The sequence below is a fragment of the Equus asinus genome, chromosome 2 (genome assembly GCF_041296235.1).
Source record: "Equus asinus isolate D_3611 breed Donkey chromosome 2, EquAss-T2T_v2, whole genome shotgun sequence".
Lineage (NCBI taxonomy): Eukaryota > Metazoa > Chordata > Mammalia > Perissodactyla > Equidae > Equus > Equus asinus.
Window position 1 is genome coordinate 132,834,874 of NC_091791.1, and position 143,315 is coordinate 132,978,188.

General features: G+C 51.8%; 1 protein-coding gene across 1 annotated transcript; it reads right to left on the reverse strand.

Moving 5' to 3' along the window:
• Positions 1-32,865: 32,865 nt before the first annotated feature.
• SMAD6 (SMAD family member 6) lies at positions 32,866-105,335 on the reverse strand. The gene is made up of 4 exons (XM_014856216.3): positions 104,366-105,335; positions 96,647-96,703; positions 92,876-92,953; positions 32,866-33,828 (listed from the first exon to the last, which is right to left on the reverse strand). Exons 1-4 carry the CDS (start codon positions 105,183-105,185, stop codon positions 33,287-33,289), a joined length of 1,497 nt encoding a protein of 498 aa, XP_014711702.1. The 5' UTR covers positions 105,186-105,335; the 3' UTR covers positions 32,866-33,286.
• Between the last annotated feature and the right edge of the window lie 37,980 nt (positions 105,336-143,315).

Genomic DNA, 143,315 nt, shown 5'->3' on the forward strand with positions numbered 1-143,315 from the left:
AAGAGGAGTGGATCATCGTGATTGGCTGAGACCACTGAAGAGCCTTCCCCGTGGCTGCCATCTCCCAAAGCTCTACCATGGCATGAGGGGATGGAGGAACAGCATGGGCGCTGTGTCTCCAGAAGCTCCACATGGGACGAGGGGATGGAGGAACAGCATGGGCGCTGTGTCTCCAGAAGCTCCACGTGGGATGAGGGGAGGGAGGAACAGCAGGGCGCTCTGTCAGCAGGGAGAAAGGCAGGGGCAGGTGTGGAAGAGGCAGTGAGCAGTGTCTCCTAAAATCTTGAAAGCACTGGGGAGTCATTACTTAACCTCCCTCTACCTCTGTTTCCTCAACTGTAAAATGAGAACAATCATTTCAACCTCATAGGGTTACTTTTGAGCATAAAATCACAAATCCCCTATAAAGCTCTTAGTATGGTGCCCAACGCATATCAATCATTCAATAAATATCAGTCATTGTCATCATCGTCACTAACTCACCCTCTCCCTATCGACACTCCCCTCTTTAAGTTCCATTAGGTCCCAGGATGAAATCAAGTCTAGCAGTGTGACAATTAGGACGTTTGTCTTCCCTCTCCGTGCCTCGGCTTCCTCATCTGTGAGCGAGATGATGGGACCAAGTGACCTCTGCAGCCCGCCCCTTTCAGCCGTGACCCCCTCTCTGTCCATGATCCACACGGTCTTCTCTCCGTCCCGGAACGCATGACGCTTTGTCCCCCCTCCCAGCCTTGCTCAGGCTGTGTCCTCAGCTTGGGATGGACCTGTGTCTTTTGGCATCTATCTCAGACACCCCATCTCGGGGATCCTTCCCACCCTCACCCCTGAATCCAGCCCAGCGCAGCCAGCCTCACTGCACACTCCCACCTGCTCCAGCCGGTGGCGCCTGCTGCCCGAGGTTGTAAGTGTGACGCACCTGGACTGTGAGCCCTGAAGGGAGCCTGTGTCTGAGCGGCTGAGTCTCTGTGACCGGCATGGGGTGGTGCACAGCAGTCTCAGGATTCTCTTCCTTCTTTCTTACTAACGAGAGGCCCAGGGGATGTTTACTGAGGCCTTACCTTGAGCAAGGAAGCATTTCAATCACTTTCCATGGAGTGTCTTATTTCATCCTTGTCACATCTTACCCATGAGGCAGTTACTATTAATGTCCCCACTCTACAGGTGAAGGACCTGGGGCTCAGAGAGTTTACGTGACTGGCCCAGGGTCACACAGCAGGTAAGTGATGGAGTGAAGATTTTACCCCATGTCTGTCAGGCTCCAGAGGCGCTGTTCCCTAAACAATGACTTGATCTCTTGAGAAACAGACACCAGATGCCCATCCTCCCAGATGCGGCTCAGAAGTCAGGTGCGGCACTGTCTAAGGCTGCTGAGCTCTGAAGAGCGGCCCTGCTATTAGATTTTTGTTGTTTTTTTCTTTAAATTAACAGACTTTATTCTTTTCAAACAGTTTTAAGATTTAGGGAAAAATTGAATAGATAACACAGAGTTCCCACATACCCCATCCCCGCGTTTCCCCTACATTAACATCTTGAGTTAGTGGGGTACCTTAGTTACAATTAATAAACCAATATCCATACATTGTCATCAACTGAAGTCCACAGGTCGCATTAGGGCCCCCTCTGCACTGTTCAGTTCTCTGGGTTTTGACAAATGCATAATGACATGTATCCACTACTACAGTATCGTCCGGAACAGTTTCACCACCCCAGAAACGCCCTGTGCTGTACGCCCCCTAAACCCCTGGCGGCCACTAGTCTTCTTGCTGTCTCCATAGTTTTGCCTTTTCCAGAACGTCGTGTTGTTGGAGTCATACAGTGTGTACCCTTTTCAGCCGGCTTCCTTCACTTAATAATACTCATTTCAGCTTCCCACATGTTTGTCCGTGGCTTGATGGTTGATCTCTTTTTATCTCTGAATAATATTCCATTGTCTGGGGTACCACAGTTTCTTGATCCACCCACCTGTTGAAGGACATCTTGACTGCTTCAGTTTCTGGCGATTATGGACAAAGCCACCTATAAACATTCGTGTGAGAAAGTTTTGGTGTGGATGTAAGTTTTCAACTCACCTGAGTAAATACCTAGGAGTATGCTTCCTGGACTGTGTGCTAAGACTAGGTTTAGTTTTGTAAGAAACTGCCAGACTGTCTTCCAAAGTGGCCACATGTTCCCAACAGCACTGAAGAGAGTTCCCGTTGCTCCACGTCCCCACCAGCGTTGGTGGTGTCAGTTGTTTGCATTTTAGCCGTTCTAACAGGCATGTGGCGGTATCTCATTGTTGTTTTAATTTGCAATTCCCTAAGGAGAAGTTATATTGAACACCTTTTCGTATGGATATTTGCCATCTATATGTCTTCTTTGGGGAAATGCCCATTCAGATCTTTTGCCCATTTTTAAACTGAGTGTATTGTTTTCTTACTCTTGATTTAAAGAGTTCTTTGTATATTTTAATACAAGTCTTTTATCAGATATATGTCATACAAATATTTTCTCCCAGTCTATGCTTGTCTTTTCAACCTCCTAACAGTGTTTTTTGCAGAGCAGAAGTTTTTGATTTTAATGGAGTCCAACTTACCCACTTTTTCTATCATGGATTGTACTTTTGGTGTTGTATCTAAACACTCATCACCAAACCCAAGATTACCTACATTTCCTCCTAGGTTATCTTGTGGAAATTTTACAGTTTTGTATTTTACATTTAGACCTATGATCTAATTTAAGTTAATCTTTGCAAAAAGTGTAAAGGGCTGTGTCTAGATTCTTTTTTTTTTTTTTTGCACATGGATGTCCAGTTGTTCCAGCACCATTTGTTGAAAAGACCATCCTTAATCCATCGAATTGCTTTTTCTCCTTTGTCAAAGATCAGTCAACTCTATTTGTGTGGGTCCATTTCTGGGCTGTCTGTTCAGTTCCATTGGTGTGTTTGTCTATTGACACTAAAGTCTTAAAGTTGAGGAGTGTTAGTCTGACTTCGTTCTTTTTCAGTAATTGTGTTGGCTGTTCTGTCAATATCTGCAAATAACTTGCTGAGGTTTTAACTGAGATCGTGTTGACTCTATACATCAAGTTGGGAAGAACTGACATCTTAACAATATTGAAGCTTCCTGTCCTTGAACATAGAATATCCCTCCATTTCTTCAGATCTTCTTTGATGTCTTTCATCACAGTTTTATGGTTTCCCCATACAGATCCTGTACATATTTTGTTAGATTTATACCTAAATATTTCTTTCTTTCTTTTCTTTTCATAAATGGCATTATATTTTTAATTTCAAATTCTAATTGTTTATTGCTAGTGTATTGAAAGCATTCAACTTCTGTATATGAATCTTGTATCCTGCAACCTTGCTATAATTTCTTATTAGTTCCAGGAGTTTTTTGTCAATTTTGGAGATTTTCTTCCTAGACAATCATGTTATCTGTGAACAAAGACAGTTTTATTTCTTCCTTTCCAATTTGTATACCTTTTCTTTTCTTTTCTTATTACATTGTTAGGACTTCCAGTACCGTGTTGAATAGGAGTGGTGACAGAGGATATCCTTATCTTATTTCTCACCTTAGCAAGAGAGCTCCTAGTTTCTCACTGTTAATTATGATGTTGGCTGTAATTCTTTATCAAGTTGTGGAAACTCCCCTCTACTCCTACTTTGCTGAGAGTTTCGATCACGAATGGGTGTTCGATTTTGTCAGGTATTTTTTTCTATATCTGTTGATACGCTCATAGGATTTTTCTTCTTTGGCCTGTTGATGTGGATCACTTTGATTGATTTTGGAGTGTTGCCCCAGCCTTGCAGATCTGGAATGCATCCTGCTTGGGTGTGGTATATAATTCATTTTATGCCTTGTTTGATTTGTCCTGCTAATTTTGTGAGGATTTTTGCATCTACATTCATGAACGATTGATTTGTAGTTCTCCTTTCTTGTGATGTCTTCATCTGATTTCTGTATAAGGGTAACGCTGGCCCCATAGAATGAGGTAGGAAGTGTTCCCTCTGCATTTATTTTCTGGAAATAATTGCATAGAGTTAGTATCATTTCTTCCTTGAATGTTTGGTAAAATTCACCAGAAAAATCATCTGGGCCTGGTGTTTTCTTTTTTGGAAGGTTTTTAATTATTAATTCAATTTCTTTAATGAGTATAGGCCTACTCATATTATCTGTTTCTTGTTATGTGAATTTTGTAGTTTGTCTCTCTTAAGAATTAGTCCATTTCCACACTTCATCAAGAAGAAATAACACTTATCTATGCACCCAACACAGGAGCACCAAGATTCATAAAGCAACTATTAACAGACCTAAAGGAAGATGTTAAAAACAACACAATAATAGTAGGAGACCTCAACACCCCACTCACATCAATGGACAGATCATCCAGACAGAAAATCAACAAGGAAATAGTGGAGCTAAATGAAAAACTAAAACAATTGGACTTAATAGACATATATAGATCACTTCATCCAAAAACAGCAGAATACACATTCTTCTCAAGTGCACATGGAACATTCTCTAGGATAGACCATATGTTGGGAAACAAGGCAAGCCTCTACAAATTTAAAAAAATTGAAATAATAACAAGCATCTTCTCAGATCATAGTGCTATAAGGCTAGAAATTAATTACAAGAAAAAAGCTGAGAAAGGCACAAAGATGTGGAGACTAAACAACACACTACTGAACAAGCAATGGATCATTGAAGAAATTAAAGAAGAAATCAAAAAATACCTGGAGACAAATGAAAATGATAGCATGCCATACCAACTCATATGGGATACAGCAAAAGCTGTATTAAGAGGAAAATTCTTCGCAATACAGGCACATCTTAACAAACAAGAAAAATCTCAAATAAGCAACCTTGAAGCACACCTAACTGAACTAGAGAAAAAAGAACAAATGAAGCCCAAAGTCAGCAGAAGGAGAGAAATAATAAAATCAGAGCAGAAATAAATACTATTGAAACGAAAAAGGCAGTAGAAAGAATCAATGAGACAAAGAGCTGGTTTTTTGAGAAGATAAATAGAATTAACAAACCACCAGCCAGACTTACAAAGAAAAAAAGGGAGAAAGCTCAAATAAACAAAATCAGAAATGAGTGAGGAGAAATAACAACAGACTCTGCAGAAATACAACAGCTTATAAGAGAATACTACAAAAAACTATATGCCAACAGAATGGATAACCTAGAGGAAACGGATAAATTCTTGGACTCCTACAATCTCCCAAAGCTCACTCAAGAAGAGACAGACAATTTGAACAGACCAATCACAAGGAAAGAGATTGAAACAGCAATCAAAAGCATCCCAAAGAATAAAACCCGAGGACCAGATGGCTTTCCTGGGGACTTCTACCAAACTTTCAGAGAGGATTTAATACCTATCCTTTTCAAGCTATTCCAAAAAATTAGGGAAGATGGAACACTTCCTAACACATTCTATGAGGCCAACATCACGCTGATACCAAAACCCGACAAGGACACCATGAAAAAAGAGAACTACAGGCCAATATCACTGATGAACATAGATTCTAAACAAAATTTTGGCAACCAGAATTCAGCAATTCATCAAAAGAATCATACATCATGATCGGGTGGGATTCATACCAGGGACACAGGGATGGTTCAACATCCACAAATCAGTCAACGTGATACACCACATCAACAAACTGAGGAATAAAAACCACATGATCATCTCAATAGATGCAGAGAAGGCATTTGACAAGATCCAACAGCCATTTATGATAAAAACTCTGAACAAAATGGGCATAGAAGGAAACTACCTCAACATAATAAAGGCCATATACGACAAACCCATAGCCAACATCATACTCAATGGGCAAACCTGAACGCCATCCCCCTGGAAACAGGAATGAGACAAGGATGCCCTCTATCACCACTCTTATTTAACATAGTACTGGAGGTCCTGGCCAGAGCAATCAGGCAAGAAAAAGGAATAAAAGGAATCCAAATAGGGAGGGAAGAAGTGAAACTCTCGCTGTTTGCAGATGACATGATCTTATATATAGAAAACCCCAAAGAATCCATTGGAAAACAGTTAGAAGTAATCAACAACTACAGCAAAGTTGCAGGGTATAAAATCAATTTGCATAAATCAGTAGCATTTCTGTACTCCAGTAATGAACCAACAGAAAAAGAACTCAAGAATACAATACCATTCACAATCGCAACAAAAAGAATAAAATACCTTGGGGTAAATTTAACTAAGGAAGTGAAGGACCTATATAGTGAAAATTACAAGGCCTTTCTGAGAGAATTGGATGACGACATAAGCAGATGGAAAGACATTCCATGTACATGGATTGAAAGAATAAACATAGTTAAAATGTCCATTCTACCTAAAGCAATCTACAGATTCAACGCCATCCCAATCAGAATCCCAATGACATTCTTTACAGAATTAGAACAAAGAATCCTAAAATTCTTATGGGGCAACAAAAGACCCCGAATTTGTAAAGCAATCCTGAGAAAAAAGAACAAAACAGGAGGCATCACAATCCCTGACTTCAAAACATACTACAAAGCTACAGTAATCAAAACATCATGGTACTGGTACAAAAACAGGTGCACAGATCAATGGAACAGAATTGAAAGCCCAGAAATAAAACCACACATCTATGGACAGCTTATCTTCGACAAAGGAGCTGAGGGCATACAATGGAGAAAAGAAAGTCTTTTCAACACATGGTGCTGGGAAAACTGGAAAGCCACATGTAAAAGAATGAAAATTGACCATTCTTTTTCACCATTCACCAAAATAAACTCAAAATGGATCAAAGACCTAAAGGTGAGACCTGAAACCATAAGGCTTCTGGAAGAAAACATAGGAAGTACACTCTTTGACATCAGTATTAAAAGGATCTTTTCGGACACCATGCCTTCTCAGAGAAAGGAAACAATAGAAAGAATAAACAAATGGGACTTCATCAGATTAAAGAGCTTCTTCAAGGCAAATGAAAACAGGATTGAAACAAAAAAACAACCCACTAACTGGGAAAAAATATTTGCAAGTCATATATCAGACAAAGGCTTAATATCCATAATATATAAAGAACTCTCGCAACTCAACAACAAAACATCAAACAACCCAATCAAAAAATGGGCTGGAGACATGAACAGCCAATTCTCCAAAGAAGATATATGGATGGCCAATAGGCACATGAAAAGATGCTCATCATCGCTGATCATCAGGGAAATGCAAATCAAAACTACACTAAGATATCACCTTACACCCGTTAGAATGACAAAAATATCTAAAACTAATAGCAACAAATGTTGGAGAGGTTGCGGAGAAAAAGGAACCCTCATACACTGCTGGTGGGAATGCAAACTGGTGCAGCCACTATGGAAAACAGTATGGAGACTCCTCAAAAAATTAAAAATAGAACTGCCATACGATCCAGCCATCCCACTACTGGGTATTTATCCAAAGAGCTTGAAGTCAGCAATCCCAAAAGTCCTATGTACCCCAATGTTTATTGCAGCATTATTTACAATAGTCAAGACGTGGAAGCAACCTAAGTGTCCAGCAACAGATGCATGGATAAAGAAGATGTGGTACATATATACAATGGAATACTACTCAGCTGCAAAACAGAACAAAATCATTCCATTTGCAATAACATGGATGGACCTTGAGAGAATTATGTTAAGTGAAATAAGCCAGCACGAGAAGGGTAATCTGTGTATGACTCCACTCATATGAGGAATTTAAAATTATGGACTAAGAACAGTTTAGTGGATACCAGGGGAAAGGTGGGGTGGGGGGTGGGCACAAAGGGTGAAGTGGTGCACCTACAACATGACTGACAAACATTAATGTACAACTGAAATTTCACAAGATTGTAACCTATCAATAACTCAATAAAAAAAAAAAAGAATTAGTCCATTTCCTCTAAGCTGTCAAAATTGTAGACATAGAGCTGTTCATAAAATTTTGTTATTATCCTTTTAATGTCCACAGGATTAGTGGTGATGGCCCCTCTGTCATTTATATTGGTAATTTAGATCTTCTCTCTTTTTTTCTTGGTTAGCTTGGCTACAGCTTTATCAATTTTATTGACCTTTTCAAAGAATCAGCTTTTGATTTTGTTAATTTTCTGTGTTGATTTCCTGTTTCCTATTTTAAATTTCATTAATTTTTGCTCTAACTTTTTTTTTTCTCTTCTGCTTGCTTTGGGCTTGCACTGCTCTTCTTTCTCTAGTTTTCCCGAAAGCGAAAACTTAGATTATTGATTTCAGATCTTTCTTCTTTTCTAATATGTTCATTCATTGCTATAACTTTCCCTTTAAGCACTATTTTTGCTGTATCCCACAAATTTTGATAAGTTCTACTTTCATTTTCATTTAGTCCAAAGTACCTAAAAATTTCTCTTGAGATTTCTTTTTTTTTTAAGATTTTATTTTTTTCCTTTTTCTCTCCAAAGCCCCCTGGTCCATAGTTGTATATTCTTCGTTGTGGGTCCTTCTAGTTGTGGTATGTGGGACGCTGCCTCAGCGTGGTTTGATGAGCAGTGCCATGTCCGCGCCCAGGATTCGAACCAATGAAACACTGGGCCACCTGCAGCGGAGCGCAAGAACTTAACCACTCGGCCACGGGGCCAGCCCCCTCAAAATTTCTTAACTCTGCGCTATTTAGAAGTGTATCACTTAGTCTCCAAATATTTTGGTATTTTCCAGCTATCTTTCTGTTCTTGATTTCTGGTTTTATTTTATTGTGATCTGAGAACATGCTCTGTATGACTTCTGTTCTTTTCACTTTGTTAAGGTGGGTTACATGGCCCAGCATGGGGTCTATTTTGGGGAATGTTCCATGTGAACTTGAGGAGAATGTGTATTTTGCTGTTGTTGAATGATGTATTCTATAAATTAGATCTAGTTGATTGATGGTACTGCTCAGTTCAACTATGTGCTTACTGATTTTCTGCCTGCTGGATCTGTGGATTACTGGCAGAAAGGTGTTGAAGTCTCTAGATATGATACAGTCATGCACCGCATAACGACGTTTCAGTCAGCAATGGACCACATATACGACGGTGGTCCCATAAGATTAGCACCATGTAGCCAGGTGTGGAGTAGGCTACACCATCTAGGTCTGTGTAAGTGCACTCTATGATGTTCGCACAGTGACGAACTCGCCTAATGACGCATTTCTCAGAATGTATCCCTGTCACTAAGCGACACATGACAATAGTGGTTTTGTCTATTTCTCCTTACAGTTCTATCAGTGTTTGGCCTCATGTGCTGTGATGTTCTCTTGGTAGGTGCACACATTAAGGATGGTTACATCTTCTTGGAGAATTCATCCCCCTATCATTATGTCATGCCCCACTTTATCTCCAAGAATTGTCTTGTTTTGAAGTCTGCTTTGTCTGAATTAATGTAGCTACTCAGCTTTCTCTGATTAGTGTTAGCATTATATCTTTCTCTAGTGCTTTACTTTTAATCTATCTGTTTCTTTATTTTTAAGATGGGCTTCCTGTAGGTAACAGATAGTTGAGTCTTGCTTTTTTTCACCCTCTGATAGTCTCTGTTTTTTAGCTGCTGTATTTTCCCCATTCCTAGTTAAGGCGATTACTAGCATAGTTGGATTAATAGCTACCTTGACTGTAACTCTTTTCTACTCCTTGCACTTGCTTCCTTTTTCAATCTTCCCCTCTTTTCCTGCCTTATCTGGTTTTATTTGATTCCATTGTCTTCCCTCTCTTAGCATATCAATTAAACTTCTTTAAAAAATTTTTTTTAGCTGTTGCCCTAGAGTTTGCAATATACCTTTATAACTAGTCTAAGTCCACATTCCATAACACTGTATCACTTCACGGCACCTTATAGCTGAGGAGTCCCTGTTCCTCTCTCCCCTTCCTTATAGTATTGCCGATATTCACTACACTTATCTATATGCTATAATCACCCAATACTTTTTTCTATTATTTTTGCTATTATTTCTGTGATCAAAAAGACATCTGTTAAATCAATTAACAATAAGAAAAATAAAATATTTTATTTTATCTTCATTATTCCTTCTCTGATACTCTTCCTTTCTCTATGAAGATCTGCATTTCTGACCTATATCATTTTTCTTCTGTCCAGGAACTTCTTTTAACATTTCTTGGAAGGCAGGCCTACTGGTGACAAATTCCCTCAATTTTTGTTTGATAAAGTCTTTATTCCTCTTTTACTTGAAGCATAATTTTGCTGGATTCAGAATTTTATATTGATGAGGTTTTTTCTTTCAATACAATACTCTTCTTGTTTGCATGGTTTCTGATGAGAAGTTAAATGTAATTCTTGTTCTTTAGTGGGTAAAGTGTGTTTTTCCTCTGGCTTCTTTTGAGATTTTCTCTTTGTCTTTGGTTTTCCACAGTTTGAACATGATACACTTAGGCGTGGATATTTTGGTATTTATCCTGCTCAGTTTATTCTGAGCTTCCTAGATCTATGGTTTAGTGTCCATTCTGGGAAATTCTCAGCCATCATTCATACAAATATTTCTTCTGTTTCTTCCTCTCTTTCTTTTCCTTCTGGTACTCCCATTACACATGTGTTACACCTTTTGTAGTTGTCCCACAGTCCTTGATATTCTGTTTCTTTCTTTTCTTTTCTTTTTCTCTTTGCATTTCAGTTTGGAGAGTTTATATTGGCATATCTTCATGCTCACTGATTCTTTCCTTGGCCATGTCCAGTCTACTGATGAGGCCATCGAAGACATTCTTCATTTTTGTTACAGTGATTTTGATTTCTCACATTTTGTTTTGATTTTTTTCTTAGATTTTCCATCTCTCTGCTTACGTTACCCATGTGTTATTGCATGTTATTTACTTTTTCCATTAGAGCCTCTGGAATACTAACCATAGTTATTTTAAATCCGCTATCTGTTTAATTCCAAAAATATTTGTGATATCTGAGTTTGGTTCTAATGCTTGCTTTGTCTCTTCAGATTGTTTTTTTTCTTGCCTTTTAGCATACCTTTTAATTTTTTGTTGAAAGCTGGGCATGAGATATTGAGTTATAGGAACCGAGGTAAACAGTCTTTTAGTGTGAGATTTTGTGTTGACCTGGCTGGGAGCTGGGCTGTGTTTCAGGCTCCCTGTAGCTGTAGATGCCAGAGGCTTCAGTTTCCTAGGATTTCCCTGCTTGTTTGTTTCTTCCCCTGTTATCTTTGGGTTTCCCTAAGAACTCCTTCTTAAAAAGAGCCTGTGTCCTTGGAAACAACCCAAGTGCCATCAACTGATGATTGGATGAAGAAGATGTGGTAAATATATACAATGGACTACTACTCAGCCATAAAGAAAGAGAAAATCATCCCATTTGCAACAACATGGTTGGACCTGGAGGGAATTATGCTAAGCAAAATAAGTCAGACTGAGAAAGACATACACCAGATGATTTCACTCAGATGTGGAATATGAACAAACACATGGACAAAGAGAACAGTTTAGTGGTTACCAGGGGAAGGGGGGTGTGGGGTGGGCACAGGGGGTGAAGGGAGCACTTATGTGGTAACAGTCAAGAAATAATGTACAACTGAAATCTCACATTGATGTAAACTATTATGAACTCAATTAAAATAAAAACATTAAAAAAAAAGAGCCTGTGTCTCGTAGCTCTTCCATTGCAATCCACTGTTCTTATACTGAAGACCTGCTGTTTGGCAGTAAGACATTGGGGAGGGGAAGCATTCTATACACTTCTTATTAAATCTCAGATTTGCAGTTGGCCTGAGACCCTGGGCTACAACCTTCAGAAGCATATCTTAGCCCTTTTTTACTCCCCTTTAATGAGGTAAGAAGGCTCAAGAGGGCTGGAGTAGTCTAATTGCATTTCCTCAGGTCAGACACGGCTCAGGTAAAGTAGCTTCTCTTGAAGGGTAGGCCTTTGTTATGGAGAAAGCTCCGGGTATATTTCAGAATGCTTGTATTTACCACCTTCTTGCCCAAAACGGGGGGTGGGGTTGGTGGGCAGGGTTTTCTCTGATCTTTATCATGTGAACCTGGTGGGGTTCTTGGGATAAAACCCATGAAGTATGGGGGAGCCTAATACTGCATTCCCAGAAGCTTTTAACTTTCAAGCTAGTCTACACTGAACTTCCAACAGTTCATCAGAATTACCACTTAATAATAATAATAAATAAAGAGTGAGTGAGGAAACTTTTGGAGGTGATGGATATATTTATGGCCTAAATTGTCATGATGGCTTCACAGATGTATACTTATGTCCAAATTCATCAAGTTGTACACATTAAAAACGCACAGTTTTTTGTCTATCAATTTTATCTCAATAACACAGTTTTAAAAGTTACCATTTTGGGGCTGGCCCCATGGCCCAAAGGTTAAGTTCAAGTGCTCTGCTTCAGTGGCCCAGGGTTTCACAGGTTTGGGTCCTGGGTGTGGACATGGCACCGTTCATCAGGCCACACTGAGGCGGCGTCCTACATGCCACAACTAGAGGCACTCACAACTAGAATATACAACCATGTACTGAGGGGCTTTGGGGAGAAGAAGAAAAAAAGAAGATTGGCAACAGTTGTTAGCTCAGGTGCCAATCCGTAAAAAAAAATTACCATTTAGGCGTTGGGAAAACTGGACAGCCACATGCAAAGAATGAAAGTAGACCATTATCTTACACCATACACAAAAATTAACTCAAATGGATCAAAGACTTGAATGTAAGACCTGAAACCATAAAACTTCCAGAAGAAAATATAGGCAGTACACTCTTTGACATCAGCCTTAGCAGTATCTTTTTGAATATCATGTTTACCCAGGGAAAGGAAAAAAAAGAAACAAATGGGACTACATCAGACTAAAAAGGTTTTGCACAGCAAAGGAAATCATCAACAAAATGAAAAGACAACTTAACAATTGGGAGATGTCTGCAAGTCATATATCCAATAAGGGGTTAATACCCAAAATATATAAAGAACTCATACAACTCAACAACAAAAACAAACAACCCAATTAAAAACTGGGCAAAGGATCTGAACAGACATTTTTCCAAAGAGGATATACAGATGGCCAACGGGCACACAAAAAGATGTTCAACATCACTAATTATTAGGGAAATGTGAATCAAAACTATGAGATATCACCTCACACCTGTCAGAATGGGTATAATTAACAAGACAAGAAATAACAAGTGTTGGAGAGGATGTCGAAAAAAGAGAACCCTCATACACTGCTGGTAGGAATGCAAACTGGTGCAGCTGCTATGGAAAACAGTATGGAGATTTCCCAAAAAACTAAGAATAGAAATACCATATGATCCAGCTATTCCACTACTGGGTATTTATCCAAAGACCACAAAAACATGAATGCAAAAAGATATTTGCACCCCTGTGTTCATTGCAGCATAATTCACAATAGCCAAGACCTGGAAAGAACCTAAGTGCCCTTCAGTGGATGAATGGATAAAGAAGATGTGGTATATATACACAATGGAATACTACTCAGCCATTAAAAAGATGAAATCTTGCCATTTGTGACACCACAGATGGACCTTGAGGGTAATGTGCTAAGCGAAATAAGTCAGATGGAGAAAGTCAAATACTGTATGGTTTCTCTCATAAGTAGAAGATAAAAATAACACCAACAACAAACTAACACATAGATACAGAGATTAGATTGGTGGTTACCAGAGGGGAAGAGGAGAAGGGCAAAAGGAGTAAAAGAGCACACGTGCATGGTGAGGGAGGGTAACTAGTCTTTGGGTGGGAACACGATGTGGTCTACACAGAAACTGAAATATGATGATGTATACTTGAAATTTATATAACGCTATAGACCAATGTTACCTCAGTGAAAAAAGAAAAGAAAAGAAACTACCGTTTAAGTGTTCCTAACAGTTACTGGTTCTGGTGGCTTCTGCTTCAGGTAAGCTGTTCTTGGCTCTGATTCTCTGTATTCAGCCATCTCTCCAGATTTCAGAGTGGCAGTTTGCCCTGTGATCTCAATTCTCTGATGGATCTGAGAAAAGTTGTTGACTATCAGTTTGTTCAGGTTTTCTTGTTGTGAGGCTGGGAGTGACAACTTCCAAGCCCTTTATTCATCAGAGCTGAAACCAGAAATCCCCCTTGCTGGCATTTGAACACTCCTGCCAAAGGCCTGTCTCCCAGTCATAGGACAGAGGGACGGAGCAAAGCCAGGAGCAGCTAAACCCACTACAGGTCCATTCAGCAGACCTGCCTCGCAACCTGCAAGAAGGAGGCACCACCCAGGGGAAACTGAGGCCCCAGGAAAAGAGCCATGAACCATGTCCCCAGGACCCATCAGCGTCCCCACTCCTCTGCCAGCTCTGGCCTTCTGGATGCTCCTAACTCCTCAAGGAGACAAGTTGAGCCATGGTGGAGGCTGAAGTAAGGGGGCATGTAAAGCAGGTGTGGGACTAAGGTCAGGCTGGCCAGGCAGACCCACCAAGCACCACCACCTCCACCCTTCACTCACTGTAACCTTGGGCTGGTCACTGCACTTCTCGGGCCTCAATCCTCATCAGCATGCTTGGAAAATAACAGTACTTTCCTGGTACAACTGTGGAGAGGAAGAAAATGCCTGGCCCTGAGCCTGGCACATCACAGGCATCGTACAAACACATTTCCTCCTTTCCCCCACGGGAGCCCCTGGCACCTCTGGAATCAAGTCCAGTGGCCCCGCCTTGGGGCTGACTCCTCACAGGTCAGCACCGCCTTTCCTCCATCCCAGCCCAGCCCAGGGCCACCCAGAGGAGGGAAAGAAGGAAGCCAGAAAGCAAGTAGCTAACATCCATGGAGTCACGTGCCAACCACTGTTCTAAGTACTTTATGTGTATTCGCTGAATTCACCTGCACAAAAAAATGTATGATCTAGAAAATATTGTTACACCTATTTTACAGCAAAGGAAAATCAAGGCAATGAGAAGTTTACAACAAGAATCACAGTCAGTAAGTGGCAGAGCCTGGGTTTGAACCCAGAGCCACATTCTAAGAGGAGAGGGAAAAGTGTAGATCTTCAGCCTCGGGAATAGGAGACGGGGCCGAGGGGGTCCCCTCCCACTCTCCCGGTTTGGCTGTGGGCTTTAAGGGCTGCAGGGTTTGCTGAGGGTAGGTTTGTGTTAATGCGGGAGCCGGAACCCCAGAGGAGCAGGACTGAGGCAAGGGCAGATCCCTCATCCCCGATCCTGGCCCCTCTGCAGAGGGAAGGGGCTCGGGGACCTGCCCGTGGGCCTCGCCCTGTGCTTCTCAACTTGAACGTGCACACAAACCACTGGGGTCTTGTTAAAATGCAGATTCCAATTCAGTAGGCCTGGGGTGGGGCCCAAGATTCTGAATTTCTAACAGGCTCCTGGGTGATGAGGATGCTGCTGGTCCAGGGTTGACATTTAGAGAAACAAGATGGCACAGGACCCTGCATCTCTCGGGCCCAGCTTCTTTCCGTCTCTTCTTATTTCTCTCGTTCCATCTGCCTGATTCCCTCTGTACTCCCCAGTTCTGGAGAAAGTGCTCCCTACTGCCACCTCTTAGGAGGCAGGACGGCCTCTGAAGGGCGTTTGAGAGAAGCTACCTGGGGAGAGGTCAGCCACATTAACCAGTTAACCAGCTCGGGCCAAGTCTATAAGTTGGGCCCAGCATCTCCCATCACCTCCAAGGTCCCAGAACTCTGGCTTCTGGCCAAAAAGCAACACTTAATCCCCTTGTAAAATGGAGAGATGATCACAGCACTGGCCTCACAGGCTGAGGCGGGGATTAAATGAGCTAGCGCGGGTAGAGCAGTCAGCCTGGGATCTGGCACACAGTGAGCACTACGTAAGCATTACCTCTTAATGCTTTGAGTGAATAATCAGAGATGTGGGTTTGAAGTTGACTTACAGATCATTAAGGGCAGTGGTCCTCGAACTTGAGTGGGCATGAGAACCGCCAAGAGGGCTTGTTAAGACACAGGTCTCCTGTCTCCACCCCCAGAGTTTCTAATTTGAGACATCTGGGGTGGGGCCTGAGAATCTGCATTTCCGATCACTTCCCAGGTGATGCTGATGCTCCTGATCTAGGGGCCAATTTTGAGAATCTCTGTTCTAGGGGAACTCCTGCCCCTACCCCATGAGGAGGAGCTCAGAGGCCAGGCCAGTGCTGGCAGTGCTAGGCCAGGTCACACGGGGAGGTAGGAGCCTTCCCAGCGGCCTGGGCTCCCAGGACAGCAGAGAGGGGCTGTCTGAGGCCCAAGGCCCCTCCACAGGCCTCTCCTCTGGGCCTGCTCCCTCCTGCCTGGCGCAGTGCCGGCCCTCAGAAGGCCCCTCCGCCCGCCCGGCTGTGTTTGCATTCCTGGAGCCTGCGTCAGCCTGGGCAGCAGGCGTGTCTATGCGGGCAGGCCTGGCGCAGTCCTGATGGCTGGCCCGGCGCTCCAGGCCTCCTGGGCCAGGGCCGTGGTGGCCACGCAGGGCTCACTTAGCAGGCCCAGTGACTCACACTTCCTCCCGGATTCCGGGAAATGCTTTCCTCCCGCTGCTCCTTTCTTGTTTAATGAGAAGTTCTCTGCAGACTTCCATGGCAACCTCCGGATGGGGAGCCAGGGGGAGAAGATGGAGGAATCCATTCCCGAGAGGAGCCCCAAGAATGCCCATCGCGCACACACACACGCACACACACTCGCCCTCTCGCCAGCCCCGGCCTGAGCCCCCAACCCACCACGGAGCTTTGGTCCAGGAGGGCCAGCCCCAGAAATGCTTGCTTTTATTAAAAAGGAATGGCCTCACAAAGGCACGACTGTAGGAAAGGTTGTAATTTGCCCAAATAAAACTTAATTTGATCCATGAAATAGCTGTGGTTTATTGTGTAATAGATGTGCTATGTGTTTCAATTTAATAGAAGCCAATATAATAGGAGGCCAGCTGGGGCCTCCAGAGGCCCGCCTCTTTCCCACCACGCACAGTAGGTCCACTCAGCCTGCCCTGATGGCGGGACCCTCTACCAGGAGAGGGTGGAGAATGACTGGCCACAGACTCCTGGCCCAGACCATGGAGGCCCATGGGAGAGACAGCCTAGGGACAGACAAGGAAGAGTACTTAAAGGAGTAAAAAAAGAAAAAAAAAGGGAAAGAAATGAAAACCACCCTTTTTCCAAAGCAAGACTGCGAGTGTGTGAGTCTGAGGAGGGGGTTGTGGGGGCTGAGTCACTTTCCTGTCCCCTGCTGGAGTGGGAGGGCCCCTGCCAGGGACTGTGGGAAAAAGAAGGATGGGTCTGTCACCTGGAATGTGTTGGGAGGACCCTTGGAGAGGCCTCAGGGACAGTCCCCGGGGCAGTGGGCAGCTGCCTCCGCCCCCAGAGCCGTGGCTTGCAGGCTCAGCGCGAAGGTGGTCCAGGCTGGGGGAGAGGGAGCCGGGGGTGGGGGCTCACTTGGATACAGTGAGGCCCCCAGAGATGCTCCAGTCAGCACCTCCTGCCCTCAGCTCACCCTGGCAGGCCAAATGAGGCCCAGAGAGGGAAAGTGAGCTGCATAAGGTCAAACAGCCAGGGAGCAGCTCAGCTGGCTCTCATTCCATAAACCCTTACAGCACAGTGATGCTGGCTCAGGGACGGGGAGAGCAAGGGTGGGATGCCAAGCTGGTTTTACAGACCCCCCAGGTGTGTTGACTGACTGACAGAGACCAGTAGGGAAGGGAAAGTGGGCCGGAGCAGAGGGACCCTGCATTTGTCAGGCATATCCCGCAAGCTTCGTATGGCTCTAAGTACGTCATGTGCATGATCTCGTTTCATCCTCGTGACAGCCCTGCACGGTAGGTATTGGTGGCCCCATCTTTCAGGTGAGGAAATTGAGCCTGGAGTGGCGGCTTGACCAGAATCCTAGTTACCCCTGGACCCTCTGCTGCCTCCTGTGGAGGGGACAGCGTCCACCCAGGAGGTCCTCTTATTCCCCAGGCCTGTCTGGCTCTGGGGTTCCAATGCTGGGTCCAGCTTGCTCCCGATTCATTCTCCCCGTCAGTGCTTCCCTAAATGACCTTTACTTGGCTCCGAGTGACCTTGGACACACCTCTGAGCCTGAGTTTCCTCATTTGTATGAGGAGAGTAATCACACATACCCCACAAGGCTGGGCTGAGGATGAAACGAGACGCCGTAGGAAACACACCTCCCGCGGGACCTGGCATTCAGGACGTCCACATTAGACCCATCTGTTTCAGACAGCTCCCACTGAGAATTCCAGAGGCTGGTGAGTTCTGCACACGAGTTTGGGAGAGAGAACCACCTGGATTTCAATTCCAGCGGCTGTTTCATTGCCGAGTATCCGGACAGGTTATTTCATCTGAGTCTCAGTTTCTCCATCTGTAAAATGGCCATAACATTAGCCACTTCACGGGGATGATGGGATAATTAAATGAGATAATAGATGGCACATGACCGGTGCTCAGTAGACGATGGTTGTTATTTCATTGTTATTATTCCTCGTTCTCTTTCTGAACTCTCTTCTGTGGCCTGGCCTCCGTATATATGACGACATGTCTACTGCAGTGCTGTGTCCCCTCTCCGCTAAGGACTTCGTCTGGGCACTGGGGTTTCTGCACGGAGGCTCGGAGAACCCTCTGTATCCCAAGTGCCTCAGAAACAAATCGCACGTGAATCCATTGACTGAAGGAACAGCAAGCAGCTACCCCGCAGGGATTTGCAGGACAGGCTCTTCTCTTCTGATCTTCCAAGGAAATGTCATCTCTTTGCCAAATCCACTGTTGGGCCGGGCCGGGCGGGTCTGTGGGGCATCGGGAGGGGCAGGGTCCTGGTTAGTCAGGGCGGCGTCTTCCAGGGACGTCAGCCAGGTCTTCTCCGAAAGCCAAACCAGAGATGAGAGGCACCCCACCACCTTTCGAGGACCCTGGGTGTGCTCCTCCCCTGCCCCCGCCTGGCCAACTCCCACCTGTGCCTGCGGGACCACAGCGAGGCCAGGCAGCCCCGTCAGAAAGCCACGCTGTGGCCCGGTCATCTAAAGCCACCACCTGGGGCCCGTGTGAGATTGGAGGCCTCCAGTACTGGGACCCGCCCAGGGCGGCAGCAGTGGGGTGTGTGTGTGTGTACACTTTTTCCATTACCTCTTCTCGAGCTCCCTTAATCTCAGTACCTCGCAGGGGTGCTACAGGGGTCGAGGGGGGCTGTCAAGCGTGGAGGCGCACTACTAAATGATACAAATGTGAGGGTTCATTTATTGCCATTTAACACAGCCAAACTTCAGTTAAGCAGAACGCCGGCAGTTACAAATGTTTAATCAAGATTTAACGCCAAATCCCTTTTGGTTCAACATTTATTGTGCTGAATGTGTTTTTATAATTATGATTTATAATAAAGTTTAATATAATGTAATAAAGATAATACACACTCACTGTAGAAAATTTGAAAAATGTGAGGAAGGATAAAAAAGAATGCAGAAATCATTCCTAGCTCCACAACCCAGAAATACTCACTGGTTATATTTTACATCCGTATATAAGCACTCATATCATAATGCCAATATGTATGTAGATATTCAGCTCTTTATACGTGCCAGGGACCGAATTCAGTGCGTACTGCTTTATCTACGTATATATGTAAACGAAGAATCCTCTTACGTGTACGAAAGTTTATCACCTGCTTTTTGCCATTCAGTGTTATATCATGATGACTTTTCCATATAATTAAAAATATTCTAAACAGGATATTTTTCTTTATGAGAACACACGCTTACAGTAAAGTAAACAGTCCAGAAAGATAAAAAATCCAGTTGCGTCTGGATCTCCTCTCCCATTCTCCCAGGTGCAACTGCCATTCACATTTAAAGCTGATTTTTAAAGGCTGCATAATGTTTAGTCACATAGACGTGCCATCATTTCTGTAATTCCCTATTATTAGTCATTTAGACTGTTTCAGAATTTTACTGTTATAAAAAATGAATGTTTCTCAGAAAAGAGCCCCAGAGGCAGAATTGCTGGAACAAAGGGCATAAACCTTTTTAAGGTTTTTGATCCATATTTTGAGAAACTGATTTCCTGAAAGCCGCCCCCGTTTGTAGGACCATCGCGTAGGAGAACATCGTCCTGCTCATCTCACTTCATCTCAGCCCCACGGAGCCGCACTTTTTCTTAATACTTTGGCCAGAGTGATAAATGAAAAATAACATCTCACTATTTTAATTGAGTCTTTTGTTTTCTAACGAGGTTAGACATATGTTCATATGCTTAATCACTTACATTTTCTCTTTAGTTAATTTTCTCCTCATGTCCACTGCCTGTGTTTTTCTATTGAGGTTTTTAGATTTTTTTTTCTTTTTTATTTGCAAGTGCTCTTTACATATTTGTTTTCATTTTAATTCTGCTTATGGTATGTTTTGATGTACAGAAGTTTCCAGTTTTAAGTATACAAATATATACATCTTTTCCTTTATAATTTCTTCCATTACTGCAGCGCTTAGAGAAGCCCTTCCCATCCAGAGATCAAAATCATGAACATTTTATTCGAGTTATTTCATGGTTTCATTGTTTTCACATTTTGCAGTCTCATCCATCTGGAATTTATTCTGCTCTATAGTGTGAGGTGAACATGTAGCTGTTCTCTCCCCTCCCCGCTCCCTCCACCATCTCCGGGGTTTCCCCAGCACCAGTGATAAAGCAGAGCTTCCTTTCCAGGCGACTTTGTGGAGTACAGCAGCCCCAGGCACTGTGCCATCACCACCTGAAGACTGCACCCCCCCCCCCCCCCGCCACTGGGGACGCAGAAACCAACACAACACAACCCCCAAGCAGCTCCCAAGCTAGAGAGAAAACAGGCAGTCACCAGGCCGGTACAATAAACTGTGCCAAAGGCGTGAATGAGGAGGGACGTCTGGGTGTCCTGTGAGACTCAGCGGGCAGGGTTTACCTGGGCCAGGTAAGGGGAGAGCCATGAGGGGACGGGACCCAGAGGAAAGGACAGGTGAGCTGGAGCATCGAGAAGTAAACACATGAAAAGACACAAAGGCACCCTACAGACAGGTAACCCAGGGGGTCTGCGTGGCTGGGGCCTGGATGGGAGGAGACAATTCCCTCTATATGCCATTTTGCACCATGTGCATGCATCTCCTAATAGAGAGATGAAAGATTCATAAGGATTACTGACTGAAATGAATAGAAAGGAGTCTGACCATTAAGCAGTGGAGTGGTGGAAGGGAGTCTATGAAGAGGGAACAACATAAGCAGAGGCTTGGTGGACTCACAAATCAGTTTGGCCTGAATAGGGAACATTGCTGGTTCCGCCAAGGGAGGGCGAGGGGCTGCAGACTAAGGAGGGTCTTACATGACCCACAGGGGCTTGGACTTCGATGGGCAGCCAGTGGGTGGCTTTGGACAGGGGACTGACCTGGGGCCGGGGCTGCATTTTAGGAAGGTCCATCTGGCTACAGTGGAGAGAGGGAGCAAAGGAGCTCTGGAGCAGGTGGAGGCACCAGTAATGAGGTGGTTGTGGAGGTGTCACAGAGAGACTACGATGGGCCCAGAGCCACGGGGGTCTGGGGCTGCCCCTTCCAGTCCAGAAGCCCCTCCATGAAGGTCAGCCTGTGGACACTTGGCCTTCAGTCACTTTGGGGTCCCACCCACGGGGGAGGATTCCGGGCCCTCTCTGCCCAGGCCCCAGCTCAGCATGCTTGGCCTCTCTGGGGGTGAGAGCCAAGGGTATAAAAAGCCAAGGAGCCCAGGGGCTGGCCCCGTGGCGGAGTGGTTAAGTTCGCGTGCTCCGCTGCAGGTGGCCCAGTGTTTCGTTGGTTCGAATCCTGGGCGTGGACATGGCACGGCTCATCAAACCACGCTGAGACAGCGTCCCACATGCCACAACTAGAAGGACCCACAACGAAGAACATGCAACTATGGACGGGGGGCTCTGGGGAGAAAAAGGAAAAAAGAATCTTTAAAAAAAAAAAAAAGCCAAGGAGCCCAAAGGAAACCAGACTCTGAAGGGACAGTGATCTCAGTGCAGACCCTGCTTCTGTCCCTTTCCCCCCATGAGAACTTAGGCAAATTACTGAGCTCCTCTGAGCCTCATTTTTCCTTATCTGTAAAATGGGACCAAAAAGATTAGCGTGAGTGTCCAGTGGGAGGATTCCATTAGACAATGTGTGCAAGGTTCCTGGCAAGCGGGAGGGGCTCAGTGTCTGTACAGCGCAATACCATTGTTCTAATGAGGACCAGAGTTTCAAAAGAAGAGTCTAGAAAAGGCACTGCTTAACCCAAAGGAATGTCCAGGATTCCAGGCACAGGAAGGCAGTAAGTTGCAGCTGACAAACAACAGCTCATAAGGGAAGCCCAGCCCGGGTGCTTTCCACTCTGCTGAGAGGGATGAAGCACTGTGGCCAGCATCTGTGAGGCACATGAAGGCATCCCGGTGCCTTGGGTGAGGGAAAGCAAGTGAGATGGAACTTAGACAGCACTGGAACAAGAGTCAGGCAGGCCTAGTTGCAACTCAGCACCATCCCTTGCCTGTGTGACCTTGGGCAATTGCTTGACTTCTCTGAGCTTTTGCTTCTCCCCTGTAAAGCAGGCATCATCCCACAGATGCTGAAGCACTGTTGTGAGCATGGAACAAGAGAACTGATGGTGTATCAGCTATCTATTGCTGCGTAACAAATGAGGCCAGCCTGTCTTGTTTGTCAACACCAGCAGTCAGGTGGCATTCATCAGCCCCACAGATGTCTAAGCGATGGGAGTGGGTGTGGTTGACGGCCAGCTGCACTGACAGGTGTTTTGCATGGGAGGTGCAGGAGTTGGGGCTATCTGGTGCTGTTCTCATAACTTCTCGGTTTGGGGGGAAAGGTGAAGGGAAATGGCAATCAGAGCCATCTGGCGGGGGCAGCCGAGCCAGCAGTCAGCTCTAAGGCACCAGGAAGGGAGAGCTGCACAGGGCACTGGCCCCTGTCCAATGTCTTCCCTTGCCGGGATGAGGTGTCGGTCTTCCTCGACCGCCACAGCAACCAAACTGCCTCACTTGGTTACGTGGACCAAGCGGAGGTGAGGGAGATGAAGTCGGGAACTGAGTCGACAAGACCGTCCCTGTGGGTGGCAAGGAGCAGGGAAGGTCATCGAACACCTTGACTGTCAACCCGTTGTGGAGTGCCTTCTGTGATAAAAAGCACCCCACTGTCAGCCTGGAAGTGGTCCAGAAAGCTGAAAACATGACTCAGATTAGTTTTAAGGGCCACGATCTTGTGGCCGGAACTGGCTGATCAGACTGGAACAGCAATACCATAACCTGAAAATGTGTCACCAGCAGAGAGGCACACACCCATAGCCACAAGACGGGGTCAAAGGTCTAAGGTAGCCCGTCTGCCATGAGCAGGCAGAGACCATGCCCACTGCCACACAGTCAGGTAAACTTTTGGCAGGTGTCACAAGCCTGGCATGCAGTGTAGAAACATGGAGTCCTTTAGGCGCACAGGTCTCTGAGGGTAGGCACGTGGCCCTACCTGCCAGGATGAGAGGTCCAAGCAGCCATGGGGGCAGTCTGGGCGGGGCAGGCACGCCCGTTGGTCTCACCAGAGGACAGACCCTTACCGTGTGTCATCCACAGGCCCGACCCACACAGTTCAATCAGCAGCCTCAACTTGTTCCCACAGTGTGTGACCCCATGGAAGGGCGCCTTTAATCAGCCAGTCTGTAGTTTTCCAAATGGCAGATGAAATAGGCAGGTCATTGGCTACACTCAAGAGACAGTAAAAATGTAATAAGCTTCAAGAAGGGGCGTGTTGGCTGGAGCTGTGAGGACAGCCCTGAGTCTGCCCACCAAGCAGAGGGACTGTGCAGAGCTGGTACCGGGGTGGGACAGCCGCGGCAGCCCAGCGGACGCCATCAGGACAAGCCCAACCTGGAGCAGTGAGAACCCTAATACTATTCCATTCTTCACTGACGGTTTCCCCTGGGAGTTTGACGTTCTCAGGGAAATGTCCCCAAGAAGGTCAAAACCCCCTCATAGCAGCCAGAACCCTTTTACAGTCTTTTTACTGTCATCTCTGAAGGGATCTAAAGTTGGCATGACAGACTGCAAGAGGGCTGAGTCATCATTTGTCCTTAACGAGCAAGACGGGCCCCACCCTCTCGTCGGCAAGTGAACCAGCCAGAGAGCTAAGGATCCCTCTGGTTTCTGCGCAGAGCAGTCAAGAAGTTCCCTCTCACAGTGCCCATCTCTGTAACTGCCATCAGGAAGGCGGCATCACCCCCTGCCCACCCAGGACAAAGCCTAGTGCTAGTTTGTTTCAGTGCGGAGGAACTGAGGCTGGCCACTACATCGGCAAGGAAGGCCCCCCCACCTGGAGGAGAGCTAGCCCCAAGCAGGGCACCATTTTGGCAGCTGTCTTTGAACCCACGTCCTGGTACTCAGCCTGCAACCACCTCCCCAGTTCCTCCTCATGAAAAGATAATAAAAGAAAGGACCATTTATTGCTCACTTGGCCATATAACTTGGTCAATGTATTTGCTACTGATTTCCATGGACTTCCCTCAAAATCCCATTAGTTGGCTTGCAAAGCCCTCATCTTTCCTATTCTGGAAAGCCATGTCTCTGTCAGCATCTCATCCTCATCACCAAAACTGTCAAGAACTGTGGAGGATCTGAGGTGTTACCCTATTTGCAAGATAACAAGTTAGCTTGCTCCATTTCCTGGATGCTGGCAGAAGACACCAGACTCCTGGGTCAGAGATGACAGATTTCTATTACTCATGGCACAGCTGGCAGCGTGAGGATCACATTTGCCTCGGTTTCCTTGTGGTGCAAAGAGAGACAGGTGACACCTGCACTCTCAGTGGGGTGCTTTATAGGAAAGGAGCCCTGAGCTTAGGGAACCTAAATCTTTTATAATGGGCAGTAAAGATGCCTGCCCTTTGCACCAGAGGAGACACTATCTTGGTCTTCTAAGGCTGTTGGCTGTCATATATCCTTGAAGAAATGGTCTAGAAGAAAGGTAGTCAGTGCCTTTGTTTGCAAGATTTGCAGAGACACCCATGGAGAATTGTCTCTCGACACCACATGCTTCCTCAGTTGGTCCCCAGATGTTAGAGGATATCATGCCCATTTTACATATGGGAAAACTGAGGCCCAGGGGAGATGCATGAAATGCCCAAATTCACAGAGATTGGAAAATGAGAGGCAGAATTCAAACCTATGTCCACAGGCTTTCACTTCTTTCCAAAGCTGGCCCCTCCACTCTTGTCAGCGCAACTCAGGCATAAGGCTTGATGGAGAAGGTGACAAAGTCTCTCTATTCCAGACCAAGAAAGGGTGGTTTTTGGTGGCTCTGTGTACTTCAGTTCCCCAGTATCTCCTCCCTTCCCAACCATGGCAAGTTCAAGAACTTTGGCTTCTCCTGGTCTCTTGGGAGCCCACGCCCGAAGCCTAGAAACCATCACAGAAGATGTCTGATGACATCCCCTGCTTGGGTCAGGGCCAGGCCAGCCAGAGCAGTCCCCTAGCGGAGCACCCCAGAATCTCCAGCCTCAGACTCAGGCAGAACGAGATCCCAAACACGCTGACTGACAACTCCTCAACTGCAAACGCAGCGTGGCTCAGGCTGGTTCTTCTTCCCCGCAGCCCGGCCAGGGCACGGCACGGATCCCGGCTGTGGGTCTGGATGGGGCCACGTGGCCTCAGGGGTCAGACCTCAGCCCCCCGGAGCCCTCGAGTGAGGAGAGCCCAGCTGCCAGTCCAGGCCTGTCACCAAGGCAGCTCTGGCGCCACCCGGCTTTCTGGAGATCTGATGTGGTTTTTGACATCGTATTGTGGGCAGCACAAAGCAGGGGAGTCTTTTTTTTCCTTTTTTTTTTGGAAGATTAGCCCTGAGCTAACATCTGCTGCTAATCCTCCTCTTTTCACTGAGGAAGACTGGCCCTGAGCTAACATCCGTGCCCATCTTCCTCTACTTCATATGTGGGACGCCTGCCACAGCACGGCTTGCCACGCGGTGCCACGTCCGCACCAGGGATCCGAACAAGCAGGGAATTCTTAAAGCATCAGAAAGGTTGTCGTCAGGCCCGGGAACAGCAACATCCTCGCTCAGCGGGCAGAAAAGGGAAGAAAAGAAGGAGTGGGGGGTGGGGTGGGGTCGCCATTTCCAAAGGGTCTGCTTCCACGCACGTAGAAAACACCAAAATGCTGCCCCTTTTAGACAACTTTAGGAACCTGGCCAACACGGAATGGCCTATGGAAGAGATTGTCTTCTCTCCTCTACAAAAACTCACGAATAGATGTGTTTCTGTAAAACGTTAAGGAAAGCGCACCTTGGACTGTCCGCACGAAGTAGTGTTACTTACGCATGTGTTTTTCGAGGCATTCCTAAAGCTCCGGTTTTCTCGTTGCTCAATGATGAGAAACAGAAAGCGAAACTATTAAAAATAAACATTTCCAATTAATTTGCTGGTTCAAACCAAACCAAAAAAAAAGCTGGGAACAAACACAATATTTTTAAATTCAACAAGTGCTAAATGTTACTCACAATGAGGCAGGCCCTACTCTAACTGCTTCACAAATAGAAACTCAGTTAGTTTAATCCTAAGCATTCTATGAGGGAGGTGCTAGTCTTATGCCCATTCTAACAAATCAGGAAACTGAGGCTCAGAGACTTTAAGTAACTTGCCCAAGGTCACTCAGCTGGAGGCCGAGCTGGGCCCGAAGCCCAAGAGTTGCCTCCAAGCCCATGTGCTGCGCAGCAGTGGGAAGTGAAGTTCAGAAGTACTGCCGCCAGCAGGGTCAGGGGAGGAACACCAGCCCTGGAACCAGAGAGATCTGGGTGGGAACCCTAGCTCTGACACTTCCTAGCTGTGTGACCTTGGGCAACTTGCTTAACTTCTCTGAGCCTCATCTATAAAACAGGGATAAGGATCAAATGAGATGATTCCAAGTGCCTAGTACATAACAAGTCCCCCAGTAAATGAGAAGAATTATCATGATTGCTAAAAAAAAGTAAGAGTTCTATTACTAGTGACTGTCTTGGCTCCTCTCAGTAGTCCAATGGGAAAGTCCATCCGAGCTGCCTCCCTTGGGACATAAAATTTTGGGGTGAGTGGCCAGGGCTCTCTAGAGGCACCGTCAAACCATCTGGTTTAGACCTTGCATTTTGGAGGGGAAATTGAGGCCCAGAAAGGGAGGGGCCTCTCCCAGCACGGGCTCCCACGGTGCCCCGAGGGGGTCCAAGGAGGTCACAGTGAAAACTGTCTGTCTCCTCTGCTCAGCCCACAGGCTCCGGTCTCACGTTCAGAAATTTGAGGCATTTTATCTACACTCCGCTAGCCTCGCTGTGACCTGCTTTGAAAACAGCCAGCGAGGCTGCGAGGCCGTTCCAGCCGATACTCCCGGGAGACAGTCAGCCTAGACTGGATGCTCCTTCCCTGCGCCCTGGGCCAACCCCTCCGCGGGGCCGAGGCGACACACAGCTCCCTCGGGGTCACGCAGGCTGCCGGGTCTGAGTGGGGCCGCCAAATCCCAGGGGGAAGAACTTCAAAACTTTGTCTTCATTTGCCTTTTATTAAAGAGTAGAGGGAACACAACAACCAGAAGGTACTTAAAGCCACTGAACTGTATACTTAAAAGTGGTTAAACGAGTCAATTTTAGGCTATACATATTTTACCACAATTAAAAACAAACAAAACCTAAAACTGACCTGCACCCCTACCTGTCCTGCCTCTCACCTGCTTGCTCGGGCTGATGCTGGCTTCACAGAAGGCTCGACAGCTTCCCTGAGAGGCGGGCTCTGGAGGGAGCCCCGTCACAGGCTTAGTCCCCATTGGCCACTGCTTTCCTGTGTGACCCTGGTGAGCACCTGCCCTCTCTGAGCCTCCGTTCTGTAATAGCGATGAAACTAGATGCACTCATTCTAAGGGCCTTCCCTGTGCAGCTGGTCTTGCCACCACACCCCTGAGAGGGTAGAATAAGGCTGCAGGACATGAGCCCCCAGAACCTGGGGCCTGAGGATGGGGGAGGGGGTGAGGTTTCTTAAGGGCCTGTAAGGAGAAGCCAGCTGAGGTTGTCATGGAGACACACGATGCTAATCAATACCCTGCCCCCACCCCCAAGCCCACTTGGTCCTTCAGAGTTTATAAAACACACCCACATCCATTACCTGCATGACCGTTCACTGCACAAACATCCAGGGAGCCCATCTCTGCCCAGCACTGCGCTGGCCCAGGGCCATGGGGCGAATGAGACACGAGACATCTCTGGCTTCCAGGGAACTCCCTGGGAGGAGAGATGGGGCAGCCGTGTGGTCAGAGCTTGGACTGGGCAGGCTGAGGCATGGTCGGGAGGAGGGGGCGGCTTGGGCAAAGGCTTGTGGGGAGAGAGAGAGGTCTGGAGCGCGGGCCTTTGAAGGGGTTGGCCAGGTCAAGATGGGGCAGGGCCAGATGCCCTCAGGGCCTCACAGGCCACTCTAAGAGGTAGCTCTTTATCCAGAGGGCACAGGGAGTCATCAGAGAGGTCAGGGTGACACGGAGGACGGGCGCCGTCAGATCTGGGTGCAGACCATCACTCTGGGTGGAGAGCGGATTGGAGGGGCAGGACGGGCAGGAGGCTCAGGGAAGAGGCCACAGCAGCTGCTGGGGGAGACCCCGGTGTCCCCAGCTATGGATGTCCCAGTGGATCACGGACTCTACTTTCCCGCTGAAGAAACCGAGGTTCACACAGGTCAGGTGACCGCCCAAAGGCAACAGCGAATTAAGAGACCCGAGTTTGAGTCCTCATCTTTGCTGAATCCCCAGCCAAAGCTGGTCTCACCAACCTGAGCTACCTTCCAGGCCCCAAAGCACTAGGGAGCATTTACTGAGAGCTTAACGTGAGTCAGCTCTGAGCGCTTTACGTGCATCAATTCATTTAATCTTCCCAGCAACTCTAGGAGGTAAAGACTCTTATTATCATTCAGATGAGGAAAGTGAGGCACAGAGAGGTTAAGTAACTTGCCTCAGATCACATAACCGATAAGTGGCAGTCGGGATCAGAACAAGGCACTGGAGCCGGAGGCCGCTGGGACTGGAATGTGTGTATGGGATGGAAGCTTCTAGGGGAGGACAGAGGGAGGAGGGAATGGGGCGTTCTCAGAGGTGAATAGATGTGTGTGCATGCCCCCTGGAGCAGTGATGAAATCTGTGCCCAGACACAGAGGAAGCAGCCAGACAAGGGGTCCTGAGACCTCAGTTTTAGGCTCAGCTCTGCCCTGAACTTGCTGTGTGACCTCGGGCTACTCACACCCCTCTCTGGGCCTCCTGTTTCTCACCTGAGGCATGAATACAAGATCTCCAGGCCTGCCTGTCTCCCAGTTCTGCTTCTCTCACTCCTAGATCAACCCCTCCATCCCCACACCCCTGACACTCCCAGAGACTAAGGCAGGGGGGGGACTACAGGTCGGGGTGGGCTGTGGAATGAAGATGGAGTATGGAGGGACTAACCCTTCTCCAAAAACCTAGTCAATTGCAGGAACCCCACCCCCACCCCCTCCAGGACTGAGCATGGGTTTGGGGGCAGTAAGCCCCACCCACCCCGTTCCCAGGGCCTGCAGGGACCAGGCTCCCGCCACACTCTCCAGAGACTGGCCTTGTTTAGAAAGTGTCTCCTGTGGCGCCTGAGTCACCAGATCCCTGGGTGGTCTGGGGGAAACCACAGAGTTACTGCAGCACCATGACTGGGGGAGGCGGGGGGGACGGCAAGTCCTGCCACTGCTTGTGACCTCAGCAGCTCAGCCTATTCTGTCTGACACTCGGTTTCCCCATCTGTAAACTGAGGGGCTGGAACCGGAGTCTCAGACCCTCATGAAGAAAGGCAGCCACAAGGCCTCTCCCTGACACTTGAGGCCACCCGAAGACCTCAGGGAGGTCCTCAGTCTCAGGACAGGGCAGGCCTGACAGCAAGAGAGCTGTGAGGTCGATGTCCTTGGACCCCCAGAATTCAGCCCTTCAGGCTCGCAGACTGGCCCCAAGGGACAGGCTCACTCTGGCAGACCCATCACGGCCAGCACCGGGGAGAAGCCCCAGCTGGCATCTGAGACAGAGGGCTTGTTCCTTCCCCAGGGAGCTTGGGCAAATGATGGCATTCAAGTAAGCATCAGTTTCTCCATCTGAAAAAGAGAAGTAACTGAGAACCCGCCGCAGAGGTCCTCATGAAAATGAGATGCAGGAAAGATGCTGAGCGCATAGTAAGGGCTCACAAAGAGTGAGTTAGCATTATCAGGTGAAAAGAAGAAAAACAGTGACTCTGAGCCCATCCTTACACAGAACAGCCCAGCCCTGCTCAGTGCTCGAGAGGACCATGGCCTGGACAGTGCAGGACAATGGAGCGAGGAGGGGTCGGGGCGGAATGAAGGAGCAGAAGGGTCTGGCTGGCAGGGGAACCAGGAAAGAGTTTTCCTTGAAAGCCAGCGTGGCCCATGAGGCTTAACTCTAGAGGACAACATCAGCGGCCTGCATGGGCACCCTTTGAGAATCTGAGAGACAGGGAAAGGATGTCACTGTTTGGTCTGCACGAATACACCCAGTGGTGGGAGAAGGGGAACCTGGGTCATATCGGAGCATCCATGATTACAGGCTTGAGGTGAGCACATCCCTGCTCTGGGCCTCAGCTTTCTCATCTACAAAATGGGCATGTCAATCCCTGTCCCTCTTGCTCCCTCCCAGAGGGGGATTAGGAGCATCACTTCCACGTCCAGGGTGGACTGGCTGCTGCCTCTAAGGGCAAGGGGCTCTCAGGAGACTGACCTGGGGGGCACTATGCTCTGGGGAGCCAGGACGGGTTCAGGGCTCAGCTGACCCGTTCCTGCCTGCAGCCTGGCCCTCCTTCTGGGACGCCCCTACAAGGAGCCTCCTAAAGCCCAGCTCTGATCACCTCCTTGGCCCACTCAGAAACCAGCCGAGTCCCCTGCCTCCCGAAGGTCAGCGCAGCTCATCTTGACATTTGAGGGCCCCCCAGCCTCCCTTATTAGTAACAGCTGATATGCACTGATGATGGACCTGGCACTGTGTGACGTGCTTAATTCTCCCAATTCGCACCTACTTCTGACACGGGAACCATTGTATTCCCATCTTAAAGATGGTAATGTTGAGGCACGTTGCGAAGTCTCTGACCACTCCACAAGCGGCAGAACCAGGATTTGAACTCAGGCAACTGGCTCCAGAGCCCAAGTGTCTGAAGACTCCCCCATCCTGCCTCCTAGGTGTTCCATGCAGAGGATGCCTCCTGGTTCCAGCCACTCCCACGGCCTTGCCCCTTTGCTCCTGCCCCCTCCGCCACCCCCAGCCTGTCAGCTTGCCACTCATCTGTCCTGGGAGGACCAGAGCTGCAGCCCTGAGGCCTCCTGGGATCCTCTCCTCAGCACTCCCCCAGAACTGGCTGCTTATTCCATCTCATTCCATCCTGCACTCCACTGGCTGCCTGAGCCCGAGGTGCCTCCCACACTGACCCCACACCAAGAACACCCCAGTAAGGCAGACACCCCCCACGAGCCTCTTTAGGGCAGAGCCTCAGTGCAGGGTGGTGCCCTGGGGTGTCCCGCAGTCAGCAGTGGCCAGCCCAGAGGCACCAGTGTGCCTGGGTGTGGGGACAGGATCAGCAGGGGTGGGGAAAGAGTCCACTGGCAAAGAACTTCAAGAAACAAGTAAATGGTGTATTTCTTGGAGGATGTGGTGGCCATAATCCCCACCTCCTTGGCATCCATTCTTGTGTGGTCCCTCCCACATCAAAGCACGAATGGTTTGTGTGATCAATACAGCAAAAGTGATGGCACGTCACTTCCAAGATAAGGTTACAAAAGATGGCAGCTTCCCCTTCGTCTCTCTTTTGGATCAGTTGCTCTGGGGCAAGCCACGCCATAAGCAGGCCGGTGACGAGGCCTACGTGATGAGGAACTGAGGCCTCCAGCCAACAGCCACGTGAGCTGGGAAGTGAGGCCTCCAGCCCCAGTGAAGCCTCGGATGACTGCGGCCCCGGCCGACAGCTTGACAGCAGCCTCATGAGACCCAGAACCAGAACCACCCAGCTAAGCTGCTCCTGCATTCCTGAACGCAGAAACTGAAACTGTGTGAGATAATGAATGTTAGCTGTTTCAAGCTGCTAAGTTTCAAGATAATTTATTATGGAGCAATAGATAATACACAGGACTTCTCAGAGCATTTAATATGCTAATCTAAATCTCCAAGGAAGATAGACAATGTAACGTTCCCCTTAGTTATTTGGCCAAGGAGGCCTTCTTTTTTGAGTTTTCTCAAGCGAGAAAACGGATTTAATATGGCTCTGGTCCTACAATTAGATGTAACTTCTAACCTTGATCCGGCTCATGAGCTAGTCATTTATCGTTCCAGGACTCAATTTTTCCCTTTTACAGAGTAGAAAGCCACTTGCCTTTGCATAAATCATGGACAAGCCCCAGATGGGCAGGTTCTGAGCTATTTGGTGAAGGGGGTAGGAGGGTAGCTTGTCTCCGTCCTAACAGGAGCTTCACCCTGGGGCTCAGTTGGGTTCTACAAGGTCATCTTTCCTTCTCGGTCTTTCTTCCTCAGGCCATCTCCCCAAAGTAGCGAGAAGGAGTGTCTTCTTTGAGCTGGTGTGTAGCTCAGAGCCTGGAGGGGCTGACCTGAGCCTTCACCACCCGGGAGCCCGTCCAGGCCGGAGCATGCACCTCCCCCCTCAGACGGGAGCGCTTCCCCAGGACGCATGGCCTCCTCTTCCATCCTGCGGACACACCACAGGCGAGGGCAGGAAGCAAGAACAGAACCTTCTCCGGCCTTAAGAGTAAACGGATCTCCTTCCTCCCATTTCAATTTATTCCCTCCCCTCTTTATCCCATAGAAGATTAAAATCAAGTTTCAGGATGCCTGATGGATGAGAAACCCACAAGCCCTGCGTGTCCCTCTTTGTTAAAAAGAAGACAGTTAAAAAAAAAAAAAACTATAATGCGAATACTTTATTATCAATGGGTGACTGGGATTAGCTTTTCGTCTGGGCATTAATATTTCAAAAACCATACACCAAACCCAGGCTTTTCCACCTAGCTCTGCTGTATCATTTTCTTAAAAAAAAAAAAAAATAACGAAGAGGAAGGAGGAAAAGAAGGAAAATATATCTGTATTGAAAGAATTATAAGCCAAAGTGCGTCTTTCTTGTTTTGTCCATATACACACATTGCACCATACATAAATAATTACATTGTAAAAATGACTCCATAATTACAAGTATAATATATATTTCCATATAATATATAAAACTTTATATTAAATCTAGGTAGATGATATCTGGGGGGTTCGTCCAGGGGGCTGTGTCTCTGGGCACCGGCCCCTCGGCTGGGCAGGCGCGGGCTGCCCGGGCGGCCGCTATCTGTGGTTGTTGAGGAGGACCTCGAGCCAGCAGGGACAGGAGGTGATGAACTGCCGGGAGTAGCAGGGCCCCCAGCCCTTGGCGAAGCTGATGCGCACGCTGTTGGGGTCATAGGGGCCGTCGGCGGCGTCGGGCTCGGGCCCGTGCTGGAGCAGGCCGGAGCGCTCGAAGTCGAACACCTTGATGGAGTAGCCGGGGGGCACCTTGCGCACGACGAGGGCGCGGCCGCCGGGTGCGTCCAGCGTCGGGGAGTTGACGAAGATGGGGTGCTCGCCACGGTTGTAGGCCCACACGCCGTCGGGCTCCTTGCTGAGCAGGATGCCGAAGCCGATCTTGCTGCGCGTGCGCCGCACCGACTCGCTGCGCTGCTCCAGGTTGAGCTGGCCCAGGCAGAAGCCACTGCCCTGAGGTAGGTCGTAGAAGATGCTGACGGCCTGGTCGTACACCGCGTAGAGGCGGCCCACACGTGTCCGGTGCTCCCAGTAGGCCACGCTACACCAGTGGCTCGGCTTGGTGGCATCCGGAGACATGCTGGCGTCTGTGGGGCAAGCACAGGGCACCGGGATGTTATTCGGGATGGGGAAGCAGGTGGCAGAGGGGAGCCGAGGTGGCACTGCGGCCTGGACAATTGGGGTTGGGTGGCGTTTCTAGCATTCAACACACTTGAGAGCACCTACTGCGTACCAGGTTGTCCTCAAGAAATTTAGCACACAGTAGGACATCCCCTTACCACACCACACACAAAGAAGACAAAGGCTATGAATCTGCAGAGAAGGCAAGGCATCTACTGCGTGCTAGGTTCTGTGGGTACACAGATGAACCACACCTGCCTGGCCCCTGCCCATAGCATTTTACAAGCGAGCAGAGAGGATCACCCACACACCCAGAGGAGGGCCTGAACAGGAGCGCCTACAACATCCCGGGGACTGGGCAGGCACTTCTTACTCTACACATGGCCTCGCTGTGTCCTGCAATCACTGTGGGGAGGCCACCTTCTCCTATTTTACAGATGGGGATCCAAGACTTGGCAGACACCAGCAGCGTGCCCAAGGCCACACAGCTAGGGAGGGGCATGGCCAGGGTTTGAACCTGGTCAGTCCAGCCTCAACCTGGACAGAGCGGGGCTAAGCTATTATGGGGCATAATTACCACTTGGAGGGGACTCAGGCATAGGAAGGCGGTGGGGGTGGGGTGGGGGGAGGTTGGCTCCAGGGTCTCTCCCAGCCGAAATCGTGGCCTCGAGCATTATGCCCAGTCTCCCAGGACCTGCCCCTTGAGTTGGCTCTCCCGGCAGGAAGGGCAGGTTTTCACCAGAACTGCAGGCACCTCTTTGAGACAGAAGCTGAGGGTCTCCCAGTGCTAAATAGAATCACCCCTCAGGGGCTCCAGAGTTTGCCAGCTCTCGCAGCTGTGTGCTGCTTCTCTCTGGGCCTCAGTTTCCCCACAGACAGCCAAGGGGTGGCCTAGATGATGGCTAGAGTCCCTTCTCACTCCAGCTTGGGGCGTCTCTGTGTGTCTGGATGAATCTAACAATTTTCTGAGGCCAGACCTGAGCCCGCACATATCCGGGGCCGGTCTCCAAGGGTAGCCCTATCCTCCCCGCTCTCGTGTGAGACCAGCTGCTCAGATTCCGAAGCCTTTTGACTCTGGTCTTTGCTTTGAGCTCACAGCTCTGAGAAGCAGGTGGGCACCCATGTCTGCCCAGCGAGGTGACATGTCCCCACACAGGCCCCCGGCTGGGGGTTGGCATGGAGGGAGAGGTTCTGCGGGAGGCCTGATAAGAACACAGCCAGGCACTTTACAGCTTGGCTTCTCCAGGAGAAACTGAGCAAAGTCCAGCCAAACCTGAGGGAGAAAACACTGCTAACAGTTCCATTCGGGAGCCGGGGTGAGGTCAGCTGTCTGCCTTCAGCCCAGCCCCGCCTAGAAGCCTCAGAGCAGCAGGGTGACGGGCCCCTGACAGCCTCTTAGGCACTGGGAGGCCCGCCTAGCCACCAGGCAGGAAACTGTGTGCCCGAGGGGCCTCCACCTGTAGGCTGCCAGCTCTGCCCTGGCCTTGGGCTGGGCACGGCCTCAAATGGCATGCCCCTCACCCTCCGCCTGGCATTAAGGTCCCAGCCACAGTTCCCCAAGCCAGCCCCTGAGGACATATCATTTTGCCTCACAGTCTCCATCCAGGCGTCTCATGGTTCCTGCTGATGGTCAGGGGGGTAGAGAAGAGGCCCTGCTCCCTGCCCTCCCTTAGCTAGCAGGCAGAAAGCCAGCTCTAGCCCGTGGGGGGTGACCAAGCTGGCCAGTCCCAGCAGGTAGGCAGTCAGGAAGGCCCCAAACCATTGGCCCTCTCTCCATCCATCCATCTGGCACCAGTCTGAGAGTTCCCAAGATCCAGGAAAGCAGCACCATCCTGGCCTGCCCATGAAACTCCAGCACCAGCCTTCCCACCAAGTAACAGGAGTTCCTTCAGTGCATGAGGCACAGAGAGGTGGGAAAGCAAAGCAGCTGTGCCTGGAGGATGCTGGGCGCCAAGCCACAGGCATCCCTGAGTGCCGTCCATGAGCTGGGTGCCTTTTTCGCCAGAGTCACCTCTATCAGCACCCCATCTCACAGGTGAGGAAACTGAGGCCCCTGGTGGCGCCCCAACTGATGGAGAGGGTACACAGGAGTGAGTGCTGGAGCTGGCATCAGTACCAGGCCACACTCTGGAGGGGAGCTCTTCTCCATGCTCCAGGCAGACTCCTCCCTGACCCCCATGCACTGAGCAAGCCCCTCCCCTTCTCTAAGCCTCAGTTTCCCTCTCTGTAACCACAACTGCTTTTATGGTCTGTGAGTCCTACAGGTGCTTACCCACAGGCCGCTGAGTCACTCCCCACCCCATAAATGAAAGGCCTTCACCCCCCAAGTCCTTGGCCTACAGTCTCACTGGTGAGGGACTCCTGCTGTCCCCTTTTTACAGACCAGGCTCAGAGAGGGCCACCCAGTCATAAAGTGGCAGCTCTGCCCCAGGGTGTAGCCGCTCCATTGTAAAAGCAAAGAAGCAGCTGAACAGTGGGGAGTGTGGGGGGAGGGTTCTGGGCTGGGGGGTGGGGCACTTCTTCCCTCCCAGCTCCCAAAAGGCTTTCAATTAAAAGCCAGGTGGGACTTCCTGTTTCCTCCTCTTAGCTCCTCCCACCTCAGCCAAGCCAAATGTCCCTCATCATCTACCCCCACCTCATCAAGACCTGTGTCCCCGGCCTTGCCTCAGTGCCCCAGTGCCCCTCAGGGGGATGGTATCCTGGGCTTAGGGACGAACCCCGTAGAACTGCCCTGGGGCCGGCCTGCCCCAGCCGTCTGGCTCGGGAACAGCGCCTGGGACACCTCCTGCGGCCTCTGGTTGAGCAGCCTGGGTGACACCTCATTGGGCCTGGGCTCCTGGCCAAGCCTTCCAAATTCCAGGAGATGGGCTGCCACCTCTGAGAAGCCCTCTCTGACCTCTCCCTCCTGTGTGCCTCCAGGCTTAAATGCAGCCCCTCTCTTGGCCTGAGCAGGTGTCAGTGCCCCTGGCTGGTCTAGACTCGCAGTTCGGAAGGGGTGGGGTCAGTCCCCTCTGCGTCTGTGCCAAGGCTGCCCGTACCCCTAGGGTGCTCTTGGGACACACTCCAGGCAAAGAGGAAGGAAGTCAAATACATCCCAAGCGTCACTGGGCACTCTGCCCTCACCCTCACCCCATGGGAATCCTGCGCAGCAGGTGGGCTTGATGGCGAGGACTTAGGTCTCAGGGCTGATCCCGAGAGCAAGCCAGAGAGGAGCCCATCACCATGCTTGGGGCCTCCCTGTCCACACCCTGCTCTCGGGGCTCCAGAGCTTGAGGGCCCCTCTGACCTCATCTTGTCCAGGGAGCCCCAACACTTTGGGCTTTCACACCAATGCGCTGTTCACCAGAGGGATTGGGGCGTCACAGGGTTTTCACTAGCTTATTTTGTCATGTATGGACTTCCCAAAAACCCCAAGACCATCTACTATCCCTGGCACAAAACAAAGTGTCATTTGATACTAACAGAATAGGTAGGACCTAAATCAGAAATTTTAGAGTTAATACATTTAGATTATAAGAAATTTTCTTATTTCTTTCACTGTGGACCAATGAAACAATCCTGAGACTGGCCTGGAGGAACCACTGATTGAGTCAAATGTCCTTGTGCCCCAAAGATGGCACCTGGGGGTATAGGATGACTCGCCCTGGACACAGGGTAGTGGGTGGCAGAACTGGGACCAGAGCTTGCCACCCCAGAATTCTAATCTACTCCTTATCACATGAGCCGAAAGGTTTCAGCGTGAGACAGATCTAAGCCTCTCATCACCGACTGGATGTGCGGCCGTGGACAAGCCGCTGAATGTCTCCAAGCCTCAGTCTCTCCATCTGTAAAATGGACTTACTCATAACCGAGTGCCTCTCTCACACAGTCTGTCTTTGGGTTTTCTGGAAACTCCAGAAGCAGATCCACTGGGGGCGGAAAGAAGCAGCTGTCTATTTATTGGTCTGAGTGCTGGCCTGACCCTTCAAAGGCCAGGGCTCCTTAGGGGTGTTGGGGGTCATGACCCAGGGTCACCGCCATGGGAGGTTACAAACAGGACAGTGGACAGCAATGCCCTTTGCGAACTGCAGAGCACTTTGCGGATGTTAAGGTTTAGCTCCTAGCCTGGCACCCGAGGTGAAAAAGGTGCTCAGTAAGCAAAGGAATGGAGAAGGAAGCCAGGGATAACTCGACCTCTAGAACCAAGGGCTGCCATTGCTATTCACACACACACTCGTGCATACATGCATTCGGATCTCGCGCAGGGTGTCCGATACAAGCTGACGTGCTCTCTGCGAGTGAGAAGGCAGGCACCCCCAACCCACGTCCCCTCTGCTCTTCCCACTCGCAGAGCCCCACTCCACCCACCACACCTCGTCTGCAGCCTGGGCTGCCACTCAGGGTGCGAGGGGACAGTCCCTTGCAGAAGATCTTTTTCTCCTGTGGCTCCAAGGCTGTGGTCTCGCCATCAGCCTAATTAGGAACCAGCTCCTTAATTGCAAATAAATACCGGGGAGTCAGACCGAGTGAACAACATCAAAGATGACTGCACTCTGACCAAAACTCCGGCTCACGAGCCCCTGCTCGGGGCCTGGCCTAGTTCCCAGCCAGACTCCGGGTCCCGGCTGGGAGGGTTCCGGGCCGAGGAGGAGCGGAGAGGCGCAGTCTGGCACTGTGTCTGGGGTCGATCTGGCAGAGTGGCACCAGGCCAGGGGTCAGGAGTCCTGCAGTCAGGTGTCCTGCCTCCTGGTTCTGATCAGACAGGTCATCTTCCTTCTCCTGGCCTCAGTCTTCGTGTCTGAACAATGAGCTCTGAATTTCCGTGATTTAGTGACCGTTCACAGCAGCTCTGCTCATAATCACCCAGATGTCCGTCCACAAGAGATGTGATGGACTGAATGTTTGTGCCCTCCCAAAATTCCTATGTTGAAATCCTAACCCTCAACGTGATAGTACCAGGAGGGTGGGGTCTTTGGGAGGTGATTAGGTCAGGAGCGGGGAGCCCTCATGAGTGGGATTAGTGCCCTTATAAAAGAGACCCCAGAGGGGCCGGCCCAGTGGTGCAGTGGTTAAGTTCCCACATTCTGCTTTGGTGGCCCGGGGTTCGCTGGTTCAGATCCCCGGTGCGGACATGGCGCTGCTTGGCATGTCATGCTGTGGCAGGCGTCCCACGTATAAAGTGGAGGAAGATGGGCACGGATGTTTGCTCAGGGCCAGTCTTCCTCAGCAAAAAGAGAAGGATTGGCAGCAGATGCTAGCTCAGGGCTAATCTTCCTCAAATAAATAAATAAATAAATAAATAAATAAATAAATAAAATTTTTAAAAAAGACCCCAGAGAGCTCCCTCACCCCTTCCACACGTGAGGACACAGCGAGAACATGGCCAACTAGAAACCAGGAAATGGAAATGGGCTCTCACTAGACGCCGAATGCGCCAGCACCTCGATCTTGGCCTTCCTCGTCTCCAGAACAGAGAGGAGCATGGGTTGTTTTAGCCACTCAGTCTATGGTATTTTTGTTCTATCAGCCCAGACAGACCAAGATAATGGATAAACAAAAATCAGGTACATCCATACCCTGGAACACGACTCACCAATAAAAAGCAACGAACTGCTGAAACACACACCAGTGAGGGGAACTCTCAAGTGATGGTGCTGATGGAGGCAGCCAGACACAGAAGACATGCTGTTGGTTTCCATTTACATGAACTGCGTGAGCAGACAGACCTAACCTGCGGTGACAGCATTCAGAACAGGGGCTCCCGCTGGGCAGCAGCGACGACCGGGAAGGGGCGTGAGGGGACTCTCTGGGGTGATGGAGATCATGATTGCTACAGCGGGAACGCAGGTGTACACACTGTCAGCAATCACGACCTGTGCGCGTAAGAGCTGTGCGCGTCACTGTGGGTATGATGCCCTGAAAGAATGAAAATGAAGACTGTGGGGATGTGCTTCCAGGCCAGCTCCTTGGGGCTGTCCTGGAGTGGCCTCAGCAGGGCTCCGCAGTGGCCCAGGGGACAGCCCCTGTGTTTCCAGGCCGGGCAGGGGGCCCAGCCTCCGGGTGGCCCCACATTCCTGCCACCAGAGGGTGGTGGATGCCTGCGGTGGGCAGGAAGAGGCTGGCCCACAATAGGCCCAGTCCCTGGCCTGGAGGAGCCGGCCCCTCCAATGGTTGGCATTCCTTCTTCCCGGCCTCTCTGCCCAGTGGGTGCTGCGAGCCCAACGTGTAATTTTGTGGGGGTGCTGGGGCACCGAGGGGGCCAACTGCAGTCTGGGGAGGCGGGGAGAGCTGAAATCCCAAGAAAAGCCTTTAGCTTCTTCGAATCAGCAGTTTTCTGTCAAAACAAAGGGCAGGAACGTTCCTGTGTGCTCCCCCGTGGGCTGCACGCTCCAAAAGCCTGAGCACACGCGATGCAGCTTGTTTTCCTCGTGACTCCCCCCTTTCCATTTGGCCAAACCGCCTTGGACTTGGTCATCCTGCAGAAGGAACCGGAGATGCGCCCGGATTAAAGTCTCTGATCCCTCAGACTCTAAGGGAGCCGCTGGGGGCATTTGCAGGAGGCCGGGCCCTTCTGGTCTCCAGGGGCCTGGCCGGGCCACTTATGCCCCTCTGTGTTCAAAGCCTTTGCTGCCGCTCCACTCCCTCTTGGGCAGGGGAGCCTCCCTGCCTCTCCGGGGGCTGGATGGAAAGAGCCAGTCCAGCCACACCTCAATGAGCACAACCCAGACCCCACCAAGAGCCGGGAAGGGAGACTCGGAGACCCAGAGGCCCAGAGAGGTTAAGTGACTTGCCCAGGGTCACTCAGTAAGTTGGTGGCAGAGCCAGAGAGCAGCCCAGAGCTGGCTTTTCCAATTCCCTTTTCACAGGGCCATGCTGGGCCTCCTGCTCTCCTGGAAAACTCCTTCCTTCTGTCCCCTGTCATGCCTGTGGCTTCAAGTTCCCGTCCAACCGGCAGCTTTTCATCTGCGGCTCCTAGGCCTGGGAGTAATTACGTGGCCCTGCATCTAGTTAACCTAACACCCCTTTAAAAGCCTTGTTTGCCCATTAGATAAGTAGTTTTTGTTATCAAACTTAAGGGGAAAAAAGGAGTTTCCACTTAACCTTCCTTTGTCATTTTAAGCTGCAGAAATGGCTTCGGGTTTTGCAGCAAGTCCAGAGATGCAGCATTAATTAGAGGCTCTTTTTTTTTCTTTGTTAAGGGAGGGGGAGACCGGCCCTTTATCCACCGGGCTCCGGCAGTAAAAGCAGAGAAAGAATGTGCACGGGGCCATGTTAATGGTCAACAGCTTAGAACTAGCCTCTGCTGAATGCTTTCCAAAAGCAGGGCCCAGCTGACAGGAGTTTCCTCTTATTCGCTCCCACCCGCCCCTCCCCACCCCCCACCTCGGCTCCAGCACCTCTGGCTCCTAGAGGAAGCCAGGCTTCCAAGAGGAAGTTCCTAATCGGTTATTACATCACGGGCGGTCTGGCCACAGCCACAGCCTGCGCAGGGTCCACCTCGGGGGCTCTTTCGGCCATTGGTCTCCGGGGCCAAGCACTGTGCTTGCTACCACCCTCCAGGCAGTCAACCAGCCACTCTGCTTGGGGGCTTTTCCCCCAAGATGGAGTGAGACGGAAGTGCAAAGGGAGAATGCTAGCAAGGCGGGGAGTGAGGCCAGGAAACACGCAGTCCACGTGACCAAAATTCGTGATTTTGCAGATGCAAAAACTGAGGCCCAGAGAGGTAAACTCACTCACCAAGGTCACAGCAGAAATTAGCAACCCGGCCGGGAGCGGTGGGGCGTCTCCTACCACAGGGCTGGATTCAGAGCAGGGGCCCAGGAGCAAAGCTGCCTGCATGTGAATCCCAGCTCTGCCACTCACCAGCTGTGGAATCTTCGGTAAGTGACTGGTGGCACCCCGCCCCCGGGCCTCAGTTTCCTAATCTATAAAATAGGGATGCACTCAGGCTTACTCCACCAGGCTGCTGGGATTAACTTCAAGTGCGTCAACGCCTGGTTCAAAATAAGCACTCCCTAAGTAACAAATATTATTATTTTTACTAATATCATTACCACCATACAGTCTTATCCGTCTATATTATTTGTATACATTATTTAATAGATTGAGTCAGCCTGTATCGTTTATAAGGGTATTCATTTCAGGTGATAATACCTGCAAAGATAAGATGTGCCAATGGAGTTGAGAATCAAGGAGAAGTCATAATAGTAGCAGCAGTAATAATAATAATAAAATGAACCAGTCATTAATAATAGTAATAATAATATGCCAGCCAACATTTAATGAACCTTTACCAAAAGCCGGGCAGAGTATGAAGCACTCTGAAAGCACTATCTCCACATACTGTTGATCCTCTCCATCCTTCCCACCGTGAGAGGAAGGAGCTGAGGCCTGAGAGTCAGGTAACGTGTCCACAGTGCTCACCTAGGAAGCCGCAAAGCTGGGATTCGAGTCCACATCTATCCTGGCTTAGAGACAGGGGACTTTGCATCACTCCCGTGGGCATCCCTGTGGGCTGCAAACCCCCAGAGGACTGCCAAGTAATGGCACAGGGACTGCGTTGTAATAATCCAGCCACATCCACTCCAAGCCGGCACGTGGAAGCTCTAAAAAGACTGGACATTCACAGGGGTCCTTGGATGTAGCCATGTGAGGGCCCCTGCCCACCTTCCCGGGAGGGCAGGGGCGTCTCAAATAGCATGCCTTGTAACAGCTATCTGTGGCCTGCTGTGCAGCCCTGCAAACACATACATTTTGGTTTTTAGGTGTAGTTTCTCCCACACTCCCAGCCCCCTCCCCAACACTGAGCATTTTCTAGAGGCGCTGCGATAACCAAGGGCTGCTAACCCTGGCTGAGTCCTGGAGGCAGGGAGGACGCAGTGCTCTCTGCTCTTCATCCCTTCTCTCTTTTGAACGTCCCCATTCTCAGAGGACAGACCCCCCAACCGGGGAGGCCACACAGCAGTGCAGGCCAGGAGGCCCGACTCTGAGCCCACCCTCTCTCTGCCGGCCCTTCGTGCTGCCCATCTGCTCCCTCTGCTCTTTTGGGAAGTCCTCGGAGCACCCCCCCCCGCACCCCCTGGAGGGTTTGGGAGGGACAGAGGTATATGGACAGTCAGTGGCCACCTGCGGGGCCCTCCAGGAAGGCCTTTCTTTCAGCCCTGGCGCCTTGACCTGACCTGCTCGGCCCCTCATCTCTGGTGGAACAAAGTGGCAGCCTGGGCTGAGGTGGGTAAGGTTTCCATTCTTTTATCTCATGCAGCATTCAAACAAATCCTGAAAAGATGAACTCATCTGGCAACCCTGACATAAAACAAGCTTTCACTGGGGATCTCACACACAGGCCTGCTCAGCATCTCCTCCAAAGACACTTTCCCTAGGACCTACTGCTCCGGCAGGAGGAGGAAGCTGGGGCCCCGCTTCCATCAGCATCCATCTGGCCTTCCTGCCCGGGGAGCAGGGGCTTTTCTGCCCAGGCCTCAGTGGTCTGTGGTCCAAGCTCCCTTCTTAACAACACTGCAGGCAGCTCCAGCTTCTGAGGGCCACACTGAGGCTGCCATCAGATTGATCTCCTCCCTCAGAGCTGATCGATCAGACTCCGCACCAGAAACACTGGCGTGCCTGCCCACTGAACCTCCTAAAGGAACCCCAACCATCTAAGCCAGAAAAGACAAGATGCCAAGGAAGCAGGGCAGGGAAAGCACTCAGACCTCTGGCAAGGAAGTGAGTGGGGGGATTCTGGTTCCCTGTGCCCTGGGAGGGAAGGACGGTGGAGAGTGCCTGCGATGGGGGAGACAGCGATCAGCAGTTCCTGCAACAAAAGGCTCTGAACTTTGCTCCCATTCCAAGTCCTTTTGTTTTATCACCAAGTCAGCCTCTGAGTCTGTTTGTTTGTTTTCTTACCCAGAGACCCCTGGGGTGGGAAAGTCTGGCTTTTCATATTGCCCCTGGAGAGATTCTAAAATAACACTATTTGTGCAAGATAATGACGCTGGGGACCTGGGTCCCCAGGAAGGAGGCCCAGTTGTGAGAAGGGAAGGGGCCCCAACTGCTCCCTGCCTGCGGGGCTGCACTGCTGATGGCCCCATTCCTGAATTCACACACAAACCCAACCCCTCCCTGGTTTGGGGGGTTCTTTTCTTAGTCCGCTCTGCGTGGGTTTTCGTCTTAGGCTTTAAGTGCCACAGTTTGCTGAGTCCACCCAACTTTGACTTTCCTGTTGAATCTGAGACCACAGAGAACGAAATCAGCCCTTTAGGGGTTCAGATGGGGACAGCCTGGGAGCGTGTCAGAAGTGCAGGGAGGCTGGTGTGTGGCAGACGGCGGTGTGCTTCAGGAAAGCCCCTTTCTGGGCACATTCTCGCCCTGCAGACTCCCAGGGCTGGGAGAGTTCGGGGCCCCTCTGTCTTTTTTTTAATATCCCAAATACAATTTGAGTTTTATTAGCAAAGCTCCTGCCTCAGACTTCTACTTGGACGCGATCTGAAGCGATCAAAGCAGAGTGCCTCAACACCGCCCTCACTCAGCCTGTCTCAGCTTCAGGCGCAGGAACCCACACTGGTGCAGACCCATCCCAGGGGCTACCCAGGTGAGCGCCCCCAGCCCCACTCCTCACATCCCTGGCCTCCCTGTCTCCTGCTGTGGGATCCCCTAGCATCCTGTGCCTTGGATACCCCACTCTCTCTTGATCTGGAAGGCTCCCTGAGAATACGGGCAGCAGAGAGGGCTCTGTGACCATGGGCAGGTAGCTACATCTCTGAGTGCCAGGACCAGCTGCGTAACTTTTGGGGCCCAGTGCAAAATGAAAATGCAGGGCTCCTTGTTCAAAAATTACTCAGAATTTCAGTGGTGAAAGCAGAGCATTAAAGTGAGTGGCAGCCCCTTCAGAGCACGGGCCCTGAGTGGGGCGTACGACACAGCCACAAAGGCTGCTCTGCTGACTCCTGGCTTCCTCTCCCATAATACCTCACTCAGAGGGTCGAGGGGGTGCGTGAAGCGCCCAACAAGAGTAACTGGCCCTCGATGAGTATGAGTTCCTCCCCCATTCCCCAGTGTGTCAGATGCTTGCTTAACCATCAAGCCCCCATGTCACCTCCCCCGACAAGCCTTCCTCAGTCCCTGGATCGGAACCTCCTCTGTGACACTCTACTTTGTGCTGTCAGCAGGAGGGCATGTGGCTCCACCCCATCCACCTGCGAGCAGGCTGGCCCGGAATTAGGCTGCACTCATCTCTGCCCCTCCTCCCCTGGGACCTGGCACAGTGCCACCAAGGGTGCACTCAACAATGGGGCACTGAATGGAATTTTACCTTTGATTGCTGGGGTTTTCCCAGGTTTGAAAAGGTGCAGCAGCTGTTCTGTTCCCATTACACGGATGACACCACTGATGCCCAGAGGCCAGGATGTTGGAGGGGTGGCAGGGGAAGCAGTGTTCCCACTTGCTGATCCTCATGATGCAGCCAATGGAATGCCAGATGAGCTCACTATGTGCAAGGATTGTTTCCGTGGCCCAAAAGAATTTTTTTTTAAAAATCACCGAAAACCTACAGTCATCTCATCTGGTAATGAGGGTGGATTTAGTTTCTCTGGCTGGCTGAGTCCATGAGGGTGAAGGGACCAGGGAGCACGGCTCTGAATGGAAGGGCCAAACGACAGGGTCGGAGGCTGGTTTTCTTATTTGCAAAGCTCTCAGAAAGAAACCCCAGCTAACACTGGCCTGCTGTTATTTATCCACGAGACAGCATCACGTAACCTTTGCAAGTCGAATATACCGGCGTTGATTTACACTAAAGATGCACCTTGGGATAAACACCCCCAAATTAAATTCCCAGAGGCGGGGGCATTCAATTTTAAAATAATCCTTGCATTAAACCCCATCCTTGAAAATATCCTTTTATAACACAAAGGTACAGAACCCATGCCTCTTTAGTGAAGGCAGAAACATACATACTGAATTTTCTTAAAGTGAGGGTTGCCTGGACCATTCTTGTATATTTCTGGAACAAACAGGAGTGCTTTATCATAAGCAAAAAGCTAATATTGACTGGAGAGATCATTAAGCCACCATTAAATATTAGTATTTGCTGTAAAGAATACAGTAACATGAGATTTCAACGTTCCCTGCAAAAATGTTGCAAAATGACCCACCCGTTGGCAGAAGCTCACTCCTGCAGCCCGGTCTCCTGTTTTCGGCTGTGCTACTGTGTGCAGGTGCAGTGACTAACTGCTTGGTGCTGGCCATGCACAAGCTCTAGCTGCCTGGAAAGGGATGGCTTGTCTGATCTGGGGCAGGAGGTGCAGAGAAGAGAGGGAGCCAGTCAGTCTGTCCATCCCATCAGGTTGGCAGGTGGACACAGCCCCACAGACCTGGGCCCCATGCCTCAACTCCAAGTCCAAGACTGGTTTCCAAAGCAGGAGGAGGCCACACTTGGTTCCCATAGCCCCTGTAGCCCAAGCCAAGAAAGTGGCTCCATCCCCATCAGTGGTGATGGTGGGATGCTGTTTTCAACTGTGGAAGGTTTTCCAATTCGCCAGCCCATTCGTAAATGACCCAATTTTAGGTTATGGAATCTAAAACTCAAGAGAGGTTGGGTGACTGCCCCGCCGTCCACAGGGTTAACGAGGAAGTAGGATCAGGGCTCATCTGTGTCTTCTGAGGCTGGAGGTGCTCCTTCCACTGTCACTGCCTCCCGCCACGCATCTGGGGAAGGTAAGCCGTCACCTCAGTAACAAGTTCATATTTCTCAAAGTAATTCTTTAGCCTGTGTCTGGATACACATGGGCACACGCTGCATGACTCGAGTCAATGCAGCAATAATGCAGGGGCAATGGTCGCACCTGTCAACTGTACTTCTCTTTGCTCTTCTATTCCCAAGGCTAACTTCTCAGCTAAGAGGGGCACATGGCTTTTTCTCCATGATCCCGTTCATAATACTTGATTTCTTCTAGAAAAGACAAGGGACCCAGGGAGACAACTGGGCTGAACCCAACTGAAGGCAATGCCCATGCCTTCTGGAACCATGGGGAAGCCTGAAGGGCTCTTGGGGAAGGGGGTTGAATAATTGTTTCTACCCTAGCAAGCAGCACACACTTGGCATGCACGGGCCCAGCAAACATCAGCAGAAATTTGCTACGTAAAGACCCTGCTTAGAGCTGCTGCAGGTGCCTTGTGCCACTGCCAGGTCGTTACTGAGATCTCATCTCCAGGCATCCCATGGGAATCCAGCTGCTCTGGAGCACCGACTGTCCACACATACCATCTCATTTAACCCAGGGAACAATCCTAAATCCTAGGAGGCAGGTATCTTACAGAGAAGGAAATGGAGGTGCAGGGAGGTTAAGCCCCCTGCCCAAGGACACATAGTCAGTCAGCCAGAATTTGAACCCAGGGTAACCAGACTCCACACCCACTCTTCCTTCCATTCCTCCTTGCAGAGTGAGACCTGGTGGGCGCTCAACTTCTAGCCTACACCTAGTTCCACCAGGTGGTCAGGGCAGTCCCTTTCCCTGCCGTCTCCCACGGGTGTGACTTGTACCTCCCTCCAAGGCTGGCGCCTGCCATGCTGCCCCCCACCCTTTCCCCCTCCCTTCCCCATGGGCACAAATGGCCCTGCAGGCCGCCAGCGTCTGCATTCCTGGAGCACATGCCCAAGTCGGGCCCACTAAGGAGGATCCCGAGTAATTCAGCCCATAAATCAGGGCCATTGTGAATTTCCCTTTTAGCCACAGGCAAAGTCAAACTTTTCCTTCCCCCACCATAGTTAACCACTCTTTGTTCGCTGTATCTCTCGTGGCTCCGCCTGGCTGGGGGCCAGCTCTCAATTATTAATTAATCTGGGAGGCGCAGGTTGCATTCCTGGCCACCTAACCACTTCCTCCTCCTCCTTGGTGGGGAACTCGCAGGCCAGGCCCTTTTAGTTACAGAGCGTCTCACAACATCCCAGCCCTATCTTGCAGCCATCGCTGCAAGAAAGGACAGCTTAAAACCAGATTTAAAAATAACAGCAGAAAACCCAAACACCCAGAAGTCTCCTTTCCAACTCCATCCCACAGCACCAACCCAAACTCTGTGCTACCATCCTCATAAAACCATGACAGGCCTCGGTGGCTCGTCTGTGAAATGGGGATACGTTCCCCTGACACACAAGGCTGCTGTGTGTGCGTGTGCAGGAAGCGGGTAACTGGTGAGCCCTCTCCTCTGGTAATTCTCACTAGCCAGAAACGGAGACACCAGGACCAAAAGCTAAGAGGCCACGGATCCAGAGGCCGGGCTGGGGAAGGCGCTGCCTCTAACTTCATCGGCTGGCTTTATCCTCACCAGATGAAGGAAAGGGACAGGCAGCCAGGTGAGTGAGGCCAGGAGAGGCTACAGTTGAGTTGAGGCATCTTCCGCAGTGGTGAGGAAGAGGATGGAAGTGTGAGCTCCTCTTTGTCTGGGCCAAGCCTTTGGGAGGTCTTTGCATGGGTAAGCACTCCAAGAAATTTGTGATCGATGGAACAAGGGGACCAACCTTGCTGTGGAACTTAGCCCCCTGTGGCAGTGACGTTTAACTGTGAATCCGAGCACACTTCTAAGATCAGTGCTGAACCCTTGGGAGAAGCGGGATCTTTACTTCCTAAATGTGATAAAAGTTTTTCCCTCTTTTAAGCTACAAATTAGCATGGGCACCTCATGTCAGCAGTAATGGTTGATGCTAATGCTGGCTGGATGAATGTCAAAAGCCGTTAAGACCAGTGAAGGACAAAAATGAGAGAGGGAACAAATAGAATCATAAACCAGGAAAAACATTTATTGTCGCGGGAAACTGTCATCAAGTGTCCTGTGGTATCTTCCTCCTCCCCCCCCCACTCCCCTGGCCCCACAAACACCCCAGAGCATCTCAACCCATCCCGGAGTGTCCACAGAGCTAGTCCAGCTCCAGCAACTCAACTCCTTAGGGGACAGTCTAGGAAAGATGTTTGAAATCTCATGCTTTATCTATGCCACAACGTCTGCTTTTGATCTGAAAAGACAAATGATTTGTCCCCCAAGTCTTCATATAATATCAACACCCTGGGGAGGAAGGCACACTTTTGGCTTTCCTCACCCTAAATACTGAGGCTTTTGGCTAAAGCACACATACTGCCAAGATAAATTACTATGCACATACCATATAAAGTGCCATTAATTAGGATTCATAAATCCAGACTTGGTAATAATTCCGAAAGCAGCTGGGTTGAAGTTAAAAAAAAAACGTTTTGATAAACAAATGCAAAATATAAATAAGGTTCAGGGGAACTGTTTATCCTACTAGCACTGTATAAACAACCGGCGACCAATTACAAATCACCCTGATCTGTTCACTAAAGCAGATCGCCCAATGACCTCTAACAGGAAACATCATCCAGTTAGCATCACAGTCTATGCTATTTGAAAATCACAAAACTGGGTTTCTTAGACAGTATCCTTTCCATTCCCCCACCACCCAATCTGCCTGAATTGGTGAGCAGTCCCTGAGTTGTCAGAGTTCCCTTTCTGTGTATCTGGAAAGGAAGCCACTTGGAGGTTGACCCTCCAGCGCCCCCAGACCCTTCAGCAGTCGCCCAGGAAGGAGTGGTAGCCTTTGGCTCCAGCATGCCAACATGCCACCTGGTTATCTTCATGCCCATCTTAAAGAAGCAGGGCTTCCTAGGGCATTAGGCCAGGGGACCCAGCAAACCAGGGTGTTTCCACGTGACAGCGGGTGGGGAGGGGCCCCGCCCCGCATGGAAACCCCTCAGGCAGCGACTGCAGGAGGTGAACCAAGGACGCTTACACCTCCTCCATGATTTACAAATTAGCCAGGCCTCATGTTTTCTCTTTGGGAGGAAATGGCATTTTCACTCCGGGGGGTCAATGATGTTTTCGGAGGAGCAGGCGAGGTGAGGGGCCCACAGATAAGCCTAGGGAGCATGGGGTGGCAGGAAGAGGCTGCGGGCAAGGAGGCTGGGAAGCTGTCAAGCTGAGAGGGTGTGTTGGTCCTGGCCCGGGAGGGACAGACTGCAAGGCCCCAGAGAGGCAGGCAGCGGGCCAAGCTGGAAATACCGAGGGCTGCTCCAGCTCGAGGAGACGGCCGTGCCAAGTCGGGGAGGCGGCACTGACAGGGGAATGGCAGGTTCCGGCCGGGCGGGTCCCCAAGGCCACCGAGTCAGGAGCAACCGCCTGTGTCTCTGGGCACGTGGGTACTGGAGCCACGCCAGGGAGACCCAGAGCCGCCAGTCTCCCTGGGGTGCCTCTGTCCTGGCGCTACCCCACAGTCTGCCAGCCTAAGGACCCCTGAGGAATGCACAGCCCCTCTGAGTGCCCCTGACCTTGGCTAGGGAGTGAGACCCAGCCTCCAGGCCAGAAGATTGTTCTTCTCCTTCCACCTTCCATCTCCTAGTTCCAGAGGTGACCACTGCCCCTGCAGGGCCTGCTGCTACTGCCCTCACGGGCATTTCAGACATCTTCTGGACCACTAAGATCCTGACAGCACCCACTGGTGATGGGACCAGCCTCAGAGGGGTTCCCACGGCTAGTAGGGGCCTCTCTGCTGTATCCTTCGGGGAGAAGTGGTCTTGTTGGGCAGGAAAGCCAGGTGTATTGTAGATGCCTTTTCTCTCTCCCCCTACCAACTCCTCTGCACCTCCCTGTAGGGCTTCAGAAATTGCCATCGGTTCAGATCAACAGAAATACTGAGGCTGGGGCTGGCCACATACATGCATCCTGCCACCAGACGGAGAGTCTGACACAGACAAGATGGGTTGCACAGTTGACCCGCAGTTTGATCAGAAGGATCTTCATCCACAGGTTTGAAATCTGAGCATCCACTTGGTTCAGCCCTCTCCCTCCTCATGGCCTTTACAGACTCATTTATAAAGACTTACCAAGAACCACATCCTAGCGGGTCATTCACGCCAGAGTCTGACCATCTCTACCTTCCCAAAGCAACCCCTCCTGACCGCTCCCACCCAGCCCAGAGGGCTGCCCTGCCCAGGCTTCAAACATGTGGAGCTCCACCCTCAAACCCTGAAAGCAAATTCCCTGAGGGGAAAGAGTGGGTAGGATGTTTTCAAGAACCACTCATTGTGGGTTTGGGGTCCAGCCAACATAAGTGCCACTGAGATGCAAGAAGAGCATTTGCTTAGGAGACTGGGCTCCTCTCTCACGCTCACTGAATGCCTACTGTGTGCAAGGATGCTCCAACACAGGCTCTCCAAAGGGATTAATAACTCTGTGGCGAGGGAAGTGCTGGAGGCTGAAGTGAGGAGAACATAACGGAGATGTCAAAGGAAATCAGAGAGACTCTTGCTTTTGTAAACATTCTTTCTGGTTAGTTCCAAGTTATTTAGTGGGCTATACACACGTATTTTTCTCCTCAAACCAAAATAGCCCTCCCTAAGACTTCCAGTCTGAGGGACATAAAAGGAACAGCATAAACATTCTTTGTAGCTGGCCTATAGGAGGCGAGCACTGGCCCGGGCCCGTAGCTAACTGCAAGGCTGTACGAACCTCACTCCCTGTGACCCCTGAGGGTCATTTCCCGGCTCCCACTTCAAAATGGACTCTGTCACCTGGAAATCCACCCACCACGCCAGTGGGTCATGTGACTGTCTCAGAGTTGAGGGTGGGGGGCACGCCACTCTTGGACTACTGGAACTCTGAAAATCATAGGGTGCTGTGGGACATACTGTGTAACAGCAGCATCAAGTTTATTTCAAAGAGAAACTTGGGGGGAGTTAAGGGAACCTAAGGGATTCTTGGGGAATTGCTAAATGTCAGGGCTAGAGATTATTCAGCCCAACCTCCTCTCTTCACAGAAGAGGAAACTGAGGCTCAGAGAACAGAATCTCTTGCCAGAGGTCAGGCAGCAGGGCTGGGCCTCACAGCTAGGGCTCCTGCCTCTGAGGAATGACTTGGTCCTCAACACCACGGGGCTCAAGGAACAAATAATCCTGATGAGTTCGGCCAACATGAATTATTTTCGCAAAAGGGTCTGTTTGTTTGTTCTTGTGGGTAGCAGGGAGAGAGTCCTTCCTCGCATCGCTGTCGGAACGACTCCCCGCCTCTGCCTGAGAAATGACCCGCCCCGGCTGGCCGGCACCACCACGGACTCTCAGGCAAAGGATGTGCGTTGCAAAAATGGGGCAAAGTTTCCTATTCTGAAGATAACATTGTAAGACACAGGAAGTCTGCGAGCAGGGCCTGCGTTTCCAGAAGGTCTCTGCACACCCATTCGCAGCCACTTCTATTGTACGGGGTTTCTAGAGATTCAAGGCTGGGGGATGGGGAGGGAGGGGAGGGATGGTGCAGCCACAGCCCAGATCAGAGTCCAGACAGGGATTCCAGTCGCCCAGGCTCACGCCCAGGCTCACGGGGCCTCCAGGCACCGCAGACCCCTCTCCCAGGCCGGCCTTCCTCCACTGAGAGAGAAAAGGGTTAAAAAGCCAGCGTTTCCCCTTCTTTGGGCCTTTGCGTCCAGATTCCCAGGCCCCGCCCCTGGAGATTCTGATTCATGGGTCCTGGGTGGAGCCCAGGAATCTATGTTTTTAACAAGATTTATGAGTCCCCTTTTCTGGCTCTGATATGTCACAATCCCACAAGTGGAGGGTTCAACAGCCTGGCATGGCACTGAGAGAGCCCGCTTCCTCGAGGGAGGAATGACAGGGGCAGGAAGGAGACCAAACCAAATTGACTTCCCAGCAGTAGACAGCCATGGAGACCGGCAGGGAAGGCGACACTCTGGAGCCACCTCGGATGGCCCTGACTCAGTGCGTCTGGGCGTGTTCGAGGACGGGCCCTCGGGACAGTGTGCACCTCCGCAAGGGAGCTGGAATCAAAGACCTCAGTTCAAATCCCAGCTCTGCTCCTTCCTGGCTGTGTGTGGCGGATGAATGGCCTTAGCCTCTCTGGGCCTCGGTTCCCCACCTATGAGATGGGATCAAGAGCACCCACATCAAAGAATCATTGGATGGGAACTATCAGACTAATAGCTGACATGTCCTACAAGCTCACCAGGTGCCAGGCCCACCTAGTTCCCACAACCACCCTAGGAGATAGATGTTACCCACTGCCCCATTTTACAGACGAGGAGGAAACTGAGGCCTCCTGACCAATCCAAGGTCACGCACTGGTGTGGGGCTGGTGCCGGGATTCAGTTGGACGTCTCTGCTCCTGGTGGGTGTGCAGCAAAGATGCTGCCTTCCTTCCAGGGGCACTGCCGGGGAGTCTACGCCACACACACCATTCTCCTGGGGTGCCAGGGGACCAGACCACCTCCACTCCCGGAGCTCCAAGTCCAGGCGTGGAGACGTCACGACTACACAAGAGCGTTATAAATGGGGGGGCAGCAAAGCAGAGAAGGGTGGGCCACCAAATCCAGGTAGGGCAGGAGGACCTCTGAGGGGTTGGGAGGGATGGGGAGGGACAGGGGCGCTCCAGGGGCAAGGACACACAGGCAGGAGGCGATGGGGTGAAAACAGGCTCTGTGGCCAGGTCACAGAACCGGAAGGGCTCGTGGAGAAGGAGAGTCTGCACAGGTTGGCTGGGACCACACCACGCGACACCTTGAATATCCGACTCGGGTTGAGCTCTTGTGTTGTGTTGTGGGCACAGGGAGCCACAGCAAGGAGGTGAGCAAGGAGGGAAAGGGCCTGACCAGTTCTCCTCTGTTTCATGGGTGCACCCCCCACACCCCGACAGACCACTAGCAAGGGCAGGGACCCTGCCTACAATGGGTGTGGTTAATACTAGAAGACAGGTGGATTTTATAAGGGGGAACTCTAGGACTGTACAAAGCGCCCAGTGCTGAAGACACAGAGCTTTTTTTCTGGATTTTTATTTGTCAAGCCCATTTAGAGATAAGCCAGACTACTCTGATTAAAAAAAATCCAAAGAGTGAGTGAAGACCTGGTACAGTATAGTGCGACAAGCATCTGTAAATACACACCTCAACAAGTGCACGGTGTTGTTCAAAATTCTCTCTGTCTACTGGACCTGTCAACTTCTGAAAGCACCATGTTATAAAGTCCCATTCTTCTGGGGCTTTGTCAAATTCTCTTTTATTTCTAGCCATCTCTGATTTAGATATTTCAAAGCTATGTTGTTAGGTATATAAAGATTCTTGATTATTCTATCTTACGGATCGTTTTAGCTTTGATCTATGTCAGGGGTCAGCAAAAGCCAAATCTGGCCCCCCACTTGTTCTTGTCAATAAAGCTTTATTGGAACACGGTCATGCTAGTTGTTTTATGTATTGTCTGTGGATGCCACACGGCAGAGCTGAGCAGCTGGGGCAGAGACCATACAGCCTGCAAAACTGAAAATGTTTACCATCCGGCCCTTAACAGAAAAGTTGGCCAGCCCATGATCTATGTAAATTTGCCTCTTGGCTCCTTTTCATGCTCTTTTGCCTAGAACTATATTACCTCATATTAGTACTACTGCACTTTCTTTTTGTTTAACATTGACTAGTCTATCTTTTTCCACTCTCTTTAGTTTCAACCTTCCTAGATAATTTCGTGTAGGTGTGTTTCTTCTGGAAATCCAGCATCTAGTTGGATTTATAAAAAACACAGTCTGAGAGCTTTTGTCACATTTATTGTCACTAGTGTTTAGACTTGCCATATTGTTACATGATTTTTTTTTAATCTACCACGTTTTGTTGTTGTTTTCATCCAGCTGAGTTTTAGAGTAGTTAACCCTCAGAAGGAAAGTGGGGTGGGGAAGAAAGGTAGACTTCTGCTTTATCAGTTTATTTTGAATTTTATATAAAGAGAATATAACTATATTACTGGTGTGATGACATATTACCTTATATTTGATAACAGGAGAGTTTTAAAGAACCAAGAGTCATGAATATACAAGGATCCATATGATGAATTCTTCAGTCAACAAAAGCATCCGCCACACTTTCCTTGCCACCACACCCACCCGCAGACAACACACACAAAGGCAACAGCAACTTTATATAAATGGAGTTTCTATAATGTGGAGTTGGCTTCGAGGAGGGTCCCCAGCCCTCTTGGTCAGCCTGACCAGCAGTCTCTCTGGGCCCCAGGACCCTGCTCCCTGAGGTCACCCAGCGTGCCGAGGTGGCTGTCCCTCGCCGGGCCATCTCCCCATTCACAGAGGGCTTGTCCCCGGTGCCCAGGCCATCACAGTCCACCCGCGCCTCTGCTGTCCTGCCAGCACTTCCCTTGCGGCGCGGCGGACATCCTGGCCTCCAGGCCGGCCCACGGGCCCCCAGCACTCAACTGCTGCCCTCCCCCCACGGGCCCCCTCCAGAATGTCCTCTAGCCCTCTCCAGAAGGTTGTAGCCAGGCAAGACCCCCAAGAGATGGGGGATGAGGCCCTGCAAGGGGCTGGAATCAAGACAGACCAGCGCAGGCCTGGGGAGGGACCATGCTGAGGTGGGGACCCCCTCGGGAGCCATCAGGAGTGAGGCCCTGGGCTCAGGCCCTGCCCCTGGCACATCGTCTGCCGTCTCGGGGCCTCTGCTCCGCTAAGCTAAATAACTTGTTCGCTCTCTCCCGAGTCCCTGTCATTCTGGGCGACTCCTCATCAAGGAAAGGGTGGCTGGAGGAGGTCCCCAGTAGAAAGGGAAGGGGCACTTCCTGCTATGTCTGACACGGATCCTAGGCGCCCAACGACACCAGACTCCCCCTCGTGTCACACGCCTCCTCCCGTGTCCTGTCTGGTATCTGTCGGCAGCTCGTGAGGGTTTTATAAAGGCAGTCCCTCGACACTGGTGTGCTTCCTGCTAGACCTCACGCCATCCTCCACGGCATCCTGACAACAGCACAGGAGACAGGGACCATCACCTACACTGGACAGACGGGGAAACTGAGGCTCAGGGAGATTAAGCCATCTACTCAGGTCACAGAAGCTAGTCAGCAGAAGCCCTTCCCCACAACCCTTGTCTCAGGACTCTCTCGGTGGGGGTTTTTCCACTACGCCATAGGTGCCCCAGGTAGACATGAAGTAGAACTTTCCTTCCAACACATGAGGGTCAAGGCCAAAGCTGCCTGAGGGGAGGAGAAAGGTTTCTTCCAAGGGAGAAGAAACAGCCAAAATAGCCACAAGGCAAGAACCCCCCCCCCTCACTCTCACCTCTGTAGAGAGGACCCAGCGTATGCCTCAAGTCACTCTGCTCCTGATTTGCTGTGTGACTTCAGACAAGTCACTTCCTCACTCTGAGCCTCCATTTCCTCAAAACGAGGGGCTTGGACTATAAGAAACTGATGTCCCTTCCAGCTCCTTCCGTCCAATTCCACCCGTGACTAAACCTGACTGAGTCTCCGCTGGAAGATTCTGCTGTGTGTGGACCCTCCCCTTTGTGGGTATGTGGGATGCAGGGGGAGGGCAGACAGAGCAATGGAAAACAAATATTTTCAAGGGACGGGAGTAAACACTGCTGCTGGCATGGCAGAGCCTGCGGAGCTGCTGAACCAGAATCCTGAAACCGTTAAAAATAGGAAAAGAAATGGTACAGTTCACATATTTTGCAAAGCTAAGTTGAATCAACATCTGCAAAAAATATCCCCGTTAAACGGAATAGCAGGATTTCATTAAGTAAATTGCAAGTTGGCAAAAATTCTGAAAGAAAGGGGAAAAGCCACGGGCTGGCCTGTAATTTAAACCTTATTTTAACTGTGACAGCATGACTGCAAAGGGCTCCATTTCCAACGAGAGGAAAAAAATAAAATAAAACCTAAAAAAAATTTTTTTTTTTTTTAAAAAAGGGCCTCCTGCACTCCCAGGCATGCCCCTCCCCCTTGCTGCCACGGACCCACAATATTTTCAGTAATTATAACGTTACCTAGTTTTCCCATGGATATAACAACTGAGGGACAGAGAGCAGGGGGAGGTGTGGGGAGGAGGGAGGAAAAAGTGAGCACACAGACAAAGTCACCATTGTCACCTCTAATTAGGTTTTTTTACCAAAATGGCTTGAAGCACAGAACTCTGGGAATCTTTTCCTTCCTCCAGGAGGCCTTTCTGTTTAACCCCACTGTGGGTTCCCCTGGCTGGAAGCCCCACACAGAGGTAGGGGCCAAGCCCAGCCCTGCCCAGGGAGGGGGAGATCGCACACACATGCACACACACGCCCCGGCTGCCATGGCCCTGCCACTCACTCAGCCCCTCACCTCTGGCACGGCTCCTCCTCCCCTGAGCCTCTGGTCCTCATCCCCCACACGGGGCGATAACAGCGGCTGCCCTGTCCAGGCCAGTGCTGGGGGATTAGCGGTGAGCACCTTGTCAAACAGAGCCCCACAAAACCCAGGGACAGGCTGTGGGCTCTTCCACCTGCAACCCAGGTAGGGCCATGCTGCAGGGGAGCAGATGGCCACAGTGGCGACTGCACGGGCTGGTAAGCAGTCGAGGACACAGCCCTTAATACTGAGGATCCTGCCCTGCATCCTCCAACCAGCACCCCATCCTCCCCTCCGGGGCTCCCTGGGCATCATCCAGGGATGACCTTAACATGATAATGTCCTCATCGTAAAAGGGGCTTGAGCAGGAAGGGATCATCGACTCGGTTCTTCAAATGCTTTTCTTATTTAGCTCTGGAACACCTGCTCCCCTCCATCCCCCACACAGAATCATATTGTCAATCCCAGGACCCATTTATTGTCAATCCCAGGACCCGAGTAGGTAAGAGCACAGCCACGTGAGCCCTCGCGCTTTGCAGCAGCACCTGAAGACTTTGAAAACCACAGATTCAAGCTGTCTCCTCTCCTTGCCTGGTACAAAAGGGGAAAGTGAGGCCTAGCAACGGGGAGGGACCGTGGTTTGTTGGTTTCAGGGGGGTGGGGACTCTGGAAGGGTGGCCCTGCGCTCACGCTAACAGGGCCTGTGACTCACCTTCCCGTGAGTAAAAAGGAATTTCTGTCACATCCCCAGCCTGGTGGTGACTGCTCAACATGAAGGTGACCCTCAGAGCTGTGCTATGACCCCCACACTCCTGAGGAGCTTTTGAAGAGTAGGGACAGCACCGGAACCAATAAAGACACAGCTCTTTTCCGCACACAACTGATCTGCTGCCGGAGTTTCCAGACAATCCAAAGACAGACTGAATGAGTGTGCAGTCCATATAGGCTCAGAGAGGGAAAGGGGCTTGCCTAAGGTCACACAGCAGGTGAGCAGCAGAGCCAGGACTAAGGACAAGAATAAAGCAGCCAATCCCTAGCCCCGATTGAAGTCTTACCTCCTTGGTGAGCTGAGACACACTGCACCCCCAAACCACAAAGCCTCCTCCCGCCCCCTAGCTCGGCACTGCCGCCTCTGCAGGGAGCCAGGAGGCTTCACCTCGTCCCTTGCACTGTTGTCTTAAATGGACTTTCAAGCGCTGCACTGTTACCTTAAGTTGACATGTGCCTTTTCTGAGCCTCAGGGAACCCACCTGCAAAGTGGGGACTATAATCAACTCTACTCCTCTGCCAGCCCTGGATAGTGAGAAGGATTGTGGGAGACTCTCCGTGAGATGCCCACCTCTGTGCTGCACAGCTACTAGGCCCTTACTCAGCACCACCCTCCGACGCCAGCACAGGAGCCCCCACTGGTAACACCACTGCTGAGGGACGGAAGATAAAATGGGCACGTGCATTTACGGAGCTCTTACCAAGCACCCCGGATCATCCTGCACACGAGGGGTCTGGGCGAGCTGTGTGTGCTCGTGTGCAAGCCGAGATGGTCAGGGAACAGGCGAGTGTCAACCTCTGCACGCCACACACGGCAGCCCAGTCTTTCTGCGGTGCAGTAAGGGCCTGCCCCCCCCAGGCAGGGTCCCCTGGAGCCTGGTGATCTCTGCCTAACTCTTTCTGCCATGTGAGTTTGAGCTCGACCCTGCCTTTAATTTAAGGAGAGTGCTTGCACGAGGCCGGCCCGCTTGGTAGGAGTGGCACAGGCTGAGGGAGTCCTGAGACACGACAGAGTTGACAGAGAGAAAGGAGTGAAGAATGCCCCCTGGTCTCTGAGGACCAGGTAACAATAGTGCCCATTTATGGAGCATTTACTAAATGTGTGTTATTAACTCCTTCCCCCGGGGTGGGGCTCCCATTATCGTGCTTTTACAGAGGAAGGCGAGAGAGCGGGTGACCACCCACAGAGAGCACGGTGGGCTGACATCTGACCCCAGAGCCTGAGCTCCCAAGCACCCCACACGCTGCCTTTCGGGGCCTCTGATGCTGAAGGCAGGCGGTGCCGGGAGGCTGGGCCAGGAAACAAAGGTGGAGCATCGCCCAGCTCGGGCTCTTTCCCCAGCAAGACCCTGTCCCCACACACCTCCAAAAGCGCGATGAAGCCCTGGCAAGAAGAGGAGAAAGATTTTTAAGTTTCCTCCTCAAGTTTGTGAGGAGCTTTGGGGATGGGGGGGGGGGCCCAAGATGTGTAAGGTGAGCAGCAAGTACTGGATCCCATTAAGCATCCTACCACAGCGGAGGGCTAGAGGGGCCACCATGGGCACACCTAGCAAGGGGGTCACCAGGAGTCTTGGCCGAGTCACTAATACAGGGCGACTCTGAGCAGGTCGCCTTCCCTCTCAGAGCCTGTTACCCCATCTGTGGAATGAAATCTTGAGCTGAGTGACCCCTGATGTCCCGGGCTCATGAAGCAGGACCCTTAGAAAAGGCCGCCCAGAGATTTGGGAAGAGGAGCAGGCATGCAGAGGCCAGCCCGGCCACACCTGCTTGCCCCTCCCACGGGAGCTGAGGCAGGAGGTGGCGAGAGGCGGAGGGATGGTGCCCGAGGGGCAGTGCTGAGGGTTCTGAGAGCAAGAAGGAGCCCCTGAGGCTCCTTGGAGATGCTCGACTCACAGAAGGCCCAACTCTGCCCCAATCCTGCAGCTGGGATGACAGGCTAGGGGACGAGGCTGCTGGCACTGAGGTGGCACAGGGATGCTCACTCCCACCCGGGCACACTCTCTTACAGGACCCACTCAGCCTCATCATCTCTTGCAGAGCTCAGGTCCTAAAAGTGCCGGAAGGTCTGATCAGGGCTTGGGGCCTCTGTGGCCACGGCTCAGGAGGCTGCCGAGAGGTGGGAGGAAGACAGGGGCTTTCAGACCTGATCCATGAGACCCTGACCAAGCTCTCTCCCCTCTCTGGGGCCCAAGGACCTCATCTGCCAAATGGCAATGATTAGACAGCCTTTCCAGGCTGTCTGTTATGAGAATTCAGTAAGACAACATCCATAAGGTACGTGTCCATGCTATGCATTTGGCAAACGCTACTGTCGTCCCCCTGCACCTTCTCCCTGGAGTGTCCTCCCTGTCCCCTGCCAAGGGCTAAATGTGACCTCCTCCATGAAGCCCTCCCACACTCATCTAGGCAACCCCTGCTGAGATCCCATGGCAATCTGTTTGGATCTTTATTCTAGATTTCTGTATGTAATTTTTAATTAGGTGTCTGTTTTTAACATTTTGAGAAGAGGCTAGAGCTGGCGGGTGACGTGAGACTATCTACCCCAGGGGAAGAACTCAAAGCACACAGGTGATGTGACTCCCTGTGGTGACACAGCAAGCCAGGGCCAGAGGTGGCCTTGAACCCCAGTCTTCTGGCTCTCTCCCCAGAAGCCCTCCCCGCAACAGCGTCTGTGATCTATCAGAAAGCAGGGAGGGGCTTCACAGCCAAGGCTTCCGGCCTTGGCCCTGGCCGTCCTGACGCACTGGAGGCCGGCGTATGGCAGAAAGATCACTGCCCCGGGAGTCCCCAGACCCGGACAAGCTTCCTGGGCCTCTGTCACTCCAGCTTGAAGCTGGGCAATGCCCGCTTGCCCCTCAATGGTTTTCCTAAGGAGCAAGTGAAAGGCTGGGTTGTAAACTGCTTTCTAAAAAAGGCCCCGTTTAACAAAAGGGATTTTTATTATGTTTATAAGTAACTATACTAATACGTACTTTACATAGTAGCTTCCTACGGAAGGAGTGGGAAGAAAAGCAAGCTGGCCATCAGGGACCTGGCTGCTGTTCTGGTTGTCAATAAGTCACTGTGTGACCTGGGGAAGTCACTGGTGTCTCTGGGACTGTTTCCTCTTCTCAACAAAACAAAGGTTTGGGCTGGCTGGCCGCCAAAGCCCCTCCAGGGCAGACATCCCGCTCTGTACCCAGTGCTGGCTAAGCGCTGAGGACACAGCATGCACAAATCGGGGGCTCGAGTTCCAGAGAGCCGGAACATCCTGATGCCACAACCTGCTCGAGACAGGTGAGTGCCACAGCCAGGGAACACGGCTGGTCCATCTCCACCCTGTCCCCAGGATGGCTTTGCAATTTGCTTTGACCTTGACACACACCTGCCATGTCGGGAAAGCACTGTGGCCCAGGGGCTCAGAGGACCTGGGTTTCGGTCTTAGTTCCTATGAGCCTCAGTTTCCCAAAAGAGGCAGCAATAGAGCCCGTCCTGTCAGCTTCTGCACAGCCTGTCGGGAGGGCCACAGAAGGGCATATGCCATCAGCCTGTAAGGGACGGGAGTGAGAGGGACCATTTCTTGAGCATCGCTGTGCAGGCACCAGGCTAGCACTGTCCTTGGGGGTGTTATTAAGGCTCACAGTGAGCCCGCAAGTTAGGTTCGGTGGCTTCCCCAAGGCCACAGGCTACCGACCGGCCACGTCTTCAGATTCTGGAGTGAGACGGTCAAAGTCTCCAGAGCTGGTGCTTGCTGCGCTGGCCCCCTTTCGTCCCCACGCTCCCACTGTTTCCTGCATCAGCCCCCAGCCCCAATCAACTGTGCACTATGTGTCTCAGGGTCTGCTTCTGGGAACGCCCAAACTAAGAAAACCTTCCCTTGGCACCAAGCGAACTGTAGCTTACGTAGCTGTTCTCAGGCCCCAGCTCCTAGAGGGAAGGGCCATAAGAACAGGGGCCGAGTTTTCTCCGCTTCGAGCCCCTGCACCAGCCCGCAGGCCAGGCTCCCAGCAGGTGCCGGTCAATGGAGCAAAACGAACAGAAGATGGCTCATGCACCGAGCAGTCACCGGCCACACGGAATACTCATCCTTGTCCTGGGGAGTCCCCAGTCTAGCTGAGAAGTAAGACGCAAAACAGTTCATGAAGATACTCACAGAAAAAGAGGTATATGGTACCGCTGGGTTTTCCCAGCCATCTCGATAAAGGTCATGAGTCTTCCTGAGAGATGACTCACCTTCTCTTATGTGTGAAAACAGATTACAAGCCCCTCCAGAGCAGGGTTGAGCACAGCCCCTGTGGGCCCCGAGGTAGCTCGATCAATAAAGGGCCACTGGTTAATCTTTGAGGAAAGACCTGGCGGGCCCGGTGGCGGGGAACATCTGAGGGAGCGCCTGTGTGCGATTCCCATGTGTACACATTAACCTCGAAGGCCAGCACCTGGCCAAGCGTGGAAACCATGTCGCAGATCCATGATCTTCCCTCTCCCTCTCAGACGCCAAACCCAGTCTGTCAGCAGGCCCTTGCTGGCTCTGCTGTCCCGGCAACTTGGAACCACTGTCCACAGACACTGACTCAACTCCAGGACGCCACGTGGGGCCGGGCCTCCCTCCGCAGGTGTCAGCCCTGTCCACCTCCCAGGATTAGAATCGCCAAGTCCCCAGCCCCAAGAGGATTCCGACAGGCAGCTTGCAGTGAGCACCAAGCACATGGCCCAGCCCCAAGAGGTGCCCAGTGGTCACTGTGTCCCTGCCCTCGAGTTTCTTAGACCCGGAAGGGTCCTCAGGAGCCCTGGCTCCAGTAATTTTTAACCAGAAAGGCAGAACATTAGCACCTGGGGAACTCGCTGACTCACACTGGGCGCCGAGCACTTGTACTGTGACAAAGTCCTCCAGAGCCTCTACTCCAAGCCCCGCATTTAACGGAGGAGAAACTGAGTCTCAGAGAGGGGCGGTGACTGACCCAGGGTCCCAAAGCTAGCATTGGGTATTTATAAATAAAGCATTTGGAAAAGCACTCTCCCATGGTCCTCTCTTAGAGCTCTGCAAGGAAACTCCTGTCTGGTCTCCTTTTCCCGATGATCTCAGTCAAAAGCGAGTTGCAGAAGTGAATTAGGGCGCAGCAGGGAAAGCTGGGGAGGGGCAGGAGCGTGACCCCTCCCCCAAGGGGCCTTGCCATCTAATGAAGCGCAGAGAAAGATTCAGGTGGCAGTTCAAACGCTCACATTTTAAAGATGAAAGTATGCAATTCAATTAAACGTTTAAGTAGTGTTTTCTCATACTAAATCACTGAAATGTTGGTGCATTCCTTGAATTTCTCAGGGCACTGTTCATTTTTATTTATTGTTGTAACCCAATGCCCTGAGCAGCGTGAATGGTGCTATTTGAAGGAAACTTGTTTTGCAACGGGGAAAGTTGTCCCAGGTCTCTTAAAAGGTTCATTATGTGCGTGGTAACTCAGTTCTATTAATAATCCCGGACTATATAGGCAGGGTTACTTTCCATTTAGCATTATATTTTCCACAATTCTGTAAACAGCTCCTCCACACAAACCCTTTTGATATTCAATTCCTCCTGTTTTTTTCGTAACCACTCTCCTCTCTGGGCCTACTCCTTAAAAAAAAAAAAAAAAAGGAAAGAAAGAAATCACCAAGCACACATATTTTTTCAATTAAGCCATGCTTGGTGCCAAAATATATGGATCCCACTAATAGCCGTAAGTAATCTTAAGGTCTTTTCCCCAAATATTTTGATTATTTTACAAATGCCCCAAGGAATGTGCTCTTAGGGTGATTTATGGAGCCCAGGCAGGATCGGGATTCGGGGAGGGGTCTAGCTGCAGGGGGGCAAGTTAGGGTATGGGGGTGGCTGTGTGCACCCCACAAACACCACCTCCTGCTAGGGCAGACGGGAGGGGGATGCAAAAGGCCCTCAGGGAAAATTCTGGTCCATCTCTGGGTGAGAAGGGTGAGTTAGTGGTTCCTACACAGGACAGATGCTGCCGCTGTCTGCCCTCTGGGGAAATGGTGGCTGGAGCAGAAGTGGCCACAGACAATCCAGCACCCGATAATCCCCAAGTCCCCTGTGTCTGCCTTGCCTTTTAAGGCGGAGCGCTTTGTTCAACCTCTATCAAATTTACACCGCTCGCTTTTCAACTTTAATAAGTATATATGATTAAGGGGAAACCACGGTGTCAGGGGAAAGGTAACGTGGAATGAAGAACTGTCTGTGAATAATCTTCAGGTGAAGCAGCAATGCTGGTGGACAGATGGGGAGGGGCCCATGGCCCACGTGGGCTCTGTAAACAGCATCTCCAGACCCCTGACCGTGAAGTCCCTCAACCCCCCAGGGAACACCCAAGAGGATGGGGGTCAGAGACCCTCAAAGACCAGCTGGGACAGCCAGGCTGGCTTTCCTACGGGAGTCTGGCCAGAGCTTCCCGCTGACCGAGGGGGCCCAAATCAAGGATGGGCTTGTTGCAGGGGCAGATGAAGGGCAGGTGCGGTGGCAAGGGCCAGGCCTTGGCAGCCAGAGGCCCGGGGCCCATCCACACCTCGCTGGCTGGCTGCATGACCTCAGCAAACCGTGCAACCTCTGCCAAGCCTCAGTCTCCCCCCTTGCCAAGTGGAGCGAAGAATTTCGGTCTTCCTGGCTGCATCCGCTCGTGGCAGATCAATCAGATCAATTGGACTGTTCTTTGTAAACTCAAAACCAGGCCAGAAGGAATTTTGTGTATTCGTATTGTTAGACCAACAGCTGACATACTAAATGTCCCAAAGCACAGCATCTCCCGGAAAGCAGCTTAAATATATCCTTCCCTTCTTTATGCTTTAAAACAAGATTAACCCTTCAGAGCCCGTGTCTTCGCATTCTGGGATCATTCCCCCAACTCTGGAGAATTCAACTCTTCACAGTTAACCCTGACTTGAATGTCGTGTGAATCCACACGGCGGGGACGTGCTGGATTCACTCTGGGTCATCGTATCTGTTCATGTCCGGAAGCGAGCCCTCTCTGCACTGCCTCCATCCACTACCGTCAAAGTGAACCTCATCTTTGACCACCTGAGCAGCTTAATTATCACACTCAACAATGGCATGAAATCAGCCTCAAGCCAGTAGTGGCCAAGCCTCGGTTTGACAAAACTCAAGCTATAAGCCTGGGCAGTCACCGTCTCACCCAGCAAGGTGGGGTCCCAAAATGACATTTTCCACGAAAGAGCAAATGGCTTTTCATAAGCAGGTGTGCACAGATCCCAACCCCCCAAGCCCGCACTGCCAACACCAGCAACCCCCAACCCCAGCGCAGATCCAGAGAGGAACTCCGCGCCTCTGTGTCAGCAGCGGGAACAATAGGCTGAAGTCAGGGTCCTTGAGGATGTGGAACAAAGAGCTGGCTCGCCGGGGAAGACCTTTAACTTCCAGAAACCACACACGTCCCATCCCACACATGGTCCCACATGCCAGGAGAGAGCCCCAGGGTCACATGGCCTTTTGAAGCTTTGCTGGGGCCAGAAAACCCCTTGCCTTGCAAACACCTGATGGACAGGAGTCAGCCCAGCTGCATAGCGGCTGCGTCCCTGTCTGTCTGTCAGTCCAGTGTGTGTCATGAGGCCTTCTCACCTGTACGAAAGGGCTTGGGGAGGCCCCAGAGGGGGCGGGCAGAAGCTGGTGAGACTGGAGCCAGCCGGCTCTATCTCCCCCTGCCCCAGACCTCCAGCTGGTTCACGGGAGCCGCGGCCTCTTATCAGGGCCCGCCAGCCAGGCACCACCACACATCCCCGCTGGCTGCACCTTCCGCCCGAGCAGGCCTTTGTCTCTGGCTCCAAACTGGCTGTGGGAAGTGGGGCGCTAGGGAGGGGTGGGGGTGCCACAGGGCACCGGAGGCACTGCAAGGGGCGGCCCTCCCTGATGTCATGTGATCCTCACATAGCGACAGAGAAGCAGAGGTGGAAAGGAACTCAAGAGACCATCCACCGCCCACCCACTCACTCTGTGGATGAGCAAGCTGAGGCCCAGAGAGGGAATGGAACTTGTACAAGGTCACACAGCAAGCTGGAGACAGAAGCTGGGCTGGAGCTCCAGCTTTTCTGGCCTGACTCTCCTTCCTATGTGAGGCCGCTGCTGTGCCATGTGCCCTGAGGAAGTAGCTTCACTTTTCTGGTGCTTAGTGTCCTCATCAACAAAATGGATTCAGCACTCAGATCTTGAGGATACAAGTCCAAGATGGGAAAATGTTTTGCCAAAGTAAAAGTGCCCTCCTTGAGTAGGAAGCTCTTCTTTTAGCCTAAGCAGAGGGAAAGTTTAGGAAACAAGTGGGAGAGAGTGGGACAGAAGGGAGAAAACCCCCACCAAGAGCTGTTTTATTGTGGGGTCCAGGAAGGGGGTGGGGTGGGGGAGTCAAGCTGAGGGGCAGAAGGCATGCCAGCCTGGGGGGCTGTAAAAGAGGGCCCCCGGGTGGGGGTTGGGGGTGGAGCCTGGATTTTAAAAGCAGGATGTTCGGCAGGGGCCTCTCCTCTCAAATAAACAATCCACAACCTTATGCCAAACAGAGGGGCTCCGCTGGGGAAGGGCTGGATCACCTTATTGCCACATCCCCTCCCCAAGGAAGTGCCGCCAGCCACTTTCAAAAACCCAGCTGAGGGGTGGGGTGGGGGGCAGTGGCAGTGACAAGGGCTGGGCATGTGGGACCCGGAGTCGTGCGAAGTGACACCCTCTGTGCCCTCATCCTGACCACAGGCCCCCAGATTCTTGGCCTGAGAGCCAGAAGGGGGCCCTGAGAACAAAGTCTAGTCCCTTAAGAAAACTGAGGTTCATGGCCGAGTGGTTAAGTTTGTGCACTCCGCTTCGGTGGCCCAGGGTTTCACTGGTTTGGATCCTAGGTGCGGACATGGCACCGCTCATCAGGCCACGCTGAGGCGGCGTCCCACATAGCAGAGGCAGAAGGACCTACAACTGGAATATACAACTATGTACTAGGGGGCTTTGGAGAGAAGAAGAAGAAAAAGATGATTGGCAACAGATGTTAGCTCAGGTGACAATCTTTAAAAAAAAAAAAAGAAAAAACCGAGGCTCAGATAATGAGGCGACTACCCTGGTCATACAGGAGCGGGGGCTCGAAAGTGGCACCTAGACTCCCTGTCCAGTGCTTGCTCACCCCTATGAGGAGAGTGGATGTACCAGCACGATGGCTCATCCCATTTTCTTGTGGAGACTGGACCACTCCTCCACCGCTTTCTTGGATTCCTTCGTCCCATGGAGCCTTCATTCACCTGGCCAGTATTTACAGAAAACAGACACGGTTCTAGGCTTGGGTGTAGCCAGCTGTGAACAAGCTACACCTACTTTGAAGAGCTCATGTTGGCTTCTGATGGTAACAAGTTGGTTTTTGTTATCTGACAAATATTCACTGTGTGTCCAGTCCACGTGAGTGCTGAGCCAGATGCCAGGGACGGAGGTGGCTGCGGAGGCTGTGGCCCTGACCTTAGCCTGAACTTGTTGTTCCTGCTGCCTTCAGGTGTTCACCACCTTCCCCATCCAGGAAGAAGGGAAGCCGCCTGAGACACGGACCAGGTCTCTGCTCTTCTCTGCATTCCCAAACGGCCTGGCCGAGGCAGGCCGCAGAGCATCCACTCAGAAACTGGGAGTGGACTATTTACCAAATGCCTCCCTTCCTCTGGCAGGAAGTTGCTCCCAGCACGGTGGTTTTCCTTTTTTTTTTCAACTCTTTCTGGGCGCATGGTTTGGAAATAGCAAAGGGTTGTGAGTTTCAAGATCCGGGCGCTCTCCTCCATAGCTGCTGGGAGAGAAAACAGAGGCAGCCTTTCTGGAGGGCACTCTGACCTTAAGTATGCATGGCCTTTGACCTAGCAACCCCACTTCTAGGAATCTGTCCTAAGGAAATAACCGGTGATGCGCAAAGACGTTATGTACAAGGACGCTCGTAAGTGGTGACATCTATGACAGTTAAAAAACAAAATCACTCTAACAACCTGAATGTCCAGGGCTGGTGGTTGGTAAGTAAATACGGTACATCCATGAGATGGAATACTAAACAGCCATTAAAAACCACACAGAATATTTGTTGAATTAAGGAAATGTTCTCAATGGTGTTAAGATTAAAAAAAGGAGCTACAAACAGCTGTATGCACTTCTCATAGCTCCCTTCTCATTTGGCAATATACATAAAGGTATACAGCAGATTTCTACTTCCTATTTTTTGCTAAGAAAGAGGATGACAAGAAAAATAAGATTCCAAGCTAATTAAAAAATAATACTGAAAACAACAACTACAGCAAAGCTGCAGGGTACAAAAGCAACTTACAAAAATCACTTGCATTTCTATACTCCAGTAACGAACTAACAGAAAGAGAACTCAGGAATACAATCCCATTTACAATCGCAACAAAAAGAATAAAAAAATGTACGAACAAATTTAACCAAGGAGGTGAAAGACTTATACAATGAAAACTGTAAGACATTACTGAAAGAAATCGATAATGACAAAGAAATGGAAAGAGATTCCACGCACAAGGATTGGAAGAATAAACATAGTTAAAATGTCCATAATACCTAAAGCAATCTGCAGATTCAACCCAATCCCAATCAGAATCCCAATGACATTCTTCATGGAAACAGAACAAAAAATGCTAACATTCATGTGGGGCAACCAAAGACCCTGACCCGAATCGCTAAAGCAATCCTGAGAAAAAAGAACAAAGCTGGAGGCATCACAATCCCTGACTTCAAACTATACTACAAAGCCATAGTAATGAAAACAGCATGGTACTGATACAAAAACAGGCACACACATCAATGGAAAAGAACTGGAAGCCCAGTTTGACACCCACTCTTGTTTGACAGCCCTTTCAGGTAGACAGCCATTGTACAGCTGCAGAAACGGCCTCCAGCCCAGCACAGAGGCCTCTGCTCACCATCCAAGCCCCACCACCAGCCACCCCAAGAGAACGCAGCCAAGTCTACTTTGCGGGCTTGTTTAGGAGTGGGGGGTCGAGCAGGACCCTGGGAGAAAACTGCCCCACCACAGAGCCACCAACCCTTCTAAGAAAGCAGACTCTCAGCCACTACATCCTCACTGCAAACTGCAAGGGGCACTCTCAGAGCCCCCGGGAAGAGGCACTGAGGGTTTCTGGCTGGTGGGCGCATCCATCCATTCACTCAGCCTTCCCCGGGCAGCGGCTACGTCCAGGGCAGGGGTGACTCACGGAAGCACAGGGCTGGAAAGAACAGGTTACGTCCTGATGTGGAAACTGAGGCCCACAGGTCACACAGCCAGGGCGTGGCCTGCCACATGCTGACTCTGGAGGGGCAGGTGCTCTGGAATGCCAAACCTCCAGGTCGGGAGCTCCAAGGAAAAGAATTTCAGGGCTGAGGATTCAGGCAAGAACTCAGTAAAAGCACCTAAGCCCAGAAGCAAAGTCAGGTCTCGGGCCAGGGAGCCCAGTGGGCAGTGTAAGGCAAAGGCCACGTCCACCAACCCGCTGGGCTTCCTTAACCAAGGCTGGGGACTTGAGAAGGGGCGCTGACTGTGGACAGGGTCAGAATTGCCAGAGGTGACCCTGAGAGCCACGAGCTGTGTCAGGAGGGGCACGGAGCCAACCAGCCACCCCTTCCCTGGGGGGAGGGGTCAACCAGCAAGTGTGCTTTGGCTGAGTCCTATTCTTGGGACAACCAATTACCATCCGGGGGGCTGCCTGGATGCCCCATGGGGCCCCGAGACCACAAATATTGGGGCTGCAGAGCACCACGTGCAAAGTCTCGTGGCCTGGGAGACCCAACAGGAAGTGGCCTGCCCAAGACCACCAGACACACCCTCAGCCAGGGCTGAGTCTCCTGTGCCGTCTGCAGGGAGCGGAAGGCGGCCGGGTAAAGGATTCGTCCCCTTCATTGACAAGGTGGGCACTAAAGTAACTTGCCCCTCCCCCTGGACTCCGTGACCCTCACAAAGGCCTGTCTGCTAGGCGGTGAAGTTTTGAAGTGCCCCGAATTGCTTGTGGGGAATTCTTGGAGGGCGTGACATCGGTGGGATGACAAGGACCAGCGCCTCAGCCCCTAGTGCTGGGAGCAGCAGTGCTTCATCAGGGCAGCGAGAGGACATGGACACCCACCAGGGGTGGGAGGAGCCCCGTAGGCCATCCTTGTGCGTGTGTCCTGGCTGTGACACCAAAGCTGCTCAAGCTGCCCCCGGAATCCCAAGCTGCAGCTAAAGGGTCACCAGGTCTGAGTAAAGGACCACTCACCGGCTTGCAGGGCATGGGGTACACTGGACAGAGATCGGGGGAATGCCTCTGCTCTCCCGGAAAGTTGTGGGGATGCAGAACCACCTCTCCCCACATCCGGCCTCCGCCTCTCAGAGAGCCCTCATCTTAATTCACGGAGGTCCCGAGCACCTGGTTCTCTCAGCAGGGAACTCAAGCAGGGGGCAGCCTCACTGCCTGGGACCCAAGGGCCAAATCAATGCCCCAGGGACACTCACCTGCGGAGGCCCCCAGAGGGGCAGGTGGCACTTGTTCAACACGTACATTCTTTCTGGAATTCCATAGTGGTGACGGGTGCACGACACTGAGAATATACCAAGAGCCACTTAAGTGTACACTTTAAAAGGTGAATTTGGTTGTGTGAATTTACTCTCCATTTTAAGAATTGCCCCGAAAATGCACACTGCTAGGCCCTACCCTGGAGAGTCTGAGGCAGCAGGCCTTGGAATCTGCATTTTACATGCACTGCAGGTGACGATGCTTCCCGGCCAGGACTGGAAACCCGCAACCCCGGGACCCTGGTTTCCATATGATGTTGGGTCTGAAAGTTATACACCGTCCCATCAACCTGCTCCCTCATTTTACAGATGGGGAAACTGAGGCCCAGAGTAGGAAAAGGACCCAAAGCTCTTGCAGGATCCTCCTGAAATTCCAACAAGCCTTCCCTAACTCAGAGCAGGGTCTGCTACAGATGGTCCCTGCGAGGCGCAGCCCCTTGGCAATCCTGCTCACTCGGGTGGAGCGGCCTGACCTGGCAGATGTAGGATGGAAGAGGGGAACTTTCCTGTCCGACTGCCCTGCCCAGAGGTCACAGGGCAAAGACATCCACCATCTCCCCACCTGGGCCCGAAGGAACCAGAAGGCCGGAGGAGATGGAGATTTTTTTTTATTATTGTTATTTTTTAAATACGAATTATTTCCAGCCGGAAGGCAGAGGGATGAGGGCCACTGGAGGCCTCTGGCCGCCGGCACCCAGCCAGCCTCGTAAATGTCTGGCAGCTGGAGGGAGACTCAGCTCATTGCTATCGAAATGAGCTCGTTACTGCTAATTTCCCTGGCTCACTAACTGATGGATCCAGTGTGTTCCTGAATCTCCAAAGACGTTTCCTACGCCACCCTCAAGGGATCTGCCAAGAGCCACGGAGTGTAGGCGGAACTTCAGGGTGGCCTCAGTTTCCCCAACCAACGTGTGGGCAGAAGAAAAGGGAGCAAAGATAGTTCATTCAGCTGTAGCTGAGTCAACTAGAGTTCAGGTCAACCATTGCCCCCAGGCCGCTCATTCCTTCGGGTGAAAGGGGAGACAAGAGGACAGCACGACCTCACTGTTGGGGCTGAGAATAACCCTCACCACTTATCAAGCACCCACGACGTCCCTGGACATACTAGGCACCTGGCATCTATTACTCTTTTCATCTACATGACAACCAGGCAAACAGGACGTTATCATCACTCTCATTTTACAAACGAAGGAACCAAGACTCAGAGAGGGTAGGGAACTTGCCCAAAGTTACACAGCTAGTGAATGGCAAGGCCTTCCTCTAAGCCAGAACTCTGAGAAGCAGGCAAGAAGAAGAGGCCTAACATGGCAAGGAGGACACCCACCCTGTAAGCACGCACGATCTAGGCAGGGTGTGTGACGGCTCCTCCTTGCTGGGAGTTGAGAGAGGAAGGGAAATGCCCACTTGCCACCCAAGCTGGGATGACCAGAGAAGGTGCCCGGAGGACCCATACCATTCATGCCCAGGGCTGCCGAAGCTCAAAGGAGGGAGAGGTTAACACCACCCACGCAGGGTGTCCACCCCACTGGGGCCAGGCCCAGGTAGGGAGCAACACAGCCCAGAGGAGCGGGCTGAAAGGACTGAAGGAGCAAGAGCCACCGCCTGCCCCGTGGGCAGGGCCCTCCTCCCGCCTGGGAGGCCAGGCGTCCACTTCTGAGCTAGTAAGTGAGCCCTGGTAGAACCATAGGCTGGAATAGAATGCAGCCATCAAAAACAATGTTTATGGAGGATGTTAATGACGCGGGAAAATATTTATGTAATGCTGAGAGGGAAAGGCGGGATGCGAAATTGTATTTTTTTTTAACAGAAAAAAACAAAATTTACACAGAATAAGCCAAAATGTTAACAGTGGTTATCTCTGGAGGGCAGGATTACGGGAATTCCCTTTCTGCACCTCTTTCTACGCTAATTTTTCCATAATAAGCCATATGCTTCTTTGAAAAACAAAAGCAAAAAGGTGTGTTTTAAGCTAACCAAAACGATGCCACTGCCGGCCCCTCTCCCTGGCCCCCATCCCTCGCCAAGGGCCCTCAGCACTGCACGCCTGCATCCTGGAGCAGCTCCCCTGGGAGACACACAGCCTGGGTAAGGCTCTCTCTCCAGGAGTCCCTGGGAGCGGCAATCCAAGGCGCCAGGAAGATGGAAACATAATGCCAGACATTCAGCGGCCACTCTGTAGTGTCCAGAAGGCTGCCGGGTTGACCAATCCACACCTGGGTTCCATTCGCAGCCAGGTGGGGGCCTTAGCTCCCCACAGGTGATACAGGACCAAGAGAGGGATGCCTGTGAATGCACTGCATGGACTCAAAGATGCCACATCAATCTTCCCAGCATCCCCTGTCCACAACCTTGTTCAAAAAGGAGGTGCCCCACAGGCTGCCAAGGCGTCCGGCCTCCTCCTTCCACATCTCAGCCCACCTACCTGAACCTATTCCCTGGCCTCCATGGCAGCCAGCACCCTTACACCCACCCGCCGCTTGGAGAGGGTTACCGTTAGAACTGCGCCCTGGACAAAGCAGGGTTGCTCGTAAATGTCTGGAAGCTTAGGGGTGCAACAAGGAAAAGCAGTTCCAGCATGACGTCAGGTGAGGAGGGCAGAAAGAATGTCTTCTATGCCCCTGCACGGCGACAGCATGACAATACGTGCACGAGACAAGATACTGAAGGACAGAGAGGAAACGGAGCGTGGCAGCTGTTTAACAGGTTTCTTTTCCTATTCCCCCAATTCCTGGATTATTGTGACACTTGTTTCATGCACCACCCCCAGTTTTCATGGCGATGACATGAACAGGTAGATTTACAAGAGTGGCCCGCATGCACCATCACCTAGTGTCCCATTGGGAGCCTGAAACCAGAATGTGCCCTCATAATCCTCTCATGCCCAACCTTCCTTGGCCCCTTGGTCCTGTGCCTCATAAGAATGAGAGGGCAGGGGGCTGTTTTATTTATCTGTGTCCCCAGCCTCTGAGGGTACATTTTCAACAGGATTGAATATGGGGCTTTAAAAAGCCATCTTCCTTTTGCAAGATGAAGAGGGTTCCGTGTTTGGATGGTGGTAACGGTAGCACAGAAACGTGAGTGTATTTGATGCCACTGAACTGGACACTTAAAAATGGTTAAAATGGTCAATTTTGTTATGTGTATTTGACCACAATTTTTTTAAAAAAGGAATTCTTTTCATACCAAAAGAGCAAGTGTCCTAGGGCTCCCGTTCCGAAGTAGGGTCCTGGCTGCCCCCCCACCCCGGCCCCTCAGCCTCCCAGGCCACGGCCCACTGCACGAGGGGGAGGCCGCGCGCCTCACGTCCGCGTTTACTGGGAGTGGAGTTCTGGAAAGCGGAGGCTCAGCCTGGGCCGGCGAGGGCCCGGCTCCAAGGCTCCGGGTTTGCCACAGGGGCCGTTTTCCACCTACCAGGGCCCAGAGCTGGCACTGCCCGACTTCCTGGCTCACTTGCTTTTTCCCCTCGAGTCATTATAAACCTGTTTACCTTTGGGCTGCACAGGGCCTAGGCTCCCGGCAAACCAACTTAAGTGCCAGCCAAGAAGAGGAGCTGCGGGAAGGGGGACCCTTCTGGGAACAATGGGACCCCACTCCCGCAACAGAATCCTTCCTTCTCCCTCCAATTTAATACCCATTTACCAAGAGCCTCACCAGGCCGGGCACCACCATCGGACACAGAGAAGTACGGAGCCAACCACGAAAGGGACACACAGAGCCCTCGCTCCTTCCTGCTGAGAAGTACACTGCTCTCGCGGAGTCTGTGCCGTAAGTCACTGGAGGATGGGCGATCAACTCTGCTGTGGGGGTCAGGGCAGGCTCCAGGCAGGAGGTGACAGGAGTTAGCCCTCCAGAAGGAACAGGAGGAGTTGGCCAGGTGGACAAAAACAGCCTGGCAGTAGAGGGAACAGCGAAGGCTCGGGGGCTGTGGAGGAGCCTAGCATGCTGGTAGTTTGGGGCAGGCCCCGTGTGCCAGGCTGAGCTTCCGCCTGCTGGTGGCAGGGAGCCGTGGGAGGATGCTGAATTGGGGAGGGTGACGAATGGGGCCTGGGCTCCCTGCCTCTCCCAGCACATTCCTGGGCTGAAGCCAGGGCGGGGGCTCTGGGTACTTTCCAGGTGCCAGAGTTCCCTCCTGGTCTCTGGTGTATTCTTTTCCACATTCACGAACAATGAGACTAGGGGCCCAAGCCAGTGATTCTTGGCCCTGGTTGTGTCAGATTCACCTGCGGAGCTTTACAAAAGTACTGGGGGAGGAGGCCTGTCCAATAGAGACTCTGACTTCATTGGTCTGTGGTGCGGCCCAGGCATCACTATTTTTCAGAGCTGCCCAGAGAATTCTAAGGGGCTCTGCCGCCAGGCAACACCCTTAAGAGGCCCTGGCAAGAATATACCTCCCAAAACCTTTGGTTAGTGCCGTACCCATCAGGGTTGAAAAACACAGGCTTTGGGGACAGCCCAACTTGAGTATGAATCTTAGCTCCACCACTTATGAGATATGTGCCCTAGTTATGGTCGTCAGGTAAAATCAAGATGCCCTGTTAAAATTTAAATTTCAGATAAACACTGAATTAACTTTTTAGTATAAGTATTTCCCAAATACTGCATGGGATATACTTATACTAAAACTTTTAAAATGTTGTTTATCTGAAATTCAAATAAAACTGGCCAGCCTGTATTTTTAAGTGCTAAATCTGGCAACCCGAGACCTAGGGTTAGTTCCTTAACTTCTCTGAGTCTCAACATCCCTATTTGTATCAGGGAAATAACCCAGGTGAAAGAAGGCAGCGAGAGCTTGGCAGCAAGCCAGCACTCACGGGGTGGGAGTTACCTTCTTCCTTCCTCTCAGAACCTTGTTTCAATAGAGATTGTTTCTTCATTATGAAAAATTTCAAGCACACACCAAAAGTAGAAAGCATAGTAATAATAAACTCCCATATACCCATGTAGTAGATGCTATTACATGCCCCACCCAGGTCCCCATTATGCCCAGCTACTGGGAGGTTTGGGCTGCTAATGGTTCACAGATGTCCCTTATTGGGAGAACTGTCCTGGGTCAGGCGATTACAGCACCCCCCGACAACATGGGGGGGTGGGGGTGGGGGGTATGTGTGTGTCTACCGACAGCCAATGAGTAACTGACATGGGAACAAAAGCTGACCCTTTGCCTCAAGGTGTGACCAAGTCTGCGGTGCAGTTCCGGCCCCAGAGCACCCAGTGGGATGAGGCTAAGGAACTGCCCCAGAGCACCCAGTGGGATGAGGCTGAGGCTGGACTCCAGCTGAGACCACATCCTTGCCGCCCCATCCTGCTTCCTTCACTTGCTTCTCCCACAAACACGCCCCCAATAAGCTGGGTGCATCCACAGCCCAGGCTCAGGCTCAGGCTCAGGCTCAGGCTCTGCTTCTAAGAACCCAACCTAAGCTAACTCTCCCTGAGATGCAGCAATGATCAAGATCACTTCATTTAGCCCCTTTTATTTATTTGCTTGTTTGTTTTGGCTCAAGTACCTCATATAATTTCTCCCTACATCCTTCATTATGCATCTCTAAAAAAATATGAGCAGTTAGGTTTTGACTTCCTTCCCTGATTTCCCTCCCCAAAGGGAAGACTCTTGTGGGAGAAAGAGTCATAACGCCCAGCAGTGCCAAGGGACAGAGACCAGAGGCCAGCCAGGCGGGCCCCAGGCCATCCGCCCTGGCTCCAGACCAGCCCTGGACTATGGTGGGGCTTTGGTGGCCAGCAGGCCGTGGTCACTCCAGGTCCTTCCTCTTTTGTGTGGATCAAGAGCTCTGGGACAGTGTCCCAGCATCCTCTTGGGGATGCTGCCAGGGTCTGAGTTCTCTCCATCCTTAGAGAGAAGAATGGCGTGGAAAGGCCAACCCGGCCATGGGTATCCACTGGTCAAAGCCTCTGTCCACCCTTCTGTCTGGACCCTGGGCAGTCCCACCAACCAGGAGGCACTGCCACAAGGGCCCACACTCTCCTGTGCAAAGGAGTCTGCTATGGTGGGAGGTGGCATGGATCGGGGGAAAAAAGGCACCAGCTTTTTTTTTTTAATTGTGGTAAAGTACACACAATACAAAATTAACCAGTTTTAAATGCACCATTCAGTGGCATTAAGTACACTCACAATGTTGTGCAGCCATCATTACTATCTAGTTCCACAACTTTTCAGCACCCCAACAGAAACCTTGTGCATGCCATTAGCAGCTCTTCCTCGTCACACCAACTGTTGAGCTTGGGGAAAACTTGGGTTCAAGTCACAGCTCCTTTACTTGCTCCCTGTGTAACTCTGGTAGGTAAGTAAAACCTCTCTGGGCCTTAGTTTCTTCATCTGTAAAATGGGATGATAACTCAGAGAGATGCTATGAAAATGAGAGCTAAGGGGTAGTAAATGCTGACCTGCTCTCGGCACTACTGAATGAGGCCCTGCTGGGGCCCCTAGGGCCGAGAAGGCTCCTGCCCGCCCCTCCCCTGCTTGTCCTCATCAGGTTCCCGGGCTGACGGCAGGGACGAGGGGGAGAGGAGACTGCTTCCCTCTCCCAGAGCGGAGCAATTGGAACAAGCACTAATGGGTTCCAGTGTTTTCCCCTAGCCATGCCCAGACCCGGTTCCAAACCAAAGAGTTACAAAGGCCTTTAAACTTCACACTCGAGGCGAGGTCAGCCAAAACCCGCATTTCCAAGCATGGTGCTTTCATACTTTGAAAACAGCCAAACGTGAACTGGCCACTTCTGAGGGTCACAGCTCCCGGCGGCCGCTTGGCTGCTGGCACTGATGGCCGCCTCTCAGCCTCTCCCTCCCTCCTGGCTGTGGAGTCATCTCCCCAGTCTCCAGGCTGGGCTGTCTCTCCCCCGTCCAAATCAGGGTGAGGGCCCGGGTTTGGGAATATGAAACCTGTGCTCTCAGCTACTGGTCAACCCCAGGCATGGCCCCTTCCCTCTCGGTTCTGCGAAATAAGGGTTCCCGAAGACGAGGACTCGGCTCTCTTCCAAACCCCTCGGCCTGCAGTTTCTGTGAACATCAGGCTCCAGGGTGGGCGGGATCGCGCTAGGTCATCTGAACCAGTTCTCCCCAGTGCCTTCCATTTTACGACAGGAAACTGACGGCAACTCGCCCGAGATGTCACATCTGTGTCAGGGGGATAAATCCACACTTGGCTATCTTAGGGAATGTCAAGGGGCAGAAGGGATGCTCCTGAGAGTCCAGGAGAAAAAAATTCTCCACTTTGCAACTCTTCCTCTGAAACATGGCACCCAACACCAAGCACCCAAGCAACTAAAGTCCTATGCATACAAGGTCAGTAGACAAAAATTAACTGTATTTCTACATACTAGTAACGAATAAGGGAAAATGTTTTACGATTTACAATAGTACCAAGAAATGTGAACTAGGTAGGTATAAATTTAACAATAACATGCAAGATCTGTATTTTGAAAACTGTAAAACGTTAATGCAGAAATCAAAGACCTAGATACATGGAGAGATATACCATATTCATTGATTGGAAGACTCAATATTGTCAAGATGTCAGTTCTGCCCACACTGATCTATAGATTCAATGCAGTCCCAATCAGAATCCCTGCAGGACTTTTGTAGAAATCCACGGCTGATTCTAAAATTAATATGGAAATGCAAATGCCCAGAATAACCAAAACAACTTTGAAAAAGAACAAAGTCAGAAGACTCATGCTACTCCATTTCAAAACTTACTATGAAGCTACAGTAATCAAAACAGTGTGGTATTGGTAAAAGGATAGATACACAGACAAACAGAATCAAGTCCAGAGAGAGAACATACATACATGATCAATTGATTTTTTTTTTTTTTTTTTTGGTGAGGAAGATTGGCCCTGAGCTAACATCTGTGCCAACCTTCCGTTCTACTTTGTATGTGGGATGCTGCCACAGCATGGCTGAAGAGTGGTGTAGGTCTGCACCCGGGATCTGAACCTGCAAACCCCAGGCTGCCGAAGTAGAGCGCACGAAATTAACCACTACACCTCTGGGCTGGCCCCTCAAGATCAATTGATTTTTGACAAAGGAGACAACATAACTCGAGAGAAGGGGTAGTCTTTTCAACAAATGGTATCAGAACAACTGGACCTCCATATGCAAAAAATAAAATAAATCTAGACTCGTATCTCACACCTTATACAAAAATTAACTCAACATGGATTATAAACCTAACACTATAACACTTCTAGAAGAAAACACAGGAGAAGATTTCTGTGACCTTGGGTTTAGCAGAGTTTTTCACATGACACAAAAAGTGTGAAAAGAAATGACTGATAAATTGAACTTCAGTAAAATTAAAACTTCTGTTCTTCAAAATACTCCATTATGAAAACGAAAAGACAAGCCACAGATTGGGAGAAAATACTTACAAAACACCTATCTTTTAAATGACTGATAACCAGAATATATAAAGAACTCTCAAAATTCAATAAGAAAGCAATCAACCCAATAAAAAAAATGTGCAAAGATCTCAAGAGATACCTCACCAAAGATACACAGATGGCAAAAAAAGCACACGAAAAGATGTTCAACATCCTTAGTCATCAGGAAAATGTGAATTAAAACCACAATGGGATTTCACTACACATCTATTAGAATGACTCAAAAATAAATGGACCATGTCAAGTGCTGGTGAGGATGTGGGGTAACTGGAACTCTCATACGCTGCTGGTGAGATTGCAAAATGGTACAACTACTTTGGAAAACTTTGGCAGCTTTTTACAAAGTTAAACATACCTTTCACTATACACCCAGCAATGCTACTCCGAGGTGTTTAGCCAAGTGAAGTGAAAACTTATGTTTACACAAAAAGCTGAACACGAATGTTTATAGCCAAAAACACTGAAACTAACCCAAATGTCCATCCACGCAACAACATGAATCTCAAAACGTTATTCTGAGTTAAGGAAAAAGGTACAAAAGGCCGCTTGCTGTGTGATTACATTTGCAGGATATTCTGGAAAAGGCAAAACTATAGAGATGGAAGTTAGATCAGCAGTTGCCAGCAGCTGGGGGCTGGTGTTAAGGGCTGGCCACCCAGGAACTTTTAAGGGCAACGTTAAATGTTCTCTATCTTGATTGTGCGAGACTGTAACATAGCTGTCAAAATTCATACAACAGTACAGTTTCAAAAAGTTTTACTATATATAGATTGCATCTTAATAAACCAAAACAAACAATAAACCCTATGCAGCCTCATAGGGGCTTGTCTTGTTTCTCCAACCAGTCTATGAACTCACTGACAGAATGTGCCCACGTTTCTGGCCCAGAGAGGTCAACTGAGTTGTTGAAGGACACAGGTTCTAGAGTCAGATGGATTTGAGTCCAAATCCCAGCTCTGCCCTTTATCAGCTTGTTGCCCCTGGGCAAACTACTCCTCCACCTGAGCCTCAGTTTTCTTGTCTGTAAAATGGGGGTAAGCAATAACAGAACCTACCTCACTGGGACTAATGAGCTGAAGGAATAAGAAACAGCACACTGTCTGCCACGTTTGGCACTCAAATTTCAGCCATTATTATTACTTCTTCTACTGCCATTGTCATTATTACTGTGAAAGAGCCAGGACCGAGGTGCAGGGAACACCTCCAATCCAGATCTTTCTGCATGAGGTGGGCAATGCCAGGCACCTGGGCCACCAGCTTCCCTAAGGGGCAGAGGCAGACGTGGCCCTGCCCAGAAGGCATTCACAGTCCAGTTGGGGACAAATGACAGCCTCAAGGCAAAGTCGACCCACTGCAAGGGAGCAGTAGAGAGACGAAAACTACTGAGAGTTGAGAGAAGAGAGAAGAGAGAAGCCGCTGTGGGCCGCACAAGCCCTGAAGGCTTCCTGGAAAAGGCTGGCTTTTACTGAGCCACAAAGGACAAATCAGATGTAATTAAATCAAAGGAAAAGAGCTATCAGGAAGTGGGGGAACCAGAAACCCTCTACCTTAACTTCTCCCCGCCCATCCCTGGCCAAAGGCAGCAGCGCGCCCGCAGCCTTGGTATTTCCTTCCAGGAACAGCCCTGGGCCAAGGGGAGGTGCAGGCATGACAGCAGAGAGCCCAGGCACCGTGCGTCAGCAGGGCACCCACACGTGTCCCCACCTCTGGGCAGGAGGGTGCGATGGTGGGCTGGCCCGGTGGTGAGGCTTCACTTCCCCCCTTTTTTTCCACGGACCTGAATCTGGGTTTGTCTGGGGCGTGTTTTCTTAAGCCCGAGCGTTCGCCCGCGGCAGGGCCGCCCCCTCCCTGCCCTCCCAGCCGGTCTGGAGCGCCGGCCAGGGAACCGGGGCCGGCCGCCACGGCCGCCTTTGATGCACGCCCCTCTCCAGACTTCAATGTCGCTGTGTGCACGGCCCCTTTAATAAGTTATTTCCGTGGAAAACCCTGGTAACTTGGTCGTGAATCAAGCCTATAAACACCTCAAACCCATCAAAGCACCCAAGAAAGGGAGGGGTGGGCAAGCGAAGAGAATCTCTTACGGTAACTCACACGCCGCTCCCCCAGAGGGACCGAGGCTGCCCGACGGGGAGCCCGCAGCCAGCCCGTGCTGGCGAGGACGGGTCAGCCAGCGTCCAGGGACCCAGAGCCCCGAAGGACACTGCCCGCTGTGTGTCCCGCAGACGATGCGAGAGTCCCGACGCAACACCCCAGCAAGATTTACAGCCCAGAGAGGCAAACCCGACCGGCTGCTCCCGCGGTACAGGAATGTAATGTTTTGGCTACCGGTGAAAGGCCCAGTTTATTGGAAACACACTTCTTTTCCAGTGTTTGGTTTCCTTTCACTCTTCTCTCCTTTTTGTTTTTCCCAGAGTGCACTGCCTGGGGCCTTCGGAAAGGAGTTGGAGCTCAAATCCTGCTCAGGGGTAAAGGGGGGAGGCGGGCTACGGGACCTGAATTCATCTGAGTGGCGGGCAGAGCGTGGGCAGAGCCCTGAACATGGAGCAGGGAGACCCCGGGTCTAGACCGAGCTCTGCCACTTGGGAGCTCTAGGGCCAAGGACTGGCACTGCCTCTCTCTGGGTCTCACTGTAAAATGGGTGGGATGAACCAAAATCCCCCTAAAAGCATTTCTGACTGAACGCTGTGGTCCTGGGCAACAGTATGGAGGGGCATGGAATAAGGCTGACCACATGTTTAATGTACAACCCAGCAATTCCACTCCCAGATATACATCCAAAAGAAGTGTGTCCTTAAGTCCGCAGAAAGGCTTCTCCAAGGGTATTTGTTGGGTAGCAGCCAGAAACTGGGACCTGCCCAAGTGCCCATCGGGAGTGGAATGGACACATTAGACTAGGAGAAGTATGGTATGTGGCCAGGGACTACTGCCCAGCAATGAATGAGCGATCACAGTGTTCACAGCAACATGGATGAGCCTCACAGACACTGTTGAGTTAAAGAAGAACCACAGGACAGGTGGTGGGTCGGGGGAATGGGTGAAGGTGGTTGAAAGGTACAAACTTCCAGTTATAAGATAAAAAAGTCCTGGGGATGTAATGTACAGCATGGCAACTATAGTTAACAATTCTGTATTGTTTATGTGAAAGTTGCTAAGACAGAAGATCTTGAAAGTTCTCATCACAAGAAAAAAATTGGTAACTATGTGTGGTGATGGATGTTAACTAAATTTATGTGGTAATCATTTCACAATATATTCACATATCAAATCATGATGTTGTACACCTAAAACTAATACAATGTTCAATGTCAGTTACACCTCAATTAAAAAAAAAAAGTGGCCCTCTCTGAAGTGGCATTCAAGGCCCTCCCCATGGACCTCACTTCTTATTGCCCTGCCAGGATCGCTCACCTTCCCAGAACAAGCATCCTCACATTGTCTTGCCTTTGCCTAGCAGTTCCCTAGGTCTGGGGTGCCCTTCCCGCCTCAGCCTGGTGAAACCTGCCAGCTCCTTCACCCCAGGTCTGCTCCCAGCATCCCTTGCAGCCGCCCTACAGAGCTGTCTCCCAGCCCACACTGTTCACTTAGGAACAGCACTCACCCTGCCTCTCGAGGAAGTGATTTTTTTCCCAATCTTTCCAATTAGAGTGTGTGTTTCCTGAGAAGACCCCACCCTGGGTGTCTTCTCCTTCACGCCATCCTAACCCTCACGCTAATACCTGATTACCAATCCACATAATTACCATTTACGGAAAGTCCTCTGTGCACCAAGCATGTGCTGCCTATGGTACATACGGATCCCCATGGAGCCCAGGAGGTGTTGCCACGCCCACCTGTCAGACTGGACTGAAGCAAGGCTGTGGGAAGGCTAAGAGCGTTAGACCACAGCTCTGTCCGCCCCAAGGCCCGGGCTCTTCACCCCTGCCCTCCTGGGTACCCGAGCATCCCATCATCTACACCCCTCCACACCCTACTGGAGGTCTAGAGGCAAGCCTGGCTGAGCTGAGCGGCTCAGACGAAAATGACGACATCCTCGTGGACGAGCTGGTCAGAGCTAGCCTTTAGCCGGGTGTCTGAGCAAGTCACCTTAACCACCTCCCAGACTCAGTTTTCTCATCTGAAAACTAGAAGTTACAACACCCACTTCACCATGCTGTGGTGACAGTGCAATGTGCAGGCACCTGGTGACCCTCAGAGGGACAGTCAGATGTGACCTCACTGGTGTTCTCACACAGCTAACCCCCAGGACACACACCACAGCTGAAGGGATGAGAAGCGAGGCAGCGCACAAACGGAACAGGCTATTCTAGGATGCCACGTGCGCCCGGCCCCAGAAGCAATCAAGTAGAGGCTGGGGGACCAGATACAGAAAAGGCTCCTGCCTTGAGGGGAAGATGCCCTGATGCTCTGGGTCTACCTAGACCTGGGTTCTCAGCCCTGGCTGCATATTAGCATCGCCTGGGGAATTTTTAAAATCCTGATGCCCAGTCCCACCACAACCATTTCTGGAATAGCGTCTGAGCTTTTTAAAAACTCTTCAGGGGGTTCCAATGTGCAAAGAGGGTTGAGAACCAATGAGTTAGACCAACTGACCCATTTTACAGATGGAGAAGCCGAGTGGAAGCAGTCTGAGACCACCAAGAGACATGGGACAGAGCCAGGACTGGGCCCTGGGGCTCCTGGCCCCCAGGTCAGGTATGGAACTACCCTTAGACTCAGAGGAAGCCCCTGGGGCTCTCTCTGGCCTTTGCTCTGTGAGAGAGAGGCCAAGCAGCTAAGACACCGCTGGGCAGCCAGGGAGGAGGAGCCGGGTCTGTCTCCCCAGGTGCCTGGGCCCTCTCCACCCACCTCGGCTCCTCCCTCAGGTCAAACGGCAGCATAGGCCCCAGAGGCCAGCTCCTCCCACCCACATCAGGGTCTCCTTGGGTCTGAGACAGACAACGTGAGCTGAGACAGTCTGGGGGTATGGAGAAGCTGCAGCGTCTCTGTGAAATCCGTTTTGTCTTAAACCCTCTGGGGGCCCTTCTGTGATCACAGACCAATCCCAACATCTCTGAATGCCCGGCCGTGAGCCAGGCGCTAGGAGGGGAAGACCCAAGCCCTGCCCAGAGTCAAGCCCCCACCCCATTCCCAACATTGGCTCTCTGAGAGCAGCCTGGAGTCCTCGCTCAGGAAACAGTGTCACCTCTCCTCCCTGGGGGTAGGCCTGGGAGTCACCCTCTGCATCCCTCGGCCTGTCAGGGCAGAATCTGAGGCCCAGAGTGGACGTGTGGTTCACAGAAGACCACATAGCCCCTGAGTGGAAAGCTGGGACCCAACACAGGGGCTGGGGAGCGTATGCCCTTGGTGCCGGACATAGGGCAGTGGACGGGAGGACTGGGGAAGGTGAGGAGAGTTCCTGCACACACGCACCCTGAAGGGCTGACACGGACAGCCTGTCTACAGAGGCACCTGCTGGGTGCCCCGTTTCACGCCATTCAGCCCAAGAGGCCGGAGCCAACAGCTACTCTCTGTCCCCATCCCTCTCCCAACACCCCACTGACCACACGTGTCCAGCAAAACCCCTGCCCCTAGCTGCTTCCAGGGCTGCTGAGGAGCCACACGGCCCCCGGCCCAGCCCCACCCCTGTCTCAGGCTGTGGCGGAGCCCACCTCTTCCTCTTACCCACCCGGCCCCGGAGGCCAGAGAGCCCTGACATCCCAGCTTCTTCTCCCAGCTCTGTCCAGCGCTGGAACTACCCTGGGCGACCCGGGGAGATGAAAATGGCTTCCAGGCTCCCATGTCTGGGTTCCCATCTCTCCTTTCACAGATCACGTAAAGCCTCAGCGATGATTCACCTTGCAGTCTGGGACAGCGGCTTTGATGTCCACTCCAGACAGGAGACCTCTGCTTTTCCTAACCTAGAAACTTCTACCATGGGGTAAAGGTAGCGTCCTCCCTCCGGCCAGGGCAGCCCCTGCTTTGTAAGGGTGCCAGCCCCCAAGGCCTCACCCCCTCTGGCTGGGGGTGCCAGGCCCAGACCTGGGGGAAGAACCGGGGGCGGGGCATGGGACAAGGGCCCCTGAACACCAGGAATGCTTTCCAGCAAGGGCAACTGGAAAAGCCATGCATCTCCGCTTCTCTTGGCGGCCAAGGGCCATGCAGGGAGAATGTTTAATATAAAAACATCTGACAAAGTACCTTCAGGATATATTTTCTGCATCAAAGAAGGAGCTCTTGGCAACAGCCGCTCTACCCTGACAAGGAAACTTTCGAGCGCGGCTCCCGATTGTTACAGACGCCCGGGGAAAGCATGCCAGCGGGACAGGAGGAGGGGGGCCACGGGCCCGGCAGACAGATGGTAATGATTAGGCTGGATGCAACCAAGTGCATTTTCTGGAATTTCAGGTCTGCTCAGAAAACCTGCCGGTTCCCCCAGTGATGCAGGCCGCCGGAGGCGTAGAGAGGGGCAGGGTCCAGCTGCCTCCAGCTTAGAGGATGGTCCTGGACAGGCCCAGCAGCCTCCCCTCAGAAGCCCACCCAACTGCCATCTCACGGGTCCTCCACTTGTCCACCCAGCAACCATCCAATGAGCAGAGCTGCTCTGGGGCCTGGGGACAGCTGCTCACGCCGAATCTCGGGTACCCAGGGACACAGAAGCCCCCAAGGGGCGAAAGCCGTGTGAGTCCTGCATGTTCCAGGGGGCAGAGAGGGCACCGCCTCAGACACCGGGGAGCCCGACAGGGGCCAGAGGCCTGGGTTCTGATCCCAGGCCTACGGCTTTCTAGCTGGGTGATCCTGGGCAAGTTACTAACCTCTCTGAGCTTCAGTTACTTCTCCTTTAACTTGGCTAACAAAGCAGCCACCTCCTAGAGTTGTTGGGAGGATTTCATGAATGAATATGTGCACAGCACTTAAAGAGAGCCTGGCCCAGAGCTCTGTGTTAGCTGTGAGTCTTAAATATGTGTTATGATCTCTCTGTTTGTATCTTTCCATGTTCTCTCTCTCCCTGGATCTTTTTGTCCCGGGCAAAAATTCATTCATTCATTCATTCATTTATTCCACAGTGACTTCCAGCTAAGGCTAGGCCCTGTGCTGGATGCCAGCCAAGGTCCAGAGCCCCTTCAGTCCCAGAGTTCCCCCAGCCCAGTGCAGGAAGAGGGCTATCCCGCTGATCCAGCCCATTCCTCCAGATGCAGGACAACCTCTCTGGACTCCCCTTTCCCTGTTCCTCCATCTCTCACATACTAACCTTCTAGCGACAAACTCAGAACATGCGGTACTACTGCACACCCCTGCTTCTGCACAAGCTGTTCCGTCTATCTGACAGACTGTCTCTATTCTGTTGTCTCCTTGGTGAACTCCTGGTCATCCTACAAAACCCAACTCAGAATCACTTTCTCCTTAAAGCTTTCCCTGCACACCTCATTCCTACCCCAAAAGAGCCCCCTGCTCTTGTTTCTGTGCCGGCGCTAGGACCTGCCCACATCTCCACAGATGTGGGGCACCGTCACCCACCATTCTTTGCTTGCTGTCTAGGTCTGCTTCTAGACATCCGCTCCCAAAGGCGAAGGTCCAGGCTTCCTTCATTCGCATCACCCGCACTGGCATGCAGCAGGTTCTTAAGAAATGTTCAATACATTGACTTGTCACCCCAAAGCCTAGTCAGCAAGTACACCAGCCCTGGTGTCTATTGTCAGGGACCCTGGGGAGTATAAAAGCTGTGTGATCTCTGGCAAGTCAGTTGCCCTCTCTGGGTCTTGGATTCTTCATCGGTCAAGCATACCTTCACTCCAGTCCCCAAGCTTTAGTGCTCTGGGATGGGAGGTCCAGGACACTGACCTCCTCCTTCCACATGGCCTTGGCCCAGGCTGTAGTTTTGTTGCTCTGAGACAGTGATGACAAGCTAAGATGCTGTGGGCCAGAAGGCCCAGCTCTCTGCACAACCCCTCAAGGCCCAGGAGTTGGCACTGTCTGCCTGGAGCACATCAGCATCAAAGGGCCCCTGAGATCAGGGCCCCAACGGACAGCTGAGCAAACTGAGACTAGACGGGCAAGGAGCTCACCTGAGGTCACACCGCAGGTAGAGGGCAAAGCCAGGCCTGGACCGCCTCCAGGGTGCTGCCCACCACCCCACATTGCTTCTTGGCAAACCAGGTGGGCCAGACCCCAGCAACTGCCTGGTCCTCGCAGGACTGCTGCAGTCTCCTGTCCCTGCCGCCTTCACCCCTCACCACTGCCGCTCCAGCCTCCGCCAGCCAGCCCGGGAGAACGGGTCCCTCTGGGAGACGCCGCGGGTCTCCAGAACGGAGGAAGGCTTTCCGTCTTTAGTTGGTCAAAGCTGAAAACACACATGGCCGAGGCTCGATGCAAGTTCCAAATGCTGCCGATTCCGGAACCGGAGGGGAGCGCTCCTTCTCCCCCACCCCTGCCCCGTTTCTCAGCTGGAAATGGAAGCTGGTCCTGGCCCGGGAGCTCAGCGTTGGTCCCACAGCCTGTCCACCATGTTCAGGCTGGAGCCCGACCCAGGGGGTAGGAGAGCGGGGCTGGGCCACACCCAAGGGCGCCATCTGCCCCGAACTCCAGGCAAAAAGTCCTTCCTGCTCGCCAAAGCCGAATGAAAGCCTCTTCAGCTAACACTCTACCCCCCAGCCTCCCACTGTCTCTTCTCAGCCACCCACTCAGCACGCAGCACCCCGAGACCCATGGGCAACGAGCACTCTCGTGCGTCACGATCAAGCACTATCTGATGACAGCAAAGTTGCCCAGGCCCCGCCGGTCACCCAGGTGTGATCACTCTGTAAGCTTCACTGAGCTGGGGCCTTACCTGTGCACTCTGCATATTACAGTAAAAAGCTTTTACAAAATATTAGCCAGCCCTGGCCTCCCCTGCCTCATCTCCCACCAGCGCCCTGTGCTTTGCTCCCAACACCTCTCAGCTCCTCTGGTTTCTCAACATCAGGCTGCCTGCACACCCCCAGGCCTTTGCACCTGCTATTCCATCTACCTGGAACATGTCTCCCAACCCCAAATCTTGTCTCTTTGGTAAACTCCTATTCATCCTGTAAAACCCAACTTGGATATCACCTCTTCCAGGGAGTCCTCCTTGGTTGCCTCCCCACCACGCAAAGAGGCAGCCACTAATCCCTTCGTCCTCTGAACTGCCTCTTATACCACTTCTCATTATTACTGTCTGTGTCTTTACCTGTCTGCGAGTACCCTGAGGGCAAAGATGATGCAGTTTTTATCTCTGCACCCCCAGCCCTAAGCACAGCGCTTGGCACACTGCAATGGCCACGCCTACCATATGCCATGTGCCAAGCCTTGGCTGATTCACAGGCATCCTCTCCTTTAACCTTCACCACAAGGGGTATGTTGTTACTAACATGCCCACTTTCCAGGTGAGAAAACTGAGGGACAGAGGGCTTTTGGGGCTGCCCCAAGTCCCACAACTAGGAAATGGCGCAGCTGGGACTTGAACCCAGGGCCCCTGCTCTTTGGCCCACCTTGCTAGAGAAGGTCAGCACACGCTGACAGAACTGACCGGAGCCCTCTGGAGAACAAGCAGCTTGAGGGTCTCGTCAGACCTGGCATCCGAAGAGAGTACGCTCGCGCCCTAGAATCAGGAAGTGGTGGGAAACACTACTGCACCAACACAGTCCTCTCCCAGCTTCTGTGGGTACCGACGGCAAACGTCAGACAGCAGTGACCCCCAAGCGCACCTCTTCAGGGACCGCTGAGAGGAAAGGCGACAAGCAGGTGGGCAGCGTGGACCCACCTGGGTTGTGACCTGGCTCTCCTTACTTATGCTTGCTCTGAGCCTCTGTTCCCAAACTCCGTCAATCTACAGAATGATGTGTGCCCTCAAGGAGCTTACAGTTTAGGTGGTGGAGGAAAGACATCCACACGCAGCTGAGCCCCCAGCTCTCCACGTGGTCCTGCGTTAGCTCCCTTCCTTCCCTGGGGCCGCATCCTCTTTACAATGAGGGGCTTGCCCTCACTGAGGCAGCTCTAAAGAAACCAGAACCCTCCAAGGACTGAGATATTGATACACACATCATGGTCGGCAAAGGACTGCCCGGCCCATGACAGGCAGCTTACACCACCCTTTGCATACAGTGGATGCTTAATACAGCACTTGAACAGTTATCCAACAGGCACTAAAATGGGACACCAGGGGGGCATCGCTGCTTCCTGAAGAGGCCTGCCCAGTGCCGCACCCCCAGCCCCACAGTGCTGGAGTAGAGCGGGCCTGGCTGTAAGAGCCCCCACTTCAGGCTCTTGCTACACAGCCCAGAGCTCACTCGGCACCCAGCACCGAGATTCTCACACACAGGGCATAAAGCTTGCGTCCTGCTCGTGCTGTTCTTCCAGCCTCGAGGAGCCCAGAGCTGAGAGAACCCTGTCTTTCTCGCTCAGCCCTCCTCAGAATGGCCATTCCCATGTGGCTCTTCATCCTGCCAGTTCTTTGAATGATGGCATATTCTGCCTTTAATTTGCCAAGAAGGGTCCCGCCTACCAGCCTCTCACAGCTTAGTATGAATTTAACTAGTTAATCTTGCTTTCCTCCCCTAACTAAACTGAAATCAAGGGAACAGGAGAGGGGTAGGGATGTTGTAGGGAGGAAGAGGATGGCCTTGGGGGGCTTTAGACAGTCAGCGGGCTGCGCCCCAGGCCCTAAGTTAGGCAAGGAACCCAGAGGATCAAGGTCCCCAAAGGGGACTTGCAGGGTTTCAATTTTATCCAAATCACACTGGAGACTCCGAGTGTTAAGGGTCCCTCTCCACTGAGCAGAGCCTCTGCCCTCACGGAGGGGTCATGGCGAAATACTCGCCCCTCTGAGCTTAGTCTTCTCCTCTGTTCAGTAGGGATCCTGCACCTAGACCGGGAGCGGAGGCAGAGATCAGACGAGAGTGTCCGGTCAGCCACTGAGCAGAGAGCTGGAACAAGAGCGTGTGCTGCCCCGCCGCCCTGTCCTGCCCTCAGATGCGTCCTCGCCTGCCCCAGCTGGGATTGAGCCTCAAAATGCCCACCATTCCCCCTAAAGTGGCCTCAAGAACAGGACAGGAAAGTGGAGCAGAGACCTTGGAGCTGGATAAAAATAGCCCCTGGCTGGGCGCTGGGATTGTCATTGTGCGAGACAACAAGGGCACTCTCCGTCCTGGGGATGCAGACACCCTGCTGAAGCGTGATAACCATCCCAAGATGCCGCGAGGGGCCAGGCTCTCAGGGACAGCAGCCCCTCAGGACACAGGGAGACAGAGGGGGCTGGGGCAGCTGGCCAGTGTGGTCTCTGGGGGGTCTGCAAGGTTTGCCTGGTAGGGACACGGATGAAGCCAGCCCCCCACCTCTGTCCTTGGTATCTAAATGGGGACAGGCTGCCCCAGGCTCCTTTTGATCACTGTCTTTTGTCCCCGGCCCCCGCTAGGGTTTGTCTCAGGTAGGGGCACGGGAAGCCTTGCTGTGTAAAGCTACGCAGGGACCTCAGGTGGGAGAGCCAGGCAGTCAGGCTGCCCAGCTCCCACCCCAAGCCGGCCACTTACAGTGTGGGAATATGGACAGCTGGCCCAGCCCTGAGCCTCCGTTTCCTCACCTATGAAACAGGGGCATCACCTCTGTCTCCCCCCGGCTGCGGTAAGGAGTCAGAGAGATGAAGAATGACCAGCACTTAGCACAGTGCCAAGTAGTGAGTGTGAATAAATGTCACAGTGGTCAGCAGCAGCATTACCTGTCCTTGAATATCAAACGTCCTGGCCTGGCCCAACACATTCCGCCCCTAACCCTCTGACCTGACCTCCTGCCCTGCCCTTGGCACAACCCTGCATTCCACTTTGCAGGATGACTCCTGCCTTCATCATCCGCCTGTCACCCCTCTGGGCCTTTTCCTACCTGTGCCTGTCCTCCAGTGTGACAGCCACTACAGCCCCAAGTCTGCGAGCTCCCAGGAGGCAGGGACAGTACCCACCCATTGGTCCTCAGATCCCCAGAGCATGAGTGAGCCAGAAAAGCTGAAGAGTGAGCCCCTGGGGCGGGAGGAGATGCGTGTCGTCCCTGGAAGGGGCCTGGATGCCCACAATAGGGAACACTCCACTCGCCGGTTACTGAGACCACCTGGAACACAGATCAAAGCCACTCGATCTCCCTCCCACTGGAAATCCCAAACTTCCTCCCCAGTTCCTTTAGCCCTTTAGAATTCCAAGCCACTGGACGACATTTTCTCATGAGAACCATACAGTCCTCGTCCACAGGAAAGAGCAGCAGGGCCTTCTTACCGGCTAGCACCAAGGACTGCTCTGGCATAACTGGGTGAGAGTCCAGAACACAGGCCCACTGGGCTCCAAAAGCAGCCGAACCGCATGGCCCCAGGGTCTCTGGAGACCCCCCAGCCTCCAGACGGCACTCTCTCCCAGGAACCAGCTCAGAGGCGGGGCCTCCTGCAAGTGCTCTGGGGTCTGCTCCTTGCCTGAGCCACACACCAGGCCAGCTCTGAGATGACAGAGATCACAAGACTATGTCTGTGAGGACACCAGGAAACTGTAGGGCACCTCCACACGTGGGCGTTTCCACCATTAATAACGGGGGGAAGGGGATGTCAAAAAATTACCTGTGCATCCAGACACCCCATGCCAACGCAATCCACCTAAATCAGATACACTCCGGGGCTGGCAGGGACACAGAACCAAGCATTCAGAAATACCGTTATGGAAATTATACGTGGCCTCCATCCACGGAGGCACAGAGGAAGAATGGATTAAAATGTGATCTTCTTGTGCTCATGTGGTTAGGTCTTTCAGGGAAAGACATTATAAGCAAGTAGAGCCAAAAGGCAGAGAAAAAACCACGGTGGCCCAGTTAGAGGGGTCCCCAAAGACCAGTAGCCAAGTAGGACCCAGAAGACCTGGGCCCCAGTACCAGCTGTGCCACAAACCTCACTATGTGGCCCTGGGCAAGTCACTTCCTGCCCCGGCTTCTAGTTTCTCCAGCTTGGAGACAGGCGTGCTCTTGGCATCTCCCGTGGTTGTGGTGGAATACGGAACGGATGGGGAAGGGCTCTGGACACAGGAGGCAGCCAGGCAGCCGTGAGCAGCCAGCATCGTGTCACCCTTAGAGTCATGGGGGGAGTACGGCAAAAAGACGGACAGAACTTTGGGCAAAATAAGTTTATCAGAGGTCTGTTCAGCTCTTGCAGAAAAGTGGAGGACAGAACAGTGCCTAGGAGCACAGTGGCAAATGGCTCTGTTACTATGTGACCCTGGACAAGTCACTTTACTGCTGCACTGATGATGCATAAAAAGGGGCCCAAGTACAGGATGTAAACACTCAATAAATAGCTGTGATCACTGTTGCTGCTCTTACAACATGGGCATGCGGTAGGTGAAGGACAGCTCAGATGCCTTCACGCGGAGATCCAGCCAGGCCCACTTGGGAGGCAGCTCCAGCCCAAGGGGCTGTCATCCCACATGGCACAGAGCCAGGCCACAGGCCCCAGCTGTCCTCATAGCATACCCAAACAGCCCCACGGACCTCTGCGCCCTAATCCCTCTTGGCTCTCAATGCCCCCAGGCCACCCCCAAGCTCTCATTCCTTAAGGAAAGTTTGATTCTGGTACTCCCCAGAACATGAGGGGCCCTATGGCCAACTCAACTGCAGGGGGTGGGGGCTCCACACCAACTTCTCTCTGCTTCCCAGCTCAGCATCCACGGCTCAGGAAGAGGCATGGAAACCACCAGCAAACCCCTCACCTGCCAGACACCCCCTCAAGCTCCTTCCACCCACTTCACTTCCCCACCTCCTGACCCTTCACATCGGTCCTTGCCCAGAGCGGGGACAGGAGGAGAAACCCAGGAAGATAAACATACACAAACACATTCATTCTGCTGTCTCTCGGCAGCTGGGAGAAGGATCCCATACTAAGGACGGATGGAGAGTTGTGCTGGCCTGTAATCATTTCCACGAGAAACAAGGGAGACAACTGGTCCAAACGCGGATCGACGAGCATTTTAAAAGTTACCATCTTTAGGTTTCATCCATGCAGACTGTTCCTAACCCCAAGAACACCAGCGACAAAGTCACCGGCAGTCTTCCCACCCAAGGGGTGAGAGGAAAAGGGACAAGAACAGGAGGGGGTAATCCAAGAGGCCTCCATCAAGTCCCCCCAACCTGTCCCTTCAGGAAAGTTCAACGTGACAGCAAGGTGCAAGAAAAAAAAATGCCAACCTGAGAATTCACCCGGAGCAGTGATGAGGGAGTTGGTGGCCTCCGTTTCAGTGTAAGACAATGTGGAATCAGATAGATCTACGGAAGGAAAGAGAAAGAGAACTTAGTTGGCTACGGGGCTCCCTCTTCTTTCTCATGCCTGCTTGTGTGTATGTGTGCACACGTGTATGCACGCAAGTGCTTACAAAGGGCAGCACACCCCTCCCAACTTTCGGATGCCACTCTGTAACCCCGTCCCATGATCGCATGAAGCCAGGCCGGCCAGGCCCGGAACTCTTCTGGAAAATGCTGACTGCAGCAGCCCTAGCACCTGAAAAAGTTTCAATGGCTCTGACCACAGAAATAACACGAGTTCAGGGGACCAAGCAAGTAGCAACTTGGAGCCTCCGTGGGTAAGGTTAAATTAAGCCCGTAAACAATTCATAGTTGCCGTACTTAATTACAACCATTAAAATTCTTGAAGTTGTTCCTTCTTGCTTCCTTCCTTCCTTCCTTCCTTCCTTCCTCCTGCTCGAGCTGGGGAAACTGTTTTAACAAGTTACCGCCATCCTCACTCCGTCCTGCTTACACCCCTCTAATTAAGGGCTCAAGCTTTTGCTCCCAGATTAACTTGTCTCTCTCCCCTCCTCCACTCCCTAACATCCAAACCTGCTCACAGAGCAACTTTCAATGCCTGGACTGGTTTGTTTTAAGGCGTTCCTTGCTGTGTGAGTGGTTTTAAGAACCTCACATGGCCTGCATTATTCATTGTCCCCCGTCTGCAGCACAGGCAGACGGGCACAGAAATTCTCCTGCGCGTTTTCTCTTGAAGGCTGAGCTGCTGGCTCAACCAGCCGATGCCTTTGGGGGCAGGCAGACTTGGAGATTTTTTCCTGGGCCTGTGCCTCTGCTACCAGCAATGGGGTGTTGTCCCCGTTAAGGTCAGGCCTGTCCAGGAGTCAGAAGGCATGTGCTTGAAGCCTAAAGCACTTTCGTCATCTTCTCATCAGCACAACCCTGGTCTGGCTTGGCTGGTCCCACCTGGCTCAGGAGAGCCACTCCAAGCCAGGGGTTCCTGGGACAAAACCGTTAGCCTTGGCCCTAGCTAGCTAGAATTCCATTCGATTCTGCAGGAATTTTTTCCTTCTACCACATGGCTTGGGGAGCGGGAAGATGAAACATTAACCAATTTGGCCTTTTTTTCTTTTTTTTCGTTTCCCACTTGCCAGATGCTGACTGGGTGTTCTGGGTTTTATTTTGTTTTCTGGGTCTCATGTGATCACACAGACTTAGAAGTGAACTGACTTTTGTTTATGAAAAAGCAACAATGCAAGGAAAAGAAAATAATACAAACAAGAACTTGGACTATTTATCAGGGCACAAAAAAGTTATCTGTTGGTAAAATGTGTTAGGAGGAGAATAAGGACAGATGGAAAATCTCTTTAAAAAAAATAATAACCTCGATGCCTCAGTGGGGACTTCTTAAAAGAGTTGTGCTTTTAATAACTAATGTTCCCCAAGTGTCCAGCCTCCCCCCCAAGTCTTGCTGCCACTTCTCATTTGAAGTGGCAACATCACAGGCTGAACCCCATTTCTTAGAGAAACACTGTGGAGCCAGCACCGATAGCTGTGGGAGGGTCCCAGGACGGGGGGGGGGGGGCCAGCTTCCCGCCTTTCCCAGCTCACCACACCCTCCCATTGAGAGCTTCCAGTGTGGTCCTCGGGGTCTAAAGTGCCGTAGTGGCTGTCGTAGAAGAACATTCCCACCCTTGATCACTGCTCCAGCCCCAAGGAGGGACCCCATTTGGAAGCTGGAGCCCCAAGTTTGCGTCCCACCTCCACTACTAGTCAGCAAAATCAGGGGTCTCCAACTCTTTCTGCAAAGGCCCCGATAATAAACACTGTCTGCTTTGTGAGCCACACGATCTCCATTACAACTACTCAACTCTGCCGCCGTCATGTGGAAGCAGCCACAGACAACACGGAAACAGGTGAGTACATTCCGTTCCAGCAGAGCTTCACGACACACGCTGACATTTGAATTTCATGTAATTTTCACAAGTCGGGCAATACACTTCTTTTGATTTTTTTTAACCATCTAAAAAAGTAAAAACCATTCTTAGCCCATGAGCCATACAAAAACAGATGGTGGGCTGGAGTTTGTAATCCCCTGAGTTTATGACCACCAACAAGGGTCACTTCCTCTTTCTAGGCCTCAGTTGTCCGGTTTGTAAAATAAGCTTTGTAATAACCCGTTTGTAAATAACCTGTTGATTTCCGATCGGTCACTCTGCAGGGCTGCACGGTGTCCTGAACTTTGCTGCTTTATTGCGGGCTGACCCACAATTCCTCAGGGCAATGATCCTTGACGTTCAAACTGAGGCTCTACCCTGACAGAGAACGTGTGAGGTTTCCTTTTTTCTCTAATGGAACTAGGGATCTAAGTGACCAGCGCGATTACATTGACTTTGGAAATGCTGCAGCCGGCCTGTGAGGGAAGGATGGGGAACCCCCAGCGAAAAGCGGGCTGCGCTGGTTTCCCCCTCAGCCCTGCCACTCACTAGCGGGGCGGCCCTCCCAGTCCCTCAGCCTGATTCCTCATCTGTGAGGTGACAGGGTCCCCCCAGATGACCGCTCCAGCTCCTCAGAGAACTAAATAAAGCTCCTCCATCCACGGGATGACTATACTTCAGGAAAGACAATGAGGAAGTTGTCATCGTTAAGCCACTGACTCACACACCATCACGGGACAGCCTCTGTCCTCCTGGACTGACAGGTCCCCTGAAGGGACCCAGTGGGCACTTCGGACTCCACAGGGGGGGCCTGAAAGAAAAACTGGACTGAATGCCTGAGAGCCTATGACACTTAGAAGTGACCTCCCGGATGATGCTGACACACGCTACTGGGAAGAAGCCTTGACCGAAGACAAAACCAAACCCACTTCTTGTGGTCTCTTGGTGGAATGTGTTAACATCGATGCCACACCATCTGACTTTGAAAGCTTGAGTCCCACAGGAACTGCTGGGTCACAAAGTTGCTCTCCTGCTATCTGAAGACCAACTGAACTCGCCCACCATTGGGATTCTCCACTGGGGGACACAGGATAGCCAGGAAACAAGCCATCTTGACTTTTAAAACCACAGGCATCTACTCCAGAATAGGAACTGCCCATCTAGCCCCAAAGTTTTACAGAAAACACGTTCCACCTCTGAATGGGACCTGTCTAAGAAATGACCACCTCCACTGAGCGCCCTGGGGGCCCATCCATGACAGGGGCCTTATGGACCAACACACATGCTCTCTACACGTTCCAACTGTTGCTTCCACCTAGGTGAACTTTTTAGCTTAAAATGGGAGAAAACAAACAGCTCCCCCTAACAGTGACTTCACGTGCAACCTATTTGTCACAGTGCTAATTAATACACACTAAAAGAGGACAACCTAACGCTGAGGGAGGGAGGGGAAAGGGACAGAAATCCCAACCCACTTCCAATGAGATGCTTAAGTCGAAACCCATTCATCTCCCACAGGCCCATGTTTAAAGGTCACACTGAGGTTAATGATGAGCTGAGGAATTTCAAGATGTAAATAGCCCGCTGCAGAGGCTAGGTCTGCTTTGGCCCAACTGCGGGTGTGTTTGTAAAACTTCACCCCATTTCAAAGGCAACCAGGCCCGCGGTCCCCGCCCCAACCCCATCCCCTGCAGCCCTTCAGCACCGAGGCTGGCGCTGGACTGAAGGGGAGCCCAGGATGGACGCGCCTCCCCTAGGGTCGGAGGGAGGACACACTTACCCAGTGGCTTGTACTCGTCGCGAGGAGACAGCCGAGAGTAGGGGGGTGGTGGTGATTCTGGAAGACAGGAGACAACACATCACTGCCTTGGTGGGAGAGTTCACACCTGCGGTTCTACATGCCTTTGATTATTGGTGTCCTCAAATAATAAACCCGGCCTCCAGAAAACCCTCCTTTTCTCCCAGCACCTCTGCTGCCCAAATACACCAGAATAGCATTGCTCAACACGAAGGCTGCAGGTGTGGAGGACAGACCTGGGCTCAATCCCTGCTTGGCCACCTTTGGCTGTGTGACCTGGGGCCAGTTACTTCACCTCTCTGAGCCTGTCTCCTCAGCTGTAAAATGGGGACACTAATCACAGACCTCCCAGGTTTGCCAGGAGGGCAACAGAAGTTAATGTATATAAAACACTTAGTAGAGCTCTTGGAACTGTGGAAAAATACCTCCACGACAGTGACTATCACTACAACAAGAGAAACACAGTCACAGGGAAAGTCAGAGCTGGGGTGCCTGATAAAACACAGGATGCTCAGTTAAATTCGAATTTTGGATATACATGGCATAATCTTTTAGTATAAGTATGTCCCTTGCAATATTTGGGACATACTTATACTAAAAAATGATGTGTGGTTTATCTGAAATTCAAATTTAATGGGCATTCTGTAATTTTATTTGCTAAATTTGGCAACTCTTATCAGAACTGAGCGTGAGTGCAGAGGTCCAGACACAAAAGCTCGTTTGCAAACAAGCTGCATTAGAACTAACATTTTTGGGGGCGGGGAGGAGAGCAGGACTGGTTGGGACCCAGGAAGCCAAACCCAGCTACCCAGATCAGGGACCTTAAACCAGTCGCTTCCCGCACTGGGCCTCGGTCTCCCCTTTGCTAAGAGAAGGGATGGAACACAGCTCTCTAAGGCCTTCCAGCTCAGACCCTCTGAGATTCCTTACTGTCGATGGTATTTTTCTTTTGGTTTCCTTTCATTTGCCTAAAATACTCCTCCTTAAAAACATATACTTTGTCTTCAGAAGAATTCCTTAGCCTCTTGCTTTACGGGAAGTAACAATTTGCTAAACTAAGTAACAATTTGCATGAATGAAATGACCCTTCATTTTCCATAAATGAAACTAAACACCATCAAATCGCAAACCAAAACAAACTCTCAGTGGTAGTAAAGTGGTAATAACTATTATTAGGCAGGTATCAGTAATGACACAGGGGTAAGAAGTGTTTTTCGCAATGATAATAAGGCACAATTAGTCACAGGAGTATTTGCGTTGTCCATACACCCAAGGCAGCTTCTCTTCTTCCCCACTCTGGCTTTTCCAGGCAGAAATTACTTGAACAAAGTGAGGGTTCTGAGGTCCAGCAACAGAGAGCCTTTTGTGGACAGGAGTTCGGGAGAAGGAGAAGTGAATCACGGAGTGGCCACTGGGAGGGAAGCAGACATGTGCTGGATGCCCACCCTGTGTCTCTCTCCGTGCCATTTCATTTACTGCTTTATTCTTTGGGAGCTGAGGTACAGAGTGGTTAATCACACTCATGGGGAACCTGTTTTATTTCATCCTTTCTCACAAATAGGTAAGACGGCCATTATTGTTCCCATTTTACAGAAGAGAAAACTGACTTGCCCGTGTCCCCCAGCCAATCATGGTGGAGCTGGGATTTGAACCCAGACCTAACTCTGCTCTACACCCCAATGAGACCAGCAATCAAGAGGCATCCCGTCTTACCCCTCCCTCTCCAGCCCAGCAGGGTCCAGTACATCACGTGCACAGAAAGTGCTCAAATGTTTGTGGACAGAGATGATGGTGAGGAGGATAATGGTAACGTTGGGGACATTTGGGGACAGAGGTGTGGAGAAAGAGGACCTAGGGGGCCAAAGGGGTGACCCAAGGGAGACCTCAAACAAGAGTCAAGACTTCAGTAGGAGCCACCTCATCCACCGGTCCTCAGGCCTTGGAGGAGCTAGAGCAGACTTGAGTGAGGACCAGCCTCTCAGGACAAGAAGCAAAACACAGACACGGAGGGCTAGAGCTCCACGGGAAAAGAGAATTGAGGCCAGCACTCCCACTGCACAGAGGAGAAGACTGAGGCCTGGACAGAGGAAGTGACGCCCTCGGGGCCAGACAGGGAACTGGCTGCAGAGCCAGGACTTGAAGCCAGGTCTCCTGACCCCAGCCCCATGCCCTTTCCACTACCCCACTAACTGATCAGAAAGCCTGCAATTCCGGGGTTAGGGTTCCTTTTCCAAAAATCTGGTTGGCTGAGGTCTAGGCCACGCAAGGTAGGGAGCTCTGGACATCTGCCCCCAGATCTGTCCCTAAAAATGAAACTTGGCAGCGATGGGCAGAGGTGGCTGGAGTCGAGCCCCTGTCATCAACCCCAGCATCTCTTCCAGGGGCTGCTTACCTGGGACCAGAACGATGGGGGGAAAGGGGAGGGCTTGCAGGGGCCTCCTGGGCCTTGACTTGTGACACCCACCACCCACGGCCACACCAGGCTGGGAGTTCTAACGTGAGTGAGACAGAAAGCAAATCTACAAACTTGAAACGTCAGACACATCAGCTAGGGAGGAACTGCCAAGCGTCCAGCAGGGACTCTACCACAGCTCCTCTGCTCCAGCAAAACAGTTTGCGAAGAACTGTTTAACAACTGTAGAGACTAGGAGCCAAGCACTAAATTCCACTCCAGGCAAATAAAAAAGTATGAAGGCCTACAGACTCCGCCCCAAGAGCCAGGGGTTTAGAATGTCAGAGGTATACCCAACGTGATGCGGCTGCTGAGGGCCAGCCAGGTAAAGGACCCGCCCAAGGCCACATGAGAAGGTAAGAGGTGTTATTCTACTTCAGCTAAACAAACAGGGTGGGGGTAGTTGGGGACCAATACCAAGTTACCTTTTTTTAAAAAACTGAGTTATCATTCGTGCATCCTTAGATTCACTCTTAACACGTACACTTCAGTGGTTTTTTAGTATATTCAGAGTGGTGAGACCAATACCACCATCTGATTCCAGGACATTTTCATCATCCCAAAAGAAACCCTGTCCTCCTTAGCAGTCAGTCCCTATTCCAACCCCCAAACCCTAAGCAACCATAAATCTACTTCCTGTCCCTATGGATTTGCCTATTCTGGACATTTCCCACAAGCGGATGCATATAATATGTGTCCTTTTGTGTCTGGCTTCTTTCACTTTGCATGTTTTTGAGGCTCATCCAGGCTGTAGCAGCTATCATACGTGACTGTTTTTTACGGTTGAATGCTATTCCATTGTATGGATGTACCACATTTTGTTTATCCATTCATCAGCCAATGGACATCCGGGGTCGTTTCCACTTTTTGGCTTTTAGGAATAATGAACAATACTGGGTGATCTTCACTGGCACCTCCACTCCACTCCCACACATCCAGGCCTCACGGATCCTGGAGAACTGAGCCCCAGGACATTAACTCAGGTGGGCAAGGTGGGCACTCAGGTGAGACAAAAGGTCAGAAGAGAAAGTGAGCTGCCTCCAGGCCCTCTGTCCACTCCCCTCTTAGAAGCTATCTTAATTCTTACAAAAGTTGGGTTGATTTTTAGATAATAACTTAAGCCTCAAACTTTAAGGAGAGAACTTCTGGAGCCCTGCAGGCCCCTCTGAAAGATAGGAACATGGGGGAGAGAGACACATCAGACACTCCAGCCCCCTCAGGCATCCAGCCTCAGGCATCAACTTCAGGAATCTCCTCCAACTTCCTCAGAAGTGAGAGCAGTCAGCCAGGGGCCAGTGCACCAGAAGGCTAGCGCTCAGCCCGGCTCAGCCAGACGGGCCTCTGGGTAGCCCTCAGGGGGTACTTAGCCTTCTGGGATCTGGACCCTGATTCTAAAGCCAGAAGAGTTCACAGCCTCTCCCAGTGCCCGGTATGGTTTCAGTTTGGGACATTAGCTTCCACCCCTGTCTTGCAGCCCAGCATCTTGCTTAGAAAAGACTCCACCACCTCCCTGGGCCTCCCAGTTTCCATCCTCCCAAGGGGTGGCCCTGGATGGGGAGGGGGCCTCCCCGGCACCTGTCCCCCCGCAGCCCCAGAACCTGAAGGCTCAACCCCTAGCTCTGGGGTGGGAGATGCAGAAAAGGAGCTCCTGGCACTTTAAGGCCGGCTGAGCCTAATTGCCCAGATTCCCCCGGCAGCCAGATAAACAGCGCGGCCGGCTGGCGCCAGCAAGAGGCAAACTGCACATTATCACCCCTTCCTCACCTCCAAGGAGGAGCTCTGAGGAGCAGGGCGGGCGGCCGGGGGGCCGGGCGGGGGCTTGGAAGCCCTACTTGAAATTGATCTCATTTCAAAGGGATAATGCCAGGCCAAATAAAAGGAAAACTTTCTAGCCCATTCTAATTCCTATAGTGCTGGCCTGGGAACCCTGTGTTTTCCTAGGCGGCCTCCTCCAGTCATTTAGAAGTTCGTTCTCTCTCTCTCTCTCTCTCTCTCTCTGTCTCTCTCTCTCGCTCTCTCGCTCTCTCGCTCTCTCGCTCTGTCTCTCCCTGGCGCAATTTGGATAATAGTAATTTACTGAATATAATTACAGCAAAAAAAAAAAAGTGGTGAAGCAAAGAGCAGGAGATTTATTCCAAAGTTAATGGATACTTTCAGGAGAAAGGAGCTCTATAAACGCAGGTTAGAACTGTGATTAAAGTATTTCTCCACATTTCCGTCCACATAGGCACCAAGCTCCGCGGACGGGCTTTTCCCGGGACAGAAAGACACACGAGAGGGAGGGAGAGATAGGGCCTGACTCCCACGGGGGCAGGAGGCCCGGGGTAGCGCCGGGCACAGAGGGAGGCCCCCACTTTCTGAGAAAGCATGAGGGAGAGGGCAGGGCAGGGGAGGCAGGCCTGTGTCACCTGGAATCTGCCCGTCAGACTTAGGGGTTCCATCCGTCCCCTCCCTTTACAGATGGGAAAGAGGCCCACAGAGGGGAAGTGGCCCCAGAACCCCAAAGCAAGTTGATGGATGGAGCAGGGTTTGCTCTGAGCCGCAGGGGTCCACACTGCCCAGAAAGGGGCCCCCTGTCACTGGGGCTCCCCATAGGGGCCAGGGGGGCACAGAGGTGACTGGTGCCAGGTGAGTGTCCCTCAGTTGGGCTGCTGGGTATTCCAGTGTACTCTCTAGCTGTGTGCCTGCTCTGTGTGTGTGTCTGTGTGTGTGTGTGTGTGTCTGTCTGTCTGTCTGTCTGTCCCAGCGCCCCAGCCCTCTTCCCCGGAGCCCTGGAAGGAGCAGTCTCCTTATCAGGACACGCACGGCTGAGCTCCAGCTATGTACCCGCCCAGCTCCTGGGAGCCAGGCTGGCGGCCAGGCAACAGGGGTCGGGTGGGCCGCAAAGGGCTCCCCCAGGTCTCAGTCCCGGCGGCCCAAGTCATCAGGCAGGGCATGAAGCAAGAAAGAGGGTCAACCTGGCACCTACTAGAAACTCTTCTCAGACCATCGGTCCTCCCAGCTGTTCCCAGGGTGTCTTGAAGGGGGGGGGGGGTCCCCTGGGGCGGGCAAAGAGGAAGGAGAACAGACACAGCTCCGGCAATAGCACCTCCTTCTGGGAGGAGGAACAGAGTCAAGCGCCAACGCTCAGCCTAGAATTAGATGTGGAGAATGTTCCCAGAGCGAACCCCACTCACTGACCAGTAGGGAGACACAGAGGGGAAGTCACTAGTCCAAGGTCAAGTTGTCATTACTGGTGGGGCAGAGCCCAGGTCCAGGTCTGCAGTTAAGAAGTGTTCCACTGCAGTCAGCCCCTCAACCTGCACGTGCCCAAGCCCACCAAACTCACACCGGCCCCCAAGCTGACTTCTAACCCAAGGAGCAGGGGCAGGGGTGGGTCCTGTCAGTTGTCCCCAACTTTTTCGCTCCACCCCCTCGCGCCCACACACCCCTCAGCTTGCCTGGCACTGGGACCTCTGCTCCTCCTCCTCAACAGCCATTTCCCCTTCCCCATCCTCCAAGGACGGGCTCCAGGTGAGAGCTCTGGACCTCCTGGAGGTGATCCTGTTACATCCACACACACCCGCCAGCGCGCTGAGGGTTCAGACCCACTGACCTGGCCCTTCCTCCCCTATCTCCCCCGCAAGATTAGGTTTCTTGAAGGCATGGACCCTGCTCATATTCCACTCTCCCTGCTACAGCACCCAGCACGCTGCCTGGCACAGAGTCAGTGCTCAACAAGTATCTGCTGGCCCACTGACCTAGTGAGAGAGAAAATACCTGCCAGGGCCTTGAAAAGAGCAGAGTGGGCCCCACCTGTTATCTCCCGCTAAACAAAAATGACCAGGGACAGGCCAACCACAAATAGGGCTCCCTCCCCCAGAGGCAGGGAGGAGCCTGGAGGGCAGAGGAGCGAAAGCCACTTCCAGGGGAGCTGTCAGGAAGAGGAACAAGGGGCAGAGAAAGCCCACCGTGGGCCACAGGTCAGGGACTGCCAAAAACCCCTGCGATGGACCTGGAGTGACCACGTGGGGAGCCGGGTGGCCAGATCAACACTGCCTCTCCCCACCTGCCCCCCATCAGGAACCACCACTGAGCATGGAGGCATCCTCCTTTCCCCTGCAGCCACTATCCCACACACAAACAAGACACTGAGACAAACCCACACTCCTAGGCCCACCCACCCCTTGCATACTGGGAGTCAAGAGACCTGTGATCTGACCCACCAGGTGCCCCAGGCTGAGAGCTCACTCTCCAGAAGGGCCAGAGCGGAGGAACTCAGGGCCCTCCCAGGTCCCACAGCCCGTAAGTCTCTGACAGACCCACCCCTGCAGAACCCCCAATGTCACCCAAGATGCATACACCCCTAAGATGCTACTGGCTAAAGCGTGTGATCCCTCCAGTGCAGAGGTGAGAGCAGGGGGGAACACAAGCCTCTGGCCTGCCAGAAGCCCCCAGCCATCCTCACTCTGCTCCAGCACCCAGGGCCTGTCCAGGTAAGCAAGGCTGGGGGTGGGGTGTGTGCAGGAAATCCCAGGAGAACAAAGAAGGAAGGCAGTTCTCAGAGGTAATAAAATATCTGGCTTCCTCACCTACTCACAGATGCCTCTAGGACCCTCAAGCCTATAGAAAAGCTGGACATAGACTTGAGAAGGATGATGATGGAGGGCCCTGGCACTGGACACCCAAGGGATGCTGGGAGCAATCAGAGCAAGAGGGTGGTCTCCACTCTGAGAGAGGGGTTGCCCTGCAAAAGCTTTGCTCCAAAGTATACAAAGGAACAGGCAGGACAATTTACTACTGACTCTAGCCATGAATTGTCTACACCCAATTTGACAACGTGTATCTACTTGGATACAGGAAAGCAGAGCGTAGGTACAGGCATATGCCCATGAATGCTACAGGCCTAGGCACAGACTAGGGGTGACCGCGAGGGGGTGGATGGGGCACTCATGTCTTTGGCTTCTCCTAGGCCTGCCCTCCTCTTTCACTGTCTATGAAATTGGAACCTACATCACACGAAGCTGCACAGAGAAATCTCCACCGCGTACCCTTTTAAGTTTGCGGGAGCCTTAGAATGAAGATGCCATTTGATGTGTGTGCCCAGATACCCACGCCCTGCCTCTCCTATCAGGGTGAGGCGCCATCCCTGGGAGCCACCACGCTCCAGGGGCACCCGGGGGAGCACCGCAGCTCCGCCCGCCCGCGGGGTCAAGGATAGCAGGGCAGCCGCGGAGGGGCCCCCGCGCGGCGCGGCGCGGCGCGCTCACCTGGCCCGCAGAGCCGGCTGAAGTGGTAGGGGTTGCAGCACACGGTGGGGCCGTCGGCGGCGGCGGCGAAGCTGTGGCAGCCGCACAGGGGCTTCAGCTCCACGGCGTGCTGCAGGTCGGGCCAGCGGAAGAGGCGGCCGAGCAGCAGCTGCGGCGGCGCGGGCTGGCCGCCCAGGCGGAGGTCGGCGCGCGGCACCAGCACGCAGCCGCCCGGCACGCCGCCGCGGGACTCCACCGCCTCCAGCAGCGTGTCCAGCGAGCGCTCCTTGAGCCGCTTCAGCAGCGAGTACGTGACCGTCTTGAGCTCCTGCTCCAGCAGCAGCAGCCGCGAGCGCGCTTCGCGACTCCGCCCGCCGCCCGCCGGCTCCAGGGCGGCCTGGGCCAGGGGGTCGCCGGCGTCCCGGGGCGCGCCAGCGGCGTCCCGCTCGGAGAAGAGACAGCAAGTCACCGTCTCGCAGTCACTTTCGGGCAGCCAGCCCGGGCCTCCCGGCTCCACCACGTCCAGCGGGGAGCCCCCAGCGCCGGCCCCAGGCTCCGACATGGGCCTCGGGGGACCCCCTCCGCGCCGGCGCCGCCCTGCGCCCTGGGCGCCTCGCTGTCCCACCGCGTCCCGGGGCCGCCGCGGGGCTACCGGGCGGACTTCGGAGCGGCCGCAGCCTCCGCCTTCTCGTGCCCGCGGGGCTGGCTCAGCTCGGCTGCCCAAGCTCCCATCCTCGTCGCCGCCGCCGCCGCCGCCGCTGCCGCCGCCTTCCTCCCGGTCGGGGACCACACGACTTCGCCAAAGTCGCCGCACCAGCCCCGAGCGTTTGGACCTGAACATACGATATCCTTTGGCGCCGGGGGTGGGGGGGAGGCGGTCTCCGGTTACCGAGGGTCCGTTCCCTCAGCGAGGCGCCGGCTACGCGGGCCGCAGCCCCACATGAAGCTCCGCCGCCGGGCGCCGTGCAGACCGCGCACAGCCTGTCGTCGAAGGGGCGCCGCAGGGCTGCAACATGAGTGAGCTCGCCGCGGCGGGCCGGCCGGGAGCACGCGCGCGCCGAGCCGCAGTCCGCGCCGGGCCAGCGGCTACATGGACCCCGGCGGCCGGGCTGCTCAGCAAGTCCAGCCCCGGCGCCTTAGGGGGACTGCAAGCGGCGCGCCGCCGGAAAGACCCCGCATGGGCCGGCGAGCCTTCAGAAGTTGCGCGGCTGGTCCATGAGCACAAAGCGCTCGCGCCGAACCCCCCAAATGTGTCTGGGAAGCCCTGCCTTTAAAACCCAAGCGCTTAACTACATCGGCTTTTCCTGCAGGATCCGAGAGGCAGGCTTGTTGATACCCTCAGCTTCCTTCTTACTCCCTGCAAAAAGAAAAAAAAGGGAAAGAAAGAAAAAGAAACCCCAAACAAAACCAAAATCCCTGGAATTGCATGCATGAAAAGCCAACTCCGTCTCAGGTCCCAGGCGCTAGATGCACTCGGAGCGAGTTTCTCCTGAACGCGGGTGTCAACACATGAGTGGAAACTGTAAAAATCCCAAAGAGCTGCTAGGAATCCTTAATTAAAAATGCAATCCAACGAGGCAGAGGTCGCAGCCCGCCCCACGCTGCGCTCGGACGCCCCGGGCGCCGCGGCTGCAGAGGTCGCCCCCCTCCCCCTCCACAAAAAGTGCCTCCCGGTGGCCCCGCGGTCCCTGCGAGGTCTGGCGAAGCAGCGCCCGGCGGCTCTTTCTCTCGGCTCGGCTCCCTCGCTCGCTCCCCTGCTCGGCTCTCTCTCTCTCTTTTTTGTTCTCCTCAAACGCACACTGAGGGCCCCCGGAGGAGCGCCGCGGAGTCATTGGCTGCCTCCCATCATATGCCAGTCTAGACACTTTGGCGGCTCCGCGGCGCTGATTGTTGCGCAAACAAGGTTTCAAGTTTCTTAACTCTTAAAGGAGAACACGTCCCATTGCTGGGCCGGAGGCTCCGAGGGGCCGGCTCCTGGGGCGGGCGGAGCCCGGGCCCCCGCCCCACGCTCGCCCCGGCGCCCCCGCCCCGGGCCTGACAGCGCCCACAGCCTGCTCTCTGGCGCGAGTTGCGCTGCGGGCACGGATACGAGCGAGCACACGCACACGCGCGCGCACACACACACACACACACACACACACACAGTTATACAAACTACGGGCGGGCGGCGGGAGGGCTCGGTGGACCCACTGAGACTCGGACGCAAACGGGGCGCTTTGCCTCTCTCTGGCTTGTGCACAAACTTGCAAACACATTGCGCTTTAGAGTTGGTCCAAACCCCCATCCCAGGAAAGACTAATAAAAGTGAGTGTGCGTGTGCCTTCCTGGCTTGCGTCTCCTGAGAGCAGGGGGTGAGTGACTTGGGATAGAAGATCTTCCGTGATAGCACGAGGTCTCCACACCCTCTGCGCAAAGTCAGGGGTCGCTCTGCTGGGCCAGATGGGGGGCGTGGGCCGCTGCGCGGACCGGGGCTCAGGCTGGCCCGAATTAGGGAGTTGCAGAGTGTGGGGTAGAGGAGGGGAGTGTCTCCCTCTCTCGGGCTCCTCACGGTCGCCACGGCCCTCCCTCGGAGCTAGGCGGTCCTCTAGCCGTCCGGGCCCCCTCGAGGCCGGGTGCTCCCTCTTCCCCCTTCCCAATTTATTCTGTGCACCATAGAGAGAGATGTGGTGAGGCATCGTGCTTTCCCAAGCGACATTTCACCACGGAAGTGGAGGTGGGTTGGGGGGCGGGGTCCCGCTCCGCCAGGCCCGGGGCTGGCTGGGGGCCCCGGCGGCAGCAGCGCGCCCGGCGCGGACAGGGTTAAGGCCGCTCCTGCCCCTGGAGCCGGCGCGGCGGGGTACCTCCTCGGGCGCGCTCGCTCGTCCGAGGGTGGCAAAAGTTCAAGCTTGTAAAGTCGGGATTGGTCCCGCGCGGAGGGAAAAAAGGCCTGGTCCCCCCTCCCCCCCCGGGCGCGGCGCCGATTGGCCGGGCCGCGGGGCGGGCACCGCCCTCTCCCCCGCGCGCGAAGGCCCCGCCCCCGGCGCGGCGCCCCGCCCCTTTCCGGGCAAGAGTCCGGCCCCGCACTGAATGAAAGAAATTCCGCTACTCTCATTGGCCCCGGGCTGGGCGCCCTGCCCCGCGGGGCCGCGGGGGCGCCGGCGCGCGGGTCTACCCCGGGGTGCCCACGTGTGGGGCTGGCCTTGTGAGAGTGCGGCGATGCGAGGCCCCCGCCGGGCAAGGGGCTGTGTGTGCGCTGGGAGGAGGTGGTCTGTGCAGGAAGGACTCAGAACCGTCCGTCGAGTTTTACCTGGAGCCAAGTGCTGCTCGCGCCGCGCTCCCTGGGAACGGTGGTTGCTCTCCCGAATGGAGGACCATCCATTCCTCACCCCCATCCCCTGCTGCCTTGGCCAAGTCAAAATAGCTGTCTTGGCCTCAGTTTCTTGTTTGAAAAACGGGGATGCTGATGCCTGCCCTGCGTTCTTCACAGAACCGTGAAGATCCTAGGAGACAGTGCGTTTTAAGTGCACAAATCGCAAGTGAACAGCAGGGTGCATTTTCACAAGTGAATACAACACCTGTGTAGCCAGCGCCCGGAAGCCCCTCTCATGGCCCCTTTCGGTCACTTCTCGCCCCGGAGAAATTAATGCATCTTGAAATATAAGGAGGAGCTCAGTGTAAAGTAAAGTATTTTCTTTTATCAAGGCATTTGCTGGTTTGGCCGTGGATTACTATAATAACAGCTCGTGCTTGAGTGGTTAAAGTGGGCAAGCATTACAAGGATTCAGTTGCTGAATCCTCACAAAACTCTGCTAGGGACTGTTATCATCTCCGTTGTACAGATGAGGAAACTGAGGCACAGGAACTTGCCCATTTAATTTGCCATTGAAATGAAAATAGCATTGGGAGTCCTAAAATGCTAAAACCAGAGGGGCATAAACCAGTAGATATGTTCACTCCTGATAGCTGGAAAGTGGTGTGTGTGTCTGCGTTTCACAGCACACCCTTCAAGGCAGTGATTTTCAAACTGTGGTCCATTGGGGCTGCTGAATCAAAGTGTTACCGGGCAAGACCCCAGACTCCACATAACACTTTGGGGGCAGGTATGGTTGTTACCACCATTTTACAGAGAAAGACACTGAGGCACAAAGACATTAAGTAACTTGCATGAGCTTTTAGTTAGTGGCAGAGGCAGGGTTTGGACCCACGCAGTTTGGCTGGGGGAAGGGGTATGTATGTGTAACGGGAGCAAAGGGAAGGGGACCGCAGGCAGGGGATTGGTTACCACTCAGGGCCTGCACAAATGCCCTCAACCTACCGCTGGGGCAAGTATAGGAACACTGGCTCCTTCTTCCACCCCCCTGACCTCCCTGAGGTACAATGGCATCCCCTTTCCGGGGGAGCGCCCTGAGGGATGTCGGGCCTTCAGGCCAGGGAGGGACTGAAGCAGTGACCCTCCTGGGAGGGCTGCCTTCTTCCCTGGGCCACCAGTTTGGCTTCGGCTCTTGCTCACCCAGAGATGTGGCATTAGGCGTGGGGTGCCATTAGGTGCCAGCTGGATGACATCAGAAGAGCACTGAAACGAGAGTCTGGGAGGCCTGAGTTCAGTTCTGACCCTCCTTTACCTCCCTCTGCTCAGTAAGCCTCGGGGTTCTCATCAGTAAGGGGGATAGGAATCATGCTCGAGTGGATGCCTAAATGAAATGACATAGGACACAGAGTCATCCCCCATTAAAGGAAGACCGCCTCCAAGTGGAGACAGTATCAGGAAGGGAAAGGTAGTGACAGTCCCTCTGTCCTTGGCTTCCCAGGCCCGTGGAGCCTCACCCCTGCTGTGCTGTGACCACTAGAGGGTGCGTGCGGCAGGGCCCATGGGGCAGGCCACGGAGCTGCAGCCTCCGGCACCCTCCTAGACACCCCTCTGGAGAACCAGCCCCCGTTCCCTGGGGGTGTAGGAGAGGAGGAAGGTGGGGTCCCAGCTGCTGCTCCTCCGGTCCCCGCTGCCACGTTACTCGCAAACTCTAACCCCTCAGATTCAGACCTACCCCCTCCCCATTATCTGGGATGCCCCAAAGCGCCCTGGGCTGTCTCTTTACAGCGCTTCTCACAATTCCTAACCGTACAGTTCCTGGTCCGTGCTCCTCTGCCTCCGGAGTGTGAGGCCCAGGCCACCCACAGCAGCACCCAGGGAGTGCAGTCAGAAACAGGCCATCGATGCCACTCTGTGCCATCCAAGAAGCTAATTCACACAAAGGCGGCACCTGCCCCATTTCTTCTCCCCATTCTCTAGCACAATGCCTAGCACATAGTGGGCACTCAATAAATATTTGTGATGTGGTTGAATTAAAATCCCTCACTTCACCAAGCTCCGTGCTAGTCATCATCATGTACTGAATACTTATATGCACTATCGCATCAAATCTCCCCAACAACACAATGAAGTTTTTATTCTTACTAGACCTGTTTTTAGAGAAGGAAACAGAGAGGTTAAATAATTTGTCTCTGGTCACACAGCCAACAGGTGGCAGAGTTGGGGCTTGAACCCAGGGCTGCTTGAGGTGAGTGTTCATCTTCCTAACATCTGGTCCTTGAAAAGGAAACATGGTCCTTTGCCCTTGGGGAGTTGCTGCATTAGCTGGGAAGACACAAGGCCTGACACAGCAGAGCTTGCTTCATGGTGGTGGGAAGGGGCAGGCTGTAGGGACCACTGCTTATGAACAGAAGCATCACAGAGAGAATCTGAACCACCTCTTGCTGTAGTCAAGTGGATTGGCAAGGAGACCGATTCACCCTAACCCACCTCACAGGAGACTGATGGATAAACCAAGGCCCCACTTATTAATTCAGGGTGAACAACTATAGGCCTGACTGGCTAAGTGGTGTTGTCTGCTCCTGTGGAAGGTAAATTTCCTTGGCCAAGATGGCCCCAAATGGGGGAGTGGGGACACCCTTGGGTGGTAGACAACCCTTCGGAGGCTTTGATGAATGCCGTGGGCCCTCTGTCTCTTGAAAAAAATGCATGTGTGCATGAAGGGAACTTTGTGTTGATTCATTAGACACATACTTATTGAGCTCCTGTTGGGTGCCAGGCCATGTTCTAGGTGCTGGGGATCCTGCACTTAAGGAAAACACAAAAATTCCTGAGCTCAAGGAGTCCAGGGGGAGGACAGACAGACCGTAAACTCAATAATCAGATATACAGCGTATTAGGAAGTAAATGTGCCAAGGTCAAAAATAAAGCAGAGAAGAGGAGAGAGGAATGCCGGGAGAGGGTAGGTGTGGTTCAGAGGAAGCGGGAAGGTGACATTGGAGCAGAGTCTTGATGGTGGTGGGGGAACCACTGGGACACTGTCTGGGGGAAGAATGTTCTGGGCACCAAGGGTCCTGAGCTGGGGGCAGGCCTGGCATGTTCCAGGGCCATCAGAGAGGTAATGAGATGGGAGACATACTGGGGGGTGGATTATAGGGTCTCACAGGGTCACAGAGGGTCTGTGGCCTGTCCTCTGAGGGAGCCGGGAGCTCCTAGGGGTTCTGAGCCGGCTCAGGCCCTGATCTCCTGTTTGCACCGGCTCCCTCTAGCAGCCGTGTGGGTGGACTGCAGTGGGCAGGGTGGGAGCAGGGCCTGGGATGAAGCCATTGCAGTGGTGCAACAGGCCATGATGGTTCGGGGAGAAGTGGTGGCATCCTGGACGTATTTGAAGACAGAACCAGCATGATCTGCTGGTACATATTTGAGAGTGTGAGAGAACACCTGAACAGTGTACACTTGTTATTGACACATTTACTTAATTTTTAAAATCAATTCACCTCTTTTATTTAGCCTTGTCATAAGCAGTAATAACCATGGAGTCGCAAATGTACTAGTTACGTTTATCACTTTAAAATAAACACATTAGGGCCAGCCCCAGTGGCCTAGTGGTTAAGTTCAGTGCACTCTGCTTTGGCGGCCAAGGTTCAGTTCCCAGGTGCAGACCTACACCACTCGTCAGTGACCATGCTGTGGTGGCAACCCACGTGCAAAATAGAGGAAGACTGGCACACATGTTAGCTCAGGGTGAATCTTCCTCAGCAAAAAACAGGAAGACTGGCAACAGATGTTAGCTCAGGGCAAATCTTCCTCAGCAAAAATAAAATAAAAATTTAAAAAATAATAATAAAATAAATATGTAAAATATGGTTATCTGTGCATCACCTGAAGTTATCCTGAGGACCACCTGGATACATTGCAATGTTGGGAACACTACTTTAACCAATTCCTAATGTCACCTACTTTTAGGCTTTTTTGTTTGTTTATGTGCTTTTTACTACTTTCTCTCAGAAAGATTTCTCCTGTTCCTGTCTATGATTGTGATTCACAGCTCCTATGAATCGAATGCTGGTTTCACTGTTGCCACTCCAGGCAGCCTGTGCCTGGCTAGGACAGAGTCATGGTTCTTAACCGTTACACTGGTGAGCCCAACAGACCTGGGTTCAAATCCTGTCCAGCCACCTCTTGGCTCTGTGGCCTTGGGCAATTTCCTTTACCTCCTACAATAACCCCCAAGAAGGTGCTATTATTATTCCCAGGTTATAGATTACCCAAGACTTAACTGGTAATAATTATATTGGGAGGTTGTTTTGAAGACTAAAGTGCTTAGCATGATGTCTGGCACCTGATAAGCATTCAGTTAACGGTAGCGATTATTAGTGAAATGAGCATGGAGTCAGCAAGTTAAGCCACTAAACCAACAACAACTTTGCCAACTATTTACCCTCCGGGAGACTCAGTTTCCTCATCTATAAAATGGACCTACCTGACCTGGGTGGGGGTTAAGTGAGTGAAGTCCTGGCAGGCTGCGGGCCTCAGCAGCTGTCATGGAAGTGGCCTGGAAGGAAGGTGGGCCGTGTCAGGGAACCGGGAGAAACTGCCCTCCCAGTGCTTCCGGTCACACCCGTGGGCTGCACGAGCCCTCTGCAGTCTCAACAGCCTTTCACAAGTGCAGAACAGAATGAGGCAGGGACAGGGGCCCAGGAGATTCCAGCGTCGGGAAAGGAGGGTGACCTGCCCAAGATCACAGGGCCAACTTGGGGGAGCTGGGCATTGAGCCGAGGTTTTCAGACTCCCAGGGCGCCTTGCCCCTCATTCCAGTGCTTGAGGTCTCGCCCCTTCTGGGCAGTGGACGTCGTGCAGGAGGTAAGAGGGCAGGCCCTGGAGTCAGACTGCCTGGGTCCTCGTCCTGGCTCTGCCCCCTCACGGAGTGGCCTTGGTCACTTTACCTGTCCTCTCTGAGCTTCAGTGTCCCCGTCTGTAAAATGGGTTTGATAATAACAGCACCTACGTCAGAGGGCCATGGTGAGTATTGAGATCACATGCGCAGAGGATTTTTAGCGCCGCTCCTGTGACCCCGCGGGAGAGGGGGACGCCCTGTGCGTGATCAGCTTTCGGAAGTACCAGTGAGTGAACGAATGGAGGCATGAATGAGTGAAGTGCAGCAAGCGTCCTGGCCGTTCAGAGGGCTGGGGCAGTGCACGGAGACGGGCTGAGGACTGGATTTGCTGCGGTGCAGCTGGATGACCGGCACCCATCCCTCTCACTGGGCGACTAGGGGGCCTCTCAAAGTCAGAAGATTTTTCTGGAGAGCTAATCTGACTCAAAGCTGCTGGAGAAACTTATGTGTATATTTGTAATATATTCCATTTTTTATGTTAAAGCTAACCCAGATACATCAGGGAATCGAATGCAAAATTCCCATGAGTTTTTGAACAGAGATGGGAGACTTGTAAAGAATGTCATAGTCATTGGGAGCAGCGTCAGAGCATGACCCTGGGCCTGACCCCAGGCCTGACCCCAGGCCTCCCAGAGGAGGCTCACTCCCCTTGGCTTTCAAGGGAATACAGGAACCCCCACTTAAGGGACAATGCCCAGGGTATGGCTCATTTTGGGGCTTGGCTAAAATTCCACCGCTTGTTTCTACTGGGCACTCGCTGTGAGCCAAAGGCATTTAGTGCCGGGAGCCCTGCCCTTCAGGGTCTGAGAAAATGCCTGGCTTGTTCCTTCCGCCACACCATAGCCGGAGAGCCTTCTAGCATTCCTCTCTGACCCTGAGGCTCCCAGGTTGAGAACCCTTCGATGGATCCCCATGACAACAGGTTACCCTGTTAGGTGCAGGTCCCGTCTGATCTCCCCCTCCCACCACATGGACCCTGACCAAGGGCCTGCGTGCTCCCAAGAACACCCCAGAGTTCCCCTGTGTCCCCCCAACATCCCGCCTTCACACACGCTGGTCCACCTGCCTGGATGCCCTTCCTTCTTTTCCCCTGAGCAGACTTTTTTCTCTCTCTCCCGAGGCTGTCTTAGTTGCCCTGTCCTGGCATTTGTACATCCCTCCCTCCCGGGGCTGGAAATGACTTGTCCCCATCTGAGAGCCCTTCAAGAGCACAGCCTGAGAGCTCCTCACCTCTGTACCCCTAGCCCAGCACCCAGGAGGTGCTCCAGAAATTGATCGGGGAGGAGATTTAATTTTTGATAGATATGGCCAAATTGGCCTCCCCATAGAGGTGGTCCCAACTGCCTCTTCCTGCAGCAGTGCCCACACCTGTTGACCCTGCAATTCTGCTTTATACATATTCCGTCGGATGCTGTGTAGGAGTGAAATGATGTGTGTACAGTTCCATAACGCACAACTGAAAGAGTGGGGAGTTATGCTCCATAAGGTTACCTTATAAGGAAAAGAAAGAGATTGGAAACAACCTTTATCAATAGAGGATCTAGTTAAATAAATTATGGTACATCTCCAGCTGCTGAAAAAGAATGAGGCAGCCCTCAGTATGAAAAGATCAAGAGGCTAAGTGACTAACGACGTGTGCAGTATGCTAAAATTCATGTAAATTTTTGGAAAAGCATATATGCTTGCATTTGCTTAAACGTCTTTGGAAAGATACCTGATCAGCTGGTACAGATGGTTGTCTGGGCAGGGGAGCGGGGGGCAGGGAGGCTGGACGCCAGGTGGGAGGGAGATGAACTTTTCAGCCCCTACCTGTTTGGTTATTCTGTTTGCCTCCTCGCATTGTTTTAATTCATTGTATTAAATAGGCAATGTTTGCACACGGTACAAAATCTAAACAGGACCAGTTCAGCACAGAAGGAGTCTCCCTCGCTCTCCTGCCCCCAGCCTTCTTGGTGTGCACTCTTCAGAACCCTCCAAATTTCTGCTCCATGGGCTGAATTGCCCATTCAAAAACAATTAAATTCAATATTTAAAAAGAACAAACAGATGGGGCTGGCGTGGTGACATAGTGATTAAGTTCACACAGTCCACTTTGGCGGCCCAGGGTTCACAGGTTTGGAACCCCGGGCGTGGACCTACACCACTCATCAATCCATGCTGTAGTGGCTCCCACATACAAAATAGAGGGAGATTGGCACACACGTTGGTTAGCTCAGCAACAATCTTCCTCAAGCCAAAAGAGGAAGATTGGCAACAGATGTTAGCTCAGGGCCAATCTTCCTCACCAAAAAAAACCCCATACTATTAAAATGGTAAATATTTGTTGAAGAAAGGAGTAAATCAACAAAAGAATAGTTGATTGAAAAATTAAATACATGAAACAATTCAATAACCTGCAAGGCAGGACATGAGTAAGTGACAAATGAAATGACAAAACAAGAAGAGAGGTAAGAACTGACGGCCATTGGAGATTGCACCCTGTCTTGTCCTGCTCTGGTTCCAGGTGTGTACATCTCCTCCTCCTAGCCAGACTGGGACACGCTGTGTGCTCTTGTGTACTTCCCAGAGCCAGGCGTACAGAAGGCGTGTGATAAACATTTCTTGCCTTGATCCCCACTGGCACTCGCCACGCTCTGGGAAGGGCCGGGGGACACGGTCGCAGTGCCCTCCAGGGCCCGGGACTGTGTGCAGGGCTGCATGAGGACTTCCATGGGCCCCAAACATTTCTGTCTTCATGAGCCCCCCTTCCATAAAAAAATACTAAAAGTACATTTTACAAGCATATTGACAAAAAGAAAAATGTAATCCAAGGTGGATTTGTTGTTATATATTATTATCATTATTCATTTTTGTCTTCTGATTTCAGACAAAATTAAAACATTTCACGGACCCTCTAAAATTACCGTGGGCCCTGGGCGCCGTGTCTGCTGTGTCCAGAGCATAAGCAGGCCGGGCCTATGCCCTGGGTGGCTGGTGTTCAGTAAACAGGCCGTGCTCCTGGGAGCAGCCTGGTTGGCCACGTAGTGTGGGCTTTTGTCCCATTACCAGCCAGCATCACCCCGAGGGCTCGGAAGGCAACCTCTGAGGCTCCCTGAGTGTAGTGTCCGCCCTGCTTGAAAGGCAGTGCTGCCAGGAGGATTAGGTGCTTCATAAATGCCCAATAGCGTGGATTTGTCCCCAAGATGGAGGGGGTCCTCTGGAGGTGGATGTCAATGACACTGACCACAGCTGGGAGCCCTGGCCCCTGCAGGGGGCGAGGTGGGAGGCAGGGGGTGGTGGGAGCTGTGGTCCCTGGCCTTCTCTTAGTATAAGTCTGGAGCAGATAGAGGAAGATGAAAATTCAGAGTTCGGCCTCTCCTCCGGGGTTCTCGGCCTTAACTGTGGGTTAGAATCACCTGGGAGCTTTAAAAAGTACTAAAGCTCAGTCCCCACCCCAGACCAGTTAAATCAGAATAGCTGATGTGGGGCCTGGGTTTGTTTTTAAGCTCCTCCAGGTGATTTCAAGATGGAGCAGGTCTGAGCATCCCCATGGCTATTCCTGTGATGGAAGGAGTGCCTGGGGAGTGATCTGTCTTGTCCAGCAAACGACTTCTTACCCCGACGACACCTAAGACCAGGAACTTGGGCCAGCCCTGGTGGCCTAGTGGTTAACTTTGGTGCACTCCACTTCAGCAGCCTGGGTTCAGTTTCGAGGTGCAGACCTACACCACTCGTGTGTCAGTGGACAGCTGTGGCAGCAGCTCACATACAAAAAGAGGAAGATTGGCAACAGATGTTAGCTCAGGGCAAATCTTCATTAGGGAGAAAAAAAAAAAAAAAGACCATAAACTCTTAGTGGCTGCCAGAGGCAGATTGAAAGTGGGGCAAACTCCATTTGTAGGGGTCCTTCCCAGGCCCTGCACCCAACAGTCTTCTTTTCCTTAAAGACTGCCTCCCAAGTTTCGTAACTGCACTCAGCCTGGATCCACCCCTGTGGGTGCTACTTTGGGCCCAGAAGCTTGCTGGGCCCTGAGACGAAGGGACCAGAGCATTCCCCTGCCTGATGGGGGGAATAACGAAGAAGACACAGGACCTACGCCAGCAAGCGTTGTGTGGGTTTCTCCGAGGGTGGGCTGCAGGCCCCTCCGCCTGCAGACCTGGGTGCAGTTCACTCGCCCTCCTCGGCGGCCCCAGCCCCTGAACCAGCATCTCCGGGTTAGGCCAGAGGCTGCGTTTTTCACATGCTCCCGTGGGGATGCTCACGCACAGCGACACTTTCGAGTTAAGAGAGGACTCATGTACCACCTCTCGGTTTGGGAGGGGGTTACACAATATACACATATGTCAAAAATCATCAAGGTTTACGCTTAAGATGTGTACTTATGCACCTGGCTCAAAAACAAAACGAACGAAGAAAACCTACCACATGTCTGGAGCTTCAGGAAGGAGAATCAGGGGAGGCTGCCTGGAAGAGGGGCTTTTTGAGCTAGGTCTAGACAGGAAGAGGAGCGCAACAGGGCGGAGGGAGTTGGAGGCCCATGGGGAAGAGACTCTTGTAGCCGGAACGGTGGGAGGTGGGTGGGAATGGAGAGAGGGGTGGTTCTGAGGCCTCGACAGGCAGCTGCCTCGTCCCCAGCCGGGAGCAGGGTGTCTTCAGAGCCCACAGTCTGCTGTGGTCAGCACAGGTAGGCCCTGTAAACTCCCGACTTGCCTCCAAGTGCATCCAGGTCATTCTCCCCAACAAGACAGCATTGTTTGGGGTTCTAATGCAGGGCAAGAAAAACAGAGAGCCCAATTGTCCCTGTCATAATGGGTATATAATTTATAATAATGTCAGCTATTAAAGGATTTTTAGTAATTAACTGACAGTGGGGTGCTATTTCACTGCATTTTTGCCTGCCATAATGATCTTGAACTTTGCAAGGCGGTTTTGAACTTGCTCAAAATAAGCCCTGAATACAAAGAAGGGCGAGATCATTCCAAATGAGGGGTAAGAGGGGTTGGGGCCGTTCTCCTCCCAGGAAGAGGGGTGAGCTGTGCAGGACCAGGGAGGTCTGAGGCCCACAGTCTTCCCAGGGGCCTGAACAACCAGTAAAATGCCTGCCGGGCCCAAGTGGTGACTATAGCAAGTCAGCCGCTTCATGAGGGTGTGTTAAGCTGCATCTTTTCAACACATCTTGTTTGCATGGTACTCAGCTAGGAATATTTTGCTTTTCCCCAAAGAAATATGTTTCCACTCATTTTTCTTGAAACACATGACTTTCTCGGTGTATCTTTGCTGTTTTGATTTTGAAAGAAATATTGCTTTCTCCTCTAACTCCACTAAAAGCCAGCACAAGCCCAGTGATAAATAGATCTGACACTGAGTGCTGGAGAGGCATTAGGGAGTGGTGGGGTCTGTGGCAAATTGTTGAACTCAGGCCCAGTGTGAGGGAGGTATCTGCTACAACAGTCAGGACTGAAGGCCCCTGACAGAGACTATTAGGTGCCTATGGCAACCTCAGCTCTCCCCCTTTCTCTTTAATAGCAGAATAATGATTTATTTTTAGCTGGGAAAATTTTATCCTGGGGGATAAGACTACCTTGGCCTGAGCATAGTCACATGACTATCCCTATCCTCCCTCGTACTTGATACAGCCATGTGAGTATTTCTGGACAATAAGATGTAAGTAGAAGCTTTATGCAAGAATTCTAGGAAGGCTGCATAAAGAGAGCTGACTCAGCTGGGAGGCACCCTTTTCTGCCTTCAACCTTTCCTTCTCTGGCCTAGAGTGTGAACGTGATGGCTAGAGCCCTGGAAGCCGTCATGGACCATGAAGCAACCTTTGCAAATGCGAACTATACATTGAAGACAACAGGGCAGAGAGAGGAGCCTACACCCCTGATGACTTTCTGAATCCCCCACCCCAGGCCTGGGCTGCCTGGTCATCTCCTGCCTTCTTTTCTATGAGAAAGAAACATCAGTCTTACGTAAGCTACTGTTATTTTGAATTTTTCTGTTACAATCTTCCCGACTTAGTCCTAATTAATACAGCTGGGCTCACGATCACCAGATATCCAACTTCTCAAGTTTAGAAAGACTATGCAGATTCGAATAGGACGTATCTTGATGTCATAAATATGAGAAACCTTATAAAAATATTTAAAATACTGAACAGGCCAAACAAACCATGTCTGAGCTGCATTCACCCCAAGCCCCGCTCTGGCCTGCGCCGCTGATGGTAGCTATCAGGACTGTTGACACAGCCTGTCCTTGCTTTTCTGGGAACATCGTAAGATTGTGCTTCTCCACCCGCTGAACTCGTGTGGCCACGTGGCTGGTTTTGGCCCATGAGACATGGGCAGAAGTCATGGGAAGCACTTCTGGGCAGGTGATTGCAGACCCAGGGTGGGGTCTGCCAGACTCCACTCCATGCTGCTGTCACTATGGCACCGTGGAGCTTCCTTCAGCTGGACCTTTGAGTGACTTGAAGATCAGAGCACCCTGGTAAACCCCCCATGCAGTGCATAAACCAGAAATAATCATGGGTGTTGTAAAGCCACTGGGTTTCGGGCACGTTTGCTCCCACAGCATTGCCTCGCCTCTCCTGACTCATCTGCCATTTGCACCATGGACACTCATCACTGGATTTTACCAAGCCCTCCTTCAGCCTGTTTCTCTGTGGGTGAAGTTTCCCCATCTGTCTTGCCCTCTTTCTCATTCTTTTTTCTTATTTACTCTTTCATTCATTCATATATTCATACATCAAACAACAGAGGGGATTCTATGAGGCGAGTCAAGTCACTGCAATCTGGGTGCTCACAACCTTCCTTTAACTGAGTTGTTGCTCTTGCCCCGTATCCGTTTGGACCCTTCCCAACCCCCCTCACATCCAACCCAGCAGCGGAAAGGAATAGGGAGAGAGGGGGATAACGTCCTTAAGGGCAGCCTCTCAGGACTAGGATTAATATCAGGGTTTGTTTGTTTTTACATTTATCTAATTCAACTCTTACCATCTGCAGTGAGAAAACTAAGGGCTCAGAGAAGGTAACTAACTTGCCCAAAGTCACACAGTTGGGAAGCAGCTGACCTAGACTTGAAGCCAGTTCTGACAACCTGCAAGGCCTGTGCCCCCACCGCTACCCTAGATCACCTGCCTCCGTGGGAGTCACTCTGCTGTGGTCAGTGCCACCGCCAGAAGCCATCTGTAGGGAAGCATCGCAATAAGAACCCATCTCCCACTTCTGACTCTCTTTTGTCACAAACTAAAAAGGCATTTGAAACTCTGCCCTGAATCTGACGTGGTCAGTGCAAGCCCACGGTCAGCAGAGGAAACCAGGAGGGCTTGGCCTGCAGTCTGTGGGAGCCAAGAATGCTCGCATATGGGGTGACAATGGTGGATGGCAGCTGTGTCCATTAGCTTCAGACCTCAAGTAACTGGAAATCCAACTCGAAAGTGACTCAACCAATAAGCACCTTTGTTATTTCATGATAAAAAGAACCTCAGAGGTAGAACAGGTTCTCAGAGCAGTCCCACAAAGTCACTGAGGATCTGCTTCTTTCCAACTCTGCTTTTCCATCCTCAGTGGGTCAGTTTTGCTTTGCTGGCTTCCCTCATGCTTGCAAGATGGCTGCTGCAGTTCCAGGCGTCACATCAGACACAATAAAGAACACATCTTTCCTGCTGTCTCTTTCCTAAAACTAAAGACCCTTTCCCCAGAAACTCCCTAGCAGATCTTCCCTCAAATCTCTTTTGCCAGAATGGGGTCACTGACTGACTTAAGCTAAAGAAATTTCATTTGTTAGGTGGCTAGATATCTTCTCTCCCCTTCTCCACCCTCTGTGTCCTGTGAGGCTGATGTGTGTGGGCTGCATCAACAGGCAGCCTTGCTCTCTGACGTCAGGTTGGACTCAGCCAATGGGGGACACGAGAAAGTGCTCCCAGGACAGGGAGAGAGAGCGGTCAGGGCATTTACTCCCCTGTGTTGTCCTCGCTTGGTTGCTGGGTCATCTGCATCTTCTACCAAAGGCCACAGCATTCGTAAGGCAGCCGTCTCCATGCCATAACCTGGTTCTGGTTCCTGCTCCCTCCCTTGGGGCCTCCTCAGACCTGGGGGTGATAGCCCCCCACCATCGTTAGCCCCAGGCTACTTTATCACCCCCTCTGCAATGCCCAAACCCCTCCCACATGCTTGTAAATAGCCCTTTATCTGCCTCTCTCAGGTGCCCAGTCTGAATGTGCTATTCTCTACCCTTCCCCAGACCTGACTGAGTCCCTGGGCTGGGGAGAAAGCTCCCTTTGCAGTCTTGAATCACTGTCCCCGGCCTCTTCCCAGAAGGCCTCGGTAGCACTTAACCCGCAGTGTGTCCCAGACGGCGTGCGTCTCCCACCCCCACGCTGACTTCCCCATCTCTGTCAACAGCACCACCAACCACTCAGTCTCCCAGGACCAAAACCCGGGTGTCGACTTCCGCTCTCCCACTGCCTTGCCCCCAACCCAATCCAGAACAGTCCATTGATGGCACCTCTACTGCCTCTCCCCTTCCTCCCCCTCCCCAGTTTCAGGCCTCTATCACTGCCATCTGCCTCATGACAGCAGCCTCCTCAGTGATGCCCCTGCCTCCCATTCATGCCACTCCCTGCTGCCACAGGAAATGTCCCTAACCACAGCCCTGATCATCATCTTATTCTCCTGCTCAAAACCCTGCTCCTATTGCTGCAAATTAAACTCCAAGAGCCTTACTCTGGCATCAAAGCTCTCCACGGTTACGCCCCTGCCATCTTCCCAGCCTCAGTTCCAGCACCAGCATAACCCTCGGGCAGTACAAGTTCTATCAGTCAGCTGGGTAAGAAATCACCCCAGACTAAGTAGCTTAAAACAACAACATATATTATTGCTAACAAGGCTAAGGTCAGCCAGGAGTTCTGCTGATCTGGGCCAGGCTCAGCTGATCTCAGCTTGGCTCGCTCACATGTCTGCAGGCAGCTAACAGGTTGGCTTAGGGCTGGCTGGTCTAGGACGGCCTCACTCACATGTCTAGTGGTTGTCTGGCTGTTGGCTGGGTGAAAGGAAGTGACTGGGCCACAAGTCACTCATCATCCAGCAGACTAGCCTGGTGATGTATTAGTTATCTATTGCTGTGTAACAAATTGCACAGCTAAAAACAACAAACTTATTTTCTCACAGTTCCTGTGGGTCAGGAGTCCACGTGCTGCTCGCTAGATATCTTTGGCCAAAGGGCCTCTCACAAGGTCACAATCAAGGTATCAACTAGGGCTTCAGTCATTTCAAGGCTCAAATCGGGGAGGATCCTGTAGCTTTTGGCAGGTCTCAGGTCCCCACTGGTGGTTTCCCAGAGACATCATTTCCATGTCACATGGCTTCTCCATAAGGCACTGACAACATGGCAGCTGAATTCCCTCAACGCTTGCCAGCAAGACAGCAAGAAAGGGAGAGCCAGATGGAGGTCACACAGGTCTTTTCGTAACCTCATAGCAGAAGTGCCAACCCATCTCTTTGCTCGTATTCTATTCGTTAGAAGCGAACCACTAGGTCCCGCCAACACCCAATGGGAGACTCCATTCCAGGAGGTGGACATCACTGGGAGCCCTTTTAGAGGCTGCTGTCACACCTGGGCTTGGTCATATGCTGGTGGCAGGCTTCCAAGAACAGCCGGAGTGAGCACAAAAGTGTGCAACACCTCCTGAGGCCCCGGCTCGGAACCTGCTGATGTTTGGCCAAAACAAATCATAGGCCAAGTGCAGATTCAAGGGATGAGGAAACCAACTCCATCTCTTGATGGAGAGCTGCCTAGTTATATTGCGAAGGGGATACCAGCAAGGGTAGAGAATTGTGTCCAGTTTTGCAAAGAACCTTGCAGACTTTCCCACTGGTCCCCCAAAAGGCTTTGTGCTTTCTAGCCTCAGGGTCTTTGGGTGCACAGTTTCTACTTCCTGTGTATCCCGGCCCCACCTCTGCCTGTAACCATCCTGCCAGTCTTCAAGGACTAACTCACACCCGTATTAGTTTCTTTTTGCTGCTATTGCAAATTACCACAAACTTAGTGGCTTAAAACAATTTAAATTTTGTTACCTTACAGTTCTGGAAGTCTGGAGCCCAAAATGGGTGTCCCTGGGCTAAAACGAGAGCATTGGCAAGGCTGTGTACTGTTCCAGGGGCTCTAGGGGAGAACCTGTTTTCCTGCCTTTTCCTGCTTCTAGAGGCCACCCACATTCCTTGGCTTGTGGCCCCTTCATCCGTCTTCAAGCCAGGAATGGCTGGTGGAGTCTTTCTCACCCACATCACTGTGACACCAACTCTCTTCTGCCTCCCTCTTCCACTTATAAGGACCCTGTGATGACATTGGGGCCACCTTGATAATCCACAATAATCTCCCCCATCTTAAAGTCAGTTGATTAGCAACCTTAATTCCACCTGCAATCTTAACTCCCTCTGCTGTTAACCTCACATATTCACAGGTTCCAGGGACGAGGACAGGGACATCTTTAGGCAGGGCTGTGACTCGGTCTGCCACCCCTACTTCCACCCTCATGAACAAAAATGGCAGCTGCACTTGTTGAGCACACTGCCTGCCAGTGTGCCTAGTGCTGCTTTCTGACTGATCTCATCCATTCTTCATCACCCTGCGAGAATCTTCTATTAGTGCTCTCATTTTACAGACTCCAAGAAGTTAAGCAATTCTCCGAGGCCACCCAGAAAGTAAGTGCTGGATATTGGAATTTGAACTCAAGTTTGCCCAACTCAGAAACCAGACTCCCAACCACTCACTCATGTTGCCTCCTATGAAGCCACTGGATCCCTTCCAGTAGACCTCACTCCTTCTCTATGCTCACAGGGCTGAGTAACTGGGCCTCTCTCTCTCTCTCTCTTTTTTTTTGGTGAGGAAGATTGGCCCTGAGCTAACATCCGTTGCAAATCTTCCTCTTTTTGCTTGAGGAAGATCATTGCTGAGCTAGCATCTGTGCCAATCTTCCTCTATTTTGTATATGGGATGTCACCACAGCATGGCTTGATGAGCAGTGTGTAGGTCCACACCCAGAATCCAAACCCACGAGCCCCAGGCCGCCGAAGCCAAGCACACGGATTGAACCACTACGCCACCGGGCCAGCCCCTGGGCCTCTCTTTTAAGAGATACTCATCTGAAGTCTCAGTTTTGGGCAGGCCACCTCCCCAACTCAGCCGTCAAAGTAATAACAGTAATTCTTTAATGAAAACCCTCCATGTGCCAGCCCCTTCACATCCAGCATCTCTCACACTCACTGCGGAGGCAGGCGCTGCTTCCACTTTCCAGAGGAGGAGACCGGGACTCCGGGGGCTGAGGTGCAGTGTCTGGCTCATCAGCGTCAGCGCCGGGGGTGAACACAGGCCCAACTCCAGAGCCGGCGCTTCCGCTTTCCGAGGCCGCTCCAGCAGCTGTGAATCCCGCTACCTTCACAGGCCGGGCAGCAGCACCTGGACCCTCACCTGGCTTTGAGCTGGCCGTGGAGCACAGCGGTTAAATGGGAGATTCTGGAGTCATATTGCAGGGGTTCAAACCCCAGCCCTCCCATTTTCTGCCTGCGTGACTTTGGCAAGTCATTTAACCCGTGTCTGCCTCAATTTCCTCATCTGTAAAATGGATATAATGATAGCACTGCCTCGTCAGGGCTGCGTAAGGATTAAATGAATTAACATATCCCAAGAGCTTTTGACAGTCATTGCCGCACGGTAAGCACTCTGTAAGTGTCAGCTATTGTGGCGGGTCGGCCTGGTCAGCTGAGGGTCATTCAGGGCCCCTGCCCCAATGTCTGGCCGTGTCTTTGGCCTCTGCTCCAGCCTTGCTAAGCATCTCTCTTCTGCAAAACTTATCACCCCCAGACTACCTAAACCTAACGTTATCTGGAAGAGCAAAAAAGATAACTGTTGAGAAAATGCTTTGTCAACTGTAGAGTGAAGTGCCCGTGTTAGCTATTAATGACCTTTATGACGTGCTTAACACTCGGGCCAGGAAACCACAGACCCCGGCGGACCCAGTGCCGGCCTTCCTCCTTGTGGGCGCCAGGGGAACGGAGGGCCGGCCGGCAGCTGTCATTTTTCCTCCTCCCCTCCATCTCCACACCCGCCCCACCCGCATCCACCCTGGGGTGGCCCGAGCTTCAGGAATGCGATGGTATCTCAGCACAGACAGTCTGTTCCCAGAGGAGACTGACCGCCCCCAGGGGCCCCACTCTCCCAGCCACAGTCAACACAAGGGTCTGTCCTCTTTATCAGCTCGGCACAGCACAGTGGAGTCGGTCTGCCCACTGGAGAGTGGCTGTGGTGAGAAGCCGCTGGTCCCCTCGTTGGCTGCCCTCCTGAGGCTGCAGCCGAGCTTTCCCGGAACAGGAATCTTGGGGCTGGCCGAGGGCCTCAACACCTCCTCCAGGGGCTGGGGGGCTGGCTGCCTGTACTCTGAGGATGTCAGCCACTCATGAAGAAAGCAAAGGCCCAGAGTTGTGCCAGGGGGCCAGGGTGCACAGTCTGCAAGGCCCCAGTTGCTCTCAAAGACTTGTGAATCCTTTAATCGCATTGCTTTGCGAGATAGCTTTTTCATCATCATCACCATCATCTTTACAGAACACATGCATTGATGATAGTTTCCCCTCCAGTGTTTTCCAGGTCACACTCTGTTCAATGAATGAATGCACGGAAAGCACTCAGCCTGGTAAGGGCTCAGCGAAAGTTCACTTGCAGTAGGCGCAGTGTAGCGTCCTTGTCATCATTCTAGTGGCACAAACAACCTTTCGTCCCTTAAAATAATAACCCACCAACTTGCACGTTAGGGAGGGTCAGAGCCATTATGTCCTCAGTTTCTCGGGTGACTGGAGGTGGGGAATACTGGAGTGAACAGCATCCCCACTTGACAAAGGAGGAAACTGAAGGGCATAAAGAGATGAAGTGCTTGGCCCAAGGCTGCACAGCCGGGACGTGCACAGCTGGGACCAGCCCGAAGCTCTCGAACTCAAAGTCTGATGCATCCTTTTCCATCCTGGCCACTGCCTGCCCTCAGCCAACCACCGAGGAGCCTGGACTGGGTCACTGGTCCATGTCCTGGATCCTCCCTGGGTCAGTCGGGGAAGATAAGATCCTGGGGGTTGGAGATTGGCTAACAGCTCCTCCACAGCACCCTGGAAAACAGCAGTCAATGGAACTCCAGAATAACCAGTGGCAGCTGGGATCCTGCAGGATGAGCACTGGGCCAGGAGTCTGACAGCCCTGGGTTCCAGTCCCAACTCTGCTATTTTTAAGCTGGTGACCTGGGGCTGGGCACTTACCCTCTCTGGGCTTAGTCCCAAGATCTTTATCTCCTTATCTATAAAATAAGTCACGTCCTCTGCCTTGGTACCTTCTCCAAGAGTTGCTGGGTGAATTAAATGAAACAGGACATGTTAAAACCCGGTGGTTTGGTGCTCCTGAGTAAAACGTCCTCTCCTCCTGATCAGCTGACTTTCCAACCACTGATCATTATTTGGTGCCAAGTTCAGATGCCTCCTCTTCCAAGAAGCCCTCACTGGTCTCCCAGCAGGGCACAAACGCAGCCTCTTTAGAGCTGTCACGTCTTTCCTGGGGTACCCTCTTCCTTGCATGGGGTCAAAGTTCAGGACGGATTCCTCGTGGCATCCACAGATCCCAGCACAGAGTCCAGCATACTTAAAGTGCATAATCAAGTGAGCGAGTAAATGAATGAACGACCGAAGTGAAAAGTCTCTCTGCACCCTTTCTTTGTTAACAAGAAGGCATGGCGAGCAGGCTCCTCCTCTCCTTTGGGCAGACCTCTGAGTGGCAGTTCTTCCTGAAGACAGCATCCTTCCTTGGCCACCTCCTACTCGCCGCTCCAGACGCCCGCAGGCTCCCGAGGCCCCCAGGATTCTATCCTGACTGCTCGGCCTGACCTTCCAGGCCCTTCCCAGCCAGGCCTCGGCATCTGCTCAGCCTCTTCTCCGGCTCCCGGTCTCAAGAGCGCCCTCTACCCAGGCCTTTGTTCTCCAACACATGGCAACCTCTGTTCTCACTGCGTCACCAATCCAGCCACCACCCTCGCAGGGGCTTCTGCCACCTCCTCCCTTCTAAATGGCCCCCCACAGACACCCTAGCCGAGGGACCTCCGGTGGCCTCTGGTTCTCACAAATGGGTCTACCATCACCTCTCCCAACAAAGCAAGGGCCCCTGAAACCCCCTCCCCCACATCCACAGGCTCTGATTCTCCAGGTACCAGAGAGAAGGAATGGGCAGCGAGCCGGAATTGGGGGCATACAGAATGGCTCCTGCTGTCTCAGGCTTTCTCCAGGCCACATCTTGCTCCCCATGCCTGCCGGAGTGTTCCTGTCCACACTTCCTTTAGCTCCCCCATCACAGGGGGCCCCGTCAGTCCACAGCTGCAGCCTCGGACTTCTGGTCAGCTCCCCAGGCATCACCACGGCCTTGCTGCCATCTGTGCCTGAACATCCAGCCTATCACCTCCAGATTCACAAATACTACCTGAGTGCCTACTCTGTGCCAGGTGCTGTTCTAGGCACTGGGGACACAGCAGTGAACCAGACAGCTGTGGGCCCTTCCCTCATGGAGCTTTCATTCTAATGAAGGAAATGAGGGAAACGGTCAGTTAAAACAAATGAGTAAAACTTATAGCATTTTACATTAGTTTTACTGTAGGTAACTTTACCCTCGTTGAAAGTAACAGCTTTGGCTAAAAATAAAGCAGTGCTGGGTTTGGAGGGTGCAGGGTGGAGCTGCTATTTAAACAGGGTGGGCCTCCTTGAGAAGGGGTCATTTGCTCAAAGAGTGCAAGGAGGCAAGGGGGTGGGCCTTGAGGATCCTGGGGGAAGAGCATTCCAAGTAGAGGGAACGGCCAGTGCAAAGGCCCCTGTCTGGATCCTGGTCCTCCTCTGTGCACTCACATTTTCCATTCCTTTATTTGGTCCAGAGCAGAGTTCAAGAGTGTTAGAGGAAGTTGTTCTCTTGGCCACCTGTCCCGCTGTCCCAGGAGCTCCTCAGGGCAGGGATCCTGTAATGGTCAACTCCATAGTCACCCCAGACCCCACCCTGACATTCCAGACACACACACACCCAGACCCGCACACTCATGCCCAGACACACACACCCAGACATGCACACAGAGACCCACACACGATGGCAATAGAGAAGGCCTCCGTGATTGTCTACTGAGACGAACTGAACGGAGAGTAAATAATAATTCAGTGTGCCCAGCCCCGTCTAGTTTACAAAGGTCTGCCTTGTGCCTGCTCTTTGCACTGGAGAACTGGGTGGTTATTAAAGTGAGGCTCGGAGAGACCAAGGTGAGCAGGCTGGTAATTGGTATTTGCAATACTGGAACCCAGCTCTTCTGATTACCATCCAATATATGTTTTCATTTTTTTAAAAAGTTCAGATGTGAACATGAATAGAATTCAAAATGTCCACAGAAGCAAGTGTGCCCCACCCCACCCCCAGCCAAGGCACACGGCTCCCTCCCTAGGGTCTGGGCACACTTACCAGTTTATTTCTGATTTACTTAAATGGAGACGGGCTTCCCTCTCTCTGTGAAAAAATCTGCTTTGCAAATACATCTGACAGGAGGAAAACAGGCCAGGAGCCCTCGCTCTGGAAGCGGCTCTCCTTGCTCCTAGAGCCTAGGCTGTCTGGGGCCAGGCTTGGCATCCACTTGGTCTCCCCAAACCACAAGCCTCTTGGATCCACGACACGGTCACTACACATCCTACATCTTAGTCTCTGGGGGAGATCCACTCATCGTGAGGAACCCCTTGTCCTCAGAGAGAGGAGACAGAGACAGGGGAAGAAGGGGGAAGGAATAGGAAGGGGCTTGTGTGGGGAGCTGGGCACAGGAGAAGATCACACAGTGCTGGAATGTCTCTAAAATGAGGTTTTGTAGCTGATGGACTGTAGGTTCCCATTTGAAAACGATGGCGTCGGGGTCCCTCCCACACCCCAGCACGGTGCCCCAAACACACGCAGCTACAACTGTGTAGCGCAGTGCATGCCTTTCCTTCACTAGGAGCAGGTGAAAATGAGTCAAGCACAGGCCTGCTCCCAGGAGCTTACAGTCTAGGAGAGGAGACACGCACACATCTCAGGGGAACGGTGCACAGGGAGCCTTGGGGGACCAGAGGATGGTGTTCCTACTGGACTGAGTGAAGGAGAGAGAAGAAGGAATACACAGGACCCCAGGCAGAGGAGCCACCATATGCAAAGAGCAGGGACGATTAAGAAATGGTAAGGGGAACGTTGGCCTTGTGTGGCAGAGCCAAATGGGAAGAGTCAGTGGAGGTCAGAAGTGAAGGGCCTGGATGTCAAGGGTGTGCGGACGATCTCACAGGTGCAGGTTTTCAAGCAGGGGATGGCAGGATCCGATCCATGGTTTACCTGGATCTCTCATGGACTCTGAGCTGTGACTGTAGAGGATGGGTTGGAGATTCTAGAGGCTTCCAGGCAGGAGATATCAAGCCCTGACTAAAGTCGAGCGGAGAGAATATACTTATAAGGTTTTATTTCTTAAATAGGGTAATAGGGACCCAGTGGTTATGGGGTTTTTTAATATGTCAGATAGTTCATAATGAAAAAGACATTTTAAATAAAAATGATGTCAGTGAACATAAGCTCCAAGAGGGTGAAGTTAAAAATAATAGCTAACAATGAAGATTATTATGCACTTAATAACAGTGCTTCATAGCCACTGTTGCTAGGACTTCACAAGTATGCATTCATTTAACACCCACACCCCTGTGAGATAGGCGTTTTACTCCCCAATTACAGATGAGGATAATGAAGTACAGAGAAGTTGACTATCTTGCCCAAGGTCACCCAGTCAGTAGGCTGGAAAGCTGGGATTCAGGGATCCCCCCTTTAACCAGGACTCATAGTGCCTCGTGGGTCCTGTTCACTACCACATCCCCAGCACCCGGCACACGCCAAGCCTACAGTAAGTTTGCGTTGAATGAATGCAGCCCAGAGAGGTTCAGCAAGTTCCCCAAGGTCACACAGCTCTTCAAGATGAGACCCTCGCAGGAGCCTGGTTGGGAGCCTCGTTGCCGGGCTCCTGGTCCAGCGCTCCTTCCCAACCCGGCCGCACCCCTTCCTCCCTCTCCTGTTGCCCTCGCCCTCTCCATTCCTAACTGTCCCGGGTCACGATGATGCTGGCAGCAGCCAGAGCCTGACTCAGCCAGACCAGCGGAGCCAGGCAGGCGGCCACACTCGCCGGACCCGGCTGAGGACACCACCCCGCGGGGAGGCGGGGCTGGATGGGCGGGGCCGACGGGGTGGCGCGGGCACAGGCGAGCGCTGCGGGGACGCGCCCTCCGGCTCCGGCTCGGGCTCAGTCTGCACCGCCTGGCTGTCCCGCTGGCGGCCGCACGCTCCAAGAGACCCGGCTATTTGGTGCCTGTTTTCCTACCCAGAATGTCAGTACCCTCGCAAGGGCCTAGGCCAGGTGGACCCAAGGGGAGCCTTCCTGCTCGGGGCGCTGGGTGCCGTGGCAACCCAGGCCCCAGATTGCAGGCTCAAGGCCTGGACCGGCCCGCTGCTGTGGCCGCAGCCTTCCCGGCTGCAGTTTCCCGCCTGTAAACTATGGTGGTGGGGGGGCGTCTTTCCACGTCTGGTGCCTCAGGCCCTTGGGGAGGTGGGACATACCCCTGCCCACCCGCCACTGCACTCTTGTCTTCTAGCAAAGCTTCCAGTTGTTTTCAAATTGTGACACATAGCATTAGCAGGATCCCGAGAGAACGTGTCAGAAAGGCAAATTGCCCCGTCCCAGGCCCACTGAATTAGGAACTCTGGAGCCACGGCCCTGCGAGCTGGGTTAACCAGCCCCCGGGGGATTCTGATGAGAACTATTTCTGTAATCTAATTTCTCCGATTTTGGCCTGAAGCACGGCCGCCATCTTTCTTGTGCTCAGCATATCATCAGTGGCTCCCTGGTGGCGTACAACCAAGCCCGTGTCCTTCTCCTGCCATCCAAGGCCTCTCACAACTTAATTCCTGCTTAGAGCCCACCGCCTAGAAGAACACCCAGCACCCAGGACAACTAAATAACTTGTCTTCCCCAAAACACGTCCTGCCTGCATGTGCTTCCAGGCCTTTCTTAATGCTGTTCCCTGTCCTTCCTTTTTTCCACCAAAACTTCAAGTTTCTCTCTCCCAGGGAACTTTCCCAGAATGCCCAACACTCAATACCGCCCTCCTGGGAGACCTCAGTCTTTGCAGTCCTGAGCACGACGAAGCATTGACAAGTGTCTGGTTTTGTTGTGGGCTAAATTGTATCCCCCAAAATTCACACAATGAAGCCCCAACCCCCAGTTGCCCGGAATGTGACTCTGTTCAGAGATAGGGCTTTAAAGAAAGGGTTACGTTAAAATGAGCTCCTCGTGCGTGAGCCCTGATCCCGTCTGATTGGGATCCTTATAAAAGAGGAAGCTTGGACACACAGAGACACAGGGGATGCGTGCCCACAGAGAAAAGACGGTGTGAAGGGGCAGCAAGAGGCAGGCCCTCTGAAACCAAGGAGCGGGGCCTCAGAGGAAACCAACCCTGCCAACACCTTGATCTTGGACTTTCAGCCTCCAGAGCCATGAGAAAATAAATTTCTGAGTTGAAGCCCCACCGTCTGTGGCCTTTGGTTATGGCAGCCCCAGCTGACTAATGCACATTCCCTAGAGGTTAACCGTATTTTCCCTGAGGTCTCTCCTCCTCCTGAATCCCACTCCTCCTCAGGTCATGGTGGCAGGCTCTGTCAGCGCTCCCTAGCAGGACCCTGGGGCCTGAACAACGGCCATTTATCAGACGGGGCTCGCCAGCTCTTCTAGGGTAGGAATGGTTGGACACGAGCAAAGGCAGATGGACACTGTGCACTCCCTCTGTGTCCCAGCCTCGCAAACGGCTTCTCTCTGGGGAACAGCGTGCCTAGCGCTAAAGGGGCCCAGACACCAGTGTCACTGCAGGAAAAGTCATTTCCAGTTACTGGATTCCACCTCCCTCATTCCCGGCCTCTCCCCTTTCCCTCAGCTCAAGTCACATTGTGACAGAAGCAACATTGGTTAAGATGACGGACCTAGGAGACTATAAGCCGTGGTGCAGAGTCATGAAAACCTGGGCTCCAGACTTGGCCCCTAATCTGCAGTGTGGTTCTGACTTAGTCACATCCCCCTCTGGGCTCCAGGCTCCCCTGTGAAAGGAAGAGCCTGGATGAGCAGATGTCAGACAGTAAGGGGACCATGAGGAGCTCCAACCAGTCAGAGCAGATGGTGGGGTGGGAGGAAGGCAAATCAGATTGGAAGAGGGAGACGAAGCTGGACTATTGAATCCTTGAAAACCATGCCAGGAGGTGGGAATTGCAGGGATGGGCAATGGGGAGCCATGGCAGGCTTCTGAGCAGTGGAGGGGCCTAAGGAACCTGAACCTAAAGGATGAGTGGCCATGGAGGAGTGGCAGGGAGCTTGCCCATTGCTCTGCCTTCCTAACTTCGTCCCTTTCCACACTCCCCATGTTTACTCTGACCTTCTTGTTCTTCCTGGAACTTGCTGAGCCCTTTCCCACCTCAGGGCCTTTGCCCTTGCTGTTGCCTCTGCTAGAAAAGCAGAAGTGGAAGCAAACACTTCTTTCATTGACGGATGTGTGACGCACCGTCTAAGCACTTCACGTATAGTAACTTGTTTAATCCTCTCCACCTCCCTATGGGTGGACACTATCATTATCCCCATTGTGTCGATGAGCAAACTGAGGCATAGAGAGAAGTGACTTGTTCAAGGCCTCACAATGGTGGCAGAGCTGGGATTTGAAACTCTGGGATCCAACTCTTATCCTATGTGAGTGGCTTACCCCTCCTTCACCATCCAGTATAAAATGCCTCCCACCCCTGCCCCTCTGTGGTTTCCATGGTAGCATTTGTGTCCCCGTGACATTTTGCACTTCTTCCTTGGTCTCTATTGTCTGAGTTGTCCATCATATTGTGAGCTCCGTGAAGGCAAGACTGTCTTGTTCACAGCCCTAGCTCCCAGCACAGGGCCTGGCACATAGCAGATACTCAGGAAAAATGTGTTGAATGACTGACTAAAGGAACAGGAATGTGGATGTGAGATGGGAAAACTCAGCTCAAGCCTCACTGGACTTCTTTCCTGAACCTCCAACCCCAAGAGGAAGGACCCCTCCCTCCCGCTCTGTGCTCCCCACCCATCCCCATGCTTGTTAGCACACACGAGTGTGACTTCCCACTAGAATGGTCACCACCTAAAAACAGCAACTAAGTCACAGTCATCTTAATGCAAATACCACTAATCATAACACACTTTTTGAGTGTGCATTACGCCTCAGGCCCTGTGCCAAGCATTTTACATGAACTCGTTTAATCTTTCTTACAATCTTGTGAGGTGTGTACCACTATCCCCATTTCACAGATAAGGAAACTGAGGCAGAGAGGGGTTAAGTATCTTGCCCACAGTCATACACCTAGTAAAGGGCAAATTCAGGATTTGGGCTCAGGCGCTCCAGACTCCAGAGTCAGTGCTCTTTTCCCCATGCCGCAGCTGGTACGGCTGCTCCCCACTGGGGCCCTGGGTAGGGCTGAGGCCTGGATTGAGCTCTGGCCTCCTCGTGGGCAGGCCAGCATCTCCTCCCCATTACACACAGGCCTGCAGGGCCTCAGGGCCGGACACCGAGCATCGGTGGACCTGAAGCCCGATATACAGCCCTGAATCTGCGGGAGTTTCCAGTACAGGGGAGAGAGCCGGCACAGCAGGAGGGGCTGGCTGGGATATATTACTTTCCTGTCGCTCCTGTAACAAAGTGCCAGAAACTTAGTGGCTTAAAACAGCACCAATTTGTTATCTTACAGTTCTGTAGGTGAGACGTCTGACACGGGTCTCTAAACTCAGGGTGACGGCAGGGCCGTGTTCCTTCTGGGCGCTAGGGGAGAATGTGTTCCCTTGCCTTTTCTGGCTCCTAGAGGCCTCCTGCATTCCCAGCTCGCGGCCTCTTCCTCCTTCTCCACAGCCAGCGACAGCAGATCCAGTTCTTCTCACTCCGCACCGCTCACGCTGCTTCTTTCTTCACACCTCTTTCTCTGACTCTCTTCTTCTGCCTCCCTCTTCCACTTTTAGGGACTCTTGGGCCCATCCGGATGGTTGAGAATGATCTTCCTGTCTTAAGGTCAGCGGAGAGTGACTTTAATTCCAACTGAACCTTAGGTCCCCAGTTCCATGTCAGCCAACAAGGTCCCGGTTTCCAGGATGAGGACGTGGGCATCCTGGCATGCGAGGGCATGATCCGGCCGACCACACAGGTGTTTCTCAGGTTGTTTTTCAAACTTCCCCATCCGTAAGTAGCTGTGAATCATTGCAGCCTCAAAGGCCTGCACAGTGGCACAGCCGGGGCCTCAGCTCCTCAGGTCTCCAGTGTTGGGGCAGGGATGGGCATGGGCCGCCCTCAGAGAAGCCCTTCATAGCCTGCAAGGAAGAGAACACATGGGGGCCAGCCAGGGACTGGCAGTCGGCCATTCAGCAAGAAGAGAGTGGCCCCTCAGAGCATCTTCTGCTATCAGTATCTCGCAATCCTGAGCGGGAGTCCCTGAAGATATTCTCATCCCCATTTTAACGGGCAGGCAAGTGAGGTGTGGAGAAGTGAGGTCGCTGGCCCCAAATCTTGCCTGCAGCCCTCACGCACATGCTCTGAACCAGGTGCTCATTCTCCTGCAAGCTTGCTTCTCACTGTGAAGGATTTGCATCACTCAGGTGGCCAGGGCCCTGGAATTCAGATAAACATGAATCCTCACCCCACCATAATGTTTCGTTGAACCTAAGTTACCTAAAATATTCCTTCTTTGTTAAAACAACACACATATTATGAAGTAAAGTGCAAAAGCCATTCAAATTTTTAAGAGAAAGCCTGAGACCTAAGAGAACTGTGGGAGTTGCATGGGTCATGTCTGCCAAATGTTGGAGGGACATTTTTCCGTCCTCCAATCTTCAGGGACATTTCAAAGAAGCAAAGTGCCACATGCACCAACACAGCAGTGCATGAGCATATACGCACATGCACACACACACACACTGCCATTCTCCCCAGAGTCCCAGAAAGACCTGTGGTCCAGGTGCAGCCGACTGGATTCTTCCTTTCCAATATGGATGCTTTTTATTTCTTCTTCTGGCCTGGCTGCACGAGCTAGAACCTCTAGTACAGGGTTGAATAGAAATTGTGAGAGCGGACAGCCTCGTCCCGCTCCTGATCTTAAGGAGAAAACATTCAGTCTTTCACCATTAAAATGTTAGCTGTGGATTTTCATAGATGCCCTGAGTCAGGTTGAGAAGTGCCCTTCTATTCCTGATTTATTGAGAGTTTTTATAGGAATGAGTGTTGGGTTTTGTCAAATGCTTCTTCCACACTTATCGAAATGATTATACGGCTTTTCACTTTTAGTCTGTTAATATGGTGACATTAATATGTTAAAATTGATTTTTTAATAGTACACCAACCTTGCATACCTGGGATAAACCCCACTTGATATATCGTGTTATCCTTTTCATATATTGGTAAATTCAATTTGCTAAAATTTTGCTATTCATTTTAGCATCTATGTTCACGAGGGATATCGGTCTGTGGTTTTCTTTTGTTATACTGTCTTTGACTGGTTTAGGATGAGAGTAATGCTGGCCTAATAGAATGGTTTAGGAAGTGCATCCTTTTCAACTTTCTAGAAGATTTTATGTGTAACGGTATACTTTCTTCCTTAAATGTCTGGTAGAATTCTTCAGCGAAGCCATCTGGGCCTAAGTTTTCTTTGTGGAAAGGCTTTTCACTACAAATTCAATGCTGCTTTAATAGGTAATGGGCTCTTCGGGTTATCTATTTCTTCTTTTTGTTTTTTTTAAAGATTTTATTTTTTCCTTTTTCTCCCCAAAGCCCCCTGGTACATAATTGTATATTCTTTGTTGTGGGTCCTTCTAGTTGTGGCAAGTGGGACGCCGCCTCAGCGTGGTTTGATGAGCAGTGCCATGTCCGCGCCCAGGAGTCGAACCAACGAAACACTGGGCCGCCTGCAGCGGAGCACGCGAACTTAACCACTCGGCCGCGGGGGCCGGCCCCTGTCTATTTCTTCTTGAACGAGTTTTGGCACTATTCTGAGTCCAGTAGAGCTCCAGGTCTGTTCTTCCTTATCTTTTGGGGTTCTTTCTGGTCCTTGGGTAGTTTTCTCACACACATGTGCTGACTGGTACTCAAGTGAGTACGAGGGGGATCTCGGCCGCTCCCTACGCAGTGCTCTCCTCGCTAGGACGCCTCCCTGTGAACCTGCTTCCTTGGACTCCCAGCTCCATCTTCTCAACTCAAGGTGACTGCTGGGCTCTACCCGGGTCCCTGTCCCTTTGTGTGGCCTGGAAATGCTCTCCGGGCAGTAATCTGGGGCAATCACAGCTCCTCTCATTTGTTTTCTATCACTGTCCTCTACTGCCTGGGACCCAACATCTTGGGAGTCATTGTTCCCTATATTTTGTCTGGATTTAAGTTGTTTTCAGGTGGCACGGTAAATCCAGTTCCTGCTACCTGAAAGTGAAAGTGTCAATGATCTTTGACGTTTAAAACATTAACAGTCCTTTTAAAAATATTAAATATTTACTGATACATCTGATAAAAGATGAGCAAAACCCATAGACTGAAAACTACAAGACAATGCTAGGAGGAAATTAAAGCATACGTAAACAGATGGAGAGAGAGCCCATCTTCACGCATCAGAGACTCACTATGCTAAGATGTCAGTTCTGTCCAAAGTGACATATAGATTCAATGTAACCCAACCAAAATCCCAGCAGGCATTTTTTGTTAAAATTGACCAGCTGATTCTAAAATCCATATGGAAATGCAAAGGACCTAAAATAGCCAAAATGATTTTGAAAACAAAAAGCAAAGTTGAAGGACTTACACTACCTGTCTTCAGGACTTATTATGAAACCACAGTAATCAAGACGGTGTGGCGCTGCCCTCAAGATAGGCAAATAGATCAATGAAATGGAACAGAGCGCCCAGAAGCAGACCCACATGTAAACAGCCAATTGATCTTTAACAAATGTTCCAAGATAATTCAGTGGGAAACGAGTCTTTTCAACAAATGGTGCTGGGACAATTAGATACCTATATACAAAAAAGATAAATAAACTTTAATCCATACCCTGCACCATATATAAACGCTAACTCAAAAGAGGGCTCAGCCCCATGGCCAAGTGATTAAAGTTCCCACTCCACTTTGGCAGCCTGGATTCGCCAGTTCAGGTCCCCAGCGTGGACCCACTCCACTCACCAGCCGTGCTGTGGAGGTTTCCCACATACAAGAAAATAGAGGAGGATTGGCACAGATGTTAGCTCAGGGCTAATCTTCCTCAAGCAAAGAAAGAGGAGTATTGGCAACGGATGTTAGCCCAGGGCAAATTTTTCTCAGCAAAAAAATAAACTCAAAATGGACATAGACCTAAACGTAAAACCTGAATACTATAAAACCTTAGAAGAAAATACAAGAGAAAATCTTTGTAACCTTGAATTAGGCAAAGATGTCTTAGATACACACCAAAAACACAATAGATACAAGAAAAAAGTGATAAATTGGACTTCACCAACAGAAGAACTTCTGCTCTTTGAAAAGCACTGGCAAGAAAATGAAAAGATAAGCCGCAGACTGGGAGAAAATGCTTGCATATCAGATATTTGATAAAGGATTTGTACCCAGAACATATATAGAACACTCAAAACTCAATAATGAGAAAATAAACAACCTAATTAAAAAATGGGCAAATGATTTGAACAGACACTTCACCAAAGAAGATAGTATACAGGTGGCAAGTAAGCAAATGAGAAGATCACTATCAGTATCTCTAATCATGAGGGAAATGTAAATTAAAACCACAATGAGATATCACTACACAACTATTAGAATGTCTAAAACCAAAAGACAGATTATGCCAAGTGTTGGCAAGGATGTGGAACAACTGGGATTCTCTTACACTGCTGGGTGGAATGAAAATACTACCACCACATTGGAAAGCAGTTTCTTTTCTTTTGTTTTTTTGAGGAAGATTAGCCCTGAGCTAACATCTGCTGCCAATCCTCCTCTTTTTGCTGAGGAAGACTGGCCCTGAGCTAACATCTGTGCCCATCTTCCTCTACTTTATATGTGGGACGCCTACCACAGCATGGCTTGACAAGTGGTGCCATGTCCGCACCCGGGATCCGAACTTGCAAACCGCAGGCCTCTGAAGCGGGATGTGCCAACTTAACCACTAGGCCACCGGGCCGGCCCCTAGCTGTTTCTTTAAAAAGTTAAACATATATCTACTATATGACCCAGGCTCCGATTTCTAGGTATTTACCCAGGACTAACGAAAGCTTATGTTCATACAAAAACTTGTATGTGAATGCTCATAGCAGCTTTATTCGTAAGAGTGAAACCTCCAAGCATCCAGATGCCCATCGAGAGGTAAATGGATAAACAAATTGTGGGATACCCATCCAATGGAATTCTACTCAACAATAAAAAGGACTGAACAATTGATATATGCACAATATGGATGGGTCTCAAAATAATTGTGCTAAATGAAAGAAAACTTACAGATAAGAATACATACTGTCTGACTCCGTTTATATAAAATTCTTGAAAATGCAAACTAATGATAGTGACCTAAAGCAGATCAGCGGTTGCCTGGGGACTGAGGTTGGGGCGGGAGAGATGGAGAGAGGGAAGGATTATGAAGTGGTACAAAGAAACTCTTGGCAGTGATGGACGTGTTCATTTTCTTGATCACGGTGATGGTTTCATGAGCGTAAACACATGTCAAAACTTATCACGCTGTACACTGTAAGTATGTGCAATTTATTGTATGTCAGCCACGTCTCAACAGAGCTGTTTCTAAAACATGAAAGAAAGAGACACAGAGATAAATCTGACCCGGACTCTGCCTCCAGCCACCTCGCGGGGAGGGGGAGGGCTGTGCAGTGTACCCTAATCAAAGCCTGGGGCTGGAAGGGGGAAGCTGGAAGGGCGGGGGTTAGGCGCAGAGCAAGGGTGGGGACAGCACTGAAGACGCGGAGCCTTCTGCGTTCCTGAAGTCACCCTCCCACACGAGAGGCTGGCTCCGCCTTATCGCTACTGCCTTCTCTCTCCAACATTCTTTCATCCCAAGAAGTTTCCAGCCAAAAAAGACTTCCTGAAATTGGGCAGGGCAGACCGAGGAGGCAAGAACAATAGCAGAGCCCCAGTTGTGGGGCCAGGCTCTCTGCACACATTATTGTATTTAACTCTCCCCTCACCCCAGTATGAGCTACCTCTCATGGTCCCATCTTGCTAATAAAGAAATCTGGTGGAGATGGGAGGGAATGGAGGCTGAGGAAGGTGAAATGACCCCTCCAAGGATGATAGCTGACAGCAAGCCCCAGCCACAGTGGGCCCCTGGGCTGTTCCCTCCTGGCTGGAGGACCAGTGGTGGGCGGGCCGGCTTAAGGCTTGTCTCAACCCTGGCCACTCTTATTCCGGAGATCCCACCCCACTCCCTGTAAGGCATATTAAACCCACAGACCCTATTAGTGCATATGAGTTTAACGCGATTCTTCATTTTATTTGCAGTGTTCTTGTTGTATTTGGTAGGCAAGACTTGTTCTTTTCCCCAGTTTCAAACATTTTCTAAACTCTAAGTTCTAATGGCAAGGTGGCCCTGTTTGTTGGGGGGTCTTTTCAGGGGATGTGCTGGGGGTACTGGCTTGTGGGCAAGGATGTGAAGCCCCAGGAAGGGGCCCTGGGCTCAAGAACAGGCGTGCCTCATTCCTGGGGGCAGGGGGCCCATGTTGCTTGGAAGCCTGGCTTGGCACACAAGCTCGGGGGTCAGAGTTGTCTGGTACGTATCCTGGCTCCACTGCCATTCCTGTGTGACCTTGGGCAACACATCTCACCTCTCTGAGCCTCAGTTTTTTCTTCTGTGAGGTTGGGATCTTAATACCTACCTGACAGGGTCAATGATTATAACACATTTGGTTGGATAGTGTTTAAGGTCCTTTGCTGTTCAGAGACATGTGAGGACTCAAGAACTAATGTCTGAACAGGTGCCGTAAATCACATGCTGTCGGCCATTTCGGCACCCCCTCTGGACTCCGGCTGTTTTCCTTTGGAGTCATCTTACCTTATCAAGTCACAAGTCCCTGAGTCACCCCCAACCCTGAGGCCAGCTCCCCGGCTGTCCCTGCCACGCTTCCTGTGGCCCTCCTCCACCCGCCCCATATTGTTCCCTGCCCCACCACGTTCTGGGACGTTTTGTCTCCCTGGGCCTGGCGACTGTGAGCCGCTGGGAACAGGAACTGCAGAGAGGCCCCTGGTCGTCATTCCCAGGAAGTCCGCGTGCAATGGAAGAGGACGTGTCAAGTGGCAGGCCTGTCTGGCCAGCGTGGACTCCAGCTTCCAGCCTCGGCCCTGCCCCCATGCCAGAGGACTGTAAAAAGATCAGAACAAGGGACAGCAGCCCGGCTTTGGGGGTCCCTTCTGTGCCTTGACAGTCATCATGTTTACCCCCCATCCTAGCAGCGTCCTGGATGTGCCATTAAGGTTTCTGGATATGGGGAGGCCCTGGGACCTGGGAGAGGGGCCAGGCAGCCTGAGCACTGGAGAGGGGAGGGGAGCATTGGCCTCAGTTAGTTACAACACATACGCCAGTGCATCAGTGTTTTAACTGCTGGTATGGCCGTGCCCACACATGCCAGCTGAAGGTCAGCCCTGCAGGTTCCACCCCCTCTGCCTACTCAGGTGCCACCCCTTCCAGAAAGACTTCTCTGACCCCACCAGCCAGTATTAGGGGTCCTTTCCAGTGGCCACGCTTACCCCTGTCACAGCACCTGTCTCGCCATAATCCCCAATTCCTACTCCCTTATCTGTCTGTCCCTCGAGATATTCTGGGGAGAGGGGCTCAGGCTGTCTCTGCCATCTCTACCTCCACGAAAGGGGCTGCACTTTTTTGTGAAATGAGCAAAAGGCATTCTACAGGTTCAGACCTGGTCAGGTCTGGGTTCAAATCCCCGCCTCCCCTCTCAGAATTACGTGCTCTTTGGTATTTTTGTAAACTGCCTTGTGCCTCACTTTCCCCCTCCGAGAAATGGGTGTAACAATGGCTGCCTAACGCATCACCTGGAACCATTCAGGCAAAGTGTCTTCCTGCTCTTTTCTCTTCTCACTAACCCTTAGATGAAGTGAGGCACCACCTGCCTCAGGCGCAGACAGAGGGGCAGCTGTGGCTTTCTGGTGGGAGGGGAAAAAGCTCTGCTGAGAGGCCTCACCTGGACCTGGCTGCCTCCTCTGCTAAATACGAGGCCCATCTGTGCCTTGTGAACTCCCGGGCCTTAAACTGCGCCATTGACACATGTGCTTCATAAGAAAGCATCATCGTCGTCGTAACAGGAGTAACTTACTTTTACAAAGGCTTTGGGACTCACACACCTGACCTGAATTAATTCCCACGAGCACCCTGTAACGTCAGTAACAGCAGCGGCCCCTTGTACAGATGAGCAAACTGAGGTTCCAAGAGTTCCGCAGCAGGAACTGTGTGTGAACGACTAAGGCACTCAGAACGCCTGCCCACGACATGTGCATTTTGACCTGAGGAGCAGCCCGAAGTAAATGGAATGACTCGCTAATAGTGGGGGCTTCTGAAACCTGATCCCACGGGTGGTCACACCCCTCTACCTATAGTTGGACCTGGAAAAGCAAACATATCCGCCCTGACTCTGGGGCCAGGGGAGGATCCGAGGAGAAACTTGGCCCAGCGTCTGTACCGAGCTGGCTCTCCACTCTTCACTTTTATACGTTCAGGCAGGAGAAAAGGCCGGGAGAAAGATCTGCTACTAATAAGGAAATCAATTAGTTGGTGTGCGTGTCACGAAATGCTTCAATAAAGATCTGCCTTTGGGGGATTTTTCCTCCCCCTCTATTTTTTTCCCCCAAAGAGACCTGGCTGGGGCCAGAACGCCTTGCCAGCGTCCTCCCGTCAGAAGGAGGCGACGCAGCAGCGTCTGGAGCTGATTACTGGAGGGATGTGCTCTGCTGCCCTGCTGGCATCACGGGCAGCTATGGGGTCCCCACCTCAGCCTGTCCTGGCCGCACCCATCTGCGTGGGTCAAGGAGGAGCAGCCGTGCCCAGCCCAGGTCCTGGTCTACCAGGCTGGAAAGAGGCTTCACGGCCCTCCACCACACACAATGACACACACACAGTCGCTCCAGATCACCCATGCATAAACACACACACACACACACACACACACACAATCTCTCACGATAACTACTCAGACAGCCCAAACTGCACACAAATCCACTATCACAACCTATATACACACACACACAATCATACACATACTCACACTCATCCCCAAACATATACACATTCACAACCACCCTTCTCCAGACACGTATATAATCACACATATACAGTCATGCACACATAATCCATATGCACATACTCACGCACCCTATTATGCCGCATACTCACCATCCCCCACATGCAATCACACACCGTCGCTCACAGAATCACACACACCTAACTGCCCACAAGTGCACACACAATCACACACATATACTTGATGTGAGAATCCAAGGACATCTGAGCTAGAATAGATCTTCAAAGTCTTCAATTCCAACCCCCCCTTCACATTACCAGTGGGGAAACTGAAGCCCAGAGAGAAGGCATGAATTGTACAAATGGCACCTCTTTATCCCCACTCTCCCAGTTAGTGGCATCTTGGGATGAGAGATATTGATCAGGGGATCCAGGGCTGAGAGAAAGTGGGAGAGGAACTCACCTGGAGCCCGGGCCCCAAAAAACTTCAGCCAAACCTTCTAATGAGGAAATGTAAAAATAAGAATCAAGAAGGAATCCGCACAGCCCCAGAATTCCCCCAACCCCTGCCCAGCCTGGAGAACAGCACAGTCTAAGTGCAAAGACCATGGCCTTCTGGGGAGACAGACCAGGTTTCCTGAAACTTGGCTGTGCCATTCACTTGCTGGGTGACCTAGGGCAAAGTACTCCATCTCTCTGAGCCTCAGTTTTCTCAACCATAAAATGGGAATAAAACTGACCTCCCAGGATTATGGGGAGGGATAACACGTTAATTCCCCCAGAGCATCCAGCACTGGGCCTGGCAGGCAGCAGGGACTCCACCAATGCTACTTCCTCGTCCCTTCTGTCCCTCACCCAGGCCACAGTTTTGCTGTGTGACCTGGGTCAGTCCCTTCCCTCTCTGGGCTCTGGCCTCCCCTTCTAAAGGGATCTCTAAGGCCGAATAGCAATGAGCTTCGCAGCTGAGAGCCGGCGAGCAGAGTGGGCCTGGACAGTAACCAAGGCGATGGCCTGGAACTTGCCCCTGAGACCCCAGGCCCCCAGGTTCGAGGGGAGCGGGGCTATGCCCCTCAGAGAGAAGGCTTTGAGGGGAACTCAGCCTTTGTCAGCCCCCGCCTGGTGAGGCTGGTATTTGAAATATTCTTCTGAACGGTTGCGAGACGCTGGGAGGTCTCAGGGCAGGCAGGGAGGAGGGATGCGGTTGCCTAGGCAACCACGTGTTTTCACTTTTGCGAGAGAGGGGATTCCTGAAGAGGAAGGGCCTGGGGTGGGCACAGTTGGAGGAGAACGGGGAGAATGTGTGGCCCTGGGGGGCAGGCTGAGGGGGGTAAGGAGAGAGCCAGCCCAGAAGGGGTTCAGCGAGGGGCTTGAGGGAAAGTTTATGGGCTTCAAATGCCTGAGGGCACACGGAAGACCCAGAATCACCAAAATGCTTGC

Bases quoted from the DNA above. Each gene is read 5' to 3' on its own strand.
- SMAD6 (XM_014856216.3), bottom strand. From the start codon at position 105,185: ATGTTCAGGTCCAAACGCTCGGGGCTGGTGCGGCGACTTTGGCGAAGT. The intron at 96,704-104,365 runs GTGAGCGCGCCG...CCTGTCTTCCAG, and splicing joins CAGCCGGCTCTGCGGGCCAG to AATCACCACCACCCCCCTAC. The intron at 33,829-92,875 runs GTTGGCATTTTT...CTTGCCCCACAG, and splicing joins TGCTCCGGGTGAATTCTCAG to ACGCCAGCATGTCTCCGGAT.